The following is a 144179-nucleotide window of genomic DNA, read 5'->3' as shown; positions in this document are numbered from 1 at the left end:
GAGAAAAAGATTTGAAATTTTTTTTCAGTGTTGGAATTACTACTTTTTGTGTCAATTATGCTCATTTCAAACATTTAAAAGAAATTCTTTCTTTCCAAAAAGAAGTTGTTTTCATTGCTTTTCCTTTAAAGAGGCACATGTTGGCAAAACATAAGTCAGCTGCACTTCTAATGTTCCCTGGAGGTCAGTTTTTAAAAAATATATTAAAATTAGCAAACTTTGATTTAGGTCTCCTGTGTCTGTTCTTATTCTATCTACTCCTTAGAACATTTCCTTTTGAGTTTTCAGGTTCTTAGTCAAATTTTGATATGTGATGAACTGGTGTAGGATGAGGAATCATGATCATTGTACAGCTTGAGATTCAAAATTATGTTTTGACAATTTTGTCCAAGGAACAAAATTTGTCTGGAGATGAAGAAATAGATGATGAGGAGGAGGAAGAAGAAGAAACAGAAGAAGAAGAAGAAGTAGAAGAAATAAAAGGAAAAGAGGAAATCAAAGGAGATGAAGCAGGAGAAGAAACAGAAAAAGAAGAGGAAAAAATTGAAAACGAAAAGAATCATAAAGCACCTGAGGGAGAGACAAGTAATAGTAGTAGCCCTTTGGAAACTGGAGAGGTAAAGGCCTTTTAAGTTTCTTGTCTCTGAAAGAATTTGGTTCTATAACTAGCTTCAGTTTGATATGTGTGTAGCTATCCTGTAAATGCAAAGTTGTTTTTTGGGGTGGTTTTTGTAGAGGGAGAAACACATGTAGGTATTAATAGTTAAACATCTTTTTCTTTAAACATATTTGAAAGAGGGTTTTTCGGTTCTTTTTTTTTTTTTTTGGTCTATAGACAGAGAAGACTACTCAGAAAGAGACCATCATTCAGCAGGGTAAGAATACAATTCCTAAGAACTGGACATTCTAAAGACAGATAAAAGTTTTCTAAGCAATATTATAAAAAAACTGGACAACACAGTTCTTGTTCATAGTTGGTAAAGTAGTTCTTGAGAGGTAATGAAATTTGAGGGGCAATCCCCCATTATTAATTGTTAATGAAAGAAATAAATATTTTTCCCAGTTATGTGTTGGAGGGAAATCCATGAGAAGGACTGTATCCTACTCAGAGCAGTTCTGGTTGTGCAGTGCCAAAGTCATGGTAATTTCATTATCTCTCAGGCAACTTCTTTAGGTGCCCTGTGCCTCACTTCAATCAAGAAGCTTCTCAGAATTCTTCCCCATCTTTTTCAGCTGACATTTCCTCTTTCCATTCACAAAGAGATTATTGTAGGTGAAATGGGGTAATTGCTGAACACTGTCCAGGATGCTGAAGATGTAAGTCTAGAAGCTCCTTGCAGTTTTGATGTCAGTTTATGAGAACTGTATAGTCCTTTGGAAAAGCTGGGGAACATGAAGTTGGGTGCCCTATATGTGTAGGACTACTTTTATTTTAGAAATTTTGGAATAATATAGAATGGTTCTCTTAAAGGAAAATAACAAGTATGGTATAAAACAGACCACAGCCTTTATAATGAAGAAGCTATGCTATTTATTTTCAATATTATAATGGAAATAGTTTGTACAGAAGGGATGCTTAAATATTTTTCCATTATTCAGCGATATGGAAGTTTTGATATTAAGTTTGAAATTTATATGATTAATACAGGGAGCATAGGAAAATTTAAACACAGGAACATCAACTGAGATGGAAAGTTTTTCCTTTCCCAGAATTGTTTTTATGGAATAAAAATCATGCTGAACCGTAACTCCTGCCCTAAAAGTCAGCTTTACCAAATTACAATATACTTAAAAATAAGTGTGCAAGACATTGTCTCCTGTCAGCAAGAGGAAACTGTGAGTGTCAAGTAAAAATATTTTATATATTTTCACTGCCATAAGTGTTCTGTTCTTAAAAATTGAGTATCTGGAGAGTAATATCAGGACATTATATGGAGAGGTTAAAAAATAAAAATAATCTTTTCAGGCTGAAACGTTTTACTGAATATTCTGACTGCTTTTAAAGTTTTATTTAGTGACCTTTACTTCAAAAATAATCTGAAGAACAATTTTTTTTTCTGCTTTACTGTGATATTTTTCTGATTTGCATGAATCAGAAGGAAGTTAATATAAACGTTTATATTATTGTAGAGAAGGAAAGCATTGACAATCACACTGTGAACAATTCTTCAGAGAACACTGATGACCAAAAAAATGGAAGAATTGTGGGGAGAATAAAGGTTTGTGACCTGATGTTTCTTTCCAGCTTTGCCAGTGACCAAGAAGCCAGTGGGCAGTTACCAAAGCAAATAAATCACATGATCTGCACAGATAATTAAACTACTGAGTAACCTGTTCCTTCTGTTTAGGACTTGATTTTAGTTTTTGATAAAATAACTGAATTGTATAAATAATAGAAATTACTTAAAGCCCATTCATGGAAATGGGCTTTAAGTATGGATAAAGCCCATACTTAAAACCTCTTCATGGGTGGCATGTCCCTGAAAGAGAGATTGTTTATCACATCACGTAGTGGTGAGGTGAAAACTTAGGACTTGATTCCTATGGGATATTATCTAAAAAGATTTCCCCCCCCATTTGTCTCTGAAAGCAGAAGCTGAGATCATTGACCTTGAAGCTATTTGCAACATGCACTGATTTTGTGATCATATATAACTCTTAGATAGGTGTATGAGCATGTTGAGGAGTACCTGATAAGGAATTTCTTACAGGTTTTAGGATCCACAGGCTCCTGCAGAGGCTGCTGAGTTTCCTGTTGACCAAAGACCTTAAGCATCAGTTAATTTTGACACATGTGGTCTCACTGAGCACAGGCACTGTCATTAATGGCAGTACACACATTTATCAGGAGGCAGAGTAAGCACTTACTGCTCTGGGGCTTTATTTTTGGACCCTGCCTCAGGCTCTTATTTGAAAGAAACCCAAACAAATGCACCATTTACAGTATTTTGTACAAACTGTACAATGTGTAATTTGACAAAATGCAATCACTTTAACTGTTCTGATTCCCATGTGCTATTTTACCACATTTCAAATATTGCAATGTTCCTCATTAACATTTTTTTAGTCATTTTGTTTTGAAATAAAAAAGATTATTTTACCAAGGAAAAATCTGCCAACCTCATTTAACTTTGGTATATATGAAGAAGTTTGGGGTTTTTTTTTATCTTGAATTTCACTGCTAACTCTTTCAGTCATATCATTTACCCATTTTTTTCATTTCAGTTTTCCCTGTTTAGGCGAAAGTCACTGACAAGCCAGAAGAATGAATGTAGCAGAAAGGAAGACAGCTCTGAAAAGCCATTGCAGAGTGAAGAAAAAGAAAAGGAAGAATTATCTGGTGAAGACAGTAAGGATGAAAATCAGAATCATACACTGGAGAATTCCAGTGAAACTGTGACTAACCAGAACAGAAGGATGAAAGTTAATACATGTATATTGCTGTAACACTCTTCTAATATATGAGAATGTGACAGTCTTAAAGCACATAGAGCAATTTTTACTTGAAAACATTTCAAGTTATGACTTGAGATGTTGATGGCTGCTTTTTTTTTTTTAATTTGATTGCTGTAATTTTAAATAGGCAGATGATTTTCTTGGTATTTATTGGTAATTTTAATTGTTCAAAATGATATGCTTATCAGCACCTTGCTGGAGTTCTGTGGCCTTACCTGTTGATGTTCTAAAGCAAAATATGGGGGGTTTTAATGTGAAAAGTTGAATACAGGCATTTTATGGTTTTTTTGCTGAATAATTTTATTCTGTTTCTGTCTACAGAGTACCACTTCCAGCATGATACATTTGCAAAATTATAATATTTGATGTAAGATATTATTTGGTTTAACAAACTAGTTAAGGATATTGAAGGTACTTACTTAGAAATATCCATGTTTCCTTCTGTTTTGACGTTAAAAAAATGGCCTTTCAAGTTAACTTATAGGCCATTATGGAAGAAGTTACTTGCGTATGTGCCTAATTTCAATCATGGCAGCAGTCCCAGTGGAAACAGTGTAAGTATAGAAGAATCCTCCTGCCAAACTGGGTCAGGGAGAAAGCTTTTATTTCTGAGAGGTGCTGAAAACCTTTGCTCCTGCTGCAATTGGCATAAGCTGACGGGCCTCTCTCCTCACTGAATCAGGCCCAGTGAAAACTGGACACCCTCACTCTTGTTTCAGTTGGATTCTACTCGTGTATTCTCTGAACATCCACCTTAATAAGTCTCCAGAAAAGCTTTTCTTACAGGAAAATAATGCAACCAGAGGTACTTTGGCATCAGTATGACAAACTGGGGTAAATATTCATGTTTTTCTCAGGCAGACTGGCTTTTCTTCAGATGGACACTTAGCAGGAAGAGTCAAAAATCAGTAAAAATAAAAACTGCTTGACATCACTGTAGCATTAAGAAGCAGGAATTCTTTGTTCAGCCAAGGGGATATTTCCTCCAAAATATTGTGCAGGCTGAGTACAGAAAAAGCTCTTGTTTATATACTTTATTTTACATACATAGTCATTGGCTTTCCCAGAATAAACATACACATGATAAATAATTTCCCTGAAATCATTAATATATTTTCCTTGCCCTTTACATGCATTTTTCTGCCCTGGAGGTCTCTTTGCTGGTGGTTGATGACCTCAGAGTCACCCCTGACCACATGGGGAACTGGTAAAAGGTTGCACAGCTGGGCTGGTTGCTTTCCACTTCTTCCTTCATTTTTTCCTAGTTTCAGAGTTGCTTAAATTTTATATAATAGGTCAGAAGTGTCCAGAGTTGATTTCATCCTAAGAGCTGGTTCACCTGAATGCTTTGTCATTGTAAGTATGGCAGGTGCCATAGATTCTCTCATGGCCTCCTCTGTGCTACCATAATCATCCTACTGAAAACCTGGATGCTTGGGTCACCCTTTGCCAGAGTTGATTAGGATCCTTTTGTGTCTTTTATATTTCTTTGGGCTACTCCTGGATTCTGCAGTGAACCCTGCTTGAGGGGTTTTTCTCCTCCATTATATTTACATATTTTCTTATTTTTCTGAATGCACATGTGGTTTCTCTTCTACTTGGATACTGTTGAGAAGAGCGAAGAGGAAAAGAAGAAATAAAGTAAATGGCACCCTCATTAATTTAAATAAGCTTTAATTATTATTTTTTTAAGGGGAGATCAGTCACAGAAATTTTTACTGTAAGGACAATTTATTTTTTCAAAGGTGAACGAATTTAGTGAGAAATATTACTTTAAAATGGGAATTACCCTCAAATGTAATGCTACAGAAGTTTATGTAATGGACTGTAAACTGCTGTATGTCTGAGCAGTTTCAGGGACTGGTACATTTGTCTTGTCCATACACTTTGCTCAACAAGAAGCAGGAACATATTAACCCATTCCAATGTCTTTTTTACATGTCTTTGTTTTTAATAAAAAAGATTAAACAAATTAAACTATTTACATGCGCATATGTATTAACTTAGAGGGTTTTTTAACAAGTTCACAATATTTATGATAAAAGTGTAAAGGTTTTTATTACTGAAATGTTTTCATAAACAGGTAAGTAGCAAAAAAATCTAGAAACATTCATAATATCTCTCTGTTTTTTCCTTACTTTCCCAAGATTAAATGTATCAGCTCAAGTTGATATTTCTCATTTTTGTAGTCCTGCCATACACATGAAACTGTGCTTTAGAATTGTTGGGTTTCTAAAATTTCACCACCAAACGTATCACTAGGTGGAGTTTGTGCTCTTCAAAGGTGTAACCAGCCCCTAGAGCCAGAAATTCTCCTTCTCCTGGCCCCTGAAAGAAGTTTAAAAAACTAATTCTGTATCAAATTTTCTGTTTCCAAATTCTCAGAAAACTTTATGTTTTCTGGCATTACTTGTGGCATTAAAGTACTCTGGTACCTTGGTCTATTTATATAGTGCATTTTGAAAGTTCTAAACTGTGCATATGTAAAAATATAAAGATATAAAAAAATAAAGATAAAAAAATTAGTTAGTAAATTATTTCCAAGTATACATAGATGGAAAATGGTCAAGTTCTGATAAATAAATGTAAATCTAGATATACATGTTGGATTTAAGTTGCAGTGGTATTAGTGCACCTTGCCTACACAGCTATACATGTATGTGCACTGAGACATATATATATATATTTATAGACAAAGAGACGTATATACAGACATATGTGTGTATGTGTGTGTGCACATGGGTGACCAAACGTGTGCCTGACCTCCTGAAATTTCCATTTAATCCATATATTTACATATGCATATATTTATATATGCAATTTTACTGCTTTCCAGAACCACTGGATTCATTTATGCAGCTGCTGCTCCTATGCATGTTTGTGGTGACTGAAATTTTAAAAAGGGAGAACATACTGTTTAGACTCCATTTTATACGCCAAAAGTTAATAATCACAATCATAATTAATTTTGTGCAACTTTTTCTTTTTTCTTTCAGGTGTTACTTGTACAATATGCAAAATACATCCAGTCTTTGTCCCTAAGGAATATTTTAAGTCATGCTGTTGACATTAGGGTAGTTGACGTAAACTGAATTCATATGATGATGTTAAACCACTGTAAGTCCTGATAATCAAGAATACAGAAGCTAATCTTGCATGACTATTGAGAGACTAAGTATGGGTTCACTTAAAACATACTCATGGACTTGAACTACTTTAGCTCTTTAAAATATAAATATAAATATAAATATAAATATAAATATAAATATAAATATAAATATAAATATAAATATAAATATGCTATCTCTAAATTCCTTCACAGTGCTTTTAGGAACTATATTATTTATACTACTCACTACTAAGAGGAGTTTACAACATTTTCACACTCTGTTATATCTAAATTCCTTTAAGGATCTAAATATTGTTTTGATCAAGTGTAATGAGACCATCATCAGTGGCGAGAATTGGAGATATTAATGCTTTTGTAGTAAGTCTGCTTTGCTCAGTATCTCACAGTGATGAACTCTAAAGTTCACACCTCTTTGCCTTTCAAGACTGTTTTGGAATTACATTTTATTCATGCTATGTAATTACCACTTTATTTTTCAGGACCAGATTGTAATGACTCAGCAGAAGCCTTGCAAAATCTAAATCTGGCTAAACTGTAGTTCTTTTATATGTACACAAAGAAGTCTTTTCTTTTTGAGACCATCCTCATTTAATGTCAGAACAGTTTAGACACAGCTGTTTCCAATCACACTCATCAAAAACTGAAGAGATATTAACAGTTAGAATTTTAAGGGATGTTAACAGCTTAAAAAAAATACAGAGGTTTTGTTCTTCAGTACATCTATTAAACATGAGACCGTCTATCTGCTGATTTACCGCATACTGATGCATCAGTCAGTGTCTAACTAGGAATGCAATATTGTCTTCCCCCCAAAATTTTCTGTTTTGCTGGCTGTCTAAGACACACCACCCCTGCCAGATGAAATGGAAAAAAGGCAGCTGGTGTTCTCCAGGACTTGCTGCATGTGTACACCATGTATGTGCTTTCTGTGTGCCTGAGTCAGTCTTTCATGTTGAAATTTTCCATAGCAAGGGTTTTGGTAGTGGAGAAATTGAGGGAAAGTTACTCTCACCATCTGCTTTGTGCCATTGCTGGCAGGAAGGGCATGAGGCCACCTTTAACTGGGAAAAGCCAAGGGGATTTATTCAGATCACTGGCATAAGGAGCAGGAAAGTGCTTAGAGGTGGGACACACAGCCAGAGACTGCTGCCCTGAAGAACATTTCATTTCCCTAAAATACACTATTTTTACAGTCAGGGCAGTATCTTTTATATTTTTGACAAGGAGTGTGCCATTGACATTTAGGTGTGACCTAGGAAAGAAAGTTATTAGGATATAACTTCAGTTTATTATTTCACACAAGAAACTATGTGATCATCATCTCTGTTATTTAAGCTTCCAGAACAAGAACTTCTATTGGTGTACATCTTTCTGACATTTTTATCCAATGCTGTCCTCTCACAGGCTGGCCTCTAGTGTTTCTTTCCTGTCATTTTAGGAAAAGCAGCTTTCTACTAGCAGACATGAAGATATCACTTAAAAATGCAAAATGAGCCAGGTGTCTTTGACAGGCATGGCATGTGCAGGGGAGATACCTTTTGAAAACAGCACTGAGTGAAGTATCAATTCTGCATGGAGGGATGATCTTGGGCTAGCAGTGGTGTTCCTTGGCTAGCACTGGGGTTTCATGGGCTAGCTCAGAGGTTCCAGTCATGAGCTGACAGCAGCAGCACGGTGTGTGAGGAATTTTGTTAAATCAATCCTCAAAGAGCACTCTACATGATGCTCATCCACCTGCCTCTTTCTGCCCATGTCTTCCTCTGAATATTTTTTGCCCTTTTTTCCTCTTCATGCCTTCACCACAGCAGCACCTATGGAAGATCTGTTCTTCCTGCCTGCTATCTCCGCAGGTCAACCCCAGTCTTTGCTTCCATTTCAGCCTCCCTCTCCCAGACTCTGTCAGAGTTTCTGAAATGTCCCAACACTGGAGTGCACCCCTCAGCCCCACAGAAAGCACCCAGAATGGCCCTGAGTGGGATCCCAAAGGGACAAGTGTCCAAGCACAGCCCATGTGCAACAGGCTGACATCCAGAGGGAAAAATTTGGCCACAGGAGCTGGCAGTGACCACCAGCTGGAAGGAGGGTCTAATAACGGCAAATGTTGAGTTACAAATGAGTATTTTTAAAGTGTTGCTGCCACAAAGCTTATTATTACTTTGTCATATTATTATGACAAAGTAATAATAAACTCCAAGAATTCTAGGAATTGTGCAGAAGAAATGCATTACTATGATTATTATTTTATTTTAAGACTGTCTATTTCTGCAGATATTTACAAGAGTAATTCTTAGTATCAGAGCATTTGCATTCAGTCAGACAATTCACTGGCTAAAACTGTGTGGTTTGGATTGGGGCCCTATTTGTCATCTTATGACTAATTAGACCTTACTCTGGGATTCCAAAAGTTTATTACACACAGCTGGATTGTTTGGGTATTGTTTTTATTTCCTTATCATTCTTTTACTATCTGGAGAAAAATTATTAGATTGTTAAAACATTATTAAAATTTGATTTTAATTAATTTCACCTCTCCATCAAAAGCTGTATTTTTATTATCACTGTAACTACAGTTGTTACAGCTATTCTAGCACAGAGTAATACAATTATACTTCTGAACTATTAAAAAAAGTACAAAAGAAAAATTATGTCTTTGTATTAGCTCTTTGATATAACAATAATATTTTTTTAAGTCTCCAAGAGCACTTAACTTTGCTTAAGGCTTTATTTTTCTATCCAACCAAGACATTTTCACACATTTCAGTCCTCTAGTATTGATTGATTTCAGTCTTGAAGATTTTCTTTTACCTCTGAACAGTCAAAACCTGCATTTTCCATGAAAAGCAGTCTGGTTAATTCTTGTGTAATACCAGGAGTGCCAGGAACTCCTACAAACCACATGCTTAAATAGTTGGAATTTTTTCTATAAAAATTAAAAGCTGAACTGGGAGAAAAAAAAAATGAACTGTGCATTCAAATTCAATATATGTGACATTTGTTTAATTCATTCACAGTTCCACGTGCTTCCTCCTATTAAAAGGTCTCTTAAGAAAACTATAAAAATTAATTTGTTGTTAGGAATTCAAATTTTTTTTAAAGTTGCTTGAATTTGCCTTTCAAGGCCCAGTCTTTTAGGTGATTTCACATTGCTTTCATTCCCTCAAACACAAAGAATGAGTGTTACATTGCACAGAGAAACTCCAGAGCAGATTGCATGAATGCACACCTTGGCACTAGCATTTTTCTAAGGCTCATTTCAAACAGGCCATGAAGGATGCATTCCCACTGCTCCTTATGCTCACACCTGTGTCTAAATTTGAGCTGTAGGTTGCAGACTGTGTTAGCTCTGAAATCCCTTGCCTTTCTCAGGGCAGCTAGGACACTCCAGGAACTGGATGGCAGAGGAAAAGCAGCATCACAGGCATGCCCGCTCACAGTGCCCACTGCAACAGCCCCGTGCAGTGGGCAGGCAAGACAAAGGAAAAAAATCTGCAAACACGAGTGGTTATGTTGTGTGAGCAGATGGAATTGCACCTGCACAATGAGGAGCAACAGGAAAGCAGTCTGAGGTTCCACTGATTCCAGGGAATCAAACAGGATTCTTGCCTGTACTAACTCAGACACCACAGCATCTACTCAGGTCACCGATGGTACCTACTACTGACACCTTTGTCTCTCACACTGAGGAGACAACCCTGCAAGGAAGATTTGTCACCACAATCACATTCTGCACTGTGGCCATGCAGCTTGAAACATCTCTAAAAGGCTGCCCAGGAGAGAGGCTGTGACCTGTGGGCAGGGTGGTATTGGGACAGCTGATGGAGAAGCTGCAGCTGCATTCACCCTTCTGCTGGCAGCAGCTTCTTGTACCACGCTCTCATGGCAATACAGACCTTAACTCACAGAAATACCTAAATGAAGGCCAGTGCTTTGGAAATGGGCAGCTACAAGGACAGTACACAAAGGGAAAGCAAGAGATACCTGACCCACTAATATCTGCACCTTTATTGTTCCAGTACATTGGAATGCTCAAGTCTTACCAAAGCCTTGCAGCAAAGACAAACTACAGCAATTATCACTATCAGATTAAAGCACTCCTTTTCCTGATGTTCCTCTTTGAACAGAGTAATGTTAGTATTTTAATCTCTTCACATGCGGAAATCTAAGAATTGCTTAGTCTGTTAAACTGCAGTTGCTCTGATGAAACTGGCATTGTTTTTGTTACCATCTTTCTTTTTCATTTTTCAGCAAACAAGTTCAAAACAGATTACTGAGCCCAAGCATACTCAGACTCCACCTGTAGTGTGTGGAGCAACTTGGAGAACAGTTTGTGCTGAGGGCCCAGTGCCCACCCAACCCCACCAGGTATTTTACTCCAGAGCAGCTCTAGCCTGGCCCCAGGGATGCAGGAGGTTCACTCACTCCTGTGCACATCGAAGTCTCACACAGCAAATTAGGGGATCCAGGTGGGGAGGTATCCAGGAGCACTCCTAATCCAAAGGGGAAGTCAGATGAAAAGAAAATGCTTTGGAGAAAGCTCCCAAACACAGCACCCACACAGATTTTTATTTTAATTACCAGCAAGATTGCATTTTTCTTAGGCCACTTTGGTATAGCCAGCCTCAAAGTGTGGCAGAATTGTCACCTTCTGTTTCCAGAATAACATTTCCTCTTGAGATGATTCTCCTTCCTCTGCAATTCTGTGTAACTCATTTTTAAAGAAGTACTCCTTTCCTGACTAGATGGTATTTCCCTCTTTGTCCAGGAAACGGCACAGAATGTGGGAGGGACCCTCGGAACTCCCTGGCCTTGCTCCCCTGTACTACCCCAGCACACAAACTTTGGCTGGGGCCAGGGCTTTTCCCACACCTTCGCCAGTTTAGACTGCACATTAAATGCTCATGGTAGGAAGTACAAAAATAAAGAAACCCCAAGTGTACCTGTAGTCAAGCTGCAGGGTTGACAGATGTCAAATCTAAAGTGTTGCTCTGCCTGAAGCCTCTGCCTCTGTAGGCTTAGAGTGTCTGGGGAAATTTCTTTCATGTGAAAGGCAGGATAAAAAGCCTCCAGTCTTTGTGGTTATGGAACAACGCCTGAAAATGTAACTCTGCAACACCCTGGCAGCTCAAAAAGTTAATGAGAAATGTGATGACTCCAACCTTTCTTTTCTTACTCTCATGACTTAGGGTTTTTTTTTTTTTTTGGGGGGGGGGGGTTGTTTGTTTGTTTTTTGTTGTTGTTTTTTTAACATTTAAAGCTGGCCATCTGCAAACTGCTGAGCAACAAGAGCAGTTCATCTTGAGAAATGCAGTCTGTCTCTTTGCACTGCTGCCTGCAAAACCCCAGGCCTGCTTGGGCAGGCGGGATGGGATGGGATGGGATGGGATGGGATGGGATGGGATGGGATGGGATGGGATGGGATGGGATGGGATGGGATGGGATGGGATGGGATGGGATGGGATGGGATGGGATGGGATGGGATGGGATGGGATGGGATGGGATGGGATGGGATGGGATGGGATGGGATGGGATGGGATGGGATGGGATGGGATGGGATGGGGGCCCGCAGCATGACACTTCCCCAGAGAGGTCTTACCATGCCACAAAAGTTACTGGAGGGAGCACGAGGGGTTCATCCTCCCCATCCTGCCTTTGTTCACTGGCAGCCTCCCTGCCTTGGAGGGACTGATGGAAGGACATCGGAGACAGACACACTGTCCCGGCCAGCTCGGTGCCCTGGTTGAGCTCGGGGCTCATAGCACCGAGCAGGGACCCCACACCCGGGCTGCATCAACAGCAGCGTGGGCAGCACGTCCCTAGAGAGGATTCTGCCCCTCTGCTCTGCTGAGACCCCACCTTGAATAGTGTATCCAGTTCTGGGGACCGCAGCATAGGAAGGACGTGAACCTGTAGGAGTGAGTCCAGAGGAGGCGGTGGTGGTGGTGGAACCAGGTGATCTTTACGGTCCCTTCCAACACAAACTATTCTGATTCTATGATTCCGTGACCTCTCTCCGGGCCAGGGCACCACCGGGCGGTTCCCGGAGGCCACCTCGGAGGGCAGCGGGAGCCCCTCGGCGGGGACAACACAGGCACAGGCACACCGCAGCCCCGGCGGATCCCGAGCGCCCTTCCCGGGAGGCGAGGCGGGGCCGGGCCGCGGGAGGAGGAGACTCCGGCGGCGCCCGGGAGCCGCTCGGAGAATGTCCCCGTCCCACTCCTCCTCCTCCTGCTGCTGCTGCTCCTGCCCCTTGCCGCGCAGCCCCGGGCCGGGCAGAGCCGCCGTGTGGAGCATGGGGAGCTGGTGGCTGCGCCTGGCCGCGCTGCTGGCCCTGGGCGCCCGGGCCAGCCTGGAGTACGAGGGTGAGGAAGGGCAGGAAGGGGCGGCGGGGCCGGGGCAGAGCCGGGCCGGGGAGCGGGGCCGGGCCGGGGGCGGCGGGAGCGCCGCGGTGTCCGCGGCAGCCCGAGGGGCCGGGGGCCCGTCCTGCTCTCTCGCTCCCCGCCCGCAGCGCTTTGTGTCTCGCTCTGTGTCTGGTCCGGTCCCGGGACGACCGTCAGCGTGGATGAAACCGCATTCTGCATGTGGAGCGCCGGGTTATTACTGGAGTGGGTGCGAGTAAAGGTTCCAGCCGTGCCGGGTGTAAGCGCTGCCGGGTGCGGGTCGGCGGCAGCCCGGCGCGTTCTCACACCGGGTGTCACATCGGCACCTCCGTGCCGCCGCCTTGGCACTCGGAGAGAGGAGGTGACACCCGCTCGAGGCTGCTGAAGGAGAAAAGAGGCTGCTCTGTGTTGTCCCTAAGTGTAAAGTGTAAGTCCGATGGGCCAGCCCTGCCTTTTGGACCGTGGCACTTGGGAGCCTTTCAGCAGTTTTGGTGCCCGGGTGAGACTGTGCATGCAGCAAGGTAATCTCAGGTTTTAGTGCGAAAAATGAATGGGTGAGTCTGCCTTGTTTCTTGGGCACCTGGTAAGTAAAAATGCATGCTGATGCCATTTCACTTCTAATTATTTGTATTTCCTGTAGCAAAATTTGAAATGAGCTCAAATTTAGGTTCCATTTCCTTGCAGAAGGAAAGCGGTACTTGGGTTCTGGCTGTTGAAAAGCAGCTGTGTCTTGTCTGGTTAAACACTTCTGATTTGACAGACATTGCAAGCAAAGCCAGTGTAAACTGGCACGCTCTTGGGGTGGTTTAACAGGCGGAGTCCGTGAGAATTTGTGATCAGAACAGAGCCTTCCACCTAAGTGTATGTGCGTTCAGATTGTGGTGTGTTACTGGCTTGAACAGGAAGGGCGGCAGTGAACAGGTGAGAAAGGTGTCTCATACAATGCACTACTGCATGTTGGTGATACCCATTTTTTGTTTCCTGGGGCTGTCCCTACTTAATATATAGGTTCTGTCCATGGAGGAGGGTAAAATGGCATAATGGTGGTATTTGTGAGTTGAGGTTTAGCTTTCCTTATTTTCGTTGGCGGGTTCCAAGCGGCTTCCTTCCAAGACGAAAGATGTTGGAACACACGTTTATGCTCTTTCTTTACCAAGCACTAAGGTATTGGACACATCAGCTGCTAAATCAACAAAGACAACAGAAGTTCCTGTCCTGGCGTTTCTCTGAGGATTATTGTACTGCCAAATTCTCTTTATTTTCTTAGGAAGATGAGTGAATGCTTTAGTTTGCGGTTCATGTGAATGTTAGTCTTCAAGCAGTTTACAGAGGATGCTAATATCTTATCCTCTGTTTTCCTAAAAGGCAAAATGTAACCTCTTTAATCTTAAAAGTCTATTTTTTTGCATGTAATCTTCAAGTTGGCTGCACAAAAGCCTGCTTGTTTCGTCTTTCACTCATTTGAAAGTCCAATTTCCTCCTTACGCTTAGTGTCAAAGGCTCCAAAGAGCTTAAATCATCAGCATCTGTAATTGTAAACCCTAATACTAAGTTAATGTTTTATTTTTCTTCTGTTTGTTTTTAGTAGAGAAATGTGATATTCTTTCAGATCTTTATTCCCAGTATGAAATCTAGTGAAGCTGTTAACAGATATTTTCTCTAATTGTACTATGTTGGTATGTAACCATGCACATTAGGTACAGAATGCCATTAAGTAAACTAAAGTAGACTAAAAAAAAAATAAATTCTCTACAGCACATGTGTTTGGGGCCCTCTTGATTATATAGGCACAAGCTTGTATTCAGTAGCAGATTTTTCTTTAAACACCAGGAATAGTCTAATCAGCTCTTGAACTCATAATTTGGTAACACTGAAGTTTTTGGTGTAGGACATTTGTGCTCCACATTTCCAAAGACTATGTTTAACACCACACTAAATAGGTGTAATTTTCATGCCCTAAGAGTTCCGCCATCAATTTTTTTTTGATGGCAGGCAAGTAGAAATCAGGCCAGTATTCCACCTGTGAAAATGTAATTGAACTAATTATCTGCTTGGCATAAGAAAGAAAACTGAAAAATATCCAAATAATTAAAATTCTTAAAATACTTAAAAGCCTTTGAAGCAGCAGCTGTTTTAACTGCATTTTCAAATTTTGAAAGGATGCTGTGGTATTCTTACGTTGGTATGTTCAAAGCTGGTGAGGCACTGACTAAATCTCTCTGGTGGCACTACTCAGGGGAAAGTCTGTTTTCTCTTCAAAACAGTATAGAGATGCACTTTTTGGAAGTTAAAATAAGTGTTGAACCTTTTCCCTAAGGACTGAAGAGGGAGATGTGATCTTGGAGCTCTTCTGTGATTTTCTGTGGTGTTGGGGAGGGTACAGAAAAAAAAAATATATATGTATGTATGTATGTATGTATGTATGTATGCAGCAGTCCATATACTTTGTATATACATATGGAGATCACTTGTTCAGTATTTGGGGGATGTGAGGGTGAAATTTAGTGGCACTGTGTGATGTAAGGCTGTGGTACATGTGTCTTACACGTTTGGTAGATGGAAAGAAAAGCTTGTCTATGATAGAATGAATGGGAACTGTGCATTGGAACGGGGTATTGGTGTGAAGGGGCCATGAACCTTGAGAGAGATGTCACTAAATCCACGAAATGGATTTGTAGAGAATTCTCAAAGTCTGACAGAAGGCTTACATTGAGCCTGAGACTTACCTACTGAGACATTTGAACCAAAAACCTTTCTAAAGCACCTTCCAAACCCCAAGAACTGGAAATTCTTGGTACCTTCACCATGGATTTCTGTCTTATATTTTCAAATAACAATTCTCAAGAGAACAATCCTCTGAGGTACAATGTTACTCCCAATTAACCCTGCTTGCAGAAACTCAAGTTTCTGGTGAAATTACTCAAATAGTTGGGGTGTACTTCCGGGGATTGACCAATATCCATGACAATTACCAAAAGGATATTGGTTCATTTGTGCAAATAGGGCTTAGCAAGGCATTCCATCACGCCTCGAAAGTAGTCCATGCAGTGTTGGACAACTTACTGTACTAGCACCTAGTGCTAAAACAGTCATTCAGAAAAAACATAGAAAAAAGAGATTTAGCCACCAATATGAAGAAAATTGTAATAGTGATTTTCTGCCCTGGAAAACTGCAAAGAGAGTTTCAGCAGGTTTGTTACTACCCCAGCTTGCTTCTGCCATGGCACTGAAACAGATCAGGTTAGATGTTGGCTGACTAAACAGGCCAATGCCACATCCACAGCAATCAGTGATACGCTAGCAGATGTCAACAGTGTTAGACATGCTATCCTTCAAAATCAAACTGCAATTAATTGTTCTGGCACATGAGCATGGTTGTGAGAAATTTAAAATACTGTGTTGTATGAATTTGTCTGACCATTCAGAGTCCATCCACAAACAGCTTCAAAAACTGAGAAGATTTGGCAAATCAAATTATAGCAGACAATACATCATGGTTAGATGACTTGTTCGAAAGGTAAAGCTTTGCACCTTAACTAAAGAAGCTTTGCAAAATAAGTATATATGCATTGATTGTTATAGTGATAATATTAGTGCTAGTGCCTTGTGTACTTCATAGGGCATGGTGAACAACCAATAAAGCCATCAAAGAAGTCTTTTTCCATTTAAGAGAGAGGGGGAACTGTGGGAAATGGATTTGTAGAGGATTCTCAAAGCCTGACAGAAGGCTCACATAATATGTATCTGTATGCAAACCTTGAGATAAGAAATGCTGTGGAATAGGACGGACATTGTTGAGAGAGAAATGGAACTAGAAACAAGTTTCCAAAGGATGGCCTTTCAAATAAGACTAGATACTTTGAAGAAATAGAACTATGAAAGATGCATTGTAGAAGGACATATGAGGGGTAATTTTAGATGATTTGCTTTAAGGCATTAACAGCATTGTGTGACAAAAGCTGATAGGCCAAGAAACACTTATAATGTCTTGTAATTAGGAAGGAGTTTGGCTTCTGATTGTAATGGTGTGAACTGTAACATCTCTATTGTCTCACCCTTCACATGAGACTGAAAATGGAATAAAAGTTTTTAAAACCCCTGTCAGTTGCCCCATCTCTGGGTCAGAAAAAAGTATAATCTGACAACTAAAATCACTTGAAGACCATGTAATATTATGGAACTATTTTCAAAAGCTGTATGAGATTTAATTCAAAGAAAACAATTTATACATATGCGTCATATGCTTACAACCTATGTATATTGTGGACTAAATATGACTGGGTGGAAGTTAGGTTGTGGAAAGGGTAGTTCCTCTCAAAGCTGTGTGCTTAGATCAAGGGCTGCATCTGTGAGTGAGACTTCTGAGTGCTTCAGCCCTTCAGAGAGAGGCAGTTCTTGCCCAACAGAGTTTATACTATAAATAGACAAAGGATAGGAGGACAAAACTGAAGGAAGAAAGCATTTAAGATTGCCTAAAGTCAAATGGCAGTCTTTAAATAAACCTGGCGTCGCAATAATTTGATTCCTACTCGTAGCTCCTCTCCATCAGACCAAGCTGCAGAATGGTCAAGAAGCAATCCCCAGGGTCCTGAGCAGCTGGTCCTCTGCAGTGCCAAGGGTGGGGCCTGTTGTTCTTTTGGGAGTCCTTTTGTTGTGGTTTTCTTTTAAACACAGCTTGCTGGCTGCCTTGTCGATTCTGGGTGACAATTTGTAGGTACAGGCTCCACGTGTGGAGCTGCGGGCGCCGCTCGTGACCCATGGTGGGCACAGACCTGGGCGAGTTGTGTGCTGGCCAAATACAGCATAAAACCCAATATGGGAAGGAATACTCTAAGGAAAGGTGTCCCTGTCCACAGCAGGGGGCTTGGAACGAAATCAGCTTTAAGATCCCTTCCAATCCAAGCCATTCTGTGATTCTGTGATGTTCTGAAAGAAGCTGGTAAGTGTGTTCTAAGGCATGGCTTTATCCTCAGCTGTGCTTTGGATGGGCTGGCTCTGTCTAAACAAGCTCCAGTTATCTGGATAGTTGCGTTTGAGTAAGACCTCCAGCAGCAGAGAAGCCTAATAGAAATTACATTCTCAGGTGACCTCAGGCATAACAGATACGTCACGTTAATATCAATCAACAATGTTAACTCATCTCCTGACACTGCTTTCATATATTCCTGTGTGAAGTGGACCATTTTCATGAGCTGTAGTAATTCCCTACTGTAAACTCCTTGCGGCTTTAGAAGCATTACCAAATAAATACGTTTCTTCCTGAGTGGTCCTTAAATAATCAGGTCATTGCATCCTCTCTGCTCAGCCTGCTCACTCTTCAACAGCACCTGGGGGCTTTGGTGCAACTGAAATCTCCAGGGTGAGATCACAAAAACAGAGAGTGAAATTAAGGATCTTTCGATGAGTTGTTGAACTGTCCTTTCTCTCACAGTGAAATACACCTTCCCAGAAAGCACAGACAAACTAACTGCATTTAATGCCTTCTGTAGCTAAGTCTGGGCAAGCATTGGAGGTGCTACAGGAGGTGCCACAGAACCATCAGTGAGTTTTTTTCATGCCTGCAAGCTGCTCTACCCCTTATCTTCTTGGTCCACTGCAGCAATAAGTGCTGGCATGACAAGGGGTTGCCAAACATCTACAGTGTAAGAACCGGAGTGTTTATAAAAGCTTGCACTTGAGATAGCCATCAGTATGTGTGAGGTTCTTTCTGTGGAAAGTATGAACGTGCTTATAATTTGGTTTATCAAAAACATTGATTCTAAAAGTAATTTGGAAATGTTGATTTGTGTTTTACTTTTGTCTCCTTTTCTGACAGTTGAATTGAGTAGTTAGAAATGAACATCACTGAAATACGGTTTTATTCTCTCATTCTCGAGCTATGAACAGAATGGGTATCGATTGGTCAAACTTGTGGCTGATGAAGGTGCAGGGAGCAAGATTTGGCAAGTTCTTGTGTTGGGATTCAGTTGAATAAGCCACTGGTGTGAAAATTCACACTTCATACACATTTTACATACAGCCTTAGGGAAGCTGCTTAGACTTACTTTGCAGAGTTTGGAAATGGGCATAGGCTTAAGCCCACAGTGAGATGTTTTGATGTTTGTTGATAAACAGGAGTATCTTTGTTGGGAGAGACTGTTCCCAAGGCACGGATCCCCAGTCCAGCATTGTGATTTTTTAGAGTAGAAAGCAGTGAAGAGGCAACCAAAACCCATCCCTCCCTCCCTGCATTCCCATCACACTGCTCATTTTTTTGTCCAAAAAGCGTATCAGTAATGTAATACTTCATGAAATTCTAATATGTAGTGCATCGTAATAGAGACTCTAACTTAATAGTGTCAGTCCTTCCTGGTTCTTATGTGAAACTTCTGAAACTAAAAGTGTTTTTTACCTAACTGGGGTAACAAGTTTCATGTTCCTCTAAGTACTTGACTAATTTTTCATCTTCCGAAATGGCTGTGTTTTGGTTGTTCTGAGGTTTTTTTTCTATGAATTTGCTGTTTCAAGTTATGTGAAAAATTACAATGGGTTTGTATCACCCATTTCACAAAGCATTAACTTAATTTTTTTAACGCAGTAAATGAACATCTCAGCACACAGGACACAGCTGGCTGGCTGGCACTTCTCTGCCACTGTTTCTATCTACTGATGGTATCAGAAGGGCACTAAGTTTGTTTAAATTGAAAATTTGTCCTGCAATACCTTGAAAATGGCTCCAAATTGTGGGGTTTAAATTTTACTATTTTGATCTTTCCTGTAACTTGAAATAGCCACTTAAGATCTCTGCCTGAGTTTGAAACCACTATGACTTGTCATTTGGCACATTTTCACAGGAAGAGAGAAAGGATTTTTGTATTCCTTGGGAGATCCAAGGAAAAAATTAGGTTTCCTCAAGTTAATACATATGGCAAGCACAGCTTTGCCAATATTTTCCATTGTTTTGCCTGAACAATCTTGACGAGATTTTGTTGTGCCCGAGGAAATAAATGGTATCTTTGGCATGTACATAACACAGAAATGTGGAAGGAGTAGTTACACAGAAAGTAAAACACTGTCAAATGCAGCATCAGGATGATAAGAAATCTTTCCCCAACCCACCACAACCTCTAAATGGTGCTTCTTGGTAGCTGCAGGAATTTTTCCTGAGAGAAGTGTCTAAAATGACACTTCTTCATTTCTCTGAAGACGGAGGGAGAATGCATTTGGCATGGGAGCACATTAAGAGCCTGCTAGTAGCATGCAAAAATGAGTCTGTCCAGATACCTTGGTGCTGGACTACTGTAAAAATGAATTTTTTCTGCTGAAAGGCTTATTTGGAGAGAAAGTACTGCTCCTGAGTTTTGGCTTTTTTCCTAAACCCAAGTCACTGGACTGGCTGGCTGGCCCTTATCATCAGCCCTCTTGATTTTTTTTTTAGTGCTGTTTTTGTGCTTTCCCTCTAGCACTTGGCAGATGCCACCTAAAAACAGCTACTTTGCCTTCTTTCACCCTGTCATTCTTCTTAGCTGTATCTCTTAATTTGATTGCTGTTGGGAGCTGTGCCTTCCCTCCAGGAAAGATTAGGCAGCTATGAGCTGTTGCTGATCCTGGTGGACTCCGTATACTCCCCGTGGCTGTCCTGGGCCTCCTCCGGCCCATCCCTGCTGCCTCATTCCTGGCCCACAGGACCTTGGGCAGGATCCTTTGCCTCAGTCTCTGTTCAGGTGCTGCCGCAGCAGGGCCCAGCTCTAGACCCTGGCCAGGGCTCCCAGGCATGTCTGCAGTGTGGGGGAGATTTCCAAAATACCTTTCTGCCAAACCTGTTTTGCACTGCTGGAAACATCCTCTCTTCTCTCACCTGGGCGGCAGTTTTCAGCTCTTTGCTACTCTCCTGCTTGTGTATTTAATCTTCACACCTGGACTCCGAGGTGGGCTGCCCAGCTGTCCTGCCTTGCCCTGGGTGAGCATCCCTGGCTCCGTGGGCATGAGTTACCACGGTGGTTCCCATGGGATCACACGCCTCTGGGGACAGGGAATCAGGACACGATTCACAGAATTTTTTCTTGGATGTTCTCCTGTGCCCTCTTGTGCTATTTGATGTGAAATGAGCACAGAGGGTGGGACTCACCTTGCTGCTCTGGGTGCTGCTGTCTCTTCCAGCCTTCTGCATGTCTTCACTGCCCTCGTTTTGGATGTTGAGCGTTGGCTCAGTATTTGGGAAGAGCTGCTGTCCTCTCCTGGCAGCGTGCAGGGCAAATTACAGGCTGGGAGAGGGAAACACCTCCAGCCATGCCAGAGTGCTGAGCTTCTGCCAGCCTGTGCAGCTCAAGCTGGGGGTGGCTGGACATTTTTGGCAAAGGTTTGTGTCATTTGAGCAGACAGTTTGTATAACTTCACGCTTTTTTGCTTGCTTAATGAAAATATGTCTTCAGCCAAGGACAGATGACATCTGTGGGGTTCTGGTGGGCTGCTCTAAAAGACCAAGTTTTGCTGCCTGATGCACAGACCTGAAAGACAAAGAATGCTTCAAATTCTGCATATTTTGTAGCAGAATTTATATTTATATATTGACAGTAGCAGGTCATTATAAGCTGTATTAGAAGACCCACAACGGAAACATGCAGGATGTGAATCATAAAGATTCTTGATTACATTCATTTGTTTGAAACGGGAGAGTAAATATCTCCATATGGGGGTATACATCTTTGATTTGTATAGTCTTTGATTTGTGATGTGCAGCTGTGTCCTTCAGGGAGACACAGAAGAAACTTCTGCGGCTTTGCAGTAAGATTTATTACATTGAATTTTACGTTAGTGCTATCACTTGCGTCAGATCTTGCAGTAGATAAAAACATGCATGTGTGAGAGTACTGCACATGTGCAGATTGAATGATTTAGAAGTTTTATAAGTTAATCCTGTTTTGAAGATTCTGAAATTACTGTGCTGTTGATATGGAAGGAAACCCATTGTTTCCTGTTGTGTAGAATTTAAAATGTGTCACAACTCTGAATAGACACATTTCCTTATAATTTTAGCAGCATGATTGAAGACATCTGATTTTTTTCTTCCCTACTTCTCGCTCTCTTCTTGTTCTTGCCATTGTTATTTAGGGTACTGAATTTAGATGTGTTGCACTTACATTCTCTAAGAATAGCATTGCAGTTTGGAAGTAGTGCTGTATTGAGGCTTCTGCAGCCATGCCTTGCTGTGCTGCATGGTTTACCCGAAGCCTACACTTAACCAGTGTGGGCTGGCAACATGAGTCACTCAGCAAAGTCTGTCTCCTTTTAGGCTGTGTCATGAGTTTTAACCTGCCAGGGTCTGTGGTCCATCCTGGTGTCACTCAGAGGTCTTTTGTCAGGCTTCCTGATGCTGACTGGCCAGATGGGGGACTCCTGCCTCAGTTAAATTGTGAGCCTGTGCCTGTTAGAGTTTCCTTTGAGTTGTCAACTTCAGGGCAATGCACTCAAATATAATTACTCAATTCGAGTCTGCCTGTCTTGAGTCCATCCATTGTGGCTTTTTAGTTATACTGTGTGATTTGTTAGTAAAAGAGCCCAAAATTAACATGCCTCTGTACAGCTGTTCCTGAAGATTAAAATCATGTTGGCTTGCAGACGTTCTCTGTTCGAAACTGCCCAGGGACAGATACCAGAAACATTACACCTGGTGCTGAGTTACAGTCGTAGTGAAATGTGTAAATAAGAAAACCATCCAACAAATACTGTAAAGGTCTTTCCCATTCTTTTCTGGGAAAGGAGTGGATGTGAGTGCCTTCTGCTGAAAGCAGGTACCTTTCATATTACTGTAGTAAGAAAAAAACCATGACTCACTGAAGGTGTTTCTTGTGAAGGCATCTGACTGGTAGTTTGCTTCAGCTTTGCAGCACTGATTTCTTTTTTGTCACATTAAGGCAGCTGGTTGGCCTGTGTCTGCCTCCGCTTTGTAATATGGTTTGTCCAGAGAGCTTTAAATAAAAACATTCATTCAGCTGCAGTTATTTTCATTGCACGTGCAGTGCACCATATCAAGTAACACTGTGTGTGTGTATTTAGTTATGGAAATGCTGCAGGTGGCTTTGGAGCTGAAAAGGGGTGACCTGGACCTGGTTGTGGCTCTGGGCATTCCTGTGTGCTCTTCTGACTTGTCTTTCCATTGCTCTTCCTTACTACTTCAGTTAAAGCTTCTGAATGTGCATCCACTTTGGTGGGTGTTGGGAACCATATTTGACATTTATTATAATGAGGTAGGAAATACATGTCTGGGAGGAACAGGAGATAGCCGTAACTGGAAACTTGCCTTGACTGAGAGTTTAAGGAAATTTCCAGTCAAGTACATCAGATCCTGAGTGGTTCTTTAATAAGGGAAGGCAGCATTTGTAGGAACACCAGCAGTGCTGTTGGTGTATCACTGGTGACTCTTTGGTTCACCAGCACTCTGGAAGCTCCCAGTGTTTGACTGTCTGACAGCTTGTTATGTTTTTGGAAATTGGAACACCTGACTTGAGTTTTAGCTCTGTTTTTATGAGAAGTGTTTCTGGTTGGGGATTCTGTACCTCTCCCCAACTGCATGTCAAAGCCAAGAATATTAAACTGTACCTTTAGATGTCTCCAAGGCATTTCAGACCTCTTGGATACCAGTAACAGCATGAGACAAGCACTGCAGCCCTTTAAGTTCTTTTGCTTTATCCAAACCCATTCTCTTGCAATATTTACGCTGCCATATTGTAGGCAAATCGTTAATATGTGTCATAGTTACAAAATCACTCAGACATTTTAGCAATAATATGCATTAAAAGCCATAAATATTTTGTGTGTAATAAAAGGCAACTTTTAACTCATCAGATAATATTGATTTATAGCTCATCTCCCTATAGAAAGAGTAAATTGGTTTGCCAAAACAGATCAGTCCAAAGGAACTGAAAGTGTGTCCTCCGAGTTAGAAAATATTTCTGTACTTATAAGCCCATTACAGGGAGGATGGTATTAGGTTTATTTGCAGTGGGTGAATGTTGTCTCTAAAGCACAGTTCTGATCTCTGTTTACTCTTCTGCCATTAACAAAGCTTCTCTTACTGCACAAAGTCCACGAGAAGGCAAGACAGGGAACAGAAAAAAATCAAGCTTGTAGTATGTGACACATGAGAATAAAGTGAAGTATTAATAATGGATCTTGTGGTGTAGATGGTGCTCGAGGGTTCCAGTTCAGAGGGAGCCATGCTCTCCAAAATGTTCTTGGTCTTTCTTGCATGAAGGCACCATGGTAAGCGGAACTGACAAATGGCTACAGAAGTGCACGAAGGGAAAACAAAAGTATGACCTAATGGCTGTAAAGATGAGTAATTTAAATAAAGTTCAACTGGCAACCCCTGTGTACCAGTTCCATTCAACAAACTCCTCACCCTCCTCCCAAGCCCTTTTCAGAGCTGATGCAGCAACTCACATTTTGTATTACAAGCATTTCTTTTAAAACCATGCCATTCAATTCCTAGTCACCTCTCATTCTCAGTGTGGAAGGAGCTGTGAGGAATCCCTGCCATTGCAGTGAGGTACTTTCTGCGTGTGCTTGAGCAGGGGAGGGGAAAGCTTGGCAGGCACCAGGGTGCACAGCAGCTCACAAGTTCAGACGGGACTGCAGCTCTTTTGGGCTTTTACTTGTCAGCCACCTGCAGTGAGAGCTCTCCAGCCCTGTAAGAGGCTCCTGAAAAACCCTGACAGCTGGAGCAAGCTCACATCAGGCAGCTGGCTGATGGACTGCTCCTGCTGACAGCTCCTCCTTGCCAAGGCAGCGCGCTGTCGAGGGATGCTTGAAACAAGCCGTACTATATCTGCTTTTTCCCAGAAAATGTTTCCTGTTCTCAGAGTGAGCTGGGTTACTGTCAGGTGTGGCTGGACGTTACCCTTGGCCTGTTTTCTTGCTGGCAGATGTTGATTTTGTCTCAGGTTGCTGTTGAATCCTTACAAATGAGAGCCTGTGACTGCAGAGGAGCAGAGTGGCGAGAGACAAGTGGCTGGGGAGCTGCCATGTGTGGCTTGTCCACCCTCCGCCTTCTGCCAGGACCTCCTGCCAAACACAACATCCCGTTTTCCTCGATGTAATGAGGCCAGTACAGGTCTGTGATAATAACAGCGAGGGAGTGATGCTGGTTGTCTTTTGCACACAAGACACACCACACTGTTGAACTGACTGTACAGTGTGTTTCTAATTTTTTTTTTTTTTTGTGTTATAGTAAAATTTCCTATGAGGGGAGACTTTAAATCATGGAAAGGAATCAAGTCAGAAGCACATTTTTAGATAGGCTGCTGTGTGTATCCTTTGGTTGCTTGGTCTCTCTGCAATGGAAATCCATTTCAAATCTTCCAGCATTTTTAATGCCATGGGATCAGATTTGCAAAGGCAAGGTGAGAACATTACAACCAGGAACGTGAGCACTTGATTTTATGTTTGTGTCTGGGTGGTCCAAATCATTATGGCTTTTTGCAAGCCTCTGTAGGTTCCTTAGCTGAAGAGGCTATTTTTCTATGAAACGTCATACCTGGTCGAGATGCATAGGAAACTGTGGAACTGATATTTTTCAATTATTTAAAAAAAAAAAAAAAAAAAAAAAAGGCAGGGGGTGGGGGAGGATTTCAAATTTCTCTTATCTACACAGAAGACTTTATAGGGTTAGGTCTGTCCTGGTTCTGTGAGGGCTGGTAGTGGGACAGGGATCTGCCCCAGCAGCCCAGAGGCATGAGCAGAGCTGGGACAGGGATCAGCACTGGCTGCAGGGACAGGGGCACCCCGAGGCCAAGCCCCTGTCAGGGCTGGGGCTGTTGTGAGCGTTATGGGTAGTGATACATCTCACATGTTTGGGTAAAATTCCACATTATTTACAGTGTATTAACTCTCAGTAACAATTTAGGCAGTGGTTTCATTTTTCCATGAGAACCATTACTAGCTTTGTACATTCTCTGTGGATTATTTTTCCCCCAGTGTGTTTGACGTGCTCCCTTTTTACATCCGTATCTCTGGTCTGCATGGCAGATTTGCAGGCTGTCAGTCTGCTTTTAATGGCAAGCCCTGAAACCTCACAAGTCAGTTTCTCAGACTTTGAAGTTCTGAGGAGGAAACAGTTAGAAATACAGTGGCATCTCAATCCTGCCATTCTGAGGCAAACAACTGATTTTTGGTCTGTGTTTTTGGCTAGTGTAATGTTTTGACACTCAGAGGAAACTGGTGTAACAAGAATACCAAGTCTATACATGTTATTTAAAAATATCTGTCCTGTTACAAGTTTCTCTTGTTTTTTGGTTTGTTTTTTTTCTTCTGACAGCCTTTAGTTGTCATCTTCAGGATGTTTATAAAACTTGAATTTTTTCAATACTAAACTGATTTTGTGCAAACTACAATTCATAGAACCAACTATTAAAGGATAATATCCTAATTATATTAAGTGAACCCTGACTTTGGTAACTTGAAGCTGCCTGCCAGATTTGCTTGCTGTAGCTGGTCATTCCTGCCAGATGTTGTTCATCAGTCCCTACATATCAGCCTGTCCTTAATGAAAGGGACCCAGAGTGTGGCCATCCTTAGGTAACTGCATCAAATACAGCACAACTTCACATTTCCCTGCTGAGCCCTGCAGCACACTCTGTCCTGATGTCAGGAGCCTGGGCTGAATCTGCCACTGCAATTTTAGAGCTGAAGGAAACAGGGCGTTATCATTATCCTTCTTTCTGAGGACCATGGTGCTGGCCATACCTTTTGTAAAACCTACAAGTTGGCTGTGAACATATTCCTTTTCTTTTCAAACATTTTTTTTTACAGGTTCCATTTTAGGTGCTTCAGTCACCTCTCCTGTTTCTGGTAATGGCAGTGGATTTTCCATAGCCCTTTTCCCTCTCCTGGAAAATCAGGGTGTAATTCTGGTGACACTGTTGTACACCACAACGACACAAGACTCCGGCTTCAGAAGGCTGAAAATGGCTCCTTTATTTTTGGGATGTGTCTCTCATATACTTTTCTACACAGACCAATTTGAATGGTGAAACAAAGACAAACCTCTTCAATTACATTGGTCAGACTCGAGGGACATCAAGAAGAAGTCCCTCCTAGGAAAAGAATGTAAACAAAGTACAGTTTACAAAAACACTTCTCTTGTTTACAGAAAATTCCCTGGAAAAGGAATTTCAGAAAACCAGAACATCTCAGGTACAAACCAGGGCTACATTCTGGAAACATGGCCTCAGTGTGTTGAGCTCATTAAGTTTGTTTAAGTTTTTATGTTGCTATTGCCAGGTCTCCTTTTGCCTTAAACCAGCAATTAGGGTTCCAAAGGCAGAGGAAATTGAATATTATTTTGATTTCTTTTTATTTACTTACTTTCTAGTTTGGGGCATTTGCAGTTTCTGAGCATTTTTTTCTGCACTACCGCTAAATAATACATAAGGAATCATAGAACGTCCTGAATTGGAAAGGACCCACTAGGATGATCATCAAAGTTCAACTCCTGGCTCTGCAGAGAACAGCCCAAAGAATCACACCTAACAGCATTGTCCAATGTTTCCTGAACTCTCTCAGGGGGCTGTGACTACTGCCCTGGGGACCCTGTTCCACTGCCTCTGGGGGAAGAGCCTTTTTCTAGTATCTGACCTAAACCTGCCCTGACACAACTTCAGGCCATTCCCTCGGGTCCTGTCACTGTCACCACAGAGCAGAGATCAGTGCCTGCCCCTGCTCTTCCCCTCACAGTGAGGTCTCCCCTCAGTCTCCTCAAGGCTGAACAGACCAAGGGACCTCAGCCCCTCCTCTCACAGCTTCCCCTCCAGACCCTTCTCCCCCTTTGTAGCCTCCTTTGGAGTCTCTAATAGCTTTGTACCCTTTTTATATTGTGGTGCCCCAAACAGTGTGTATCATCAGCAAAGCTGCATCTTCTAAGCCAGTATCCTCTCAAATGACCTTGGTAACCACTCTCTCGGAAGGAAATTTGTTTACCCTCTTGATTTTGATGGAAGTGAGAACATCCTCCTGATGGGGATTTGCCACTGACATGAATGTTAATGAAAAAAGAGCAGGGGTTTGGAGGGGCTGCCTCAAATGTTCCTTTAAAATCTAATCAGCATTATTTTATGCTGGCTCTGTGAAAAGAACTTTTGACTCTGCATTAGGATATGATCAACATTGATGATTTTAAACAAAAGGAGCAAGCCACTTCTCATAAATTTATACAACTTCTGTGCTTTTGGCTATATTAAATACTGTTTGTTGTGAGGCTATTTTTAACACTATTCTTTGTAAATAAATTCCTATCTCCTGAGTCTTGACAGCAGTTGCTTATTTTTCCTCCCAATTATTGGTTTGCTATTAAATTTGAAGCTCCTTTACATCTATTTTTTTGGATTTTGAGTTCCACCTGTTTTTTTGTTGTCTTTGCTCAGTTTTTGTCCAGTTGACTGCCCTACTTCCCCCGGAGTTGTTCCTTCAGCTGTCCCTCACTGGTGTAATGCCTGCTTTTTTTCTAGCCTTGCAATGCACTAGGAAAGGATGAGTAGAAGTAGTCCTGGAGTCCTTAAAGTCCCTGTTTTCTTCAAAGAAGGGTGCTTGCTGCCAGCTTGGGGTTTATAGTATTTCCATGTTGCTTCTGACATTCTGTGACTCCACTTACTAAAGAGCAGGAGATCACTGTCAGTAACATCACATTTTTCCACTCCCCTCCTGTTTTCTAGGAACTTGTTGGAGAGTTTCCTATGGATTACAGGCAGTTCTTGATGCTAGTTTTCAAGTGTTGGGTGTAGTGTCTGACACTTGAAGCTGAGATTTTTTTCATAGGGAGCCTTTCTTTTAGTCTGCTCATAAAATCTGAAAAACCTTTTTAAAATGGCAGAGCTTCAGAAATAACGTGTCTCAAGGATAAAAACCCCAGTGTATCTGGTACTGTAGTATTAAAAGTTAGAAACTGAGATGTGCCAATTTCCAGTGTCAGCATTAAAAAGAAAAAAAAAAATTCTTCCATCTGCCACTAATTCAGAATAGATCAGGATTAGTTTTCAGTCTCCTCCTTTGGAAAGTTATCCAAAGTCCACTGGAACTTGTCATTAGAGAGACTTTCAGCTTAAATGGTCTTTACTTAATTAAACAGTTACTAGTAGTTCTACCACTTTCCAGTCCCTTATTTGCCTTCTATAGGTGACTTCCTGTTTTTCCAGGTTTTCAATGTGCTCCTAAAATGTAGGCCTATGTTAAAGACTCTAAATATCCTAATATAAGGGGGAAAAAAACCCAAACCCATATTGAAGTATGTTCACAGGAATTATTTCTCTTTTTTCCACTCAAAGTCACTCCCTTCTTCCCAGAAGTGAGAGTCCCTTAATCCTGACCACGATGATGATGTGTGTGATGTGGAATAACAACAGAGACACTGCTCCGGGCTCTGACCCCTCATGGCCACTGCAGAAAACAGCCTTTGCAGACCCTCTTGTAGTTTGTCAGACACAGAGTGCCAATTCTTCTGTATAAAACATTTTTCTATATCCATGGACAGCCCCATAGCTGCTGTACCTATTGAAGGCTTAGCCAGAGTTTAGGCATAACAGGAAAGCACAGACACGTCTGTGTTCAGGATGACAAATATATTTTGCAGTATGAAGCTAAATAGCTGTGTTTTGTGTAGATGTAATGCAGCACTTACCTTCCTTAAACCTATTGATTAAAGGATGTACATTTTGTTCAGCTGAATTGATTTGGATTTTAGGGTTCATGACACTTTTCATCCTTTCTCTGGTAACAGCTTGTGACAGTTTCTGATCATAAAGAGAAATGCTGCCACTAATTTTTTTAGCATTATTTATTGAGGAGTGCCTTAAGCAAAAATCAAACTTTTAATTCCTCACAGCCTGAACAAAGGAAACATTTTTCTCCAGTCTCCTCCCTGTTAGTCTCCTGCTGGCATCACTAGGTGCCTTTCCAAATGATCAGTGACTTATTTTCTTTGCCTGTCTTTTCAAGTTTTTATTTTGTTTTGATGTATTTCACTTTATTGAAAGATCCTTACTCAGGTGTAGCCCTTTAAAAGGCAGGAAAGAGGCTTTTGGATCTTCTCTTGGCAGCTTAAAAAAAATCATGGAAGCTAACCTCTTCCTTTTCTCCTGCTCCTCATTATTTAAAATTTTGGGCAATGAGCCAAAACAAACAAAAACCAACTCACTGGTCAGGCTGAAAATCAGTATCACTTGAGGGCACTATTCATGTGTGCAATGTTCAGATTTTTCCCTTTGAGTCAAGCTCCCAGCTTGAGCCCATCTTCTTCAAGAATCTTTGTGGCACCTTGTGGCTCATACTGCTCAGCAACCAAGGGAATATGGCTAATGTGGGAAACATGGGTCAACAAAGGAGATGACTGATCATTTTCGTGAAGTTGTACCAATTTTAACTTCCTTTATTGACCTTTTGAGTTTATTTCCCCCCCCTACTGTAACCAACACTTTATTTCAATAGCATAAGCTTTTCATTCATATATTTCACCTTTTTTTTTGTTCTACATTTACTTTTATTTTCTGTTGAAAACCCAATATGTAGATGTATACGTATTTCATAACTTGAAATTAAATTAAATCCTCACTTTCTATTGAATCACCCAAAATGTCACATCACAAGAGCAATTCAGGGCGAACCGGAATTTCCAGAATTAGGATTCTGGAATTTTCTTTGGAATTTCCCAAATTGGTATTCTGGAAATGCCTCGTTTGTTTTCATTTAATATAAGGGCACCATTTTCATGAAGAATTTTCTTTTTTTTTTTTTACAGCTTCAAGTTAATAATATTTAAAAAAAAAGTTCAACCATTTAAGTGTGTAAACTGCAAGCAGCATTTGAACATACTGCTCATTCCAACACTAAACACATTATTACAGTGAAGGCAAATTCATTTGCAATGGAGCAAGGTATCCAGGAGCAGCCTGGGACTGTACTAAAGTTCCTGGATCATACGGATGTGTTGGCAAAGGGGTTTGTAGCTTCTTGTTCTGTCTGCCAGCTTTCCCTTGACTGCAGCTGTGTTACAGGACTTCTGCCTGCATTGAGTCAGAGCCACTTGAGCCACTTCCACTTCTTATTGCTAGTCTGGAGTGGGAAAAATAAACCAAAATCAGTGGTAGAAAGTGTTTTTCTTTGGTTTTGCTGTATCTAAGTGTATCTATGTGTGTCCATAAAAGGAAGCAGAGTTCAGTTGTATTTACAGAGCTTTTCTGGACTAGCGCTAACTTCTGTATCCATGCAGTTTCCATCCCACCACTGGTTTTTCTGAGAGTAAACTGCATGGGCATGGCTACCTGCTTCTGGATATGGGACTTCATTGAAGTGAAGGAAACTCCTTGAGCCAGGAGCCATGCTTTTTTTGTTGCAGTATTTGCCAATACATGAAACAAGTTTTATTTTGTTAGCTGTCTTCTATGCAAAGCAATAGCTCTCTCAACATGTAATTTATCTGTTTGGAAACGCCTCCATGCCTTGGTGTCAGCTGCAGTGTTTCTTCATAGTCACATTGGGTCACAGATGGCAAGGGAGGAGGAAAGAGATCATCTTTTGGCAAAAGAACCCATGCCTGCATTTTCCTAATCTGATTCATGATTTCGGTGTAATTGGGTGGTTTTACTTCACAAAGCATAAGATACTGCTGGCATGCAAACTTCAGACATCTCTGACCTCTTTTGAGCTTGATAATTCTGAAGTTTTCTGTTCTGCATTTCAGTTGTGCTTTGATTGTGACTTTGAAAGAGCTGTTCTTTGATGGGATCTTGTATGAGGCATCTCTCTTGAAGCAAGTTAGAGCCTGTGTGCTAAAACACGGTGTTTGCATCTTAATCAATACTGGGACACAGTGAATTAATCTGTATACAGCCCTGAGGGGATCTTCTTGGTGTGGGATTACTTTCTGTGCCTGAAAGACTGTACACCTGCAAGGAATAGAAGCACAACAGTTGACTGGAGCTTGTGGCTGTGCATGGAAACTCAAATCTGTGCTATACGCCTGTGTATTTCCACATATATGAGCAGGGAAATGCCTAAACATCTCTGGAAGTTAATAATTTGGGCTAATAAACTGTATATAGAGTTATTAATTTGGTTGGCATTCAGGAACATGCCATGATTTTCTTGATATCATCTGCTTCTCAGTCGAGCACAACTATTGCTGAATACAAAATGGTTGTGTTTCAATGCTTTAAGGTCCACTCCAACCCAAACGATTCTATGATTGTAGCATTTCTACAACAAAACAAAACATATATATAAATATATATATACACATATATATATATATATATATATATAAAGCTTCATAGACCAGATGAAACAAAACACCTAACTCTGCAGGCAGTTTTTAAACAAATACTGAGATCCCACCAAAGCAAATGGTTTTTAAACATGAACTTTGCAGACCTCTGGGGTGTAATGTTCAGCCAGTAAAGAATGAGATGAAAAACCCAGCTTTCCATTTTTAGTACCACCATAAAATGAGTGCAAGTATTTTTACGCACAAAATGTGAACATTGTGACCATTTTGTGCCTTTTTTGCCCCATCATGTGCTTCTTCCAGACTTCTGAGGTCTCAGAGTGACCTTAGCCCTGCCATACTCCAAGAAGCTCTTCAGTTTGCTGCAGTAGAGCTAAGTTTTAAATTCACATATTTGATGTGGGACATATTTGATATGCCTTCAGGTACTGCGGAATGTAAAACTCTGAGTCAAAACATTGGAGGAACTAAATCCAGATGTTGCAGACTTAGTGGTGGAAACTGGTCAGTCTCTTCCTACACATGCTCAAACTGACGAACTTTTTGAAAATAGGAGGAATTCCCAAGCACTTTTTCTCTGATTTGAAGGATAGGTTAAATGTGAAAGGAGCTTTCTCTTTTCTCCCAATATCAAGAGTAGACAGTGCCTGCAGACTACAGACGATACCACTTAAGTTCATTTAATTCATTTTGTTTCTGTGTGGTCAAGACACAGTGTCATTATAGTTTTGAGGTGGCTTTTGGTTTTGTTTTTCATTTTGCTCTCTTCTTTTTTGGTATTCTGTGAAATCTGCCATGCAGCTGAAATTGGCTATTATTGCCATATTTTTAGGGTTTTTTGCCGTTCTCCATTTCCCATCAGCATTAAAAATGTTGGAAATGTGGTGACCTTTGCACTATAGGCTAGAGGCAGAGTGGCTGGAAAGGTGCCTGGAGGAAAAGGAGCTGGAGGTGCTGGTCAGCAGTGGCTGAACATGAGCCAGGTGTGCCCAGGGGGCCAGGAAAGCTGATGGCACCTGGCCTGTGACTGCAGTAGTGTGACAGCAGGACCAGGGCAGGGATTGTCCCCCCGTGCTCGGCACTGGTGAGGCCACACCTCAGATCCTGTGTGCAGTTCTGGGCCCCTCAAATTGAGGGGCTGGAGCATTTCCAGAGAAGGGAACAGAGCTGGCCAGGGTCTGGAGCACAAGTCCTGTGAGGAGAGGCTGAGGGAGCTGGGTTAGCCTGGAATGAGCTCAATGGGCACCTTACTGCTCTTCCACAACTCCCTGAAAGGAGGGCTTAGCCAAATGAGGGTTGGTCTCTTCCACCAGGCAACGAGCCATAGGATGAGAGGACGTTGGCTTAAGCTGCACCAGGGCAGGGACATTAGGAAGAAATTTATTTTCACAGAAAGGGTGATCACAGATTGGATTGGGCAGTCCAGGGAGGTAGGGGAGTCACTCTCCCTGGAGGTATTTAAGGAAAAGACTGGACGTGGCACTCAGTGCCATGTTGTAGTTGACATGGCGGCCATAGGTTAGACTCGATGATCTCAGATGTCTTCTCCAACCCAGTTGATTCTGTGGTGTCTGGGAAGACATCTGGACAGACACGCTCTCCCGGGCCCTGGTGCTCTGGCTGAGGCAGGGCCGGCGCAGCAGGTCGGCGCTCCCGGACCAGGCGGGGACCCCGCACATCTCTCCGGGCCAGGGCACCACCGGGCGGTTCCCGGAGGCCACCTCGGAGGGCAGCGGGAGCCCCTCGGCGGGGACAACACAGGCACAGGCGACACCGCAGCCCCGGCGGATCCCGAGCGCCCTTCCCGGGAGGCGAGGCGGGGCCGGGCCGCGGGAGGAGGAGACTCCGGCGGCGCCCGGGAGCCGCTCGGAGAATGTCCCCGTCCCACTCCTCCTCCTCCTGCTGCTGCTGCTGCTCCTGCCCCTTGCCGCGCAGCCCCGGGCCGGGCAGAGCCGCCGTGTGGAGCATGGGGAGCTGCTGGCTGCGCCTGGCCGCGCTGCTGGCCCTGGGCGCCCGGGCCAGCCTGGAGTACGAGGGTGAGGAAGGGCAGGAAGGGGCGGCGGGGCCGGGGCAGAGCCGGGCCGGGGAGCGGGGCCGGGCCGGGGCCGCTGCGCTGAATTTTAGCATTGAAACGACAGCACCGAGCTCTGCTTTCCCCGCGACTCGTGTTCACCGCCGTGTTCCCTGCCAGAACTTTGCCGTGGCATTAAGGCCATGCTTTCTCGGAATCTCCCTTCAAGGTTCTCATCAGGAATATTAGAAGCCAAATTATCCATTAGTTTAGCAGCATAAAAAGTTCATTAAGGTCGACAAAGTGATGAGTTGTTAGCCCTGTTTCCTGACACGCTTTCTTCAAGTGCTCTTTGGGGTAAGGTCAGTTTACAGAAGCTGAGGATCTGGGCTTATACCCCCAAAAGTGACTGTTATAAAATGAATTTCCAAAATGTTGTTTTTAAATTCTCCACTAAACCATGTCCTTAAGTGCCACAAGTGCCATATTGGTATCTTCTAGATACCTGCAGGGATACTGACTCAACTGGGCAGCCTGTTCCAATGCTTTTGACCCTTTCAGTGAAGAATTTTTTTCCTAATAGCTGTTTTTAACTTCCCCTGGCCCAGCCTGAGGCTGTTTCCTCTTTCTCATCCTGTTGGTTATTACCTGGGGGAAGGAGACACACCCCACCTGGCTACTCTCCTTTTCAGGGAGTTAGAGAGTGATGAGCCTCCTTTTCCCCAGCCTTTACAACTCTAGCTCCCTCAGCAATTCCTTAGCGGACTTGTGTTCCAGAACTCATCCTGTTTCAGGGCAGTAAACTGAAAAGTGTCAGGTTGGTTTAATGTACTCTACTGTTGTTGTCTATAGCTTACCTTAAATTAAACTCAAAGAGCTAAATCTTATGTCAGCCCTGGGAAAGCAAGTGTGCATAGCTCTTCTGCCTCTTATGTGTCGTATTTCTTCTCTTTCTCTGTTACAAAGGATTTATAGCACAATAACATGTGAAGTGCTGTTCATGTGTGTGCAGTGGCTGGCTTGGCACTGTGTACTTGTGCCCTGATCTTGCCATCAGACCTGTACAAGTGAACCTTTGCAATGGGGACAGAATTCAATTTTGTGAATGAAGAAATCTTTTTTTTTTTTTTTTCCTGACATAAACAGAATTGTGTAAATCCATAGATTAGTCTTAAAATGAAAGTGTTATTTCATGCGTTTTGCTTGACATCTGCCAGAACAAAATCCACATCTGTTTTTGACAGGAACCTGCTCTACCCTGAACTGGGATAATTTTAGCACTTCCAACACAGAACAATGCTTTGTCCTTACATGGCTTGGTTGTCAGTTTTTGAATGAATGTGAAGCAGAAGCACTTTGATTTGTGGCTGAGAAAATAGAGGTGAAATGGTAACACCTCTCCCATGGCTCCACAAGCCAAGCCTGCTATGGTTATTAAGAAAACACTGATTGTTAGGAAAGAGACCTGGCTGGCTTCTCATTTTGAGGTGAAAAATGAGCTGGAAATAGGAGATGTTGTGCTCCATCAAGAGAGCCTTGTTTTGGGCAAGAGTAGGGAAAAACTCCTTGTTTTTCCTAGAAAACTTTCAAAGGCACTTAATTGTTTCTTGTCTAAGGAAAGGCAAATGCATAAGAGCTCATGTAATTCTAAGATTTACCAATTTTAAATGCTAAAGTCACTCACTGCACACTAAAATTTGGACAATTATTAATGATAACACTGAGGTAACAGTTTTATAACCCTGAAAGTGAGTAATCAGCTAAGAGTATTCCAATTTCTGGCAGAAAAATTGATGCTTAGATAGGTATTCATTTACATATCAAGGTCTTCCTGAAGCCCTCAGGGATCACAGCTTACTTTTTTTGCTATGCAGTCAGATTTCAAGTGCAGAAAAGTTTGGTTTTGTGTTCAAAAGTCTCTCAGATGTCAGTGTTTAGGTATCAAGATGGAACCTCAAGAATAAATACAAAAAATCCAGAGAAATTATTCTGAGTAATTAAAAGACTTCATTATATATAAATCCCTCTATTTCAGAGGACAAGTTGTTTGGAAATTTACTTCTTCAGGTCCCAGCTCAAACTGGTAGAGAGATTCCCAGTGATCCAGTGCTGGGGAAGATGCTCCCATGGAGCAGCTGCAGATACATGTTCTGGGTTTTCTTGAGTCTGGTAGAGTAGGAAATCAAGTTTCACCATTTCTGGGCAGATAATTTGGGGGTTTTGTTAGTAAGAAATGGAGTCTGTTGACAGAAATCAAACTCTTGGGTTTGATTTCTGCCGAGTGGTTGTATGCTTTGCACGTGGAGTCAGCAGCTTGTTGAGGTGCCTGAATTCAATAATGTTGAGGTGGCTATATTAAATAATTTTGTGTAACTTTAAGCAGCAGTTTGTACAGACCATAGTTTCAGACATCCACAAATGGCGATGAAATAACTCCAAATGCTGTAACTTGAGATGCCATGTGAGGAGCTCCTGTGGCCCCTGAGTATCTGCCTATTGCATGCATGGTTTTTAAAAGGATATTTCAAAGGGGGAATTTGTATGACCCCTTCTTTGTAGAAAAGATTTATCTAGAATTTAGACTAGACTTCATACTCTGAAGTTGCTAATTTTAGATGTGTTGTTCAGGGAATTTTGAAGGCTTTCTTGCCAATTGCTTTGTTTTATTGATGGATTATTTGAGTAGTCAGTGCTCCAGCTGGTTTCTGGTTTTTAGAAAGCAGCTTCTACCTTTAAGTTTTCAGCCATTGCACAGGGTTTTAAAAGTATGGAGCTTTGTAGTCTCTTTATTTGAACAACGCCAGAAGAATGCTTGAAACCAAACCGTGTTTTTGATTTGAGTGTAACATGTGTTTGCAGGTCATGTACCTCAATGTCTTGTTCTTGGTGTGAGGATCTGACAGGTCATAAAGGATGGTTGTATTTAAATTATTTACATTTTACTTTCGCTGTTTGGCCTGATGGCTGTTAACAGCCATTGACATTATGGAACCACTTTATAGTGAAACCTCTGCTGAGGCCCTTCACCTGTACCTGCTCTGCTCTCTCTGCTCAGTAGATCACCTACATGGTAACAGATGAGCTGTGACTTGGCATATGCCACTTAACATTGCACAACATTGCTCCAGGAACACCGAGAGAAATTTACTATTTCACTTGAAATTTACTATTTCACTTGATTATCAAATCTATTTCCCCCTTCCAAATTCACTATAAAGTGGGTCTGCTATGACTCTGAGCTTCAGAGAAGCCCATGCTGATGACATTGCATAGATTATTGCATCCTAATCTTGCATGTCTTTTCTCAGAGCTTTCTTTTATATTTAATTTATGTTTCCTTTCTTGCTGCAGTTTTTTTTTTCTCTTATTTTGTATTGTAGGATCGGGATACTCACCCATTGAAGATGATGAGGATGTTTATGCACGCAGTAGATACAAAGGTGAATGCTTTGCTTATGTGCTAAAGAGGATCAACTGCTTGCTGACAGAAAGCTTCATTCTTTTTCCTTTCATGGATTATACAGTCTTGGTGATCCAGCTCCATGTTTTTTCTCATGGATATTTAGATCAAGATTTAATTTCTGCTGTTTTTAATGATGGAAATTAGGCCAAATATTGATCACAGCTCTTTCATGCACCTGAGTAAGTAACTTTTACATTGCCTTTGCTCCTGGGAGATCAGGTTGTTGAATTATGAAAATCAGGAAGAGCTTCTCTTTCATATCCATACATGCTAAGAAAAACCATCAATGATAAGCTGATTCAAATCTTGAGCTTGCTGATGGTAATGTATAGAAATACATGCAAGAGAACTTGATTTTCATTATTTTTTTTCTTTCCATAAAATCGCTTGCATTTCAGGTTAACCTGCTACCTGAAACGCCAAGTGAAGTGTATTTAAGAAATGCATGTGTGCATTCCAAAACCAAATCATGTAGCTGGATGAGTGATCAGACAGGCATGTTTATGAAGCAAATTCAAGTTTTCTTACCTATTCTGAAAGACTTTGCTGTTCAACAAGAGTGGGAAGTTTTTTGCCACAACCAATAAATCTTCCATTTGCTGTGTGCATTTTCTAAAAAGTCTGCTTTTGTCTTAATAACACTCTCCTCTGCCAAAGTCCCTCAGAAGCCTAGACGTTAAAGAAACATAGCATTTCATTTGTCACTTAAATGCTGTTTCTTTTGAGAAAATTAATCTATGGACATGCTATTGTTATCATCACTTTGATTACTTGAAAATACTGATCATTGGTGTCTTGTTGTACATTATTGATTCTCTGCAAAGAATCAGTGGGCCATATGAGAGGTAAGTCATAAAATAATTCAGACATTTATGAACAGCCAAGGGGAAAGACAGCTTTTATGGCTATGTTGCCGTTTTCATAAATGTCTCATCTTCCTCCCAGTAAAACACTCAAATATAAAATTTGGTTTCAAATATGTGCACAAATAATTCTCTAAAGCTTTATTTAGGTTAAGTCATTTTTCTTTGCCTTTTAACACGTGATCCTCTGCAGACACATACAAAAAGAACTCAGAGATCATGAAGATAAATCAATGCCAATTCATGCCAGGGCAGTTAAGTAGTTAAAATGTGGATTCTGTGTAAATTCCATTTGTATGGTGATCCAAAATGGATTATACTCATGTCAGCCAAAATGTCACCAGGGTAAGTGAAACATAATGGCTCGTTCACACAAATATTAAAAACTGCCCCAAGTTTGGAAGCACTTCTGCCAAATGTGGAGGAACAGACAATGTGAATGTAAGAGTACAAATCATTGGAACGGAAAAGGCTGATTCTTCATTAGCATACTTCTTTATGTTGGTTTTTGGGGGAAGGGGATGGAGAAAGACAAAAGATGGAAAAGTGGGCTGTGTAGCAATCTTCAGAGCTTTTCCTCAAATGTGCAGTCCAGCATTTTGGGTGTGGCCCATTTCTTAGCAAATAAAACTTACCAATAACAGGAACTGAATGGATTTTAATAATTGATGTTCACATATGTAAGCAGCATTGTTTTCTTCTTTCTACACATGTGCAAGTGAGCACACAGATTCATCCTCTTTGACATCTGCAAACAAAACGTTGCAGTTTACTGGGAGGGGTGAAAATCGGCCTCCTACCAAACCCTTTTGTCTTCATCTGGATGTTTTCCCACTTGCTCAGCTTTCCAGAGAAACATGGCCAAGATTTTCTGTGCCTACAGCGTTTATAAGGAGTTTCTCCCTTCCTCCCTGGTGAACCATCAGCTCTGTTGGCTGGTGTAGCAGCAAGCAGCAGTGCAGCTGGTCACTTTGCCTGCTGTTTGTGAAGGAAGAGCTCAGCTGAGGTTGGTGTTTAAACAGGACCAAGGGGCTGGGGGAGATGATGCTCCAGGAAGTCCTTTCCTTCCTGCCACTTGGCATCTCTGATCATATTTCATGAGGAAAGGTTTCCTGAATGCAGCAGTTCCTGTGTTCCTCACAGCTCCAGTGCCACTGCTCTGGTGATCCGCATTCCTGATGTTTTCTCAGAGACTGGAATGATCAAGCAGTATCCATTAAACACAACATTGGGGCTTCAGCCATTTCTGCTTGCTGCCTGTTTTCCAGTGGCTTCAAACACAGAGTTGAGTCTCTGAAATGTTTTATTACTAAGTGAAAATTCAGGCTATTGTATTGCTCAGGGATTTTTTTAGGGGTTTTTTTTCTGTTGAGGTGCAAACTTTCTATTATACAAAAAGCCAGTACATAGGTCCTAGTACATAAAAACTCAAATTTCAGTTGGGTGAACAGAGCCTGGTATAGATGGTGAAGTTCCATAAAAGGTGTCTGGGAAACCTCTAGCTTTTACAGTCCCCAAAGCCTTCAGGAACATGGCTGGTCTTGCCTTGAGGCAGGGAACAGCTTGTGTAACCCCTTGGGGCTTCACACAAACCTAATATTCCACAAGTGCTCTGTGTAGCTGCTTAGCCTTTGAAAACCAGTATGTGCCTTCACTTAAAAATAAACAAACTTTGATCTTAAACTTTGTTGTATTTTTTGATGTGCTTTTCAAGTTAGTTGGGTTTTTTCCAGCAGTATCTGGAAATTGGTCTAACCCCCAATATTTGTAAAACGGCTTGTAAACCCTGCCTCACCCACTTTCTTCTAATCACAATCAGTTCTAGAGGAAGCATTATAATGTTTTAAATCAAACAGATGTTCTTCCTAAGCTCTTCAAGTTATCTGAATACGAAAGCATGTTTTTGTTTTTCTTTCTGGCAGAATCATTTGGTCCAGTGTAAGATGCATTTTACCCTGTTTAGGAGCTTGCTTTGTTTCTCTCTCTGAACCACTGTAGCTGCAACGACACTACAGGAAAGGCTTTTACTTTTTCAGTATTGTGTTTGTGCATTAAACTGCATTTTTTAGCTGTTAGCTACCCCTTTTTTTTAATATGTAAATATATGGGTAGCTGTTAAGTGATTTTGTAAAACCACAAAAATTTGCAGGAAAAACTGAGGCAGTATGCAATACCTCAAACAGCTTCTTTGCCCTCTTTATTTTATTTTTATTAGCCCCTTGATCGTGTTGCAAAGCATATTTGTATTAACACCCTTTACAAAGGAAGCCAGTGATGTGCATTGGGAGTTTATACATGTGGAAAACCCAAGCCATAAATGTCTTGAACTGATTTGCTGAAGGGTTACATAACTGGCTGGGATGAAAGCTCAGCCCGAATGAGTTTTCATCTACCCAGTCCTGCCCTTGCAGACAGTGTTGTCTTAGTTTTTCTACAGAATGGCTTAAACCTGAAGTTACTGCGGGCTACTTCTTAGTTAAGGACCAGCTTGGGTGTGTAAATAAATTGAAGTTTAAGGTCTCAGGGCATGGGAAGAACAAGTGGGACAGAAAAGCCGGATAGTTTGGGCATGAGACCACTGAAGTGGCGATTATGGGAAAGCTCAGGAGTAGGAGGATTTCTGCAGGAGGTGAACAAGACAGAGACTGTGAATCCAAGATGTGTGACTTCCCCCAGAGAGTGGTTGGAGGTGGTGGCTGAGACTGCACCAGCAGCCCTGGGGTAGCAGTTAAGGAGGCAGAGCTGGGTGTTGGCATCACTCACTTTTTCAGCAGTTGACTTCTGTTCCCATTAGCTCACACTCCTCTTCTGTTGTCTCAGTCTTAATTTGGTGCACAAGAAGCATGAAAAGTGGGAGCCACTGTGATACAGCCCCTCAACAAAATGGCCCAAGTCAGTGGCTGTGGGGATTTTTTAAATGTGTTTTGGGAGCTGTGGGATAGAGATTAGGGTGAGGGACAGAAAATAGTTCTAAAAAAGAATCCTACCCCCAAACCAAAACCCACTGTCCACCAAAACAATTTGCATAATTGTAAGGTAAGTAGCAGAGGTTGTATTTGACATTCAGAAAAAAGGCTTATAGGTGGGGAGAAACAGAGCTGGGATGATTGTGTGGCTGAGCCAGAGCTGAACTGTACTCTGCCCTTAACCTGAGGGGTGCTGTTAGGCTGGCCTGCTTGTGTCCTGTGCCTCAGTTACTGTGTATTTGGTGACACTGGGAATAATTTCACCTACACATGTTTGTAAAAGGTTTTTACTTGTATTGGTGAAAGACAAAAAGAAGCATATCACAATGCAACTGCTTCAGAAATGGACTACTCTAGAGGAAATGCACCCTTGGTCTAGGCAAAAGATTGGTAATTAATAATTGGTGATTAATCTCAGATTTTAGTCTGCAGATGCTATTTGTGTTTACATAGGACCAGCACTGCAAAATACATATGTAAAGCTAGTTTCCAGTGGGAAAGTATAAATATGTCCTAGAGACATAGCACACTGAATATAAATATCCCATGTATGAGAGATGCTGTATTGATTATTGTTTATGTGTAGAGCTGATCCAACTAGTGTAGGAAAATGTATTTAATAACTATGGAAATTGAGCTAGAAGTGAACATCTGCCAAGTATGATGTAGAAATTTTTTAATATTGTTTGTGACTTCGTAAGTGTGAAGGCTAAAACTCGTGTTTTATTTGATTAGGGGGTGTTTTTTTCTATCTTATTGCAAAATTCAAATGTTTTTTCATGCCCCTCTCTCATGTCACACATTGTCACACAGGATTTCAGAATTTGTCATCTTTCCCTTTTTGCTTTGCAATCCCTCCCTTCCTCCCGCTCTCCTCTCCCAAAATGTGCTTTTCAAATCTTGGATGTGAGAAAGGGGCAGGCTTAGTCACCGCTTGTGTAGGAAACTTCTACTGAGGAGCTGCCCATTTTCTTGGTGCACCCTGTTGTTAAAGCTAAACAAAAAATGTGAAACTTTAGCTAGCAAGGGAAGTCTCTACTTGGTACTGTTCTCAGCAGCACCACAATGTGGTGGTAAATCCTCACAAGGTGGGGGTACCCATATCCTGAATATTTTCCAGCGTAGTCCTGGCCAGTTAATAAAGGCTCAGTTTGGGCAGGTTCAACGTGACATATTGGCGAAATGATTTATGAAAGTGGTATCTTCTAACTGTGGGAGAGCCTGAGCCATCCCTGAGTTTTGCAAGGCACAGATTATTATGGAAGCAGAACTTATTTTTTGTTAGTGAGCACTAAGCCAAATGTGGAAAGCTGACAACTGCAGGTAGACCAAGATGTTCCTAATGCAAACTTCTCTTATCAAAGAGCAGTTAGATGTGTCTGCTTAAAAACAAGAGGGAGAAATGGCCCAGTTGTCATCAAACTGCCCACATGGTGGCAGACTTAATCCATGGACAAAAAGCATAGTAAAACCCCACCTGCCCTCCCAACCCCTCCAGTATAATGCCTACAATCTTTAAGGTTTGTCATAAAAAAAAGAGCTTCCAGTCTTTAAAGGGCTGACCTCCTCGTGTAAATGCACCTCTGCAGTGTTCTCCACTTTAAAGATTGGTGGCTTTTTAAAATAAGAGGGTTTTTTCCTTTTCTTCTCTCTGACCTTGGTTATGCAAAGTGATTTTATATTTGTGTCTGAATGTTTACATTTTTCTAATTGCTTTGTGTGGGGTTTTTTCCCTTCTCTGTGCCAGAAACACCGTGGTGCTCCCCCATTAAAGTGAAACATGGTTATGCAAACTGCAGGACACCTCAAGGGGAATATTACAAGAATGTGTTGGGCACCAGATGTGATATTCGTTGTCAAAAAGGCTACGAACTGCATGGCCCTCACCAACTAATTTGTCAGTCAAGCAAACGCTGGTCTGGGAAGGTGCTGTGCAAACGTAAGTGGTTGCAAAATCTCTGTGTGTGTGACTTGTGCTCCAGGTTCAGACAATAGACTCTTATTTGCCATTGAAACTGATTTTTGGATTTTTTTATTATTATTATTTAAAGGTTGTCAGTATGCTTGGATATGTAGATCAGTTTGTTGTTGAAGATCTCGCAGGGGTACATGATGTGATAAGCATCTCAGTGGTACAAACACTCATGACAGATAGCAAATATTTTATCATTGTGAGATTTTGATTTGTGGGAATAGTTTTAGGACAGAGCCATAAAGCTGTTTTAAAATATTGCCCATCTTATACTTTCTAAGTTGACACAATATGTATCAGGTGTCTAAATGGGCCCTTACAGTAAACCATTTTCTGAGAAGAGAGGAATAGGTACTTGTCATCCCTTTTCTCATATAAATATTGTATCAGGCCACTAATGCTTATGTAGAGTTAAATTTGAAATGCAGCTAATGAGAACAGTGTAGAAAAACCTCACCTGGAAGAAGACTTTCTCCCACTTGTTGTTTACCAGCTGTGTCTTTATTTCTGTGTAACACCCCACATGTGCATTACTGTTAAGGGGGAGGGTAGCAGGTTTCCAGGAGTCTTTGTTTCCTTTTCCAGAAAAGCGTTGCCCCACCCTGTCCATGCCGACCAACGGGGGCTTCAAGTGTTTGGATGGTGCCTACTTTGGCTCGAGGTGTGAGTACTACTGCTCCCCGGGGTACCAGCTCAAGGGGGACCGCATCGTCACCTGCATGGACAGCAAGGTCTGGAGCGGCCGGCCAGCGGCCTGTGTTGGTGAGTGGGTGTTAGATCTGCATCCTGAGGCACCTGCCAGTGCCCAACTCCTGCACACATCAATCCCAAAAGGCCTGTTTTTATCCAGTTCATGGGGAGAAAAAACAACTGTCCCTCTTAAAAGAGCAGAGAACAGTTTTCTAAGGGTGCAAGGTTCTGTCACTCAGTGCTTTCAGTCCAAAGCGAGTATCCAAGCATTACCACTTTAATAGAGATGAGTCTGGTGTAAATGGCCAGCCCTTTGCAAGGCTTGTAATAGCCTTTGGTGATTCCTGAGTGACTCCCTGGTAGCCTGTGATGACTGTGCTGCTCTTCCAGCATGTTCTCTGTGCTGGAGTCCGTCACGCTCTCTTCTGCCTAATGGTCAAAAACAGGTTTGAAAGTAAACCTATTGTCTGAACTGTTTTTCTTCCTTGGGATCATGGTCTTCAAATATATCCAGAGAATGCAAATGGATTGTAGTTACCAGCATGGTTGCAGTGAGCTAATTTAAATTTCAGCCTAGTTCACTCTAGTTGTGCCAGCAATTTTCATTACATAGTCAGTGGTCTCCTGGGAACCTCAGCTGGAAGAGTATTTTTATGTACATAAATCAGAAGAGAGATAAACAAATATTGAGATTTAACTTTCCTGACTACTAATGAAATTTCAGCACATAGTGAAGTCTCAGCCTGCTGCCCCTGTTTCTGGGAAGCCTCTGATAAAAGCTTCAGCAGCCACCCCCAAAGGAAAGTATTCTGAAATGGCTACCAGTAATTTAAAGCATGTGGGTGGTAGAGTGTTTGTGCTTTGTGTTTTGTGTGTATAATAACTTGGTTTTCCTCAGAATGCCTGTGGCTCAGTCTAGGTTGGCAAATGGCTTTGGAGCCTCTCCACTGTGGCCTGATGTTCATAAAATGTTTTCCAGGTTTCCTGTTACTTGGTGTTGTACAAATGTAGAAATGAGATGCTAAGGTCTAGACTGTTTGTGGTGTCTCTTTGTTTTTATATGCAAATACAAGCATTGTCCTTCTCAATGGTGTGGACAGAGGAAGAAAAACAAACCTTTTAAGTTTGGAAATGATAAAATGTAATCCTCTGTATTTCCTGGCACTTTCAGAAGCTCATCTGTTTGCAGAGATGGTGTGCTTATTACAAAGGATGATGTCTTGCAGTGTAAAGTAAGCGAGTACCTTAAGCAGCAAAGAAAAGAGGCTAAGGTAGCACTAACACTTCTTTGTTGTTCCAAAAATGCAGAGTAGTTGTTGCATGGGGTTTCAAGTCCCAGTTGTTGCCTAGGATTACAAGTCCCAAGTAACCCAGTAAAAGTAATACTAAGATTTAAGTTATGGTAATACCACATAGTTTGGAGAAGGTCCCTTCAAATTTTGTGTGCACACAGTTCCTGTATGCAAATAGTGAGATCTGCTGTTAGCAGCCTGTTTAATAAGGTTGTATTTTGGCTTCTTAACAGGCGAGATAGAGATTTTTTTGTGACCAGACATCACTGTGGCCAGACATGATTCTGACAGTACAATGACATTTGCAATTGGACACTTGTTCCTTAGTGTAATTCAGGAGTTACAGAGCTGCAGCCTACACAGTGGCCAGGAGAGGAGTGGCTGAACAGCTCACTTTCACCTGAGAAGTGAAATTGAGGGGACTAATGAAATATAAAGGCAAAAGGGCTGCTTAGTTTCTTAACTTTGATATACAAACAGTTGCACAGTAGGGATGCTACTTGTGATCAGAGGCTTGGGCTGGTAAACTTCATGTCATGGAAGTGTCCTGGGGATTCCACAGCTTTTGGGATTGAGTATGGCTAAAATTACTTCAGACCCAAACTTAAAGTGCACTTGAAAGCAAGGGGTTTCCTCTACTCTTTTATACTGCAGTTGCACTGTATAGAATTTTTGCACTAAATTGTGTGGGTTTCACAGTGCAGCAGTGAAGATCCATGTAGGAAAGGCATAAGGCCTTTCAGTAGTCAAACATACATTCATTAAAAGGGTGGGGGGGAGGGGGAAGGATATATTTTTTTTTTTAGATATGGTCTAGCAGTGGCTTACAGGGTCCTTAGGGTTAGTGAGTATTCTGTCCTAACAAAGCAGACTGTCTCGTGTCCCCGCCCTGTAAGAGGAAGGATATCCCTCATGTTGCTGAAATAATTTTGATTAAAAGCAAAATCAATGTATAGCTGGTTTTGGTTATCAGCGAAAAATGCCAATTCTCACTTGAATAATATTTCCATTATATCTTTAATGCACTGTAACATGTATTGAAATAGATACTTTCCTCTAGAAGATTGAAAACTATCACTGTCTTTTCTTCTGGAAAGCTTGCCTTTTCCTGCTGACTGTGTAACAGAGGTTGTGATAAATGGCTGTCACCAAGCTAAGTCATCCTTTTGTCACATCCTGAGGCTGTATTGCTAGGATACTTGTCCTAGTAGTGCTGGCTACTGATGTAAGACATTATTATAAGAGTTACTAGGAAAAAAATCAAATTCAGCATTGATTCTCCACAAAATTGTAATTGTGCCAGTCTTCTGTTGTTTCTCATTTTGCCATTACTGCAGGAAAAATAGCCAGGATGTTATTCTATAGTTAGAGAGTAACATGCAAAGTTACTATGCAGGAACTGATTGATGTTCAGTGTGCTTTAAAAATGCTCTTAATCACATTAACTACTGCACAGATGGAGAAAGAATGCAGATAAACAGAATGTCCATGTTCCCTGGGTGTGATCTTGGACATCCCTCCTTGGAATTCAAAGCCATCATATGTCAACATTACTTTTTAACTGAACTATGTACAGAAATTTACAGTAACTACTTTTAGTTGGGTTTTTTGCATTGCAAAGGGGGTCTGGTCATTGTCAGCTCTTCTTACAAAAAGGTGTGTCTTATTTTGGAGAGACAGGTGTCTGCCAGGGAAAGCTGGAGCTTCCCTTGGAATGGAGAATGTAAACCCCCTCTCTCCAAATTACTATAATTTTGAAATTAAGGGGCTTTCAGGCAAAGATACGGGAATAGAAATAACAGTTCTTTACTAGATACTAAAAATAAAAATTAAAACACTGGCATAGTCAAAGTACAACCGGACAGTCTGTTGGTCAGAGTGATGGTAGCCAGTTAAATCGTCCTGGAGCGACAGATGTGATTCTGTTGGAGCAGAGATGATCTTGTAGAAGGGGGTAGTCTTCCTCTGAAGGTCCAGTGGTGATGAGATGGGTCCAGTCTTCCTCTGGGAATCCAGTGGAAACAGGCTCTCCTGGTGTTTTGAATCTCAGGTTTTATCCAGGTAGGAATACTTGGCTCCTCCTGCTGGGTGGAGCATCTCACAATGGGATGATGTAATTTTATGCAGTGAGCCTCGATGGCCCATTAACAGCAGATATCCCCTTGGAGGGAGGACGGGTGGTGGAAGAGATAAAGGACACTGCCCCACCTGCTTTTAGCAGCTGGGCCATTAACAGAAGGCACCCACCCCCTCCCCCCCAAAGTTATGAGGAGTGGGTTATAGAAGAGATAAGGAAAATAGCTCCCCAACCCGTTTCAACACATGGTAATAGAATACACACTTTTGGTTACATCTTGCATTGCAACCCAAGACAAGGTGAGAAGTAGAGGCTCCAGGCTCCATGTGCCTTGGCTGGGATGAATCCAGAGCTGAGGAGGCCAGCTGGAGGTGGTCCTGGGTTACCCTGACAGCAGGGAAGGAGCCGTGAGGAAAATGCACAGCTCTAGCAGATGCTCCAGTGCCCTTTTCTGTGACTTTGATTTCAACAGATACTGAACCTCCAAGGATCCAGTGCCCAAGTGTGAAGGAGAAAACTGCAGAGCCCAACAAGTTGACAGCCAGAGTGTTCTGGGACACACCAGAGGGACGGGACACTGCTGATGGCATTCTGACAGAGTAGGTGAAAATCTCTGCATGTTTGCATTGTCTCCTTCTTACTCTTCTGTTAGCAATTCAGCTGGCCAGGTACCCTTTTCCCTTCATTTCATCAAAGATTCTTTTTTATAACTGTCACATATCACTGCTCTGTGAAGAATCACATATTTAACTGGAAAAACTGGCAATTTAGAGGTGAGTTGTTCAGGAACTGGTTATTGTGAGCTGGTGGAATAAACAATAGCAGCATTTTGACTGCAGCTGTAAAGTTTAGCAGAGCTTCTTTGTGGGTCTCATAATTAACAAATTTTCTTCCACTAAGTTACCTTTTGTACATAACAATGAAAACAGAGTAGTGCGTTGGAGGTAACAGAAGAAGTAAGTTTGACTGTCTTAAAAAAACCAAGGTGTGTCACAAAATAATATCCACAGTCATCTTTAGGTTTCTTCCTAAGGTAGTCCTGGATATTTATGTCTCAGGATTCTGTAGTTACCTTTAAAGTAACGTTTCTTGTTTGTAACCTTGGTGGGTTTAAACATTAGCTTTAGACTTTACACTTCAAAATTTGTCAGTTTCTGTGGTTTCACAGTCCCATTTTCCAGAAGAGCAGGCAGTACTTCTGGTGGTAATATTCTCTCGGATTTTCCCATTTTTATCATGTAGGATGTAGGTCAATCTATCTGGATTATTGTAATGGTGGGAGCATGGAAAATCTGTTTCTTTTAGTAAGCAAGTCACATCATTACATTAGTGGACTTGTTAAGCTTAAAAGCTTCAAGTTTTTAAGCTTGAAGATGCTTACAGTTTCATGTGAATACAGAAAAAACTAATGAAAGACAATGATATTGCCCTCTGTAATTAAATAATTTCATAAAGAAGAATTCATTACATAATTAAAAACTTAATTGCCATTAAGGTCAGATATAACAATTTGGTGACAATTAACAACATCAAAAACTACACCTAGTAAAGTAAAAACTTGGAAAATGTCGGGATAAAGAAACTCCTAAGTCTTTTTGACAAAGGAACGTCTGATAGGGAAAAAAATGGGGAATGGTCCATGTAGACTTTGTCATATGAGTAACTGTTATCTGCTCAAAAGAGCCAAGCTCTTGTTTCAGTGGAAGCTTTTCCATACATCAAATCTCTATTTTTATAAAACATTGCTAAACTGTGCTGTTTTATAGAGTATGCAGTGTTTTTTCTTAAATGCATAACCCTTCAGTTTCAGGAGTACAAAACCTTTTCCATTACATGGAAACCTCTGTGGTTGCATGCTCTCTGCTTCAATACTGAGATTATGTTTTACATATCTGAATTCTCCCACCTCGTTTGCGGGACAGGGGCAAATTCCAGGTGAAAATGCTGTGGATCACCACACCCTTCTGCTGTAACACTGAATCTCACTTTCTGTTCCATTTCTGTACATACTGTACATATTAACAGTCACAAATGACAATCATAGGAGCAGTTCAGAGCAGCCAGATGGGAATACATCCCCACTGTAAGAGGCTGGAAGTTTTCTTTTTTAATGTTGACTTCTGTAAGGAGAAGGAAGCTTGAGTTCCTCTGGGGATGATGGGCTTGACTCCACTATGAATTGTTTTATAGGAAGGGAGCAGACCCTGCCCACTCTGACCCCCTTGTCTCAGGGTGGGCTGTAGGAAGAAAATTTAAATCCTCTGGTTGCTGCTGCCCAGCTTCTTCCTTTGCTTACTCTCAAATCTTCTGTCCTGCAGGCAGCCAGACAATCCTGGCATGCCACAAACATCCCTCTTCAGGCTTTTACAGCATTGTGAGTAAATAAATACTGGTGAATTTATGAATGTCTGTCCTGGTTTATCTCTTGGTTTAGTGTTATTTTGAAAGGCCTGCCACCTGGGTCACATTTTCCAGAAGGCGACCACAAAATCCAATATACTGTGTACGACAGAGCTGAAAACAAAGGCACTTGCAAATTTCTTGTTAAAGTCAGAGGTAAGGATGATGTTTTACTCTGTAAACACAGACACTGATTTGCACCTGTCTTAGTAAGCAATTTGAAAATGTCCTCATTTCTGTATTTATCTGCATATGTCTGTGTATATAAACTCCTGTGATGATGCTAAAAGGGAGAACAGTCTTGCTGAAGACCCTGGGGGCCAGGTCTGCAGCATTCCTGCACATCCAGGAAGAGCTGCTTTGATCAGCCCTGCCTCCAGCTCCACACCCCTTCCCTTGTGCCAGCTTCTCCGCGATTTGTAGCCTGTGAGCTGCTGAAACGAGGAGGTGATGGGTTTTTTTTCAACTGAGGCTCACATCTCTCAAGCAGGGCTGCCCTTTCACAGGTCCAGATGTTAACCTCTGGAGCTGAATATACAGAGGTGACCTATAGTTTTCAGCTTCAGCCCTTCGTGCTCCATGACCTTTTGTTGCATGCACACACCTACACATCTGTTTCATTTTACGTAAGAGTGAGGGGTGGGGGAGTTCAGGTTGGTTGTTTGGAGTTTTAAAGTGCATGACTAATAATACAGAAAACAAACAGAACAGTGTCTTTGATGCTGCTTTTCCACTGACCTGTGCTACCTTAGTAACAAATGGTGATTCATGCTGGGGCTTTCATTTTGGTTTGTTGTGTTTTTTTTTTTTTCTTTTGCTCAAAGTCAGGCGCTGTGTGAAGTTAAATGCCCCAGATAATGGCTACATCAAGTGTTCAGGTGATGGAAATAACTATGGTGCTACCTGTGAGTTCTCCTGCATTGGTGGCTATGAGCTGCAAGGAAGCCCAGCTCGAGTGTGCCAGTACAATTTGGGGTGGTCAGGAGTGGAGCCAACCTGTGCACGTAAGTGAGTATTTCACCACTCTACCAGGAGGAATCCAGCACAATGGTTCTTAGGGCAGTGAGAATTTGGGAAGGGGATGTGTGCTGGAATACAGCTGCAGTGTCCCAGAGGTAGGAAACTTGCCATCTTTTCTCCCCTGCCAGTTTACACGTACAGCTGAAGCCTTTGCCACGTTTGACTGCTGTTTTCCAGAGTTTTAGCTCAAAGCTTTCTACAAAATGTCACTTTCTGAAGTCATTCTATTGTGCAAGCTACAACAGCCTACAGTAAAACTGTTGGCTTCAATGAAGCCGGCATTTCACCCATGTCTTCTTTATTATTGATTTTTGTTCTTGTGTTTCTGCTGTCTGACTCTGCCTCTAGAAATAGATCTGTTTTCAGTATGCTCCATTACTTTTGTTTTATTTTATTCCAGCCATGAATATTAATGTGAATGTGAGGACTGCAGCTGCACTTCTTGATCAATTTTATGAGAAGCGGAGACTGCTGATTATTTCAACTCCTACTGCAGCTAACTTTTTCTACAGGATGCAGCTGGGGATGCTGCAGGTAAAACACATTAAAGGGGGATGTGCAACTATTTTTTTTTCTCTAAAGAAGGACTCCAGAGGGCAAGCCCCACTTTTATATAAGTCTACAAACTTCAGCTGTTACATTGTAGCCACTGGAAGATCTGGCTCAAGCAGGTTCCAGATTAATCCTTTTCACAGGGGTTTGAGTTGAAATATCCTCCCAGTCTCTAACTCAGCTCCATTCTGGATTGTGCTGCCTCTGACCAGTCGCTGAGTCCCAGGCAGTTCTGGCCCTTCCATCCTCCCCAGATTAATTTAAGTTGTGCTCAATAATAATTCCCTAAATTCCTCAGCTGCTAAAGAAGTTTAAAAAAAAGCCCAAACTCAACCTTCCAGCTCTTAAGCAGCTCATGCAGACCAGGCTTACAGAATTTGCAACTGCAATGCAAGGAAGTGTGAATAGCTTCAGAAATAAAAAGTGCACCAGCCACCAAAGCACCAGAGGCACAGCACAGAAATCATCCAGAGTGCTGAAGGTAACACCTGCGGTGTTTTGTTCCAAAAAACCCTATAAACACCTGGTAATCGTCCTTCTTATATGTTGTAAGTGTGATGCCCTTGTTGGCTTTTTACTAGGCTTAGGGGTAGATCTCCAAACTGTATCTGTGTCCTTAGGGGAAAGGAACCAGTCCTATATTCTTTCACAGCAACAAGTGCTTCTGTCTTGTTTTTTCTTCTCACAAGTTGTAGCAAAATGCAGTATAAATGATTGAGATATGAATGTGATGAGGTTTTTAACTGCTGGCTTAAATTACATTGGTATTTAAGAAAAAAAACCAAAGCAGCTCCTTTTCCCTATTAGGTCAGCTTGGCTAGAAAATTCGACATATTGATAAAACTGAATTTAATGGCTATAGTACATTTTCCACTTCTTGACAGTGGGCAAATGAGTTGGAATGGAAGAAAACTTTCTGCAGTCATGTTCTGTTTCACATAATTTGCTTTGATTGCCAAATTAGATTATTGGTACAATGCTTAAGATTCTGGCATCTTTTCATATAACTACAGAGGCAAGTTGATATTCTCCTAGGTGTGTGTTGGTTTTCGTAAGAGTATCTGAGAATCTGTTACTTAACCTCCCCTGGGGTCACAAAGCTCCAGGTCTTTGCTGTGAGAATTTGAGTGTTTGCAAAACATGCTCTCAAATCAGTTTAAAACGTTTAACTAATTTAAGCAGGAGGGACTCTGTGAACAGTTGCTTCACACTCAAAACATCCCCTTGTTCTCTCAGGGATAACCAATATCCCTCTTTCTCCTCCTAACCCTTGCAGCCGGCACAGTGTGGGTTAGACCTGCGACACGTCACTGTGGTGGAGTTGGTTGGTGTCTTCCCAGCACAGATAGGAAGAATAGGAGTGAAGCTGCTGCCCCCATCACTTGCCCTGCAGCTCAGGTAAAGGAAGCTCTTACTGCTGTTATGTTTGCACCTTATCCTACAAGATGCATTGCTTTGGATCCCTGCATCTTATTCTCCAATTACATGTATGCTACTCTAATATACACAGCAAGACGTGGAAAGTAGATATTGGTGAGCACACTTTAGGATTTATTTGCTCTCTGTGTATTAGCTACAATTAACACATTTATTTAATTACATGACTGTGTTCATAGACATATAAGTCTGTATTTTTGGGTGCTGCCGCTGAAAACACTTCAGGGTCTGTCTGTATTTGTATTGGAGTTGCTCCTTTGCAAGGACAGCCCCAAATGGCAGAGACAGCCCATCCTCTGCACCAGGGCTGCTGCTGGTGGTTGTGGCCAGGCCTAAAGGGGAGGCAGTGAAAGGGGAAACTCTTTGAAGTCCCACATGTAGGAATGAGATGAGCTGTATTTCAAAGAGGAAATTATCTCAGCCTCCCCAGCCTGACTGCAGCATCAGCAGTTTTACTGAGGTGCCTCAACTGTTTTGACTTGGGTTTAGACTGGCAGAAGATTGGTTTTCACTTCAAAGGGAGACTTCAAGTGCCAGCATTTCCTAGGGACTGGAAGAGGAAAAAAAAAAGCCAAAAGTGATGGCCTCATTGACAGGAAAAGAAAGAGTTGTTTAGAAAAAAGTCAAGGAGCATTTTAGGCTACATAATCTATGAGATGCCTGAGGAGAGGGAGTAAGTTTTAATTGGAGACAATGAAAAATTGCTGACACAGCAGAGAGAGGGGTTTTTTAAATTATTTTAAAAAAATCTGTTCCCAATAAAAAAAAAGGAGAGCACAAAAACACTCTTTTTTTTAAAAAAGATACTTTTACTAAAGTTGAAATGGTTTTCTTGCGGCTCTGTAGAAAATAATAAGGTCTCTTAACACCTCATTCCCTCATCCCCTGCAACTTTTAATGAAGCTACATTTCAGAAATTGGTATAGTATGACCTGCCCTGCACTCAGTGAAAGTTAGTTTTCCATTGATTTTTTTCTTTGTTGTTGCTTAGTGTGTGAATTGTAGCTTCTACTTCTGCAAGATGCTCAAATCAATATGAAATGCACTCTTAAGAATAAAGGTGTTGTCCAGAATTGACATTTCAGTAAGCTAATGAGCGCAGGTACCCCAGTTAAAACTTTGGTAAGCACAGAAGTTTAGCATTTAGATTTTTTAGGAGCATTTTTTCCTAGGTGATATATGGCATAAAATGAGTGTAGTTTTCTATCACCATTGCTTAGCTTTAATCTTTATTTTAGTTTGAATTTAATGGCCAAGCTCCCTGATTGCAATAAGACTATGCCTTGAGCACTCAGACTTGTTAGGAGGCTGAGGAAGGCCAGTTTTGGTGCTTCACACTTTTCCAGAATCCCCCCAGAATCTTCTTCATGGCAGCTTTCTCTCATTCTCTCATGGCTGCCTGAATTTATTTACCCCGCACTAATAATGTTGTCTGACTGAGTATCTAGGGACCTTCTGGTACATTACTCCTTCAGGCAAAAGATTAATGGAGCACCACAGATAAACTTCTGTTACTTATGTAGCTTTTGCTACTTGAGGAGCTTAAATGACCACTTCCACCACTTTGGAAGAAGGACTCCTCCATGATTAGCTGTGGCTTTTGTTCCTCTAAAATTAGAGTCACAGGTGATTGTTATTATTAGGTAACAGTGAAAGCAGACTCCACTAATTTTGTCCTGCTTTTTCTTACTGTGATTTTTATACCAAGGAAAAGCCAGGAAATGGAAGCCAAGAAAGGGAATAGTCTTACTTGTAACTCAAGCTTCATCCTAAGGATTTTCTTTAGGCAATGTGTCCATACTGCCTTTTCTGTCTAACCTTGTTTCACTCTTGGGACAGCAGTGGGTACTGGCAGAGAACAGAGCTGGCTGCAGTCACCTTGACACTGCCCCAGTGAAGGGGCAGAGCCTGCAGCACATGCAGCTCCTGCTCTTCATCTGGCTCCTTGTTTATGCTGAAACGAGATGGACTCTGTGCAGCCCCAGTGACCATCCCCACCATCCTCTGCTCAGACCCAAGAGGCTGGTGCTGCCCTTTAACAAAACCAGTTCCTTACTTTGCAGGCTTCTGCTGAGGATCCCCCACTACAATTTCAACATCGTGGTGATGGACAAGCACGGCATGGACAAGGAGCGCTACCCTTTCCCAGCAACACCAGCTGAGCTCTTTGCCCTCATTGACAAATTCCCCTTGAGAAAAGATGAGATGAAACTGCAAGCAGAAATTGGTCAGTCATGTCCCTAATACAGCATTTCAGGGCCTGAAGTTGTTGGTGAATTTTTTTTTTAATCCACATAATTCTCCCCTTGGTGCTACACAAATCATGGCTTTTGAAATCACTGGTGTGATTTTTTTGTGTGTATTGGTGAATCTATCCAGCCATGTAGCTGCTGTGCATAGAAGGGTTCACAATCCTCTTTTGTACTTTCAGTCATCTTTAGATCATAGAATGGCCTGGGTTGGAAGTGCCTTTAAAAGTCACTGAGTTCCAGCCCTGCTGCTGTGGGCAGGAAATCTTGCACTAGATCAGGTTGCTCATAGCCCCGTCCAGCCTGGCCTTGAGGACTGCCAGGGATGGGACATCCGCAGCTTCTCTGGGCAGCCTGTGCCAGGGCCTCACCACCTGCACAGTGAAGAATTGTTCCCAAGTATCTAATCTGAACCTGTTCTGAACCCAGCCATTCCCCCTGGGACTGTCTGTCACTCCAGACTCTCGTAAAAAATCTCTCTCAATCTTTCCTGTAGGCTCTGTTCAGGGACTGGAAGGCCACAATTAGGTCACCCCTAAGCCTTTTCTTTTCCAGGCTGAACAATCCCCATCCTCTCAGCCTTTCCTCACAGGAGAGGTACTCTGTCCCTCTTATCCCCTCGTTGGCCTTCTCTGGACTTGCTCTGACAGGTTGATGTCCCTCCTCCTGCTGGGGACCCCACAGCTGGATGAATGTGGATGTAGGATTTACTACCGAATGGAATTTCTTGTACAGAGAGTGAAGAACTAAGGCACATTTCTGGGAGTTTATTTTGGATTTTTCATTCAGTGTAAAATTGGGGTTTCTTTCTTACTGTTTATAATTCTGTTTATTAATAAAATATTGTTTTGCAAACAGATAGTTGTCTAAAATTCCTCTTGGCGGGTTAAAGGTGGTCAACTGATAAAAAAGTTGGTTCAAAATATCTTTCTGCAAACCATTATAAAAGACATTAGCCTCACATTGAAAGTGTACAAGGAACCCACTGGCACCTTTTAGTTCCACTAAGAAAGTGTCAATCACAGACAAAAAGCATAAGCCAAAGGCAACACGAGCATCGATTTTCAGCAGCAGCAAGGAGAAAATGGGTGATGGCAGGAGCATGGAAGTCATTGCCACAGGGAATATGATGAAGGAGCAGTGGTCATTGTGGAGGATGGGCAGTAATTACTGAGGCCCATGTACTGCAATTCTTAATAGGAACATATGCTCTTACCTGCTACACTACTGCTTCGAGCTTTTAATGCCCAACACTTTGGGAGTAGCAGACTTTTTTTCCCCTCTTTTCAACTTGGAGACAGACCAGGCTGTTGATTTCATGGCAGGGAAATATTACTCCAGGGAAACATCATCAAGGATTTGTCACTTCCAGAGCTGTGAAAATACTTGTTTGCAAGTCATTACTTTGAAATTAACAAAAAAAGTTCCCCGTTTTATAAAAAAATATCAGGAGGCAATCAAAACAGGAAAAAAAAATTCATTTGTTTTGTTACAGCCCACAGTCCTGACAATCTACTGCAAAGAATACACATCACACACGAAGAATACAAGTATCAGAGGAATGAAAACTGAGTTACAGTTTGGATGCGTGTACACAGGGTATGATGCATAATTTGACTGTCTGAACTAGCACTCCAGCAGCTGTGCTGTTCATTCTTGCCCCTCAAGAGCAGAGTCTATTTTCAGCCAAATGCTTACTTGACTTTGACCATAAGGTACAGTTTTAAATTTTTCAGTGGTGTCAGCAGAAGAACAGTTTTACCAGCATCTTTAAAGCAATCCTTACCAGAATTTGGTCTCTCACATCCTCTGAAATAATAAAAGAAATAGGAAAGAAAACTCTTTTAAAAAGATTGGTCCTCCAAAGTGAATTAATGAGGAAGTGGATGTGAAGTGAGGTAAGTCAGGCTTGACACCAGCTAGCAAAAGCTAATTTGTGGGCTGGAGCATGACAGCAGCAAGGAGGAGCTCTGTGGGGATATGCCATGTCTTCTGAGCAGGATGATCTGCTTACCAGGGTTAGGAGAGTATTGCTGAATACCCAAGAGCAGCTGTAAAAGCATGGCTTGGCTCTGCAGTGCTTGTACCAAAGGCCGAGAGGATCAGGATACACCCTGAACTCTGCAGGTGGTGGTGCCAGGTTTGCCAGGATGAGCAACTGAGGGGCAGGGAAGCCCTGGGCTTTCCAAGTGTTGCTGTTAGGAGTAAGGGGCAAGGGCAGGATTGGTGACAAAAATCACAGGAATACCTTTTCCCCTCCAGACCTGACCAAACAAACAATAAAGTAAATGCTGCACCCACTGTAAAGGAGCAAGGAGGGTAAGAGCCTGTGGGGTGGTGGACACAGCTGTACCCCAAGCTGCCTTTCCTCTGCTGCTTAACTGCAGTCAGGGGTTAAGGAAATCAGGGCTGGACACCCCGAGGAAATGGACCTGTGGAAGGAGACCAGAGAAGAGCCACTGAGGTGTTCCAAGGGCTGGAGCACCTTTCCTAGGGAGACAGGCTGAGAGCACTGGGGCTGTTCAGCCTGGGGAAGAGAAGGCTCCAGGGAGACCTTAGAGCAGCCTAAAGGGGCTACAAGAGCTGGAGAGGGATTTTCAGGAGGGCATGCAGTGATAGAAAAGGCCTTAAGCTGGAGGAGGACAGGTTTAAGTTAGATGTTCGAAAGAAATTCTGAGGGTGATGAGGGCCAGGAATCTGGAGGTTTTCAGGGCCAGGTTGGATGGGGCTCTCTGGAGCATGGCTAGTGGAAGATTCCCTGCCCACAGCAGGGAGATTGGAACAAAATGATCTCTTAAAGGATCTCTTAAAGTTTATTCCAACCCAGACATTCTGTGACTCTGCATGTGGGGCAGAGGCAGCCCAAAGGCACATCCATACACAGACTACTGTGGCCCCAGTTCTCTGGCTCAGGTTCTTCAGCATGCACATGCTTAGAGCATGAATCACAGGTGGACAAGTTTAGGGGCTTTTCCCCCCTCACTTTTCTCACTGAAAAAGGAGAGCAACTGATTTCCAGTGATTTAAAAATCTACTACAAAAATAAAAATCTCAGATGGGTCTGATTTTTCCTCTGTATTGCTGCAATTCCAATCTGCTGCTGCTCCATTTTGATTTAGGTACAGAGTCAGTGCATCCAGTCATCTTTCATGACTGGATGAACAGGAGCAGGGCTTTACAATTGCTGCAATCAGGGAAGTGATTGCAATCACTAGGCTGTTACAGGAAATTGAATTAAGTGGAGGAGAGTGCATGAGTGATTGGATTACTAGTTATATTATGCACAGAACATCTGTTAAAATCCTGTGATTAAGAAAAGCTGTTCTTGATTAGTAATATAAGGTTTCTGGCATTTTCTGTTGTGCATTTTTGTGGGGAACAGGGAAGAATACCCTGTGCCATCTCTGTTTTGAAGTGAAATCAGCCTGCATGTATGGTATGCAGGGATTTGGTAGAATGGCCTGTTGGGAGTGTTTGAACAAGGGATTTAGTATTTCTGGCTTTAACCCAGCACTTATATATGCAAATATATTCCAGTAACTCATCCTGTACACTTCTGGTCCCAGAAAAATAATGCATAAACAAGGTTCAGTATCTACACCAGTGCACTTTTTTTAAATTAAAGGTTTCACAGAAAATTCTCCTCCCTCTAAGTTACACTGGCTGGAGTCTTTCATACTACCAACACAGCTCTTCTTGCTGTAGCCCTAATCCTAGTGCTGTCAAAATTCTAATCTGACTGAAAATACAAATACTAGACCTGCCATAAGTCTTATCCTTTTCATCCCACCTCCAGGCTGTTCATTGCAGGAGATTCACAGTGTGAGGATACAGTCATGGGCTGGAGGTTCTTACATCAGCCTGGAGGTTCTGAGTATGAACCAGAAGACTTCAGTTGTTTCAGATGAGAAAAGAATTACTGTTCCTGACATGCAGCGTCTTTAACAAACAAAACTACTGAGATAAATTGTGGGAGGCAGCAGTTTCTCAGCAAAAAGCAACTTTGTAAACAGCCTGATTTTCCCCAGATTCTACCCAATAATCCACCTAATTAGATGAGAACAATCCCTGCTGTCACACACCTCTACAGCTGCAGAAGAGAGACAAAAATTGAAGTTGCACAACCCTATTCTTGAAGTTCAAAGCCCTCTGGGACAGCTAGTGTTGTGTTTTAATGAAAACAGCAATGATCCTTTACAGCCCTGCACTAAACGACCACAACATGGGACTTCATTACAGCTCAGTACTTACATAAGAGCATGAGTCAGACTGCATCGCATAATTAATGAAAATGCAGAGGCTAAAGAGTAACCTGGAGTATATTTAAATACTCTTATGATCACAACCCACTTTTTAAATGGAGGTGAGGGAATCATAGAGCTCAGGCTGTGCAATCTCAGTGCTTGATTGCTTCCAGGCACTCACCACAGTCTGTGTTCCTGCTGTACATCCACAGGAAGCAAAAAGGGAGCGAGTGCTTCACACTGTCAGGAGCTGGCACGGCTCCTCTTGGCCATGTACCTGCTGCCCATTTCTCTCTTCCCATTTGTGGCTGGAGGATGTTTTTATGGCAGCTTGGTGAAGGGAAGAGTGGGAAACCACCTGTAGATGCTGGAAGGCAGCAGCAAGGCTGCCTGGGCTAGAGGAGCCAGTGAGGACATGGGCAGCTGAGGAGAGCACATGCATTTTTTTTCTGGCCTCTTTTAAGCAGTGACCCAGCTGCTGCATGCTCTGTGAAACAGAGGGAACAAATGGGAATACCAGTGTCCGTGCAGAATGTGCTAGTCCATATCTAGTTACCAACATGTCTCCCACTGCCACCCACACAGCCAGAAAGTAACCAAAATCTGAATTTCAATAATTAGGATGGCCCGTACTTCAAATTCACAAGGAGAATTTGTCATCTTATCACCTCAGAGAGAAGGGGAGGAGGAACTACCAGTTCAGTTGTACAGGAGTGACAGAGGTGTCTTCCAGACCCTCAAGCGAGTCCTTGAGTACAGTCCTGAGCAAAGGTACAGAGAGCAGAGAAATGGCAGGAGGGCTCTTCCTCTGCCTGCAGCTGCCTTCCAGTTTTTGAGTGTCTGACCTGCCCAAAAAGGCCAGAACCAGCACAGGGACGAGCTAGACAACAGTGGTGTGGGTGTGAGGGCAAAAGACCCTGTGCCCAAACCTCACCAAGAGACCACTGAGCTCTCCCCTTAGCCTGGGTACAGGACCTGAGCCAGGCTTTCAGACTGCTCCAAAGTAAGCAGAGGCAGCACAAGCCCAGAGCCCGGGGCAGAGTTTGCCTCCTTTCTCACTGGGAAGGCGTGGCACAACACAAAATCCCAGGGAACAGGAGGACCACAGCAAGAGTTAAGAGAGCCCTCAGCTCTGAGCTAAGCTGAAGTGGACATGACTCTGCTGAAAGTGTAAATTGGGGGGTTGAATGCTTGTTGATTTTTCTTATTTAAAAAAACAGAAATCAGGACCAGAAATTACAGAAAAGATGCATTTTGAACATACCTGGATTTTCAGGTGGGCAAGACCTTGAGCTAGGGAAGAGGCAGGAGATTCAGAGATGCAGGGGAGGACCTGGTGAGCAGGCAGGGTGAATATACATGTAAAATAATTTTATAGCAAGGAGGGAGAGAGTGCTTTACTTCCCTTTTCCTTAGAATTGCATATTTGAAAGAAATCAGATTTAATGCTTATGAAATCAAAAATAGCTTAATTTCTAAACTTTAAGTGCTTTTAAGACAAAAAAGGAGAGACAGAGACACCATCAAGGGAGTCCCACCTTCGAAGACATGCCAGGCCCGTTGCATTGGTCATCACATATAAGTGATGTCTTTACCTCAGTGAGATAATATGGGATATTCCTGGGAGACATAGTTTCCTGGAATTAATTTTAGAAGAGACAAAGACACAGCAACATTTCAGTATTTTAATTTAAAAGACATAACATAAATCTTGACAACAGCTGCAGATGTCTTACCAGCCATCTTTGTCCACAAAATGATGTACAATGCACAGTACAAAAATGTTCTCAGCAGAAAACATTGCTTTGTCTCAATTTGGGCAGAACTTAACATACTGCAATGCCATTTACTGCTACTACTGTTCATGTCCACCAGAATAATTAAACAAATTGCTAGCAACAGATTTTAAGCAGAACAAAGGCAGCACGAGGGATATGTGACATTCTCTAATTGCTGCAACAAATGACTGTGCTTGGCCTTAGGCAAACCTCAACAATTAGAATTATTCTCAAAAATATACAGAGAGCTGTCAGGAGCAGTACCACACAGCCATGTAAATGTTATTGCCACAAAGTAGAATTGTTGAAATAAATAATCTAAATAGAAGGTCAAGATGCAGCGAGAGTGAGTTTCAAAAGCAACCTAAAAAGTCACCTAAAAAGCAAAATGAGATTCAGTTTCCAGTGTCAATATACACAGTATAATTAACACTGTATTATTATCACTTATTAAACAGCATCTGCAAACATGAAATCATCAGGGAAGAATTCATGGGCACAGTGGTAAGGTTCTGTTAGCATGCTTGTCAGCATCTCCTGCTAAGCTGTGCTAAAGGGCATCACTGCAAATAAAAGTCTGCATCCTGGAGTCTGGAATTCACCATCATTTCACCAGGATTCTCAAAGGTTAACATTTCTGGGGGTAAAAAAAAAAACAACACCAAAATTAATTAGTTTTTAAAAAAAGTTTATAAAATGCATGGGTCAGATCTCAGAAGATACTTGTCATGGTGGCAAAGTGCTGAAAATCAATACTGTATGTTAGCAGAGGAAAATTTCAGTCTTAACCTCCTATAGATGAAAGTAAGTGGGGCTCTCCCATCACTTCTGGATGCTGTCTCCTCCCAGATCCTGCGGATCATTGTCCAGGGAGAACCTTCTGGTCGGGTCTGCTGAACAGAAGGGAGGGGTGAAGGGAAGAGAGAGCCTTGCAAAGATTCAGGTGCAACTCTTTATTACCTTGTGTGAGCCCACAAACCAGTCAGCTCTGGTAACAGGACTCTGTTCTCTTCTCCAAAGGTGTAAGAGACCCAAGCAGCTTTTCTCTTCATTGATGCTACAGAGCAAATTGCAAACTTTACATGTCTGAAGCTGGGAATGTGCAGAGCCATTAAGAAGTCAAAATTATGCCAGACTAAAAAAGAAGTCATTATGCCAGACTGAAATGCAACCCTGCTGTTACTTCTCCTTATCAATTAGGACCAGTGGATGCTGAAAGACTGCTCTGCTGTTACAGTTGAGTTGATATTTTGCAGAATACAACTTAGAATAATTGCATTTAGCAAGGCTTAATAAGTCAGGAAAAGAAAAATCAAAAATAAATATATAAGAATGGTTTATTCATGCTGCCTCAGCATAATCTGCATTGGAAGAGGCACAGAAGAAGAAGCTTTCAGTCTAATGTACCATGATCAAAACATGCTCGCCATCCTAATGTTTTCTGTCTCAAACCATCACAGCTGGAAAAGGACGAAAATGTGGCATCTGAAAGGCATTCAAGAAGGACGGTGGCACTTGGATTAGCAGAGGAAATTGGCAACAGCAGCCCTCAGTCTTTGCAGCTATCCTCTCATCTCACTCAAGTGTAACATGGTGGAGGTAGAGGAGATAAGAAGGACATTTCAAACTTATTTTGTCCTGGTTTTGGTATCTCAACATGCAAGAAGGTTTAGAAGCCTTAAGCCCTCATAACAGCTGATAGAAAAAAAACCACCAAAGAGCGGGGCTGGGTACCAAAATCTGTTGGCAGGGCTTGGAAAGCCCATGGCATCAGCTCTTTTTGATAGTTACTGGTGCTGTCTATAGATGTGTTTACTGGCCCAACTTGACCTTTTACAGCAAAAGTTGCACTTTTATTCTTCTTTAATGGGTCAAACTCTGAAAATTTAATCCCTAACCTTGCTGGAAAAAAGATGTGGTAAATTGTGTTTTGTACCACACTTTCTACACCCACCATAGAGCAGATTTCATCTCCACTGATGCAGCTTCAGTTGTTCAGGTCTGTTTAGAAAAAGACTTCAGAAACATCAGCTTGCTGTATCTGTTTACTTAGGACAGGAGTTTATGAATCAGTGTTAAAATTGTGGCTATTTCCTCCTAAAAATTAGCTTTGAATAAACCATTCATGCACCTTTAATACCATAAACACAGATAGAAAAGGAAGGCTTTGGTCTAATTCCTGGCTTTCTGACTTTTTTTGTTCAGCCTGGTAACACGCAGCCCATGATGACTCACAATTATGGGCAATTAATTCAAATATCCGGGAAACAAGAAATCACATCTGCAGTTAATCATCTTGTGCCTTTTCCAAACCATAAACCATCTTTACAGAAGGAGAGAACAAAGAGATGAGACATAATTAAATGTGACATTTTTCCATAAATCAGATGATACAATTGAGCTGATAAAATCAGAGACCAGCAGAACTTTTCCAAATTGCTCCAATGTTTATCTGATGCTCATCATCTCTCCCAGGCTCTGGTGAGAGTGACACCTTTTTTATTGACACCATGCTGCAGTACTGTCCCTGCTAACCCAGGAGGTCATTTCCCTGTTCTACCCCAAACCCCAGCAATGGCAAACACCACCACCTTGGCCAAAATTCCATCCCAGGTGAAACCTTTCCTTCCAGGGGCTGAACTGAAGCCTGCTCATAGCCCAGCCTGCAATTGCAGGTGTGGGCTCAGAGTGACATTTTGGCCCTTTGGAAGGAAAAGGCAGAGCTTAGAGCCCATGTATGTGCTGGGTTACACTTCCCAGATGAGACCATTCATCACAAACTCTGTTTTAGGACCAAAATGGGCGGAAGTTGAAGCCATAAAAGACAATTTTTTTTTTTTTTTTTTTTGTTTCATAGCAAGATATGGTTTAGCTAAAACTGTTCATGCTTAGGAGGTTAGGAAGTACTATTCAAAAATTAGGCAAATTCTTGGGTCCCATGCAAAAGTAAATTCAATTTAAAATAATTTTAAGGTTTTTTCAGTTTGGCAAATGAAATAATGCCCATTCCAAGGTCCAACTTGACGGAGTTTTTTTGTTATTATTTTTGCCGTTTTCACCATCAAAATTAATCAAACCAAACCATTCAACAGACTAATGTTCCTCTACAACTTGAGCTGGAATTTTACCTCAAAGAACCATTTTCTTTAGATTCAACAAGTTTATCTGTCTGAAACAACTTCTAGCAAAAGAAAACAAGTTTGTGCCTACATGTCAATATAATATTATTATTCTCAAAATAAATTCAGGTTTGTAGTACAACCAACCAAGGCTATTCAAAACAATTCTGTTAAAGAGAGAGGTAGTTCAGGTGTCAAAAGCTAGGTTTGGTTTCACTTCAGAAGATATTGATTAAAAAATAATCTAATACTTGAAGACAGACTCTTGTGATAAGAACAAGGTCATAAAATGTCATGTGCTTGATATTTGTGCTCCAATTTATCAGCTCACAGCATCTGCGGCATAGAATTGTAGAATGACAGAATCATTTAGGTTGGAAAAATTAAAAGTCAGCTAAAACCAAACTAGACTTTCCTCTGCCCAATTTGAGCTGAACTTCAGAAGAAAATGGAGAAAAGATAAGGAAGAAAAATAAAGTCAGTTTTCTCGAGTAATCACTGGTTCCCAATCTGAGATTCTGTAGGAGAATTTTCATTTTCAAAGATGACTCAGTAATTTCTGAAAATGGTGAGTCTCCAACTGGGCAAGCAGTACCTCCAGTGACTTTTAAAAGTCATATGAGAATTTTGAAATAACTTATGTATAATGAAGCAAATAATTTTATTAAAACCACTGTTTTCAGCACAAAAAAATAGTTTTTAAAATCCAATATTATGATTTTAGAAGACTGGCTGAAAACTTCCCTGCAGTTTCCAGCCACTCCAACAAAAAAACAGCATAAAGTATCTTAAAAAGAAAAGAAAATTACATTTTAAGGTTTTGAATTCAGCTCTAAATACATGTACTTAATTGTACACTAGGACAACTACAGATGTCAAAATCTCCAGCTGTAGTTGCTTAGCTATCTGTTCATATTCTGTTGTTCAATCTCAATTTCCTGCAATAAACTTTGGGGGAGAAATAAAAACGTAGGAATAGCTATAGATTACTTTACTAGTGCAAATAGAAAGCTGTGCTCTGATTGTGGAAAATTCAGAAGGACTGCTGTTCACTCAGTTTCCTGATCTTCCTTTGTCTTATACCTTGAGGAATCACAAAATTACTGTTGAACAATTGTCACACAGTTAATAAGATTAATGATTGTATTGGCCAAGACCCACTCATCACTAAATCTGCTGGAGGATGTTCAGGAGAAACAATGTCCTACATGGATTATAAATAAGGTGCACGGGCCTGAACGAGACCCCAGCCCATTCAGAGAAGATTTTACAGTTATGCAAATCATTTTGGCATGTGCTTTAATCCCATTCTGTTCTATACAATCTGTTGAAACAAGTTTTAGCTAACTCCATCCAAACCTGGCATGTGTCTCATCTCAGCAACACATCAGATGGGGACTGGCATGTGGACATATTCCCTCTGCTCAATGACATCAGGAGGTCTTGGCTAGAGCTGTCAACTGAATGAAAAACACAGGAGCATCATGTAGTTCTGGAAAAGTGTTTGAGGATTTGTTATGATTTATTTTCATGAGAGGCTGTTTTGATTATGTTGAACCAAGTCTGCCTTTTATATATGTGGATTAAAACACCCAGAGTATGCCAGGACACCAGCACTGCCCACCAGCTCACTGCTGCCTGTTTCTAGGGTGCAACACACTGCATTGGCCCTGCCCAGATGGGTTTTGGTCCCAAGCCTGTTGTGCTGCACCACTGCACAGCCCAACAAGCTAACACAATAAAGAAACACTGTTTGTTGTCCTTCACGACATTATGGCTTCTTAATTTACAAACACCAAAACACAGACTCACTCTGAATCTGCTTGTACCGTGCCACTGCTGCCTGCTGGGCCATCTCTGAGCCAGGAGGAGATTCATAAACCTGTGTTACTCACTAAATGACCAGCAAGAGAATTTGCTCACTCTGAGCAGCCCTCAGGCAAAATGTTCATCAGCTGCACACCAGCCACCAGAAGGGACAGGGAAAGCCAGTCTGGTCTCTGCGCAAGGTCCAGTTCTCACTGGCTTCAGGAGCAATAATTCACACAAGAAGCCTGGGTAAAGAACATGTGCATGAAAGTGCAGAATGCATTAAAATCTCACTCAGAGCCTTAATATCCAAGGCAAAGGGTACAACCCTTCTCAAGTTCAAATGGGCAGAGTGACAAGAGCCTGGACACCACTGAAGCCAGGAGTACCTGTGGCACCCCCCAGTAGTTAAAGTCTTTCAGAGTCTGCGTTTTCCCATGCTGGATCTCAGCATTAACACCCCTTCCACTGCAGCTCCTGGACTGTCAATCATCTTCTGCCAGAGGAGCTGCTCTTCCCCTTGAGAGTCCATCCAGTCAACCTCCTTGCCATTGCTTACACCTGGCAATTGCAAAAACATGAGGGAATTTGCCATTTTAGGAAGCAGCTGGATTACATCATTGCTCGTTTACTACAACAGTGCACAAGACAAATGACAAGCACTTTACACTTCCACTTGTACAGGGAGTTGTACTGAGAACAGGCAGCTCCTGGAGAGCCCCAGTTTGTCATTGACCTCCTTCAGGAACACAGGCAGAGGCTCATAAACCTCCCCGCACTGCACCACAAACAACTTTTGCCCAACACAGGAGGAATGGATTCACACCTATTCCAGCTCACACCATCATCAGCAGAAAGGCTGCTGCTGGGCAGGAGTAGTTCGCTTCTCACTGGGATGCTAAGGAATGCTTCCCAGGGTATTCACAGTTCTTTTAGACTGTGCAGAAATACGAATGGGCACATAATTCTTGTGTCTCATTCAGTGGAGGAAAGAACTAAATCATCTACAGCTTATCTCCATGTTGCCTTTTCTCCATTTTCAAGTTCCACAATTTCCTGTATATTTTCAAAACACTCAGTAACATTTCTGTCATTCATACACATGAATCACGTCGGGTAAGGAAAGAGGAGAGCAGAATAAGAAAAGCAACATGAGTCAGATAGGACCTTACCATTTCCAGTGCTCAAACGGACACCTCCCAAAAAAATATTACTGGAAAGAGATTCCTTGTCCCACACAGTGAGTTCCAGGCAGACATTCTGTATGTCCCTTGAATTCAAGCCACTGAAGGCAAAGGTGTGATTCCACTGGGGGTTCACACTCTTTTTTACTATGGGAGTTTTGTGTTTTGTAGCTTTGCTGTCATCTGGGAGCAGGTATCTGGGAGATAAAGAAAAGGAAAGTGAATATGGAGATGGATTTTCACATAGTATTCACAATATAGAGCAATCATGTAGAGGCTCAAATAAGATCAGGCCTCCATCTCCCCACTATTATTAAGCATCTACGTCAAGTTCTTATTTTACATTTGTGCTCCATTTGTTCTCATACCTACAGTGTCAGTTACCACAAACAGAAATTGAATTAGGTCTTCTTGCCCCAAGTCTCGACCACAAACATTTTGTTTCAGTGAGGCTAAATATAGACAGAGTCATAAAAACATTGGCTAGAAGGGACCTCTCTGGAGTCATCTTGTCCAGTTCCCTCTCAAAGCACGAGATTGTCCAGAAAGAAATGAAAATTACTTTTTCTATTTGAAATGTATGTGCTGAGTGATAGTTTTAAGCACAGCAGAAGATCAAGATAAATTCCAAGCTCCACCAGGGAATTAAAGACAGGATGTTTCCTGTGGACTCCAACAACACTCAACCCATTATTATGAATTGGAACATATCTAGAAATCAGCAAGCCTGAAAACTAGCATTCAGAGCAAAAACTGGCAAAGGAAAATGCTTTAAGATATCTATTACTTCCTAAATGTAACATTTATAATGCATAACCTACATTTATGAGAAATCCATTATAATGAGAGCTGCAGGGTTATGTTCATTTTTTTCAAACACAAGCATTCTGTGTAGTTTGGATTTTGAGTGTCCAACACAAAATGCTGCATATCTAAAAAACCACACATATATTGTCATACTATGTAAATTTTTTGTGTACCCACATGCTTATAGGCACGTGACACAAATCTTAAATTAGATCCGGTGCAGTCATTAAAAAAAGGAGAGGAAAAAAACCCCACAAACCCTTTCACAAAAGTATCAGATGTGCCTCCTGATTTCACTGCAGTTAAATTCTTTGCTTCTTTGATGAGGACTTCTAATATGCCTCCAGATGGCAGATGAGAGTCTCCTTTTTTTCCTTTTTTAAATCCTCTCTTTCCTAAGCATAGAACAAAGTTGCAAAATTACAATCAGAAATTATATATACACTGTAAGACTGATTTGGAAATGTAAATTGTCTTGGCTAGATTTTCAAAAGTAGTTTATTGCAATGGGATTAAAGCATTCCTTATTAAGGCAGGGGCAGAAAATCACTCCATATTTGATGAAGAACTTGATCATGGAATAACTGGCTAGTCCTTGCAGGGCACAACAACATGCTCTATCTGAAGTCCTGTACCAGTATAAGTATTTGAGGATTGCTCTGCTGAACACAAAAAATTGCATGCCCAGTAAATCCTGCCCTCTTTTCTGAATCCACTTCCAGTGCTGATGTTGAGGCAGCTCTGGACCACAATGGAAGCTATAAAACCTCTGTCCCAAAGCCAAAAGTCCAGAAATGAGCCAGCTGTAAGCTGTGTGTGGGGATGCACTGCTCCTCAGAGACCACGGCAGAGGGCACGGGGCTCCCAGACAGCAGCACAAGGACACGAGCACTTGCAGCTGCTGCAGGTTCTAAGAAACTCTTATCAGCAGAGGTTGTACACTCTGATTCAAGCTGAAAACATCAGGGAAAGAAAATCAGGAGTGATGCTAAAATGTACTATCACAGTTGGCACTGTGATTCCGGGTCCAGTCTAGCTGGGGGAACATGGCGAAATTAGAGGGGCAGGAATGATGGAGTGCCCGAAAAATAAACTTTAATGGTGGTAAAATAACAGAGACTGCATGGTCTGAGGGGCAGCATCCAAAGACCCAGGGACGGGGCTAACTTAACAATATACAAGGTTATCTGGGGGCAAGGGTCCAATCCCGAACGTGGGACTGGGACATGACTTTCTTTATATGTCAAAGGTCCCGAACCAGAACCAGAGACGTGACCTATTTTGCAATGATGCCATTAGCATCCTAATCTCCATAACCCACCTCCCATGGTCTCAGGTTTATGGTTTCTGCATAAGCTACATGGGCTAAGGTATTATCCATCTCAACTAGCTCGGTTCCTCCCAGTGTACTAATTTTAAAAAATGCAGACTGTATCTGGACTGAACTAATAATAATGAGCTTTTAAGAGAGCAAACCTTGAGTAAACCTTATAACTAGTAGAGGAAATATCACCTGTCATAAAAAAAGAAGAAAGGAAAAGAAAGAAATCTAATCTATCAAATGCTAACAAGCAATACTGTCACCAAGACAGTGATACACCTGCATCTGGTATATCCATGTGCACTCAGGTGCAACCCAGTGATTGCTCTCACTTCAAAGGATTGCTGCTCCTCATGCTAATACAATGCAAAGGGATAGTAACTCTTCTCCCTTGTTCATTGCTGATGAAAATAATGGCTCACCCTAAAGAACTCAAATAAGATTTTACAGGACTAAATTGCAGCAGTAATACAGTAAGACTGAGCAGAGGAAAAGCAGTGTGACAAAAGGGTGAAAATGAGGAGGAAGATTAAGGTGAGTTAAGCATGAAGAACTAAGTGAAGTCTATTACTTGATCAGTTAAACATTGTATATAACTAGCTGAAATAAGAACTCTCAGACTACAAGGCAGACAATTTTTCCCTGTGGCTGCCCTGGATCGTGTTACCTAATGTCTGGATTTTTTTTTAAATTAAGTCAAAGCCATGCATCAACCATTGACTGCAACTCCTCTTCCTTTCTCACTCCTTAAGTTCAGTGTAAGAGAAAAGGATGAAGCAAAAGAAACATCCCCATGGTTCAGAATTTCAACAAATAACTATTGAAGCCAGGTTGGATAAGGCCTTGAACAACCTGGTGTAGGGGAAGGTGTCCCTTGGGACTAGATGGTCTTTCAGGTCCATTCCAATCCCTTAATATTCTCTGATTCTATGAATGAGCATATTAAAGTATGATTTCAATCTTCACCAGTACCCTTACTTCACCCTGAGTTAGGATTTTTTAATACATCATCATCACATGATTTTTAAAATCATCATTATTAATGTTTGTTTTACCTTGAAACTGCCCCAGAGGAAGCATTAGGTTTCTGTCTGGGGGAATATAACGTAAAACCACAGTCAGTTCTCCTTTGTATTGAAGTCCAAAATCTGTCACAACCTCCATCTGAAGAGTAAACAGACAAACCAAACCAGAAATTCAGCCAAAGTTAATCATTTGCCTTCTTCTTTTGATTTTAATTCTGTAGAAATATATCAATGCATCCCTATAGTATTTTAAACGCTTCTTAAACATATCAAGTTGTACCAGCTCACTTTCAGATAATTAGACATTCCAAATTGGAGGCAATCACATTTTAGAAAACTTTCTGAGCTAGGGAATGCAAGCTCTCAGGAAAATAAACCCTTGTGGCATTAGACACTGTTCAGTGAACACAAAGAGGAGAGACTTATCTAGCATAAGTGAAAAAAACCAACAGCAAAAAGCCCCTCACACTTATCTCTGAGTATATAGACTGTAACTGATTGAAGATGAAAGTCAACCCTTATTTCTACCAGTCAGGATTTAAAATGTAATTAGCTTCATGTATTTTAAAGAAGTCACTCCTGAGTCACCATTTGAATAGATGTGTATGGAACAAAGGTGAGGGAGAGCAGACTGCAGCTTTGAAACAGAAAAACTTCTTAAAAACTGTTATTCCCAGTGTCCTTTTCCTTTTCTACACAGCTACTATTTCTGCATTTCTACGTCTTTTTTATAAATGTGTATATCTTACCCAGAATAAAGCAATTGATGCTCTGCAGTCCATCCTTGTCAAAATAATACTAGGCCTTCATTGACAGGATACTGAACTTCCATTCACATTTTAAGAAGTTGGAAACTACATTTTAAAAACACTGGATGCAACAGAGGGAGATCTAACTTCGCTGGTGGAGTAGGGACTACTCAAATGCTCTCAGCAACCTGGTCCAGTGAGAACTGCCCCTGCCCATGGCAGGGGATTGGAATGGGATGATTTTTAAGGCCCTTTCAAACCCAAACAATTCTGTGATTCTGTGATGTGATTTCTGTACATGCTGCAGTGCTCAGGTTTGGGTACAAATGAACAAATCTTGATTTCTTTAGAGGGACAAAGGACATGGGTGAAGGGAGAGGATCCTCCAGCACTGCTGGTGGCACCACAGAAGCCTTTAAAGAGCTGTTTATAGAGGAAGGCCTGACCTGTGAATGTATTTCTCTGACATGCATTCAGCTTGTTTCCTGACACCCCACAAAGGTCAAAATTCTATTACCAAGAGAAAACAAACTAAAAAAACCCCCACCAGGAATTCATAACATGTATTCCGAGTCAGCTTTGCCATCACCTCACGGACTCCAGGCTGAGGCACTGACCATATTCACTGGGGTTAAGTCTGCACCCAAGGATGGGACAGAGAACAAAGCAATTTTAGTCATAGCAGCAGGGCCCTTTTGTGACTTTGAAGCATTTTTAGAGCAACACAGACTCTGCTGCACTGGCAGAGAAACAGCCCTGTCTTAACACCAGTGTCCAATGCCAGCTGCTGCAACAAAGCACTAAAGAAAACCTGAAGTGAACAGCTGTGGAATAATTTGCACATCTTCATTTTGCCAGCCACTTATGGCTTAAACTAAGTTTTGCTTACTTATGGCCTAAACTAAGCAAGTTTAGGATCAAGTTTCCCCTAAAGGCATCAAAGGTTATTTTTTATTTCGTTCTACTAGTGGACAAGCAGTGGTGTAAGTCCTAATGACAGAAAAAAATTGTCACCCTGTCCCCCAAGCCCACATATAACGTGACTCTATACTCTGTCTCCTCTTTGGCCACAGAACTGTTTTCTCTACTCTTTTTGACTTAACCACACGCCTCTGGAAAACAGATCTCTCAATGCTCATAGAAGAAACACGTCTTCAAGTCTCCAACCTTTCCACTAAAGCAGCTAAATGATTCATGATGAAACAAACAAAGCAGTGTAATAAATCCCAGAAAATGTTTGATTGCCATTCCTTCATTCCTGTCTCTATCAGGCAGTCCATACAGGAGAACAGTGTGTATTTTGCATGGATATTAACCTGTCCCTCATTTTTGTTAAATCAAAAATCAATAATTGATTTTTTTTTTAAAATATCATCCTTGCTTGTCAAGAACTTTAGCAGTATTTTAAGTTTAGAAACATTATTGGTAACAACTTAGGATGCAGGCAAGACCAATTCTGTGTTTGCTTTCTTTGACAGTAAAAGAAGTAAATTAAAAATTATTTTAATGGGTTTGGAAATAATCAGATACCACCTTCCAGCTGCAGTGGCCGAAATGCTTAGTGTCTCATTATTATTTTCCTGAGCAGAAGAACTTCATTACTTTTTTGGTTATTTTCCCATTAGGATTAAAAGAAATTACCTAGCAATTAATTACAGAGCAAACAGATCCATCTCCCACCTGATAGAAAGGCAAAAATTAAACACCCTCTCCTGAAACTCAAAAGACAATATGATTTCCTTAAATGTAATTAACATAGAAAAACCAAATCATCTAGTCAATCGTGACAGTATTAGCTGCACACCCTACATATTTTTTTCAATTAGAAAAATACACTTTCTTAAATGTCAGTCCAAGCCTATGGAATTCCTGGGGATCATGGCTGCTGCAGGAGCAAGCAAGGCAGAAGCCTTTAACCCTCTGGTTTACAACAGCTCTTTGCATCTCTTCCAAAAATAAACACCTTTGCCAAAGCAGGGGAGCCCTGGGAACAGAAGTCACCCTACCCTTCACTAAGCACATGCTCTGTTTCACAAACCAGTTAATTTGCCGGCTGAGAAGCCTTATCTTGTGCCTTTCTAGTTAAGGTGAATGGGAGATTAAGAAGTCGTTTTGTCACATCTGAAAAGTGTAAAGCACTTTGAACTGAAAAAAAAAATTAAGCTTGTTTCTTTAAAAACCTCTTAAGGGTTTGGTAGGGGGAATGGTAGGAAAGTTCTTTGTTTTATGTCCTATTTTTAAAAATTAATGTATTTACTAGGTCATTTTTTATTGGAGTTTATTACAGGATGAACTTATGGTTTATTTAAAAGCTTTTTTTTGGTATTGTTTTTAAGTAGCCAATCATATATTTTCATGAAGACTTTAAAACCAGTAAGCTTTTACTGAATTAAGAACAAGTAATTTTTTTTATTATTATTCTCATATTGGACATTTATAAAGTCCTGCTTTATAAACAAGTTCCAAAGGAAAAAAGTAACTAACTCTTGCTAAATTTATTTCACAGCACTTTCACCAGTCCTGGAAACCCTTACCTTAGGCTGGAGCACAAACCACTCATCACCCTGATTTTCAAAGTTCCAGGAATCAAATGGAATTTCCACTTCCCCAAGGAAGCTGTTGCGTCCAAATCTGTCATAGTGCCAGACAGAAAGCTGTAGGGTCCTGGTTTCCAGCTGTGAGTGACTGATGACATACTACCAACAGAAAAAGAGAAAAAGAAACTCTCAGAATAAGCAGAAATAATATTTTCCACTGAGCCTTTTATGGCTCTAGCTTAGTTTCACCAAGCCCACAGCAGTTAACAAATGGAGCATGAAAGAGAGATTTGTTTTCCTTGCAAACAAGATTGATTGAGCCAGAACGCTCATAATGTTAATGTGAAATCTTTCTTTGCTGTATGCATCCAGTGATAATTTATGTTACTATCATTATAGTGGCTTTTTTTTATTATTTACTGGGTATTTATGACTATAAAGTAAATTATGATGCTTAAAAATATGATCCTGTTAATTCCCAAAAAATTTATGTAAAAGAAGATCAACATCTAGGTTGATAAAAAAGAGGAAACCCCTCTGGTTCTTTCATCCCTAGAGAGACTCTGCTGAACACTGTTTTCCAGAAATCATCCCCTCATTTCTAATTTTTCCTTTGTAGCTTACAAAAATTGTTCTGAAAACATGTACAGCAGCATCTGCAAGGCATGCATGGAGTCTACCAGAAACCATTGTTGGGTTTGAGAGCTAAAAAAACTCATCTGTAGCTAAAAATATACCAAAACTATTTAAAAACTTATCTCATAGTCTAGCAAATACACAGAAAATTATAAACATCTGGAATTCTGGCTCTTCACACTCTACTTTTAGCAAAAAGACCATTATTTCCCTTTCCATTCACCTGTCTAGTGTTAGCTGAAGACATCCAGATGTCTTATTTTTGCATCAGGAACAGTATCTGGATGTGGACAAATGCTCTCCAAAAGCTGACAGAGTCAAGTCAGTTGGCTAATTATGTACAGATACATCTACAACGCCTAACCCTAGATGCCAACTGTTCCACTGTGAGAAACCTCATATTCTGCAACAATGGAGTAAAAATCAAAGAGGGAAGATACAAGACAGATTTAATTCTCTTTCTTTTCTTTTTATTTTAACAGGACTTTCAGTTGGGATGAACAGCTCTTCCTTATCCATGCACATTTCAAGCAACTCTCTTTTGTTACAATCCGTATTTTTGAGAAACTTCTATGTCCTATCTTCACCCAGCAATTATATTTAGTGCTGTATTACTTCATAAATAAAGTCTAATTCTATAATTTTTTCCCAGTTCAGGCAAGCCTTAATTTTTACCCTGTACTGTTTAAAAATGAGGCTATAAAAAGGCTCTCCCTTGGCAAACAGCATGGCCAGACCAAGTGTGTGCACCTTCAAAATGGTTTTGTAGCCAGGCTAAAGCCAAGTTAAACTGGCCAGGGAACATCTATTTGCCTCTGTTATAGGAAACTTAATTAAAATATAACTGGAATTAAAAAAAAAAATCAGGAGAAACTAAAAAGAGTTTCTAGTTTCATGGTAGCCTGCTGGATAACTCGTTTCAGTTGGTAGGAATGGGAATCATCAGGAGCCTTGGGGTCAAGATGCCAGAGAGGCAGTGAAGGGGCAGCAACCCCACCACTCCCACCTGCACCACAGAGCCAGGGAGGTGAATGAGCAGCTTGTGAGGAGCTCAGAATGGTTCAGCCTCACCGGTGGGGATGGGTAAAGGGCAGGGAAGGAGAGACCTGTGCACTCTGTATCCTCAAGCGCATCAAGTCTGTTGCAACACAAAATGAACTTCACCACAGGTTTTCAAGAAGACAAATAGTAAAGCAGTTCCTGACATTTTATTATCCAAGTTAGTTCTGCTTTAGAAATAAGTTAAATCTTCCAGAAGAATTCAGGTCTTACTGCAAAATGTAATTTTCTCTTCTAAATCAGTTAGACGAGAAGTTCTAATCTAGCTTTGTTTCAGCATCAGGCATATACAATCTTTAAGGTGCTTTTAATGGCTCTAAGCTCAGGCTAGATGGGAACATCAACAGTTTTGAAACAGATCTATGGAAACTAATAGAATTTTTAACTGTAGCAGGGAGAACCAAACAAAACCACTTCCTTAATGCGGAAAGCCAGAAATTGAAACTCATATGTTTACAAGATGCTTTTTCTTAAACACCTTCCCTTTTGAGGCATTTCTTCCAAGTTCTAATCCCTGTACTGAAACACACATAGAAAATACCTGTGAGCACAAGTGAAACATTCATCAGAGAGAGATTGTTCTCACCTTCAGCGTCTCATTAAATTCCGGGTTGGTGCTGTTACTTTTAATTTTGGTCTTGCGCTTACTTTGGCGGGACTTGTCGGGCAGAAGGTAGGCTTTGACATACCTGCAGAGCAAGGAGCAAAGGGTTGGCAAGAGGTAGAAAACCACCAGTTTGAGCAAAGACCTGACATTGCTGCATCAGCAGCACATATGAGGAAGTGAATTTTTGCAGAATAAAGAGTGTAAACATATAACAGAGAATAGGCAAAACATGCGGAGGTATGGCCCTTACTTACAAACGTAGTGGCGTAAATCAGATAAGATCAGAATAACAAAAGGCAGAGCAAAATTAATTTACCTATCTTCAGAAATGCAGCAAGTTTCCTAACAATTTCCCTTTCGACACATATATGATTACCAACAGGTCACATGTGATAAAATATACACTAAAAATACAAGAGAATAAAACACTTAATAATTTATATACCATAGATTAATCATGATTAGAGACACTAATTGTTAATTTCTAATGAGAGAGTTTACATATTATACCGAAAATTACGATGAGAAACTCAGAAAACATGGCACTTGCAAAGTGAGTATGTGGGCCCACGAAAACAAAGTATTTCCATTAATCCTTGCTTCCAGGACATTTCTCCTTTGATATACTTCAGTTTTGATTATAGAAGTAAAAGAAACTCGATGCTGCCTGTTCCATCTTTTTTTTTTTTTCCTCTTTTAGTATCAAACAGGTTGGTAATTTAAATAAACTTATTGTTTCCCCAGAACAGACAGATGTTGCCCTAAGAAGCACACAGAAAATGCCCTTTCCACAGGGAGCCCAAACCAAACCATCACCAAAAAATGCTGCTTGTACCAACCGGATCCTGTGAATTCCCAGGCTCAAATCCCAACCCCTGGTTACAGTCAAGGTGGGATGGGGTGGGGGACACCCTTAGCAGAGCTCAAGGGAATTCTCTGTGCTTACGGATCTGTCCTTTGCTTCCTCTCATCTGCAATGGCCAGGTTCCTGCAGCTCTTCACCAGGATGTTGAGGGCTCCTGTTTTGTAGATGTAGCTGATGCTGAGGAGGATTTCGCCGCTGACCTTCACATTGCCATAGTCACCAGTTTCACTGTATACACTGGTCATGCTGTTAATGCTTGTCTGCAGGGCAACAGAAAAAGGGCTCAGAGGCTGAAACACATAACTCTTTTCCAAAATCTTCTTTGGTGGTTTTTTGTTGTTGTTTTGTTGTTGTTGTTGTTGTTGTTGTTGTTTATTTTTCATAAAGCTACAGCCTTGCAATACTGTCACACTTTTGAGGACTTGCTATGGAAACCGATATATCACAGAATAGAATTGCCATGATTTGATGGCAATCAGGGATTAAGAACTGTAGTTAATAGTAGTTTAAATGTCTAGACAGATGCTTTTCATGCAAGACTCAAACCTATTTATAAACGTGACTAAATCTAAATTAGCACCTTTAAATTAATGTATGAACTGAAAAGCAGAAAGGCTACATAAATTGTAAACTCATGTAAATTCCAAGCAGGGAAAAAAAAAATAATCACTTCTCCAGCTCAGCTTGTCACCTCATTTTTACTAGTTTCATAAGACAACTGCTGACAGAGCCCTTAGGAAAACTTACAAAGATGCTTCCCATAATGGAGATAGTATAAAACCATATTTATTTAAAATGGTACCTGTCTCTCATTAACAATTCTAAAAGAAGGAGCAAAACTGTACCCCCACCCCATTGCTGCTAATTTTATAAAGTAAAAAAATTTTATCAATAATATCATCAATACAACAATTTTTTCCATTACAGCATAATGTGTCATCCCTCAATCCCTCTTCATTCACACTCACAAAATGGAGAGTATTGTTATGAGGATTCCCTCTTCCATAAGTTTACAATTAGGAAAAAACTGAATATTTTTTAAAGAAAACTGGAGAAATATGCACACTGCCAGAACCAAAAGCATTTGAGAAATCTGGCAAGCATTCCCTTTTGTGTCATTGAACAAGATTGTTCCAAAACAACCTAAACAACCTAAACAAAACAACCTAAATTCTGACACATAGAGCCTTGCAAGACACACAGGTACAGTCTTCAACAAAAAGGGAGAAAGGACAGAGAAACATTAAAAGTAAGCTAGAGCAGAGGATTCAGGAGAACTCACAGTATCACCATCTGCTTCGGGAACATTTAAATATGTCCATTTTCTGTCAGAGCCTTCTGGGGAGTTCTTTAAAGAAGGCAGTGCAAAAGATCAAGAGAAAAGAGCATTAGACTGCTGCAACAAGAAAGAATAAGTTCAGTGGGATATCCTTATCTTTATAGAAAGATAAAGGAAGTTTGTATTGCAAAGCCATAGTGAGAAAGAGAAGAAAAGAGAAGAAAGAGAAGAAAGAAAGAGAGAGAGAGAAAGAAAAAGAGAGAGGGAGAATAAGAGACAGAGAAAAAGAGAAGAGAGAGAGAGAGAGAGAGAAGGAAAGAAGGATGGAAAGAAAGAGGAAGGAAGGAAGGAAGGAAGGAAGGAAGGAAGGAAGGAAGGAAGGAAGGAAGGAAGGAAGGAAGGAAGGAAGGAAGGAAGGAAGGAAGGAAGGAAGGAAGGAAGGAAGGAAGGAAGGAAGGAAGGAAGGAAGGAAGGAAGGAAGGAAGGAAGGAAGGAAGGAAGGAAGGAAGGAAGGAAGGAAGGAAGGAAGGAAGGAAGGAAGGAAGGAAGGAAGGAAGGAAGGAAGGAAGGAAGGAAGGAAGGAAGGAAGGAAGGAAGGAAGGAAGGAAGGAAGGAAGGAAGGAAGGAAGGAAGGAAGGAAGAAAGAAAGAAAGAAAGAAAGAAAGAAAGAAAGAAAGAAAGAAAGAAAGAAAGAAAGAAAGAATCACCAAATCAGAGAAATGCTGTTTTCCATACACTTAAAGTATTGAAGGATGTATGGTTCAGAGTCAATAAATAGAAATGAGGTAACCTCTGTATCAAAATAAACAAGTTGTATTTTAGAACAGTAGCTTAGCACGTTTGGATTCATATTGGATTACATTTGGATTTGTTCTCATTTACATGTCCACGTGCATGTCAACCCTCCCTGAAGCCAGTCAAAAGCTAAGCATTCCTCTATTCGCAGCATCAGTGCCTTTGCAAGAAAGGGCAGTTTCTCTGTGGAGCTCATAAGAATAGATGACTATTGCAGAAAAATGTTGAAACATGTCACTCTCTGGGAAAAAAAATACAATAATTCATTATTGGGGGACACATTTTCCCTCCTCTGCTTGCTAGAGCAGGATCCCACCAAGTGTGTCTTGCTCCATCTCCTTTTTTGCCAGCTGCAGGGAAGAGCACAGACCAGGGAAAGGGAAAGAAGGAATTGGTTTGAGACAAAACCCATCTTTCCAAGCACCTTGCCCAAGGGCCCTGCAGCACAGAAGGCTCAAGGGATAAACAGTTCTGTGTCAATGCGATAAACAACAGCAGACAGGAAAAAGTGTTCTTTATATAAACAATTATTACCCATAAATTTAATTTTATACCCTGTGTAGGAAAAATAAACAGCTAAAAAAGGTGGTTTTGATGTATTTCTGCTGGTTGGATTTATCCTTAATTAAGAAAAGAAAAAAAAATGCTTGTCCTTTAAATCCTTTTTATAATTGTCTGAAATTCCATTAACTGGACTGGTTAAAATTACTGGAGAATTATCAACACATACCAACCAATGTGACGTATTTTGTCCAATTTCTAACATGCCTTGAGCTAAATTCCAGCCTTTACCATTTATACATTTCCAGCTCTAACATACATGAAAATACCCTTTCACACTGTTAGGGAACTTAATCAGTCCAGTATGTGCTAAAAAATGCTTAAATTATCCCTGCAATGATTTGTATCCCCACTTCAGGAGAAAACCCCAAGGTTATAGCAATACAAGAAGGTGAATGAGATGTTTTCTACTCCAAACACTTCTCTCTCTAATCTAAATACTTATTTTCCTCAATCTTTATGTAAGCAGGCAGCAAGGTATAAATGGCTGGGTGAAAAAAAAAAAAACATGACAAAATCTCCGAAAAAAAGAGATGGCCTCTGACCTTTGAATTTATGCAAACACAATTTCTGAATTGCTAGCAAACCACAAAGGAAATTGCACAAATTTAGTAGAATTTGATATACTTCACTTTTTGCCACCCTTTTTACCCCCAGACTCTGTTCTGTCGCATTTACACTGGACATTTCATACACTAAATGTAAAATCCCAAAGAAAAATACACATATTTCTGTTTAGGGGGTAACAAAAAACATATGAAGGATGCAGAGCCTCATTTTGATACCTCAAAGAATTATATTTGGTTTTGCATCATATCTTTTCACTGCAGTAAAGCACTGGAACATTTTAGTCTCACTGATGTGGTGGGTCTTGACAACACCACATAAAAATGTGGAGGATGAAGGATGAAGGGAAAACTAAACTCACAGTTCATGCAACAGCATTGGGATATCACAAAATAAGAGACTGAGATACAATTTTTCTTCAATGTCACTTTCCACTTCTGCTCATTTATGTTGCAGGTAGATTTCAAGTATCTTTTATCCTTTGTGATATTTCTTTCTTATCCTCAAATATGCATTGTAAGACTAGCCATACTTATTTTAAATTCAAGAGGGAAGGGAAGGGAAGGGAAGGGAAGGGAAGGGAAGGGAAGGGAAGGGAAGGGAAGGGAAGGGAAGGGAAGGGAAGGGAAGGGAAGGGAAGGGAAGGGAAGGGAAGGGAAGGGAAGGGAAGGGAAGGGAAGGGAAGGGAAGGGAAGGGAAGGGAAGGGAAGGGAAGGGAAGGGAAGGGAAGGGAAGGGAAGGGAAGGGAAGGGAAGGGAAGGGAAGGGAAGGGAAGGGAAGGGAAGGGAAGGGAAGGGAAGGGAAGGGAAGGGAAGGGAAGGGAAGGGAAGGGAAGGGAAGGGAAGGGAAGGGAAGGGAAGGGAAGGGAAGGGAAGGGAAGGGAAGGGAAGGGAAGGGAAGGGAAGGGAAGGGAAGGGAAGGGAAGGGAAGGGAAGGGAAGGGAAGGGAAGGGAAGGGAAGGGAAGGGATCATACAGTTATGAGTCTACTGTTCATTAATAACATCATTTCAATATGACTTAATAATTAACTGTCATTTGACAGATAGCACAGGATAAAAACAAGGTACTGTGCAAGAAGGCTCGAAGGCTTAAAACAATCACAGTGAAGGTAAAAATATGATGGGGAAATGTTAGCAACACACTTAAGGGGAATAAAGAAATGAACCTGTAAAGCTGCCCTGCTCTTGAAGGAAGAGGCAGCTGGCCATCCACAACTTTGCCATTAATATTGCATGCAGTGACATTAAAAATCATGTCATGGTGAATAAGGAGAAATGGGAGCATTGAGATGTCAAATCTACAGCACTGGAAAAGTTGCACTTTGTTTAAGAGAAAGGTCAGAGGGAAATCTACACCAAAGGTCAAAACCCAACACATGGACAGAACACTGCCTGAAGCACAGAGGGAAGGATCTCTAAATGCAATTCCTCAATTTGTGGCCCAACAGAGGAAGCACTTGGGGCCCTGCAACCCTCCTATCAATATTCAGAAAAAATGAAAATGATTCTGTCTATAAAATCCTGGGAGCAGCAAGCGTTGGAGGCTGTGAGTCATTGCCAGGCAAAGTGGGTGTAATCAGCCCAGTGCCCACAGGCTACAGGTGCTCAACTCTGAGGTGGTGTGAAGAGCAGCACTCACTGCTGTGTCTGTCTCTGTGAACTACAAAAATCAGAGGGAAAAAGGGTCTGACACGGCCAGATCTAAGACATGCAGATGCTCTGTGATGTTAATACTTTCAACCCTTCTCCCTGTGTAAGCCTAGGTTAAGTTCAGCCAGCATCATTTCTTTGGGATCAAGAGCTTCACTGGGGATTCCCTTGGCCTTGGTTGCACAGACTAATGGGGGTGCAATCTAGAATGGACAGTTCTTTGGTTATTGTTGTAGACCTAATTTTCCCCTCCCTTTTAGTATTCACACTCATCTTTCTTCATCCCCTTCAGCACTCACACACTCTACATAGAATTTGTTGCAGCTTTGTGCAGTCCAGAGCTATTCTTAGACACAAGCCATGAAGAAGTGTGGCCAGAGAGGACTCTGAAGATATTCTCAGTTGCCCACAGATCCCAAAAATGAGGTGCACAGCAGATAGTAATAAACTGCACCCGCTAAAGGTGACTTTTATTATCTATTTTCTTTCCCAGTGAATAACAGACTGCAGAATGAACAGCAGAAGGCTTCTTATACCCATTTTGTTGCTACCATCAGGTGCAGCTGTCCCTTTATTGTCACCAACCTAATCCCCAAGCACCTCTCTCCTGCAGTAAAGGGAAATACTTTCCAGATGTGGGTGGCACAACAATGATGCCATGAAGAATGAGAGAAGCTGAGTTGGGGGGTGGAAAATTACTCCATGGAAGTGGGATGTATGCAAACACACAAATGTTTGTGTCCCAAGAACCTAAAAAATCAGGAAGCAGTTTGAGAAGAAAAATCCCCCTCCCACAGCCTTGTTCTCTTCGTTTGTCTCAGTTTAATTAAGATCAAGTGCTCCTCTGCAAAGCTGAGCAGTCACACACTGCAAACACCTCTGGTTTGCCTTCTCCACATGTAAGCTTGATAATAACCCGACTATATGAGGAAGTCTGCTAATGAGTATGCAAAATAGTTTTCTCTTTCCATGCCCTGCAGAGAACAGCATTTTGGCTTTGAACAGCATTAATAATATAATAGAAAGTCTATCTGAATGTTAAAAGATGCTTTACAAGTGTAGAATGAAAGATGAATGTGATAAGTGATATGAAATAAATTCATTTCTGGAGGAAATATGGTCTTTTGTGGAAGGACAATGCAGGTTTTCTACTCAAGATCTTACTGTTGATAATCCACTTGTCATATGTTCATGCTTTCTTGGATAACAAGAGGCCACTATGTCATCAATATCTTCTTCTGTTTCATCCAGATAGCCCTAAATGACAAACAGGCATTTTAGTTGTCATGTTCTGCATTGTATTTGGTCAGCTTCTGTCACTTAGTTTTGTTTTTCAAGTTTTTCACTTTAGGAAGATAGTGCTGGATGCATTCAAATTCTCTTCTGTAGAGGAATTTTGATTCACCTTTTCCACATCTTTGCACAGACACAGAGCATAAGGGGAAGAGACAAATCTGGTTTCAGGATTCAGTTGTTTAAGAACTGAAAATCTTCACATATACACTACATGTCTTATTATATCAAGCCAGTTGATAAGCATTTTGAGAAATAATTAAATTTCTGTATTGTATTAATAAAAAAAGGTGGAGAATCAGTAATTGCACAGCTCCATATAGGTGCTTGAATTTTAATAAGCAAGACTGAAGTTCAGCAACTTTACCTATATACAGAAAAAAAATTAATTTTCATTGTTTAAACACAGGAATAAAGTAAAATCTAAACCAAATCTTTAGATGTGATTGATGGTCCTAAAGGAACTCTTAACTTCTAAGAGTTTTTTATTCTTAAAATAATACAAAAAAAAAAATGCCAGCAGACAATTATAATCCTATTAGGCATTGCTTGGAAATCTCAGTGTTTCCATAAGCCTTAGATCAGGTATATTTTGAAAGACTTTGCTTTTAATTTTAATGGAAGTCCAGTTTTCAACTTCCTTATATCTGCTTTGCAGCTATAAAAACCTCACCTTTTGACCTTCCTCATTCTCTATTACTTAGTTGCTCTTACTCTTTGAAACTAAACAGAAACACTGTATTAAATTCAGGAGTCTCAAAGATTTCTGTTCTAATCAGCAAAAACAGAACAGACAGAAGTGCTGCTGGAGTTGAATTCACAGTTTGCATAAAAAAAATTGCAGCACATTTGCCATACTTTACATAAAACTGCCTGTTACATCTCTTCTCCTTTGCTCCAATGACTGAACTGATATGAAACCATCTAAAAGTGATTTTCTATTACTACTTTCTGTTTGTTACTGCATTTGTAATATTGAGCAGAGGGAAATCAGAACAAGCTATCACCAAAATTTACATACTGAAGAAAACACCTTATTTCATGTTTTTACCATGAGCTTGCTCTGTTGGTCTCTTATCTTTCTAATCTGTTGAAGGCGCTGTTACCATCCCACATTAAAAAAAAGGAAGTAACAGATACCTTATACTAAATGAAAGGAAAAATCCTTGGAGACGTAGGCACAACAGAGCAAACTATTTCATGGAGACAACTGAATCATTCAAAAGTAAAATCTCAGAAAAACCTGAAATAAGACAAAAAAAACCCCAAAAAACCCCAAACAAACCCAAAACTACTCCACCTGTAATTTCTACTCCCCTCATTGAGATCAGATGACAGGTGATGGAGTCTAGTTTTAAATTTGGAGCAAGAATACAGGTTTCTTACTTGCCCATAGAACAGGAAGAAACAATTCTATACGTGAAAAACTCTTTCCTTTACACTGTTGTATGCATACCAGTGAACTTGAAAATAAACAATGCTACATTTTTACTGCAAAATAATTAAACAGGGGGAAAAAAAGTAAGGCAACACCTTCAGATTGGGTGTTTCAGACACTCAAATGCTAACATTGCTTCACGGAGTCCTAACAGCTGCTGAATACCCATTTTTGTCTGCAAGCAGAAATCCAAAACTTAAAAAAAAAGTTAATATTTAACTTATGCTCTTAATTTATTTTGCACCACAACGATAATATTTCTCAGGAGGTGCTACAGAATTGCAACTATGTAATTGGTTGGTGTTATTAGCTTATTAAAGTTAGAGCTAGTAGGATAATAATCTCATGGTCTCCAGTGGGGGCTATAAAATGCACATCATCCAATTACTCCTGAAAAAGCAGCTGAGCATGTAATGAACATTACTTGGTCAGGAATTCAACACACACCTCTCTAGAAAAGGTGCTGACACTTGAACACAACATTGGATTTGGCTGGTTCCCCATGCACCCTGATAAATCTGTACCATACCATGTGGATTCTGGGGCTTGTCCCTTTTCACTATCAAAAAGGGATAATTTTTGATAATCTTGATAAATTTTTATCAAAATTTTAATATATTTTTAATTATTTTGCAATTATCCATTCCATTTTCCAGCTGATTTCTCTGTATGGGTAATGGGTTTCCCTGATAAAGGTGGGAGAAAAGTAGCTAAAAGCTTTTTCCCATCCTTTCAGCTGATAAATTCCTGCAATCTGCATATCCTATTGATGTGTGGCATCTCCCATACCACCTCCCATCACTCAGGAATAAGAGACTGAAGGACCTCAGCTAGAAGAAAAGAAGATGAAACTACAGCTTTCCTCAGGCTGCAGGAGCTGTTGTTATCATCATCAATACCTTTCTTTTTGTCTCTTACGTACAAGCAACAAATAAACTAAATTCCAGCAGGAATACAGCTTTAATCTCAAGCCACTGCATCCATAATGAATAGGGGACAAGACTCTGAAGGACTCCTGTGAGACAAACTACTCTGAATGAATACAGTAACACAAAAGCTGATGAATGCAATCAGTTCATTTCATAAGGCAGAGAAAGCGAGGATATGAGTTAAATCAGAGATCTGTGACTCCTGTTATGAATGAATTTTGAAGGAGAATTTGCACCAGACCCCAGAGCAGCCACAAATCAAGATTATGACACATGAGAGATCTGCTGTGCTAGCAAAGAAGCTACAGAATTGCAGAGACACAATCTGAAATTTCATTTGGAATCAGCAAGAAAGAAATACAAAACAAAATCTCTGATTAAGAAGACAAAAATCAAAGGACAGAAAATCTCTCTGGGTTTTTCATGTCTGGTAGCTGCCTCAGAGAAATATCTAAGTTGTAACTGTCAGTTAGAGCAGAAAACAGATATAAAGAAATATAGAGTCTGCATTTTTTATTTTGTGCTTTTCTTCAGCATTATTTTCCAGCTTCTTAATAAAGACTGTATCCTTTTCCTTTATTGCAATTTAAAAAATGAGCCACTTATTTTTGAAGTTTTTCTTCAACCATCACCTGACACATGGGAAGGTCTTTTGCTAATTCCGCAAAGATAAGCCCAAAGCAATGCTGCAGACACATTCTCTGACTGCAACTAATCCAAGAAAAGATGGAAATCCCAGCACATGGTTTTCCACCAAGACTCAAATTTCAACACCACAGGAAGGGGAGACATCTGCCATGGCCAATGCTCTTCTGGAAAGAGCAATGGAAGGGCAGGACTATGATGATAGGCAGAATGCATAAGCTACAAGAACATTTTTGGAAACTTTAGAATACATTGTGATTAGATAAAGAATTATTTAAATAAATTTTCCCCCCCCCATGCATATTTAATAAGCCTGGATGTTCTTTTACAGCATTGATGCACATCTGCAAATTGCCTATCTTGGATACGTGCATAAGAGGAGATGGAAGTTGTGAATCACTTCAGGAAAAGCAATCCATAGAATACAGAAAAAAAGGCACAGAGACATATAGAAGAGTCAACAGGAAAATGAGGTAAGTAACATTGCCATAACAGAAAGTTGGGTCTTCCTGCTAAAAGTACAGATAAGTGGAAAACCAAACCAGACAAAGATTAAAGCCTTTAAACTGTGAACTTTGTCAGCATCAAAATTAAAACTTATGAAAATATGAATTAACAGAATTTTGGAGCATGTGCAATTTAGTGCCAGAAATTTATTTTCAGGCTAGGTTTCGTTCATCTGTGAACTCAAACACCCAGCAAATTAAAAACAAACGGAACCATGACTGTTTATTGAAATCACTCTATAGCAAACATACTCAGAAGATGACACTATTAAAAAACTCATTAAATATCCCTGAAAGACTGTTCTCCCTTACCCATATTTTATAAAGATACACATAAAGTCCTGCTTTCACTGGTCCTAACAAACAGAATTTCCACCAGATGAACATTTGCATATTATAACTCACCAATTCTTGATCCAAGGCACTGGGTACAGATTTGCTTCTTGTGCTAAGGGTATCCTCATTTCCTTCAGAGAAAGATTCACTCAAATCTATCTCAGATCGGCTACGGTCTGGGGAACAAAAACAATTTAAATGTTTGCTGTAGTCTGTACAGAAATATTCCATTTCATCTTCCATATAAGTATTGCCCCAACCTCAATGGTTTTTAACCAAAAAAAATAAAAAAAAAAAAATAAAAAAAAATAAAAAAAAATAAAAAAAAAAAATTTAAAACAGTATTTTGTGGGCCTGAATTTCTGGGTCTGAGAGATTTCAGCTTGCTAGGAGCTGCTAACTTTTTCCCAAGGAAAAATTCCTCAAGAAAACTTCTCAAAATAATCTTGGCAAACACAAACAACTCTCCTTTCTCAAAACAATCTTTCTCCAGGTGGTGTTTTGCTATTTCTCTGGTTTAACCACTAGGATTAGAGAGGTGTCATTCCTATTCAGCAATCATGTTAAGTCTGTATTGGAACACCTTATAAAAGGTAGTAAGAATTAGACAATAAAGCCTTTTTTCTATGCCCTTTGCCTTCTGAAATATTTGGAGTCTCTTATCTTTCTTTCGTGTCCTATAATGACAGTGTTTTAGTTATCTGTCAAAAACTATGGCAGCTGAACACCACTATGATGAATGGAGAAATGTGCTTCCTGATGCTGCTCAGCCTTCTGGAGAATAATTTCACCCCTGTACTATTTATTTATCTACTGGGATTGTCTTCTATGGATGATACCATAGACCATCAAGGTTTTGACTTTCTCTGGTAGACCTGTCAGCCTGGAAAGTGGCAAAACTCACTGTCCAAGTGTTCACAGTGATTGCCACATCTACCACCACCACCAAAATCTCAGCGTCTGCATCAAAATCAAGCTACTGGGGATACAGATGGATATAGAAAGTACTCCTCTCATTAACAGTGTTCCTGGTGCAGAAATCAGGAGGAAACAAATAGTCTCAAGAGCTCCAGCAGTTTCTCTCAGTCCTGCAGGTCTGTCACCTGCTCTATAGCATAAGACATAGAAAATCTTTCCCTAAGGCCTCTTAGTCCTCCCCATATAAGTCTTTTGTGTGACTGTTTCAATATATTTAGAAAGAAAAGAGGGGGAAGAGAGTATTTTTAGATCCTGCATGTAGGAATTGAAAGGTCTTTTACTATCCATGTTCTACGTGGTCTACAGCTGATGTGGCAGGGAAGGTCACTCTTCTGAGTTTAATGTCCTTTGAGATCTGCCAAGGAGACGATGCAGAGCCTGAGGCCTGTTCCCAAGTTGCCTACAGTTTTGTTCAGCATCCATCTGCTTTGGTAACACGAGGTCAGTTCTTAGCCACCATGAAAGCTTTTATTTTGTAAGGTAGCAGGAACAGGAGAATTTTTACTTCCTAAGTAGCCATCTGTAACACCTCTGCTTGGAGTTGCACTGAACAATATTCTCAAAGAAACTCTGATGCTTTCAAGCTGAAATCTCTGAGGTAAGGAACATTCTCTCCTTGGATTAGCCCTGTGGAACTACTAGGCTAAATCCAGTTACTATAAAGGGAGTCCTGCTGTGATTCAGAGAGAAGCCTGTAAACCCAAACCCACTCCATCAGCCCTGTAGGAAGCCAACTGAGTGCCTGGGGGAGGCAGAAGAGTGCAGGATGCTCCTGCCTCCCATTTCAGAGAGGAAAAAGAGGATCTCCATCCACTACTGCAAAGTGGCTGTGATAGCACCTTCCCGTGTAAGGTCCCCCTACCTGCCAGCCTTGAGAGTAATGAGGTAAATTACAGATGGATTGACTGGTTCACATGTTAAAATGAACAGACAAGAAGTCTATGAGGGGCTTGTTCTCTGACCACTCATTGTTTCCCAAATTTGCTTCTGAGCAAAGTGGGTGTGAAACGCAATGACAGCAGCAGAGTGATATACATAGTTATACATATACAGGTAGTATTTCATACAGGGGGGGCGCACAGAGAATGGTTGAACAACCTGCAGTTGTGAATGAAATCTTGTAACAACTCTAAGAGCATGTGATTTACCTAACAATAGCACTGTACCAATGTTTCTGAGGTAAGGATTACCATTCTTTAATATAAAACTTGTGAAGGGATATGATCTTGATTAGTAAAAGGGAAGTGTTTTCAGAATGAACAGATTTATGAAACTTACATTTGGTCTTTCAACATGTTTTAAGAACAAAAGGAGCAGAGTCACAAGAATGGGCACAATCCTCTGATAATAAAGGCTGTCAGAAAGAAGAAAAAGACTTAATACTTGCCTGATGACAAAGATACCCTAGAAACAGCAATGGAAGGTGTTCCAGATGGTTTCCTGCAGTGCTTCTTTACTAAATCCTCAGGTACACTTTCACTTGTTGGAATAATCATGCTGTTTTCCAAGTCAGTGTCCTGCCCAAGAGGAAAAATGCACATGCCATAAATACAAAACCCAGGTTTATTCACTATTAGTTTATAAAAGCTTAATTTCTATTAGATTCCAGAATTCCAAAGCTTCTTTAACATTACTGAATATATTTAGATTCCAGTCTAATCTGCTTTGCTTAGCACTGATGATGCATAAAATTTGCACAAAGATGCAATTCTTGCTTACACTCTGAGTTTGTAGCTGAAGAACCAGAGTAAAGTATCAGGGAAAAGGAACACTTAAATCTATTAGAAGCTCACTTAGCTCAGAAGAAAAAAAAAAAAAAAAAAAAAAAAAAGAAAAGAAAGAAAAAAAAGAAAAAAAAAAAAAGAAAAAAAAAAGACAAAACCTATGCTTTTTGTACTAGCATAGGGATTTCAGCCAGGGCAAAATCAAACGCACCCGACTTATTAAATTATGCCAGTATACCCCCTTAAATAAAGCAAATTGCCTTGAAATCATTATGACCTGTTGCCTGTAACAGAAAAGCTAATAACATAACTCCACCTAAATTAAATGGATTTTTCAAACAAATCTAATGCACTTGAAAACAAGACTATGTGAAGACAAGAATAAAAATAAAACAACCTTTATTTACAGCTCCCGAAACCGCTCTTCATATACACTAACTTATTTTTTTAATTGGAAAGACAACATGTTAGACCAAGTATCTGGAAGTTAGAAAGAAAATCACTGCCTTACAATAGGGCTCTTATCTAAACACTCATCTTTTAACCAAATACTAATGGTAAATACCTCCCAAGAGGCCTAACAGCACATGAGAGGAACTGTTCTGATAACGTGTTTGTCACACATTTTGTGTTATGGAATAATTTATGCAGAGCCCAGTGTCCAAATCCAGAAAAAACTAAAATCAGTTTGGCCTGATTTTCTGCAAGTGCTGGACTTGCAAAATTTCCCTTCAGAGTCAGTGGGAGAACCCTAGATCATGCATGCTTGAAAGTTATTTCACAGCATTTACTCAAGGCTCCAAAGTGCCAAGAAATGCTTCTTCCCATCCTTTGCGCATCCCAGTTCAGAACCTGTGACTCCTTACCTAATGCTGGACACCCACAGCAATTTTTAGACCAAAGAGAAACGTCTGCCAACCCCAAACCCGCATCACTGATAAGACCACGACAAGATGTGCTCCAGCAGAGATCTCCACAGGCCCCAGCTGAACGGAGGGAGAAATCAGATTTTCTCTGTCAGGCTGGTCCTGACAGTGCTCCAAACAGATCCAAGGGGGCAGATCCCAGCCCAGCCCTGGATCCGCCCCGGGAGCCGGCCCTGCCCTGCCCTTACCCCGCTGCAGTCCGCGGTCATGCTGCGGGCGCCGAGCGCCGGCGAGCGCGGCAGGGGAGCCTTGGGAGCGCCGCCTCTGCCCCTCGCATGTCCTGCGGCAGCTCCTGCACCGCTGCTGCCCAGGGAAAGCGTGCTCCCTCTGCGGTGGAGACAGGAGGAGGGGAAGGGTTAAGAATGATCTGAGCAAAGCAAGGCGGCTCCTCCAGCCAAACCGCTGCAAAAAAAGTGCTGTGGTAACTTAAGGAGAGTAACAGAGCCTCCCCCCCTGTTGGGCTGGGGGGGATCACCTGGAAAGAAAAAACACAGGCAAAGATGAATCACAATGGCTTTACACATACTAGTCACACAGGTATTGTCAGCGCTTTTAGCAGAACTGCAGACGGCCCGAGCGGACAGCTCTTGTCCCGGCTGTGTTTGTCCCCGTTCAATCCACACTGCATTCCCATCCAGCAGGAAGGAGCAGGGACAACTCATGCAGCCATTCCTGCCAGGCTGTTCCATTGCTGTAAAGGGAAACTACAGCAACATGACACTTCTGGACACTTCTACAGCCAATTTAATGCCAGCACTATCTCCAGAAACTCTAAAATCCTTGTGTATCTGTCTCTGTCTATCCATCCATCTCCAGAAAAACACCGACTTGTTCACTGTCATGTTTATGTTGCAGTTATGACTCTACATCCAAACCGGCTGATTCTTTCAACCAATGTAGAAATTTAGGAAGGTTGGGCAGGTCTTCTTGGAGGCTTCACTTTGGTAAAAGTGACAAAAAATCATCTGTGACCAGCACGCTAGACTCCAGTTGCTGTTTAACATCACAAGAGGTGAAAATTTTTCCATGGAACATTTTCTCTTAGAAAATACTGGTAAACCCGTTGAGGGTTAGAAAGGGTAATCTGTTGCACTTTCTCAACCTTTTTAGAAAACGAAAATTATTTGAAAATGTGTCCTTAGTTCTTATTTCAGTCTACTATTAGAGAGAGATTTGGCACATTTTATACATGTCAAGTAGACAACAGAAAAATGGTGTTGCAACTTTGCCAGGCTTCTCCTGGTGGTAGGCAAGACCTGAGTGCAGTGGGGTGGAGTGCCTGTGTAAACGGGCCTGAAATTCCCACACTACTTCTCCTAAAAGTATCCTGACCTGATGCAGCCTCCCAGTTCATTCAGCAGCAAAAACATTTACAGCATTCAGCAGTAAACATTTTTGCTGGAGTAGAAATAAACCAGTAGAAGAGGTGAATTCACGGCCTGGGTTTTGCTGTTCCCAGCTCAATATATCTTCTCTTAAACAGAAATGTTTAAAAAGAATAAGAATTCTCTCTTGGTTTCCCTGCTGGTAGGTGAAATAATACTGATTTTGACAATGTTACTCTGGACTTTGGCACCAATTTCACAAGGTGAGAATGAGATCACAAGTAGAGAAGAATTTGTCAGAATCACTCAATACCCCTAATTTAACAAGTTTTGCACTCTGGCTCTGGGAAACAGCTAGAAAACGATGATTTATGTGAAAGTGAAGCAAGGCAATCAAACATAAAAGCTGTCTTTATAGACTACTTCACTCCTCAACCTGTACAGAGAGTTTATCAGGTGCTGAATTCCACCACCCAAACAAAATTATTTTGCTTCATTCATGGTTACCTGGATGATAACTTTCTTGTAGTTTGGCACACAAGAAGAGCTGCACAGACTTCTCACAAGCATCCCTTTGTCCTTACCCTGGTAAACTCTCAGAGAAAGCTACTGATATTGCCTAACCTCAGTATTAAGCAGCAGGGACACCAGATTTGTGGTTTTTAGATCCTTTACTCATCTCTATTCAATGAAAATGCAGAAAACCAGTAAAAATTCTACTTCTGGTCTCTTAGAAGTCAGGTATGATTCTGCTGAGATATAGAAGGCCTAATAAGCTTAGTGGGAAAAAAAGTCAACTGGATGGATTAAAGAAAACAACCAACTTGAAAGCTGGATTGGCTGGTAGGTTCTGCAGCACCCAGTGGAAAAAAAAATAAATCAAATTATCAACTGTCAAGAGGATTGCCATCATCAGACTTAGGCATACTGCAGAACATCTAGAAACTGGGATTTGAATTGTAGGTAACAAAGAGAAGCAAGTTCTTGCTTGAACAAAAGGCTTTATCTATGTGCATACTAAACTCCATGAGGTTCCTTTTACATGTTATCCTTTATTCCTGCATATCTCTTTGGGGTTTCCCAGAAACACTGGATAAGAGACAGGAAATCGCTATTAGAACTTACATCAAATTGTTATTATTTTTTCAATCCAAATTGTAAAATTTCTAGGTGTGTGCACCTGAGCAAAGAATGTGGTTCTATATCCAGCGTAGAGTATCCAGCTGAACAAGGGAAAAGGGAACTGCTTTTTGGCTTCATTTTGAAGGTAGGACATGACAGGAATATTGCTCTTGGAATTGGTAATGCCATCAGAGGCACTAGCAGGGACCTCCTAAGCCCAGAAGAATGATAAAATAACTGGGACAATAATCGTGGAAAGAGAAGGGCAAACAGCCTTTGAGGAAGAAAACGTAAATTGTAATCAATTAACATTTCATTAGTAAAAAAACCAAAGAGCCTCAGTTCTGTAAGATTAACACAACTCATCAATGAAAAGCCAGAAAACAAAAACGATGCACTGACATCGGGCACCAGCTGAACACCAGGAGAGTAAAATAAGACTAGTGGAGACAATTTTTTTGGTTTGTTGGGTGTTTTTTGATGTTTTTTTTTTTTTGTTTGTTTGAACATAAGCTCTGTTTCTCAGACAGCATTTGTGCTGAGCATCCAGAGTCAAAGCAGCCCAGGGCACTAGCACATGGCCCCAGGTCGGTCCCAGACTCCTGCTCACCTCTCGGAGCACGGAGCTGATTTCCCACCACGCAGACTTGGGCTTTCAGCCTCTGAGCCTCTGTTCCTTTCACCTTCATCTTTTCCAAATGTAATTTCTCCTTTGGTAACTGCCCTGATAACCCTCCTGTTGAGAACAGGGAATAAAAGATTTTCAAAGTTGTGATGTGCACAGTCCATTAATTTCATCTAACCTATGGACAAGTCTGGATATAAAAGTCATCAGAGCATCAAATCTGGTTATGAAACTGGTTCCTGGGGGGAAGAGCATCGTATTTACTACAAACTGCATTTTAAGACACCAAAACACTAAAACATACCTTCTATTTGAGCTTAGAACCAGAACTGCCTTTTCTGGAAATTCATCTCTTTTTTGTGGAGGAGTTTATAGTTAGAAATGTATTTTTTACTAAGGATGTGTATTTTCCTCTAGAAAATTATGCTGTATGTATTTTCTCTTTGGATATTTTTAGAATTATGTGCATCAAATGCCCCAAACATGCCATTTCTAAAAAACATAGCATCAACCCCTTACCCTGCGAAACATGGCCTAATGGGACAGAAATAAATGAAATTTCACAAAGTAATAATATTCCTCATGGCCTTACAAACCACAATAGACTGATAATTTATCCCATTACACTGTCAGTAGTAGCTGGCCCCAAAAGAGCCTTGCTAAAACAAATTCCCTCATGAGATTCACAAATGTGAAACATGGGGGAGGAAGAAGCAAGCAAGAAAGAGGAACAAAATGAAATATTTCTAAAAGAGGCCACCAAATACACTAGGAAAAGCAAAACAAATTCTTGTAAGATTAAATTTCTCCTATGGGGAATGTCAGCACCAAAAACATTTCTGTCCACAAACAGGGAAAGCACCACTAAAATAAATAACAATTATAAAAACAATTGTTTCTTGTAAGGGAATATGACGTATTGCTTTGCTTAAATGGTTAAAATGGAAGAAGGATTAGAAAAGTAAATTCTAATACCCTTTTGCTATAGTTACCACTTAGCATGACTCAGAGCAAAATCTATGTCTATTATAGAGGATTCCCTAGGCTGGTTCTTTCTTCACCATAATTTGAGAAGCCAGAGGTGGTCTGATGCTCTTCCCCCCTATATTAAAGAGAGATAAATCACTTCTGTTAATTTCTGGAGTCACTGGAGCAGGTAATTCCATTCTCACCTCTCCTCAGAAGTCAAAAAGCCCTGGAAAGCATCCACCTGCCCTATCTTGCAGATCCCTTATAAAAATGTGTTCCTCCTTTCAACAGAAATAAAGTTTTCCAACTACCATGGAGGCTCCAGCCATAGTATGAACTTCCATCCAGGTTTTTTTCCCGTTCACTCAATAGCCTCAAACTAGGTCCAGACACCATCTGTGCAGCCACAGAGTCAATGCATCTGCCTGTGACCCTGAGAGTGAGTGGCCCTCAAAGGGCACAGCCAAACTGGGGCTAAACGCTGCAAGATGAGCAGTAGCAGCTCTGTTTATTCACTGTCACACACACACACACTCTTGGGCTGTACTTGCCCAGCTGGAAGCACAAAGAAAAACTTATCTTGTGAGCCAAACTGGGTGTACATAAGAACCAGGTTCTACAAATACTGTTCTTTGCATTTGCTTCCCTGGCAAGCCTGCCTTTATGACACTCTGTTACTTCTGAGTAGGAACAAGAAAAATTCAAAAGTAAAATTGACTTTTCTTCTGCTACCTTTATAGCTGAAGGACAATTACTGCTGCATTTCCTAGGAAACAGAAATCTAATTATAGTAAGCATGCCTTTAAATGAAGGCTGTTTCTAATCCCAGGAAGTTTGAGGCTGATGTGGAAGACTGGAAAACTTCAAAAGAAAATCTATTCAACCGTATGCAGCTGTTTTTAGATTAATCAGTTAAAAAAAACCAAACAAAACAAACAAAAAACCCCACCAAAACAAAAACCAACAACAACATAAACAAATGATTTACCCAATCTTTCTAGGTCTGCTAAAGACAGATTTGTGCCCATTTGTGGAGCAGACTGGTACACCTGGCTTTCTTTCTTCATTTTCTTGGGGTTGGTCTTTGAATGCTCTTTCATCATCTGTATTGGAAACTGTGTCTGCAGTGGAGGGAGAAAGAAAATAGAAAGTGAACTTCTGCACAAAAAATAGCACAGGTCAAACAACCTACACAAACAGATAATGAAAAAACCTTGGGGGGATCTGAATGGAATGAAATTAAATAAATGAAATAAAACTTTAGCTTGAGATGTTTCTCCTTATCAGCTCGTCTTGAGCCAGGCTTCCAAATTTATCAGTGACTATATTTAATAACCAAAGGACCTGAAATTTAATTTTGAAATGTGTTGAATGAAAGAATGTTTTTATAGTTGAAGTCTTTGTTCAATTAGGAGCAAGGTATTGGGAAAATGGCTTAAATATATTTTTCAATATATCTATCAAGTAGCAAATAATGAAATGCCCAATCTGACCACTGACATAATATTGAGAATTTACACACTTGCCAGTTTTACAGCTTCTGAAGAACAGTGATACTGGCAAGGTCCGTATTTTCCAGGGAGCAGGTTTGCACCATGTATTTTTTTCCAGTGGCAGTAAACCAGTCCCTCTCCTTACAAGCTAGGGGATAAAACTGGGCATCAATTCTACATCTGAAACAGCTTCTGTTTTCAGAGAGAAGAGGTTAAGTGAGTACAAACCATCAGCACTCAGGGAAAACTCCTATTTCTTACACCAGAGGTTCTGTGGTACCCTGCAAGGTCCCAGAGCAGCTCACAAACACTGGGCTGGGCTTGGCCAAGACAGACAGACGATTTACTGTACCTAAAAGTGCAGGTGCAGCTTGTTTGAGATACCTTGGCAAAAGGAAAGTCTGAATACCAGGTAGCCTGGATATAGCCCATGCTCCAGCAGACAGCAAGGGAGATCACATTTACCTTTCTTCTTCAGAGCTGAAAATTTGAGTGATTTTTACAGACCACTATCACAAACAAGAGAGCCAAAGGCAAAAAAATGACTGGGCTGAGATCTCTCCATACAGCCAAACTTCCTGGCAGGAACTGAGAACAAATTTCAGAGTCTCTGCTGCTGGGCTTTGCAGCTGAATAACGCTGTCCACCTGTTTGGACAGTGAGTTTTCAGCAGCTCCCTATCTCCACAGAGATATAGGCCTTACCTTTCCTGAATATTAATCACTCATAAATCACTGTATAGGCACAAATAAAAAGTTAAGATTAAAATACTGATTATATTTCAGTCAGGAATAAAATACAAGTCAAACACTCAAGAAACAAGGTTTTGAACATATGAAGCACAAGCAAATTTCCCTCTTGAGATCCCTACCTGGGAATTTGTGAAGGATTGACTGTCTGACAACATCAGTTCCAAGATTTGATTGTTTGAAGCGCTTTGCTCTCTCTTCAAAAAACCATTCCCCTGTCACTATCCGGAGCTCTCTGAATGAGGAAAATGAAAAAAGCCAGAGACACATACACGTTAACAAACTTGTCCAGCCAAAGCTAATGCAGTTCATCAATCAACTGCCACACTCACAAATTCTGGACAACATTTGCACAGTTCAAAATAAAGTGTAAAGAGATTGATTGTAGAGCTTGGAATAATAGGACACTTAGCAGAAAAATATCACCTTACTTTGTGAATGGAAAGAGATTTTTAGTAGATGGAAATTTACTTGGCAAAGAAGTGTTTCAACCACATTTACAAGATTTCCGTAAAAAACACAGAACATTCTGTCATCCTAGTCTTTTGTGAACAACTCAGTGTTACAGTTTTCAATATCTTCAAAATGACAAGAGACATAGACACAGCAACAGTGGATTCAGGGAGAAAATCCTCCATCAGAGCTCCTGCCAGATGAGTCAGCAGTTCATGGATCCTATGTGGTTATGGACAGGTTGCTGCAAGTCCATATATATGTTTCATTTCTAGTTTTATATGCTGACACTTATTTGCAGTTTCTTCACATGGCAGTGCTGCTATGAATTAGCTGTGTGTCAGCAGTTCAGAGCAATGAAAATTTGTCTTTGCTGCTGTTCTGGATAATGCTGCTTTTTCTGCCTTCAAATTCTTTCACCTGTACTAGCAATTAAGAACACCTGTACTGGCATTGCTGGGTTTTTTGCCGGGTATATTTTAATGCTGGTTTTTAGCCTTTTCCTGAATTAGTTTCTTTATGGCACAGCATCACCATTACTACTCCCTCACTACACACAGCTGATGGCAAAAAGCTACTAGTCATGAACACTCTAATATAAAGCAAATAAACTAATAACCCCTAAACATTAAAAACTGATTTAACTCCAGATGTATTCCTGCTTACTGTTCAATAAGAAATCTTACTTTCAAACCTCTACCAGAAAAGAAATCATCCAGTCTCTTGGGCATGAAAATTACCACAGATGGATTTAGACCACTTATCAATATCTTCACTATTAAGTTATTTCTGAGTCATGCCCGAATGGAGTCTTACTTGAGAAAACACTAAAAATTACGGAATAGCATCCTGACACTGGTGAAATGACCTGATATTATCAGTTTGTCCTAACCTACTGATGAATCATGCATCTTTCATGACTCACTAAAAAAAAAAAAATGAATTAGAAAAATCAAAATGCCAAATACATGTCCACAAGCATAGGAATACATTATTGCCTTATCTTGTTGTTGCAGACTCCTAGTGAAAAAGCCCTCCATAATTCATCATCACGATCATTCAGTCATTATGAAAGGTATTAAATAAAATCTTTATGCTTCAACCAGGAATTTTGAAATTACTTCTGTTGGTTCCAAACGCTGAAAAGGATTCACTTCATGAAAACCTATACCTGGCCTGGCTGATGTGTAAAATGTGTTTTTCTCTGAACACATATTTTCACAATTCCTTTACAGCACACATTTCTCTGTGCAGTTATTTTATCCCAGGACTTATGGCATGTTTAATGTTTTATATCAAACCATAAACCTTCCAGAACTTTCTCTATGCCATCAAATTCCATTGCAATGTGAATGACATATCACATTGCGGTATGATCTATAGAGTTCATTTATTTTTTTTTTCCTCAGTTACCACCAAGTTGGACCATAAAACTCCACAAGTGCTGCTCTGCCCTCAGATGGAGATTTCATCCAACCCTGACATCTTACCAGGAATACTTAACTTGATCAAGGTCAGACAGAACACTGCCCACATCCTTATCCAGAGAAGCATCTTCACCCTTCTCCAAGCTCTGACAACCTGAAGGAGCTGTGACCTTCACCCAGGGTTTCAGCAGAGCTCCAGGCTTTTACAACCAAACCTTGCAATTGTTTTCACACACAGCCCTGACAGTGACACCCACCTGGGTTGCTGTGGTTCATGGAGGGGCAGCTCTTTGTACAGAGTCCCTGGAGAGCCATCCCCTACATTTTTTGGCCAGTTGTGAACAGTGATGAGGAGGAGAAAACCTCTCTGGTGCCTCCTGCATCACAGGCACTCAGGGCCTTCCAGCCTGGGTGGAAGGGTGGCTGAAACCAGAGGGTCTGCTTGTTTTACTGTCCAGTAGTTTTGTGATGTGATTTGACCCTGCAATAGCAGGACCAAGAGCTCAGGGAGAGTCATGGAGGCTGGAGAGACCCAAACAGCTGCAGCCAAGGAAAGGATGGTTGGGGCAGCTGTGGAAGGAGGCTGGGAAAGAAGGGGATGGAGGATTTCTGGGCTGTGCAAGGAAGGATCAGCAGCAGTGTTGCTGGTGGAGGCAGGTCCTCCCTCAGCATCCATCCCTGGGAGAGGGCCCTCCTCTCCTCCGTTCCACTGTGGTATGGGACCTTAAAGCTCACCATCAGTCCCCCTCTGTCCCTACTCCATCCCACTCCATCTGAACAACCTCTGCTGCTCTTCTCTCTGGCAGTAAAGCAGCCCAGAAGATGGGAGAGGTTGGCACCAGGCTGGGAGCGAGGAAGAACTGTGCAGAAGGACTTTCCCTTCCTCTGCCATCTCTGTGCAACTACTGACCCAGTACTCATCTTCCTCAAAACATAAGCTTTGCAGGGAAGGGATAGATCAGTTTATTTCTAGTGCACTAGTATTGGATGTATTTTCCATGTGTGCTGAACAATTCACACTAAGATGAGTGTTCAGGTTATCTTAATCACTCATACACGTCAGGAGTACCTATTAAAAGAATTTTTATTCTTCACATAAATAGAAATTACTTCAGATCAAGTGATTGCTTAAGTTTCTGACTTGAAGTTTGAATTTAATAATTGCATTTGACATTCTGAATTTAAAAAATTGAAGAGCAAGACCTAAACAAGCTTATAATAATAATGTTATTTTCATGCAGTTATGACAAAGGGAGTCTCTCTCCTATTGAGATAGAAGAAAGATGCACTATTTCTGATACAGGATTTAAATGAACCCTTTCTGTCTAAAGAACTGCTTCAGGTGGAAAGAAACAAGGGCTTTACTCAACAGTAGATTGAATCAGTGCTTGCAGGTTTGGCTTTGTTTGCAAAATGGGCCCAAGGTCCACACTGACTGCAGATTATGGGATGTGCATGGATTTTCTTTACTTTCCCAGTTAGATCTAGCTCATGATGTAAAGAACATGTATCATTTCTCCCAAAACAGGATTTAGACAGGCCTTCCAAGGTGTTCAACAGATGCTGACGTCAGTAGCTTTAGAAAAACGGGAAGCAGTGTTATAAATTGTAATAACAGGAATTTTTGCACGATTGCTCTTTCCCATGCTCAGAACAGCTAGGAAAATTAGCATTTAGGCATTTATGTTGAGTACCAAGTACTTTAGGTATCTGCTAAAGTCCTTCTATGTTAATTACTGATCCACCTACTCACATCATTATGTGAGAGGGAGCAGGTTATGGTTCTGTGCTTCTTCCCCCTCTGTGATCTCCTACTAAACAAATTAATGACACACTGCTCAGTTTAAAAACAGAACACAACCTATGGCCTCCCCCTGTCGAAAACTCAGATTTTCCACTCTCATTTCTACGAGGCAGTTCATGAATAAATGTCCCAGTTAATAATAAAAAAATCCATTTCAGATGGAAAGTCCCAGTTGTTACTTTCAAATATTTCTTTTGACCAAAGCCCCACATTGATAAAACAGCTTCATCTCCATTTGATCATCCTGTCTAGTTCACATCCACAGCAGAAGCAAGAGATTCAGCCTGCCTTCCTTTCCATCCCTGTTCCTCAAGTTATTTTTAGCTCCTCCTCAGGAAGAAAATGTGGGAAAAAAGGCAAAACCAAAGGCTGGATAAAATGCAGCCTGTGTTTGAACATACCAAAGCCCTTATCATATAGCCTCACACACCCTCATATTTGTATGTACTCTATTCCACAGAGTATTTTCTACAACATAAATTAACTCCATTCTAAGCTTTATTATACTGTGAGGCTATTAAACAGAATTTTTTGACCCTGTGATAAGGAGGAAAACTTGCCTAGAAGTTACTAAAATAAAATTATAAGAAATTTAAAAAGCATTTGCATAGTAAAACACTGGAAATGGCTCTATTTTTAGGCTCCTAATGGGAATAAATGTTACTAAGAGATACCAATGAATTTTCATGACATGTTAAGACAGCATAATTATTTCAGAGATTAAGATAAATTTTCCATTATTGCTTTGTTCAGCTGTAATAATGTGGGCTACCTAGGCGTTTGATATATAAAGGCAGTGCTCTCACATACCTAGATATACTCGCAATAAGAAATACAGACAGCACCAAGGTGTGAAATCTACCTTTCAGAAGACAGCTGGAAGAACTTTATTACCCTCAATCTATTGATCATTTTGTCTGCCAAATTTAAAACAAAAACTGATCATAATTTAAGAAGATGCAGGGGGAAAGAAAGAGATTTTAATGAAAAGTTTCTCTTTTAACACCACGTTTGAAAGCTCCTGTTGACCTCAGTTCCCTGTATGCAGGGAATGGAGCAGAAAGATTCCTCTTTCAAGTGCATCACTACACACAGGCTCGATTTGCCTCATTAAATAGTGCAACAGCACAACTATTGAACGCAATCACATGGATAAGGGCTGTCTTGTTCTCTGACCTCAGCTGGAGAATTAAGAGTTTGGCTGAAGAGTTAGCTCTAATCCTTCTTGACCTGTAAAGGCTTTGTCTTGAGACTTTATATTTTACCTGGTAATAGCACCCATGAGGGGCAAAATCCAACTGAGTAATTTTCTCTTTATGGGATTCAAGGGTGATATCCTTCAACAGTAACTGTAAACTGTAAGACACCTTACACATAAATCTATTTGTTATACTTAAAAATACCGATGAACTTCTCTCACTATTCACATTTAAATGCCTTTCCTCAAATTCACTGAATCTCTTTTTTTGAAGGCTTTTCAGAATGTAATTAATGTATTGTAATGAGCTTTTCCTTCAGCATAAGCTGTTTTTTAGGCAAGTCTGTCTCTGGAGAAACGGCAGATGAAATGCTCTAAATATTATTTTATAGAAGTCAGAATCTATTGTTGCCAGATGATGTTCTGATTGAGAGTTGAACAAAGAGACTGTATTATTAAATGAACGGGTGTCTCACCCCTACAGCCACCATCATGTTACTATGCTGTGCTTCGGGTTTTTTAATTTGTACAAATAATATTATGCTGTACCACATACTTATAAAATTAGCATCTTGAAATTACTGTTCTTCGGATCAAAGTGAGCATGCTTGCGGTTTGCCACCTTTTTGGTTTTTTTTTTTTTTTTTTGGTAGCTGATCATAAATCCACCATAACTCTTAAAGCAATAACACCTTTTGATCCCAGGCCATGTGACAAAATGCCCTTTCACTGTACTGAAAGTATCTCAAACTCCAGTGTTAGGACCAGACAGGCTGGACTCAAAAAGCTCATAAGGAAAGAAATGTTAAAATGTATTAAATGAAGCAACAGGCAGATATTGGCTGATATGACCTACATCCCTTTTATTGACACAAGTTGTTTCTGCAACCACTTTGGATTACCTGTAATTCAAGGTATTTCTGCAGAAATCAGTGCAGTTGTCTCTTTGAATGAACACGCTCCCCATTAAGTACCAGATCTTCTTCTCTGACATCAAATGTACTAATTAGGGTTTTCCAACAGTTCTGAAAACTTCTGGACTTATTCCTGCAGCTGTAATTCATGACAAGGAAGAGGGCTTGTACAAGCTACTGCTATAACCATCACCTTAAATAGCAGTCAAAAGATACTCTTGAGCATAACTCATCTTACCAAAGGTCCTATTAACTTAATCAGCTCCTCCATCAACTGTAATATAAAAAGCATAAAAATCCTGATTTCCCCTGCGTTTCTGACTTGGTAGGAAAGCAGAACTGAAATAATTTAAGCAAGAACTATGCACAATGATGTAACTGAAATAGCTTTCCCAAACTTCCATCTCCTCACTGCCCACACAGAAGATAATCTCTCTGTGTACTCCCAGCAACGTAAAAGACATTTTACACATCATTAACTGTCATGAAGTCTTGCAGAAACACTGCATATGAACAAAAAGAAAGTAGGGAGAGAGAGCTTTCAATTCAATAAAGATACTCAACATGGACAAAACTTCAGCACTTGCAAAGTTTACTACTTTACAAGTAAATTACACTATGTAATTTGTAACAGCCAAAAGGCAGACTTCAACCAGAATTAATTGTCAAGGTGATTGCTAAGAGCACTGCTTGGCACACCGAATTGCAGCACAACCAGGAGAGGCAGAGGTCGCATGTGTTTTGAGAAGTCGCCTCACCCATCTTTCAGCCCCAAAACAGAACCACCTTTATTGATGTCATAATCCTGAAAGAGGTTTATCCAGCCTGTTTTAAAGCAACATTCTGCAACCCTTCCAACTTATGTCAATATTCATATCATCTAAATTACATACTTTCACTGCAATTTAAGTATCACATTACTTTTCTTACCCAAAGAGGGGTCATAGAATAGCCTGTAAACTGATTTCTCTTGATTTAAAACTCAGGTATTTTCAGTCTTCTCTCCCCTAGGCTGAACACTTGTGACTCCTTCCATTGCTCTGGACATCCTGTGTGTTAAGTTTCATTATTTTCTGCTGAACTTACCCCAGGTGGCCGATACGAATTCTGATACACAGAAATGGGCAGGTAGTCTACATAAAATAGGATTTTATCATGCATTTTACAGGCCATTTTTTGGCTTGTACATCATTGTGTGATGCTCAATTTTTCTGCAGTGGAAAATTCTGTTGATTCATGTTCAGCTTTTATCCAGTGCAATACTCAGATCCTTTCCCAAGGAACAGCTGCAGAAGCTGTTTTTCATCCTCATTTTGTTTCTGCAGCTGCCTTTTTTCCCTAATGTAGTACTTCCACGTGCCCATAGGGAGCCATCACTTGCCATACCTTCAAACCACTTCTCTAAATTCTAAGCATCACTTTGAAACCCAGTCCTGTCCTTCAGCATGCCTGGAGCACCTCTCACTTTTATGTCTCCTGCAGGTGTAACTGTCAAATTCATCTGCTGCATCAGGGTCCTTAACTAAAATACTTCACAGTAATAAGCCAGGAAATATTCTGCTCTATATCACTGGAGTTTTTAAAAAGTTTTTTTGGTTTATACATGTGACGTTTTTTGGGAGTTTTTGTTTGTTTGTTTGTTTGGGGTTTTTTTGGGCTTTGTTTTCTTTAGGTTTTTTGAAATGTCCATAACCACGCTGAGAACAGAGCTTTACAGTTTTCCAGGCAGGTCTGCAATCACATTGGCAGAATTTATTCCAGGGCACAGCTACCCTAATTTGTCAGCCTATTAGTAAGGAACAAGAGAGAGAATCAAAAGGTTAACTTCAGCCAAGTTATAAGACAGCAACAGATCCTCCTCTGTCAACTATCAAAGGTGGAAATGAAATTGGTTTTGACATTATTTGTCCTTGAGCCAGCTTTTCCTCATCATCCTGTCACCTTGTCTGGGCTTTCAAACAACACAGCTACCATTTGTTTTGCTGTTTTTAGAGAAATTAGAGGTAGTGTGGCACGGTCAACAAATCCCTTGTTCTTTTCTTCATTTTTAAAGAGTAGCATTGTGTTTGCTCTTCTCTATGCCGTCACCTCACCTGCACCCCATCACTTCTGAAAGGCACAGCACTGACATTATCTCAGGAACTGCCTGAGGCAAAATACAAGGAGCTCAGCCAGGCCCCTGCCAATTTAAAATCATTTCACAAATCAAACACTTAAACATTGTTCGTTTTAAGAGGTGAGGCACTGTCCTTTGGATGTGCCCCACTGGATGCAGAGGAGGTTAAGGCATCTACTTGAAAATGGATGCAACCTTCTAAAGCTAAACTCCATGCCCTGCTGTGTTAATTTTTCACTGCCTAAGTAGCCAAAGTCTTGACAGAACTAGCGATTTGTGTTCACTTCCTGAAACATTTTACAGAAAACCTTCCCTTTCTGATCTTGTTAGTTTGAAGATCTGTTAAAAAAAAAAATCCCTCCAATTCTTTTTTTTATTGGGTCTTTTTTACATCATCCAGTCCTTACATCAGAGTACATAGCTCAGCTTTGTTGCCCAACACATTTCTCCTTTCTTTCATGGTTATCTTACGAAGTCAGGCTAAAAAATCACATATTACCAAACTAATTAGGCAAATTATTCTTCCAAGTCTTTGGAAAACAAGCTAGTAGACTGGCTTGGAATTGGGAAAAGAGACTGTGCAGCAAATAAAACCCCCAATAAGCCTCTCCCCTTGTATATTCTCTGTGCAGGTTTTTTTGTGCTGTTTGGTTGGGATAACATCCAGTGAACATGTAAAGAAGACCCTGCTGTTGATATACCAACTATCAGCATCTACCATCTGAAGAAAGTATGGACCAAGGCCCAAGCTGGAGGTGATAATGAGGACACAGCTAAGAAACATGGATGCTCTAAAAAAGCGGACCCAAGGAGAGACCATGCAAAACAGTTCCTGAAATATGGAAACTAGTTTATGAAAAAATATGAATATTCCACACACTGATGCAATAGAAAGGATATTTAAAGAAGGCCTCTGAAATAACAGGTTGTGGACTTGGCTAAATGCCAAGTCACCTGGCCGGCCGTACTTTGTTTTTTTGTTTCCTAATTACCTTATTTTTTTACTATTAAACCTATTTCTTAAAATTTACCAGGAAAGTGGTAATTACCATTTTTCACAGTAGCACCCCTACAAAACCACGGGCAGGGCTGTACCCTCCAAAGGTGGGTATAAAAACTGCCCAACTTACGCGATCTTGGCACACACGGAGCACTTCCACTGCCCGTCAGCTCCCAGCACACGGCACGAGCTGCAGACCCGGAGCCGGCAGCCCTGGCACAGCTCTCCCCTGTCAAAGATGAAGCCCAGGCTTTTCTGGCAGCGAACACACACCCTGCTGTTGTCCTGTTCAGAGTGGTGGCTTCCGCCTTTCCTCCTCACTTCCAGAAGCTCGTTCTTCAATTTCCTAAAAGTTAAATATATTTATATATATATAAAATCTTTTAATTTGGAAGTTCAACTCAGTGATCTGTAAGAACTTACTAACAGTTTAAGATTTTGTGCTAAAACCACGAGACATGAGTAAGTGCAATTTTTTGGGTTGTATTTGCTGCATTTCTTGACACTCACAGGATGCAGAATAAATCTATCCTCCAGCTGTCAGACATGCAGTCAAGGGGAAAATCTGGTAGATCACTATAAGTAACTGCAGATAGCTGAGCAGTTCTGGATAACTGATAAACCATCTTTGCTTGTCCCTCATCAATAATTCAAGTCATGCTGAGCCCAGGCTGACAGCAACTCAAAAGTGAGAAAAAAGTAAGAAAACATTTTCTGCAATTAATGTGCATTTAATAATATTCCAATGCAGAGTTATTTAGGAGTACATATGCAATTCTTCACCAGTTATTCAAAACCTTAAGATAGCCCAAACAAAAAGATTTAAACGGGTAGTGGTGTTATGCTGTGATGCCACAATCAAAGTTAAAAAGGAGAATGCAAGTTTAAATAGTGTGACTTGCAGATCTTACCAGTTCTATCACTGACTCTACAGAATAAAAATATTCATGTTTAAGATTTATTTTTGAAGTCAGCAGTTTCAATGGCCAATGAGATGGGTCCTTAACAAGAAAACAACTGTGAGATGTAATTAAGCTCAGTGGCTGCTAAATTCTTTCAGTTTTACATGCCTGGGTGTTGCTGTGTCCCCACTGCCCCACCTTTTCCTATACTTCTTTCATCATCAGCCAGGAGCCCCCAAAGTCCCTCAGTCATGAAGCACTCCAGCTCACTGAAATCACTATCTCTGTACACACACAGATGTTTAAGGGGGGGGATTTAAAAACTTCCTGCCACCATCACCTAAAGATCAGTAAAAATGTGTCAGAAGAAAACCACATGGAAGATAAAACCAATAAAAGGTTGCGGGTTGCAGCCCTGTAAAGGAAGCCAGGAACATTGCTTGGGCCACCAGGGAGTCAGCTCTGACAGAATGAGGTTATTTGTAGATACACTGCCTTGCTAAAAGGCTGGCCAGCATTTTGCTTCCCACTGGGATCCCATGAACAACAGCTGCTCTGCAGCCACCTGACCTGTGGATGCTCAGCCTCTGACAGCTTTACAAAAAGGGTATGCCCAAACCCTCCAGGCAGCAACTGCAAATCCCAGTCAAGGGTTTTCCTCTGCTGGCCTCTATCCAAAAGCCTTAGACCCTTCTCCCACATCCAGTCCAAACAGCCTTTCTCTCATGCCCGAGCCTTCAAAAGTCTGTCCAGGCTTCATGTGCTTTCTTGGTACTTTGCTAAGTGTTCTTGCACTGTATTGATTTCATCTTACATCTCCCTGCCTCCTGCAGAGACGCTTTTGGTTCCAAGCATGTGTCCATTTCCCTCTGTGAGTCAAAGCTCCAAATGCAGACAGGTGACTTGTGCTGTGAAACCTGCCAGTGGTGCTGGGTGTTGCCACTTGCACAGAGAAGGGAGATGATCTTTGTTTTTGCCAGCCCCATCCTTGGATCTGCTTTCCAAGCAAGTCTGGCTTGAAACATCCAAAGAGAACTCATCTGCTTCTTCTGGACTGAGAAATAAAGGCAACCCACAACACCCACCACCAGAATGCTCTTGACAACACCATTTTCAAAAGAGATGCCACATCTGTCCACTGGAATAACAAATATACCTTTAGGAGCTTGTAAAGACATCTACTTACCTCTGAGTTTATGGTCACTCACATCTCACTAAACATCAAACAACATTTACAAATGCTTAATGATTTACTGTCACCCCTCCAGTGAAGTGAGGTTGTCAGAGATAAAGTGCTGTACTACAAGGCCACTTCAAGTACCAGCTGACCTTAGGGAAATTTGTTAAGATTGATTGTGCTTTCACACACTGAGAGGTACTGTAGCACTTTCCAGGTTCAAATTCACCTTGCCCTGGGCTTTTGCAATGACTTCAGAAGCTGGAATTCCCAAAGACCTGTCAGACCTGTAAGGACTGAGGCCAAGATGTTGAGCACGTTGGCCTTTTCCACATGCTTTGTCACTATGTCCTTTATTCCACCCAGCAGCAGGCCCACACCCTTCCTCGCCTTCCTTTAGCCTCCATTTTCTCAATTGCAATGTTCTCCTGTTAATCTCACCCCATTTAATTGCCAAACTGGACCACCATTTCTTTACTTGATCACTGGTCATTCTCTCTCTAGCTCATCTTTTTTGTGGTCTCCTGTCAAAACTCTGACTTCTTATGAAGTAGAACTGCCAATGAATGTCCAACAGAGAGTCTTTGAGAGACAACTGTATTTTTACTTTTTATTCAGGTTTGCAAAGATTTGGTCAATCACATACCAAAGAACTAAAGAGGCACAAATAACTCAGTTCCAGTTTCTTTTGGCACTTGAGTATCTGTATGCAAACCAAGCACCTGAACCTTACCCAAGTGTCAGAGTAACTCAGGAGATGCATATTGTTAATCCTCAAATCTCACAAGGGTTAGAACACTGTGCACTAGCAAAGGCTTATTTTTTAATAACAGGTTTATTTCCAGTGGCTTATTTTTACTGAAAAAACTTAAATTGATTAGGACCCATTGCATTTCATAAAGTTAACATGCAGTTATTGGCTGTTGCCATCTTTTTGGCAATAATCACTGCATCCTGTGCCCTGTACCCAGGTGTCTAATGGTGAAACAGATCCTCCACTGAACTCCTTCCACTCCAGCCTTCTCCCTCCCCACTGCAACTTTCAGGCCCTTTTCTGCTTAGTTAGAAGTATTATTGGGCACAAAATTTGTTTTAGTTTCACTTTGAAATTACTAAATGTCTAGAGGTCCAAAACAATAAACAGCAATTTCTTTTAAAGTTTGCTCAGAGATCAACATGATGAAAAACTTGTCAATGTTCTTGTGACATTAAAAAGACATTATTCCTGCTATTCAGTAGTGGTGATTGCAACAGTATTTCTCACTGCTTATGTGAAACACAATCTAAAATTCTTATCAGGTGATAGCTGATTTGCTAACAGCATAAATTCTGAGACGTGTTTGTTTTCTTATTTTTGAATATAAATTGCCTTTGATCGCTTCCAGGGAACTGAGAGAAGATAAATCAACCCACAGTTTCTCCACCCAATTAAACAAATAAGAAAGAAAAATTCAAAAGCAAGCAAAGAGTGCATGGACAGATACACAGGATATGAACTTTCATTTCAGATTCCCTCTATTATTTGTTGAGCTGAATTCCTGATTGACTGCAACAAATATATTCGTGTCTCAAGAAAGTAAAAAATGAACTGTCTCAAGGGCCAGGAAGAGCAGGAGGAGGTGGGTGAGTCATCTGAAAAAATCCATCATCATAACAGTCCCTAAACAAGCACAGCTGAGCTGCGCTGCTTACACGGTACTGAAAAGGGGTAACAAGTGCAGCCTGTAGCTGCACTGACTTACCACTACATTTATTTCTCAGGGCAGGAACCAGCTCGACTATCAACACCCAATTTCCTTGTGCCAGCCTAACATTTGCACTCTCCATAATTTTAAAGGGATACATTTACAGGCGGAGTTAGATATTCTTAATTGCAAATATTAAACAAGAATTAATCTTTATCAATCTTCTCCTAGTAATATGAAAGGGATAATAAAACTCAGCAGGAGCCTATTTAATAGGCTTCTGGAGAAAAAGAATCCTATCATTCATTGGAGTTTCTAAACCTTCTATTACAGTGAGTGTTTGATGAAAGATAGATATTAAAAATAAATTTGATTCTGCCAAGAATAACAGAATATGTAGTCATTTTTCTAAACTATGAATTTATATTAAGATCTCTCTACTGTCTGAGAAAATATGTTAAGCACGTCGGAGAAGAGTTCTGTTGTAACCAGTATTCCAGGTAACACTGAATGCCTTGACCTGAGCCTGTCCAAAGGTGGCCTAAAAGGCCCATATAAAATACAGCAGGAAACACATCAAAACACAAAAAAAAAGACCAACCAAATAAACCAACTCCAGAATTCATAGCTCTTGGCACAATTGCCCACCAGCTACCAGAGACACAGGAATCCCCAAAGAACTCAGGTCCTTCCCTATGGATGCTGAAAGCAACGAGGCAAAGGTCCTTGTTCCTTCACAAACACAGCCTCAAGAGATTAAATATTCTCAAACCCCTATAACACCGCATAGAGGAAGCACTGAGAAGCCTTAAAAGATTCATTTTTTTATTTAAAGTAAGCTTTGTCCTAGAGAATATTTATCCCTCAAAAAGTAAAATAGCTATACTGCTGCAAGAGGCAAGACATTCTTTGCCCAAGCCATTCACTTAAATGAACACCATACTTTCCTTTAACCCTGTAAGCACTATCCACTTGCTTTAAGCTAGGTAACTTTTTCTTTTACCAAACCAACTGGTTTGGATGGTTTTTTCTCCCTTTCAGTAGGATTTTAGAAAACTTTTTATTTTGATTTTTTTTTTCTACCTCATCTCCTCTCCATTAAAAAAAGAAACCAAACAATCAAATGTAATCACATACATAATCCCTGTGTTTGGTTTTCAAATTTCTCCTGGATCTTCTTTCTCCCCCTTTCAAAACCCTTTTTCCTCTGAAGATGTAGAGCAGCATAATCCAAGTATACCTAATTTTATTTTGCCATTCTAAATTTCCAAAGAGTCATAAAAAATTGAATTAAAAATAAAGAAGGGCAGCCCTCTCCCTCCCTCAGTCAATTGTAATTAAAGAGTTTGTCAGGGGAAAAAATGAATTGCTTTTGCACAGATGAGTAGAAACATCCTTGTTCTGAATCTGTGAAGCTGCTAACTTAGACACTAGAGAATTTTTCTGTGCAGGAGCTGGCATCAACATTCTTGAGTATAAGCAAAAAAGGCAATTTTCTTTCCAGACTGATTCTGAATACCTTCTCCAAATTCAGCCAGATTCCCTTCACTGTCTGACACAGTAAGCAGAAAATAATAAAAAATATTAGTGAGAGTTCACAGGAAGAACTGGGCTATTACCAACTTCCCTTGAGATCTCCTTGGATTGTAAAAGGAGAGTAAAATATGATTGTAAGATTGTAAAATATGAGTACCTGAAGTACTTTTTATACTTATTTAATAAGCACAGGTTTTCACATTTTGTTTATGTAGAGATCAACATGATAAAAACTCTGTTAAGAACACCCGAGTATGGAGGCACATTAATGACAACACAAGGAAACAGGCAAAGAATGAATCTGCAAAGAAAAAGGCATCTGGCTGAAGGAATGGCTGAACAGAGCCCAGTGGAAAGAAGGATAGGAGGCATGGGAACTGAAATTATACTGGATATCACAATGATGAAAAACTTCCATAGATGGAACTTTTTTCTGGGTAACTCACTCTTCCTCTCAAATAAAAATGGTTACTAAGGGGGGGGGGAGAACAAAACAAACAAACAAACAAACAAAGACAAAACAGATCACCTGTTGGTTTCTTGCTAGCCCTCAATAAAACAGGTTGCACTCAGCCTATGAAAATTAGTTACCATGAGAAATTCTTTCACCACTGCAGGATCATGGTTCTCAAAGAACACAGGACAGCAAAACAGCCATCTCTACCTTCAGAGTGACGACAATAGTAATTCCCCTTGATGGAAAAGCCTCTGATTCAAAAAATAACAATGTGGTGAACAGTGTTAAATACACCTCACAAATGACTGAGCTGCCAGACAGGAGCTTTGCAGCTTCCAGGCACAGATGGCCAACGCGCTTTAACACAAGGGCTCTCTCCTTCCAATATTTATAAGGACTTTTACAGAAACACAGACCATGCACCATAATACATGTGTTATCCTGCAACCATTTTGTGCTTGTAAACAAGTCCAAATGTATACTCAGCTGATTAGCCACTTCCCATTCCCAGTCCTCAGACTTCTGCATTTCTAAAGTACTTGCCCGTAGCTACCACATGGTGGTATCCATGCTAACAATTTCTCCTATATTTTAATGAAGTTAATACCCTAAAATGTTTCCAAGGATCTCTTTGGACTGATAAGAAGATGCCATTTAAGTCAGATGAAGACAGGAATGCTAACTTTCTTTGTCCATACAGATCTGGGGCTGGTGTAATTATTACACAACTTCTGGCAACATAAATGCTGATGGAGAAGTTTAAGCAACAATCCATTAAAGCCTTTTTCTTGAACAAAACTGCAAAGTTCCTGCTTTGCTTTCCCAGCACAGCAATTATTACTCTGTTCCCTCTAAAAAAATGTCATTTGTAGCTGTGCTTCATAAATAATGGAAAGGAACTTTGCATTTGAAACCCTAAAAAAATAGCTAATGTAAGAATTAATGATTTTGCTCAAATAATCTTAGCAATTGGAAAAAAAAAAAGGTAATTCAACTTACATCAAAAGCATCATAAAGAAATGTTTGGAACATGGTAGGTTATTTGTACAAGTAATCTATTAACAGCTTCAAATTAATATCCAAACAAAACTTCCAGTCATGCAAGATGCACACCCAGAGTTAAGAATATAAATCATAATCTTTATTAAGGGGGTTGATTATTTGTATCATCAAAACTAGATCTCAGAAAAAGAACTTGTCTTCTGTGTTTCTCTCTCATGTGGGTGAAATAATTGTGCATCAAAGAAAAAATTCAAGAAGAGCCACCTGCACTCCAGAACACGAGTATGAGCACCAATAGTAAAAACAACCCATAACAATTTCATTATTAGAACATTCTCCTGCATTTACCATGGCTTTAATAATGAATAGAAAGGTCTTTTTGAGTTACAAGGGCTTTTGAAAACTAATAGGATGAGAAAAAAACAATTATCATTTTCTGATGGATTAAGAAAAAATGGAACAGGATAATAAGAATTCTTCAGTACAATATACAAGTAAACATCTTCCCAGACTGGAAAATGCCTTGAAAATAAATTTAAAAGGGAGTTGCTCTTTTGCAAAATACTTCAATAAAGTATATAACAGATTGTATCAAATGGAATTTTAAAGACAACAAATGTTCCTCTGAAGTATGCTTTTAAGCCATGATTATAGATCCCTGCCAAGTTGTACTGAGAGAAAGCAAAATTAAAAAGTCTCCTAGGAAGCAGTTAGCCATCAAATTCTTTATAGTTTTTATATTCTGGAAATATTTTATAGACAGTATTCCACTGTTATCAGGCAAAGCATGGTCTAGTGACAACAAATACAAAGCCAATTGGTTCATACACAGCATAAGCACCACGCTGCATCATTTGCTATCCTAATTAGCATTATATTTCAGATTAACTTGATTTTGAGTATTTTCTTAGGGTGCTTCTTCCATTTTTACCAAAATACTGATAATAAGCCAACGCCACCTGTGACTTCACTGAACTGTGCTGTACTCTCCAAGGTTGCTGCAAGTTCCCAGACTCAGCAGATCTGGCAGAGTGAATTCCAGCAATGCCATAAAAAGCAGAAAATTTAGGAGGTTAAGATATCACAGTAAACAAAAAGAAAACAGCAACAAAAGAAACCCCAACTAACTAAACGAAAAAAAAAAACAAAGAACCCCACAAAAACTCAGGAGTTTCAAATTTCCATTTGAGACTGGGAAATGACAATAGTAGAAAAAAGTTTCAGAGGCTGATACATTCCATTCTGATGCCAGTGACAGATGATTATTGGTACATCACACATTTCCAAGGCCACCACCTCAGGAAACTAAAATACTTTATTTGCAATTTTTATTTCATTACTAAACAGAGCAGAATGCCTGGAACAAGCAGTGCTCCATCTGTTTTCTCCTTCATCTCACAAACCATTAAGGAGACAAAATGATTAATTTGCCCACACCACCTTAAAGAAACACCTTTCCTTCCAGTCTGGCAGCAGCAGAAGCAGCCAGTTTTCACCTCCTTTTAGATGAGCCACTGTGCTCCCCCAGGTAAATGGGCTGCACACCAACAGGGGCATTGCACTTAGACTGGGTTCAGTTGAAGGAGAAAAGCTTTCAAAACCTGTGGCTAACTCTGCATAGATTTCCAAACAATGGTTTTTCACAGTAGAAGCTTCAGCAGGTGCTGAGCATACACCTTTGCAATGTCTAAAATGTCTTTGCACAATGTCTAAAAGGTTTTTTTAGAAAATCAAAGGGAAGGACAGTGCAGCCTGGCCTTGGGATTCATGGACAGAAACCAGCAAAGGCTGGAAATTTTCCCTCTGTCATTCATTATGTTCAGCAGCCTTGTCAACACCAAGTTCTGCATCCATCCACACTAAACCTCTTTCTAAGAACCGGCACTGTATGAAACTTCAAAAGGGCAGAGAGGGGAAGTGAAATGAAGCAGCAAAACCATCCTTGAAAAGCTTAGGGACCTTTCCAGAGCTGGTATTTATCTGAGCTAACTCAATCTGAGCCTTCTAAAACTGCTGACTCAGCCTGCCTCCTCACATTGTTCTCTGAACTTTGGTTTTTACTTTTCTGAGTAGAAAAAGAACACATGAACTCTATTAATATCCTGAGACTCTACTCCTCCCAACTGTAACTTTTGAGATAAATACTTGAGATTTTAAATTTTGTTTATTAATAAATCTAAGTCACTTGGAAAATGAAGTGTCCCTCCTCCCTGGTCTGTAAGCACAAGATAAAGAAGAAGGGCGCCACCATGAATTTGTCCCATGATGTAGCAAGTCCTGAACAGAGGCAGATGCCAACTTTCTGTCCCTTTGACACCTTCCAAACTTCTCTCCCTCAGTCAGCTCTGAAGGCAGGCTCTGTGTGCAGCTCCTCTCAGAGGAAGAGAGTACAAGTGCCTTATTAAAACTTTCCATTTACAGAGGGAAATTCAGCCAAACTGAACTAAATCTACCGAATCTGAAATTTAAAAAATGCTGCTGCGTATTTTTCCACTTGTTATTTTTCTTATACTTTTGTCTTGAGGTGATGGGTGTGATTTTTTGTTTACTGAGAACCATACTAGCAAGCAATTTTCTTTTTAACACACTTGAACTTACAATTAACTGTGCCATCTCGCAGCACTCATCCTTGTGTGAGGCATATAGAAAACCTTCACAGGGTACCACAAAATATATCTACCAACCACATATTTAAAAGCAATAATAAAAAGCATTACCTTATTCTTTTATCTTCAACTTTTTTCAAGTACTCATCTCTCTTCAGTACTCCCAATATTGTTTCCCTTTCGTGTTCCAACAAAAATGACAAATTGATGATCTCCAAGTGCTTCGTCATGATCCTTCAAGAGCCACTCTATCAATGACCAATTTGCCCAATCAATGCTTCCAATGATTTATTTGCACAAGTCCAAAGGCACGTTTGTGTCAGAGATATGAGATCCACACAGTCCAGAGGTATTTTGAAAAATGCTCCTTTAAATTAACTGAGTGGCAAGATTGTATTGCTTTTCCTTCCAGCTACATGAGAAATAAAGGTTTCTCCTTTGTTTCTTTCTTGGGAATGGCAGTCATTTTCCTGGTTATTGAATGCCTTTGGATCCTGGCCACTGCTCACTGCAAACCTTCAGATTGCATCAACTGCAGCTGCAGAATAAGCTTCCTGATAATTGTCGTTTGGAGCCAGAAAATCACTGGGTATATTTATATCCAACTACCTGAAAATCAAAACAAACATGTGTGAGTGATTTTGAAATTACCATCAGTCTGATTTGACAGAAGCTAAATCTAGTAATGGTTTGGAGCCGCTGAAGAACGGCCTGTAGACTGACCAGGTTATCTCAGGGGCTACTTATACACATCTGGCATAGAAGTTTGGTGTTTTTTCCCAAGAGTAAAAAAATCATTGTTTCTGCAATACAGATCTAACTCTTAGTGTGACTTTTATCAGGTAAGAAAAGGACAGGAAGGTGATGCACAAACTGAAGCACATAACAAGTCAATGCAAGGCAGAAATACAAGTCAGGAGTTATGAGCTTCTTATCACTGAAAACTGGGAAACAAGCAAACCATAGGCAACTACTTTTGGTTAGATTGCTGCCTTAGACATACAACAGTTAAGTAATAAAAACACACATGGAAAAAAAGTATACTTTTATTCTCTTTATTTGTTTTAATAGGAAAAAACACCCCCCATCCCACCAAAAAATGCTGGACCATTAAGTTTGTTCTTCAGTTCTTGAAAAGGTTGTTTCTATTCATACCATAAGACCAAGTTACTTGAAAGCAAAAGGATGAATTCCAACATGTGAACTGTTCTTTGTTATTATCAAGAAGATCAGGCTCTTCCTTGAACTGCCTAGAAAAATGCCTGGTGAAAGCAGTACTTTTAACCCAACCAGATCCTAACATCAGCAGGCTCAGGAGCATGGAGCATCAGCACAAACCTCACAGAGTCATTGCTTGTTTGGCCAAGATGTTCTGAAATTCTGTTTGCTGATTTTCCTTGTAGGGGTGACATGAATCATTCTTCTCATGGGCATTTATTATTTTTAACTGGGGAAAAAAGCACCAGGTTTTATTGGAAATGAAAAGCCAAGAGGTAAATGGGAAAGATTGAGCGAAACAATTAGAAATTCAGGACAAAAGTGTTTTGGACAAAAGTGTTTTTAACCAAAGTGTTAAAAATTATCTCTGACAGCACCATTTTGGGTTGATGATGTGCTACAGGTAACCAGGGATTCTTGCAGAACCACAGCACTGTGGAATGGCAAGCAGGCTGCCAAGAACACTCTACCTTGTGAGATATTCTGGCACTGGGAGTTCAGGGAGGATAAAAACTGCTTGATAGGGTTACCTTGACACCTGGTAATTTCTTCTCAGCTTTTCTTTTAACTCTAAAGAGATTAGTAATCCTACCAGACCCTACCAAGCCTCAAATATTCCCTTTGACTAAGCACGTTGCTGATCCTGGAATGTCCTGGGAGAATTTTCTCTCAATGCAAGGAGGCACTAAATTTCTAAAGCCATAATTGGGAATCCAGTTATTTAATTTGCCACCTGGAGGGTCAAATACACAGAGCCCAGAGCAGAACTATGCACTGCTAAGAGTGATGAAACCACAAACTGTCAGATAAATCAGACAAAATTTCACAGAGTGCTACACACTCCTGCGCCAGATGCAAATCAGCTGAAAGATCATTCCATTTAGTTTATTACAGGAAAGAAATCCTAAAACACAGTGTCTATTCAAGAAAATTCTGGTATCTCATGCTGACAGCTGAATTATGGTGAAATCTGCAAATCTTGACTAGAAATCATTACAATCTTGTTTGTAAAGACAACAGTAACTGTGTCAGAGTTTGCAACGTAGAGAATAATGCAGAGCATTATGAACTTTACCAGATGGACAGAGGGACATAAATTACATATGTTACCCACATTAACAGAAATATGTTTGTAGTAGATTCTATTCCCATAGAATGACTATAATCAACTGAAGTTGAATTCTATTCACAATGGTTTGTGTGGCTTTCCTTCTATTTTTTACTGAATATTCCTCGGAATTTATCCTTCAGCCACATCTATGACAAAAAAGATTTTAACTGTTCATATCACCTAACAGAGGCCTTTGGCAACTGTCAAGAAATACAATTTTACCTGTTTACGTACTCAACCAGCTCTATGTAGATTAAATACATTGCAAATTAGCAACAGTATTCTCTTAAAGAACCAAGTTTGCAGCATGTTTAATGATCTTCTACTCAGTATTGGCAAGATGTAAACCCCACCAATGAGATTCTTAAAAGCAGCATCCTCCAATTATCTTATTGCTTTGGTGAGGGGACAGCTCCAGCACCCTGAGCACATCAGCAGGGCAGGTTTTGGGCTCAGGCTGCAGTACCAGACCTCATGCTGACACAGCCCAGTTTTCCTCTCTGCCACCTGTCCAACATATGTGCACCCACCAGATCATTGACAGGAAGATTCAGACTTACCTCACCTTCCAGATTTTCTTCTCCATCACGAAATTGCCACTCAAAAATATGATTTCCTAACCAGATACTCCCTCCCTAATGAAGCTTCAGCAAACACCTCAAGAGAAACTCCTCTTTGCTCAGAAAGGCTTCCTTCAGAACATGTTACACTCATGATTTCTGCCTTGGTGACATTCTGTACCCCAGGCTAGCTGAAGTAGTGGCAGCAGTTAACTTTTCATAAAACAGGTTTTCCTGATTTTTCTATAATTCTTAGACAATGTTACCCTTGCCAGGCTAACTTTTAGGACTGGAGATATCTTTGCCCCTCAGGAAGCAGATCTAGTAAAGAATCCTTGGTCCTGCATCCTACATCACCCCTGCCTAGCTAGACAGATTCTGTGTTGAAACTCTAAAGGCTGCTGCTTGTTCTGCCTTGTGCTGGTACGAGATGTGCCAAAACATCCCCCACCTGACAGAAGGAGACCACCTGCGTTGGCCCCCTGCCCTTTGTGGTAAGTGCTGGGCACTTCTGTGGCACATGTGGTTGTTAAACAGGAGAACAATGACATCACAACCTGAAGGAACACTTGCTGTATAGGAAAGGAGACTAATGAGTAAGGATACTGATTTTAATAATCTACCACTTAAGGCTTCCCTGCTTTTGACAGCACATTATTAGAGACAAGGCCTCTATTTTAAATTAAGATTTAATAGGAAAATTTGCTCTTCTCCTTGCCTGTGCTACTTTTGCTCTCTCTCTAAATGGTCCAGAATAAATTAGCCGACAAGAGCTGAATCATGAATCAACCTAGGGTTTAAAAACAAAACCAGCCAGCCAGCCTTTAAAAGGTGACAATGCTCCTTTTAACAGACTTGTGATGTTTTATTAAGTAGCCCTGGGGCTGATTAGGAAATGTAGTTGTTTTCATCCTAAAGTGAGTGAAGATTTCAAACAACAGAGAATTTGAGGAGCACTAAAATGTGAATTAGGACACTGGGAAAATTACAAACCTCTCCTGAAAGGATGGACTTTGTTCTAATCTATATTCAGTATGAAGACAGAAATTATTTTCTTAAGTCGAAGTAAAACAATGATCTGATGCCAGACTTGCAGAAGAAGGAGACACTTCATTCATTCCTGCTCCACTGTGACATAATCCCAAGGCTGTATGTAAGTGAGCTGCTCAAGTAGGGGGTTGTTTTCCCTTGCCTCATGGGAAGGTAGAAAAAGTGCTCAGTGAGACTATCCCCCATGCTTTTGCCACTTTTTTTACTCTATGAAGCTGTTGCTGTGGGAAGACACATCAGAAAAAATATCCACTTATTAGCATAAGACAGTAAAATTAGGCAGAAATTAATAAAAAGCTAGTTTATCCTGCATGTCACTGCTTTCACTGCACACAGGTATCTGTCTATCCAGGCAGCATTTGTTTACCGTCCCAAGAAAAAAAGAAATAAGGATTGTCTAAAAAGTAAACAACAAAACAAAAAAGCAGCCCCCCCCCCCCAAAAAAAAAAAAAAAAAGCATTACAGTGTGGAAGAATACACCATTTATTTTTTCTAGCTCTAGCCACACAGCTGGTTGTGACAACTACAGCACTCACGAAACTGAACCTCCCTGAGGGACATCAGTTCAGAGCCACAGGAATTATGGTGAATCCAGTGCAATCAGTGACGTTTGCAGCCACCACAGGCACAGTCACCATGAATGTTCCTGCCAGGGGCATCCTCCTGAGCCCAGCAAGAAAACAGTCATCTGCACTCCAAAACACTTTTGTTTCATCTGTCCCCCATCTTCCTGGGAAAGGAGGAGAAGTATCCTGCTCTTTAGAGACAAAGCTAAATGGAAGAAAGATAAAGGGAGAGGTATTATTCTCTTTTCTTCAATGGCTCTGTCATCAAATTGCTTGAAGCAAGAAATTGCTCCTACAGCTGAACCATTATGTTTACTTAGCTCGAAGCCAGGACATGGAACAATTTAGTGACTCAGCAGCAGAGGCAACATCTTCCACGTGCACTGACTGCAGTGGTACAGGAACCACAGCATTGCCTCACATTGCTGGAGTGATAGAGCCTCCACCTACTGCTGGCAGGAAATTCTTTGCCAGCAGAGAAATGTTGTTTGCACTACATATATTTACTTGCATGGGTGTATTTAGGATAGGCATAAACTGTATTTTCATACTGGTAAGGAAATTCCTAGCAAGAGTAGCCAAATGCTGCTGGTGTGGTGGCAGTAATTGACTTTTGCCACTTAAGAAGCTGAGATAAATCATCTTCTGAAAAGGTACCAATCACTGCTTGAACCAAAACTGCATGAGGGATGACAGCCTAGCTGGAAACTCCATAGGAGCAGGATCAATGGCATTACTGATTCTTCCCTGTGCTTCAGAAAGCCACAGGTTCCACCTGTTCCACTGTAGATCACAGCATGGTGAATCTAAATCCAGCGCACACAACTTCAACACTCAGATGAAAAGAGCCACATATCATACATGTGCTGCCTAAAACACACAGATCCTCTGTACACTGGGGTCATTCACATGGAGGTCTGAAGTAAAACTTAAAATTAAGATGGCATCAGCAGGTAGCCACCAAAGCATAGTCCATAGATATTTTTCTCTTTTCTGAGGCCCACAGTGACGTGTAAGCCAATGACAGAGGAAGGAGGGGAAGGGCTGCCCACATTAATTCTAATAAAATGGCAGAAAGACATTTAAAAATGCCCAAATATAAAGCTTACCATGCTGAAACTGTAGGAGCAAGCTCGGTTTCTCCTCCTGCTCTCACTTCAGCATGATGCTTGCAGAATGCCATGAACGGGAGCAGGAAAAACCAGCTTCACTTCCCAGCAATGTGTTTGCAGAGGGCACACGCCCAGGTGAGCAAACCAGATGGCAGCAGGTACTGAAGGACCAGGAAATGCTTGTTGCACAAAATCAACAAATTTGTAAGGTGAGAAAGAGCCAGTCAAGACACCAAAGTCAAGTGGGAAGGAAGGAAAACCAAACCACACTTGTTGAATGTGATCTTGGTTAATTGCCCATGGATTAGATCAAGTGAGAGCTCTGGTCAGTATTACAGTGTAAATAGTAAGCAGATTCTTTGGTTAAGAACAATTTTCAAAGACCTTCAGAAGTAAGAGCTGGAAGACTTCTGAACTGGGAAGTCATGTATTGCATTCAAGACAGGATCATGTCCAAGTGACAGCAACAGTGTTTGAAGAGTCATTCAAAGCCCAAATTGGTATCAATTACAGTGAATACAGGCTGAGAGAGAAGCTGGGAATATGATTCCTTATGTCTACTTCTTCCTAACTAGTGTAGTATCAGTGTGTTTGACTTCAGAGTAATTAGAAAAACTCAGATTTGTTAATCAAACAAACCAAATGGATTCAGAAGCAGTTAATTTTTTAGGTCAGGCACAATTCCAGCTGTCTGGAAATGTCTTAGTGGAGCTGTCATGTACCTTCCTCCAGGACTGCAGATGTCTCCAACCACAGTCAATGCCTGCAAGCTATAGCTAATCTCTAGAATTACTGTAATAATATTTCAAAACCAAAATCATGAGTGTTTAAAGACTAGAGCAATAATGTTAAAGCTCATTAAGTCTACGGAGCAGACCTTGCTGTGTAAGAAAGCAGTAAATTAACTTGCCTGACTGTACCAAAAAAGAGAGCTAGGACTAAGCTCAGCGCTGACAGCCTGAGCATTCATTAAACATTGGTCCTTCTACTGGTCTCCCTCTGCTTGTTTTACAGGTCTGATAAAAAGCACTAACTGACACACAAAAAAAAAAAAAAAAATTTACATTTTCTGTTTCCTTGTTGTAGAAATTCAGGCTCACGCATCTGTGCAGTCAGGTTACAACCCTCAGGAACAGGAGACAGCACTGCCCAGAGAAAGCTCACTACAGAAGACACTGCTGGCTGCCACCCCAACAAGCTTGGTTTATTTTTCAAACTGGGAAAAACACAGCAGCCATTCAGGCAGGGGATCAAGTGCAGAATAGACCAGAGGATAAGAGAACTCCAGGCAGTTCTTTTGTGAACATAAGCCCATGTTCCCTAGAGATCCTACAAAACAGTGAAAGAATTTAACTCCTTCAGAGATGCTTTGGAATGGGCAAATATCTAAGAATCTTTTCTGCATTAAAAGAAGGTTCAGGGCAATCTGTCATATTTAAGATAATTTATTTACAAACAGGAGATAAGAAGTGGGAAGAATGACAGGATAGGGTGGCAACCTTTTTTCTTTTGTTTTGCTCATCGTTGGGTAAATATGGTTTACCTTCCTGGCTGAGTATTTAGCCAGAAAAGAAGACACTTCCCAGGACAAGAATGGAAAGAAAATTCAATGCATCAGTTTGCCTAATCAACGAAACCAAACAGATCTGAATCAAAAAATGAATGAAGGAAAAATATTTCTGCTGTTATTAAGCAAATAGCATCTGTGCAATGTTAAATCAGCCATGAAAATATGAGTTAGGGCTTGAGTCATCTCAGTCTTATTGCTTAGTCACAGTGTGTGTGAAGGCAGCAATTCACCCAGCACTGAACTTTACCTAAAATATATTTAAGTTAATCCCTGTGTCTTTATACTTTCTGTGATGAAATGGAAAGAGAAGCAGTAAATTGAAGTCTAGAATAGAGTGGATTTATACGCAGTTGTGGAACAAGTTCTAATATTGACCTTACACGTTTTACTTAATGCATAAATTATAATTTAACCAAGACTCACCATTATGAAATTTAACAAAGACAAGTTGAAGAAAATTTATCAATTCTTTACTTCTAAAAATCTGTAGCACCTTTTCCCCACATTAAAATAGACATGGCATTTTGGGACCAGATAAAAACTTTTTGGCATTGAATTCTTGTAGAAATTGAAAGCAAGTACAATGCCAGCAAAATTCCTGATTCTTCTTTCTAACCACTAGCACTTCTTTATAATATCAACACAGTTTAGGAGAAGTTAAATTGATACATATTGTGTTATGACATGATTGCAATTGACACCAGTATACACAGGAATGAAGCAGCTTGCACAGGACATCCAAAAGCCCCTCTCATGTCCATCACTGGTCAGATCTGGTCACAACCTTTATTCATCCTCCTCAAGTTCCCTGTCTCCTCTTCACTGGGATTTGAAGCTGCATCCACCCTCACGTGTTATGAGATCCCTGGGGCAGTGATCTGTACTACAGCACTGTCACAGGAAGCTTCATCTGACATGAAGTAGAAAATGCATGGTAGAACAAGTGGACTATTTTCAGTACGTAACAAGACTCCCTCATAAAAAGGGAGGGAAGTCCCTGGTTTTTTTAACTAAGTGATTGATTGAAATATGAACAGATTTATTTGGTTTTTTTTTTCCCCAGCAGAATTTTCCTCACCGAAAAACCAGTAGCAGATATGTTGCACAGAAATGGGTGAGGGTTCTTCAAACACACAACAGAAATCTATTTGTATGTTCAAATTCAAATGTTTTCACTAATTTGCTGAACTAAGAGTACTCCAAAGGAAGTGTCTTCACCTCATCAAACATTTCATTTTGCAGAAAAACTCATGACTCATCTGAGGTTTAGTCCACTTGAAAAAAAAATCTGTCCTTGATTTTGCTTTCTTCATGAACAAACCAAAATGAAATTCTCTCTGAGCTCTGCAAGAAGGCTGCAGAAAGACTGCTGAGGAACTGCTGCAGGGTCACAGAAGAGGGAAGGAGAATCTACAAGAGGAGCTGTTTGGGAAGGCACCCACCAAGCCAGTGAAACCCACTCTGGGCTTGGGGAGAAGGTAAAACAGACCTGGTGTGAGTGCTTTGAATGAGGACAGGCGCAACATGGTGTGTCTGCAGGAGATGAGAACCCCCGCCCTCCACTATTTCAGCCTGTTTGATGCCAAGTGCTTGTTTGCCTTTCTGCCACAACATTGTGGTGTAGCAACACCCATTTTCCACTATTTTTGATGACTTTCTCTTTGATTTAATAAAACAACAGGATTTGCATTTTAATGAGAAGAACTAAGTCTGGTCTCCACACATACCAAAGGTACCTCATCATACATCATATGACTTCTCCCTGTAGAGGTATGAAAAGTCTTTAGGAGATTCACCTGTACAAGGTAGGGGTTTTGTGGATTTTGGGCTAGGTAATCTTTAAAAGTCCCTTCTAATTTAAACCATGACTCTATTCTATGATTTCTCTTATTTCTTCTGACCTAATCATTCCAGTCCCTCTCTGTAAGCAACAGAGAAAAATAGGCATTTCCAGGGCATGACTCACCTCATCTTCACAGGAACATTTTAAAAAGGTCAGAGGAGCCCTTGTCTGGCAGCATCCATTTCTCTCCACTGACTGTGAAGGGGATGAAGCATTTGACTACCTCAAATGCAGGCTTCCAAAACATGTGAGCAAATGTGTCCTACTTCTCATTTCCAGCATAAAATTGGCTGTTCACAAGGACACTTGTCCAGAAACCTACCAGAGGATATAAACAGCTTAATCAGAGAGTGGGATGAGTTTGGAGTGTTGCCTTGTTTTGTTTTCCATTAAATACAATGCTACAATGTTTTTCCCTACAAACAGCAAATAAATCTAACAGGTCTGTTAAATCTTCCGTGAAATACATCAGTGTGTTCCTCCAGAGTATCTGCCTCAAAATGAACATGGTTTGAAAGTCTGCATGTAGAAGAATATAATTTTCCAAAATTCTTGTGGCAGGGAGGAAAAAAAGCCACAAAAAACTAGTCGGAAAATGTATTTACAGGTTACACTGATGTCTGTCTGAAGTCTGGGTTGTGGATCAACCATCAGAACCCTGAGGATTCCTCTCAGTGGGAAGAGGAGGTAGTGGACTATGTGGAGTCTTCCTTCTGCTTCCCAAGGTGAGATTTGTAACAAAGTCTGTCCAGAACAGCTCAAAGTAACAGGAGATGGTCTGTGAGAAGCAGCCGTTCGTCCTTTATGGCTGAGGAGCAGTTAGATCAGTGAGAAAAGAGTTGGGCTCTGCTGTTGGATCTTCTCAGGGCACCAGTGAGCCAAGAAGCCCTTTCAGCCTGTTTGGACTGTCTGCCAGCAGCAGGCACAGGGCCAGCATCCTTTTTCACAGACTGCATGACAAAGAGAATTGGCAGATTCCTCTGAAAATATTGTTATTCAAACCAGAGGAGCACCTGGGATGGCTTTCACTGGCATTTTAAAACTCTGCCCTTGCAGTGCAGCCCATCCAGTGCATCAGGATGGATGTCTCCTGGGGCAAGGGCATGCAGCTGAGGCTGACAGTGCTGAACAGGCTGGCTTCTGTCTACTTTGCACAAAAAGCAACCACAACTCCTTGGCAGCACAATCTCCAGCAGTGGCCACTGAGCAGCAGCCAGGGACATGGCCAGAGGAGTGAATCAAAGCTGCACAAGGGATCACTGTGTGGGAAGTGCTCCCAACGAGAAGGAACTGGGTGCAACTGCTAAAGATCACTTTTTATAGAACATGACAGAAGATGTCAGATGTCCATTGCAAAAATACACTACAAAACCTGAGGCCTTGACCAGTCTTTGTCAGGATCTGAATTTTTCAAACAAAAAACATCTAATATACACGATACTAGGATAGTTTTTGATAACTCTGAGAAAAGGATCACGAGCTTTCTCAACCACCCTTCGGCCTGTGATCTGCCAAGGCAATTCTATCAGAGTAGTGGGTGCTGTACTAACAGCAGGAAGATACAGAAGCTTTCAAGAAGCAGCTCCTACTCCAGCACAGACACACCTTTAATCATGTCTCTTCACTACAGCTTCCGTTTTTTTACCATATACATATCCCTCTCTCCAGCTAGATGTGTAATTCCAGTGGCACCAAAAGCAAAAGAGTTCAAGAACCTGGAAATGAACTTCCAGACTGTCTGCCCATCCTAGGGCTACTTGTCCAGATTTCCAGAAGAACAGGTGCTGGGCACAGGCAACATACTAGTAGGACATCAGCTTTTAGATGAAATGGGAAAAGTTATTCAGGAGGAAGACTGCACAGAGTTGCATTCACAGGATATTAATCACAATTTGACCTTTCTGCAGCATCTTTCTGCCTCCTTTTGCCCAATATTTACTGCAGCTATCTGCATAATAAGTGTTTCAGCCTTTTAATTGCATTTGCAATACAGACAGCTAATGCCACTTGAAATTATACCAAAATTTGTCATTATGTGAGGGTCAAATTACTAAGTGGTCAGTGTTTGCACACTTGAAAGCACAGTGGATGCACACTTGCAGTAGAAAATTATATGAAAAATCTTGCAGAAGAGAACAAGTTCTCTGAGATGGTCAGTGTGCACAGAGAAGGCAATCAAAGACTGCCAGCCCAGAAGGAATGGTGGCCCCACGTCCTCACCTGGAAAGAATCCCTCCAGGATGGCCTGGACATAGACAGGAGCTGCTAATAGTGGTGTCTCTGGACACCAGTGCTGCCTTTTGCTGCCCCACAGCAGTTATGCCATCACAACTTGACTGTAAAGCCAACTTCCTCATTTACCAGTACAGGTTTTAAGTGCTAAAGATACATTTATGGAAGCCTGGTTAATGATTTTCAGTGTGAATAGAACTACATTTTTTCCAGTGATCCAATGCTAGATACCCATTTTCCACAGCTGAGCATTTCTCCTTACAGATCATGTGCAGCAGCTGTAGTTTATTAGATGCCTTCAGGGAGTACATAGGAGTGATAAGGACACAAGTTTCAGTTTAAGACTATGGAAAAGTTAATAAGATTTATCTATTCAATCACTGACTCACTCAGAGCAGAGGTTTGGGGTAGGTTTTGTTATTTTCCCCACACCAGTGAGAGCATCAGCTTGCTGTTGCACACAGTTCTCAGCCTAGCAGGGATTCCTCTCAAAAGGATTCCTAAATGCACCTTGTCAGGGGCAGATTACCTTTTATTCCAACTTACTCTGGAAAAAAATGCCTTCTTACATGATAAATTGAGATGGCTAAGGACGAGACAAAGACTGATTTTTTTTTTTTTTCCGGTGATTCATTCCATAATAGATCAAATGATCTTTCCAGTCTGTTGGTTTTGGAACACCACTCCCCAGTGGATACTGTCAGAGACTGAAGGTGAAGAACCTGCCAGGACTAGAAATGTGTTATTTTATGACTGGAGAGTAAGCCTCCCCAGATTTAAAAATGCCCATGTTTTTGACTATATCTACATCTTTAGTCTTTCCTCTGTTATTACTGCAAACCAGCAAGCTCAAACACACTTTTCCTGTTTAATTTAAAGTTCCTAAAGGAATGTTTCCAGAAATCAGAGTAAATAAACACAAATAAGATAGGCATCTTAACAAAAACAGTTTCTGATCATCCTAAGTGAATAGTCCGTAGTAACTCCTAACTTTACCACTTGTGAATATCAGTAACATCCCAACCCTCAGCAATTAATCTTGTGAGTGTGCACAATCCCCCATTGCAATTGTTGCTCTGTAGTGAATGATATCCCTGGAACTCTTCAGGAAACAAAACAAAACCCCTAAGTCACGAGGTCTTAGGTACAGCTTTTGGTACTACACCAGGTTTTCAACTGTACAACACCTTAAAAATGTGTCAATTTTTATTCAGCTCACTTGGCAATATGAAAATATTTTAAAAATACACAACCAAAAATCTTGTTTTACACAGGATTTCTGTTCCATTCAATAATCAGGAAAGAAAATGGCAAGGCAGCTGCCCAAAATTTCTTCCAAGTTCCACCATTCAGCCTGTAGGCCATGTCTCATTAGTGGCACATTTTCTCACTCTTGAATACAGAATTAATAGAAGACTTGACCTCTTTTATCATACTTGTACACATGTATCCAAGTATCCTACAAACCCTGATCTTTATGTAACAATTTTGATATGCTAATTTTTATTTAGAAAGCCAAAATCCTAGAAGTTAACTGCAGGACAGGAAGGGAAACAATTTGGTAATCAAAACACCTTAATGTCTAGACACTCCAGTTACAGACAGCCTGATTTTTCCAATATATAGCAGAAAATCCCACATTATTTTCAAGAAACTCATGGACACACAGCAGTTTAAGCGTCATGCCCTGCAGTACAAAATTCTTCACCTCGTTATAGGGAGCAGAAATCCTTCATTCATCCTCTTCCTCCCTTTCAGATACTTCTCCATTCAAAAAGCCATAAAACCTATATTTTTAAGGGGGAACCCTTCCATATTTATCTATCACATACTTTTTTATTTATGCACACCAGTGCAGAACTGTAGAACAATGACTGTGTTTAATAAAATTGTGAACAGGAAAACTGATAGGCTGGATAACCAGTTACAAGTAACAATACTATATTTCCATATTCCTATTCAGCAGAGCATCTAAAATCAACAGGAAATCTGAAACTCTTCTCTGGAACATTCATTTAAAAACATCAACACTATTCTAAACGTAGTAATTCCCTCGCAGAAGGATAGCAAGAGACACTGAGAAAGTGTCACAGAAGCCAAATGTCCTTTCCAGCTGTGAGACTGCATCTTCTTAGAAGACAGCTATAAGCTTTTTCTCATGTAAGCTTTTAAAAAGAAGCAAAATGAAACAAAAAAAGTTGAAGTTAGAATGTTATTAGGGCTGTATAAAGCACAAGAAGAAGCAGTAAAATCCAGGAAAAGCCTACATTACAAACTGCTGTTCAAATGCTTCAAATATAACAAGCTAACATAGCTTTGTCTTTGCCACACGTGATTTACTGAATGAGAAGCACAGCTTTGTAAATAACACACCTCAGGCTATTAAAAGCACATTGAAAGAATAAAATATGCTCCTCCAGTGTGAGAAAACAGATCATTGAAGCATCTCAACTGCTTCAAATTTACCCCAAAACATACAGACCAACACCAAGAAAAGAAAGGATAACCTGATCCCTTCATCAACCTGCAATCTCACTGAAGGGGTAATTCAGTGTTAAACACTTGTTGAAAATAGTTTCTGAAGGCAAAATTGTCTTCAGTATTTTAATCTATTCCTGAGAAAACTGAAAGACATTTCTGAAATAACAGATCACCCTTAGAAAGGGCAGTTACTTCTCTTAAATAACGAATCCTAGAAACTCCAAGCCACATTTTAGCAAGTGTATTCAGATTCTCAGTCTCTCCCTCCACTCCTTCATCTCTTATATTTATAAATAAACTACCTGTAGCATTGCTGCATAGCCTCTTAAAAAGAAAAGCACAGTACACTATGAAACAATTCAGGATGGCAGATGGAAGAATTTCTGGTTGAACTCAGCCTTGTTTAGCAGCCTGTTTGATGGCACAACTCTGCAGTGCAGCTGTGCTAGCCCATAGGTCAAGCACAGTATGAACTCCAGCACTCACAGAGACACCACAGGATGCTGAGCTGTCTGCACACAACATCCTCAGCAAGGTCTCCTGCCACAAGGAAACATGTGGTGCTCAAGCAGGGAACACCACTCCATTAACAACAACAACAACAATCTAAGCTTTCCTTGAATCAAATTAGAGCTTGAGCATTTTATTTTGGTGCATAGCGAGGGAAAAGGGTTGCAGGTTGAATTGTGCTTTTCTATGGAAAGGATCAAGCTTTAGATCATTGGGTTTTCCAACCAAGATATGATCAACTTTGATATGTTTTGCTAATGTTACTCAATAGATTTCACGAACTAATAAATAGACACACTATAGAAATGACTTCATTTCTGAACATTTTCCTTTCTCAAGAAGAACTTTACCATAAGAGATGCAGATCTGTCAAATCTCATCTATATGATTCACTCAGCTCCCACCTTAAGCTCCTTTATTGTTCAGTCTCCCTCACAGTAACCCAAGAGCCTTTCCCCAGTTGTGAACAAACACATCTGGTCAGATCACCACACATCTGTCAGATGAGATAAGGGGAGGATAAAATCTGATTTGTAGCACCATACCTTAACATCTCTCCTGGTTGTAGCCCACCACGGAACCCAATTCCCAGGTGCAGTTTTCCCTGTTCAGATCCAACCCTTTAGAATAAACTGAAGTGTATGGGAAGCAACCATCCCACAGCTCAGGGCAGAGGTGTTCCCATGACACATCAAGGGATACAAACCTGTACATCAGAGGAGGAGAAACAAGAGGTTTGGAGAGGGTGTGGGCCAAGGATACCTTGCCCACATGTGAAAAAAATCTGATTTACCAGAGTAGAATCTCCCTGGGATTCTTGGCAGATAAAGGAGAGACTGTCCCTGTCTAATCCCTAAGGAGCTGTATGAGAGATGATCTCACATGTGGGATGTTCTCCTCAATTGTTTGTGAAGTGAGTAAGACAAGATACTCAAAAATATTCTGTTTAATTTTTTTTTTTTTAAATAAAAAGGTTAATTACTTATGCACAGTCCAAATGTTTGGGAACAGGGATGTCCTACCCATGAAGGGACAAGGAGAGACACAATTAGATTTCCAGGTCTCTAGGTGTGGACTAAAATTGGTTTAATAAATTAATTCATTGCTCCTAGACGTACTAAGTGCAGGCCTTATTGCTGTTACAAACCAGCTCACAAGAAGATTACTCATGACCTGCTGTGGAGACAAAGGGAAGATATGATTGAATATGAAGTGTATGAATGCTTTTAGATACTGGAACATTCCCTCCAGCTTGCAGAAGGAAGATTAGCTGGCCACTTTAACACCGATTACTCAGACTTCTCATTTTCCTGCTGCCACGGAACTGGGTAAGAAGGATTAGGCTGTCAGATTCAGCAGAATTTTGGGGAATACACATACATTCATTTTGTATGTGCTTATATATATAATATCCCATGAAACTATTCTCAAAATCCATGCACCAATTTACCTGCTCTGACAACTTTCTTGTATTGAACTCTGAAATTTTCATCAGCTTTTCATGTATTCACTTTGGCTGTAGTAGCAGGCAAAGCTCACTACAAATCATTTAAAGGCAGATGTAGTATTGCTTGGCTCTCTCCAACTCTTCAATTGGATTGTGTCTCCTCAATAATTTATTACAGAGATTTCTAAAATAAAAGTTCTATCTGTACAAGTAATTTTCATGTACGTAGTTATAAAGCCCCCAAATTCTTGGGAAGTTTCTTGAATGCTTCTGTTCTGTGATGTTTTGTCATGCAAATTTTCAGTTCACTGCTCACAAGAACTCCTAAACCAGTGCAAAAATATGGAAAGGGATAATCCTCCAAGAGGAGCACCAGTCTGGTACAAAGAAGAAGCCATTGCCACCCAACACACGTAAACCACAGCAAATCTCTCAAGTTCTCTCTGCTTCTGCTTGCAGCCAGCACAGGGAGAACCCCAACTCCTGGTCCAAGAGGTTGTGCCAAGGAAAAACACATCAAGGGCCACGAGGCTCACTGATATTACGGGTATATCAGACATTGCACTGAAATGCACACACTTTACCAAATTGCTAAAATTCCCCTTTTATTTTCTGAGGCAAATAGAATCCCTTCTTTCCTGCTTGGTATGTAACAACAGGTGGGCCAGGAAGCCTCTCCAGTAAAAACTAACAGGGTTTTTTTTCCATTATAAAAGGTCAATTTCCTAATAACTTTGCCATGTTACCCATCAAAAATAAGGTTTTTTGCAATACTCACACTGATGCTTAGGGACATATTCTAGATGAATGTTCTGAAAAGGGCATGGAAGTAAACCCATCACATTGCTTTACTTTGTCATAGGTGTACCGTTTCCATTTTCACAAATTCATACACAAATTTTAGGACAGGGACTTCAGACTTAAAAGTACAGGAAACATTTTCTGTCAGGGAACGTTCTTTTGCAGATGCTGTTAAAATTTGTCTGGTTAAAACCATATTTTAAGCTTGTGGAGGAAAGCATAGATCATTCAAGTTCAATAAGTCTTGCAAAAGCTACCAAGTACATGAAGACAAACTTCCCAATGGTCAAATCTGGGAAATTTTGGAAGAATGTGAAAGAAAAGAAAACAAAACCAAAAAACCAAAACCAACCCCATGCACAAAATAAAATAAATACCACATGAAAAATACAGTATGTGCAAGAGGTATTGGGCAACCTAAGCCAATAAGAATTGCTGGTTATGCCACTTACAGTGCATCCAAAACAGTTAATTCCATCTGTTCTCCTGTTGTCACTCTTAACAGAAGAGAGGTTCTTTAAAGATCCCTACGACCATCTTTGGCATCCCTTAAAAGAAGTTCAAACTTCTGGAACAGCTGAGACTATTTGCTTGGTTAGAAGAAGGAACACTACGCACCGAAACAAAGAATTCCTTTGCTGCCTTTTTCATCTAAACCAATATTATAAATGGTGCAAAAGTGAATTAAACTGTAGATTGAGAGAACAAGGCACTGAAAGCTAAGACTAATACCCGGGGGCATCAGTATAGAAACAACTCACTTTGGGAGGTTTCATAGAATTTAGAAAGCTGGTTTTGATTTTTAGACTATCCAGTCTATTAATAGACAGACCACACACAAATTTAACTAAGGGAGTATGGGGACACCAGTTTCCTTTAAGTTTGGATTTATGAAAATTATGGGAAGGAAAACGAAATTATTCCTTGGTATTTGCTCCATTCCATTTGTACTTTCTGGCATAATGTAAATCCTCTCATGTTTTGGTCTGAGAGAGCAAGAAAAACTGCACTAGCACAGGTCATGAAACATCATCGTAATGTATCCCAGTTAATGGTTGTGAGCCTTAAATACTGTTTTGCTGTTTTCCACTTGGCTAGCTGCTCTTCCTTTTTTTGTTTTTTTCCACTTTGTCACAGCTTCTCTCACCCCCACCCTACTTGAGGTCTCTAGACACACAAATAATTAAAGTCATTTAATGTGGGGAAGGTGTAACAGCATTTTGGCAAAGTAGTCACTCTGTCTTTAGTGCTCCACAGGAATAAAAGATTGAAGAGCAGTCGTACGAGGGGTTGGAAAAGGGACTCAGAGGGTAAAATAATTAGACCTGTGGAAAACTATCTGGTTTTGCTGGAGTTCAAAGCTATTGTTTCCTTCATGTTTCAGTCATCTGCAACAATCACTCTGTTCACACTCACTCGGGATTAAACCCTACTCAAGCCAATCCAGTTTAGATGTATTTCCAATGCAGAACTGCCACGAACCTTGGAAAGCCTCATTTGATTGTCAAGACTGACACTAAAATCTGTCCCCATGAAAATGCACATCTCAGTTTTGGATTTTCGTTAAAGATTGAGAACTACCAGCCTCCTATTCTGCTTCCAGCCTCCAGCAGATTTCCAGGTGTGCAGGGGTTCCCACAGATAACTGAGTGTCCAAGTCTGAGGGAATGAACATTGAAATTTGTGTCTGGAAGGACACTAAAAGGACACTCCCAATCCATTTTGCCAGACAGAATAGTCCACAAAAACAAAGAGCCCAGTTTGAACTGCTTGAATTACAGAGATCCAGCTTCTCTGGTGATGTAAACTCATACAGCTCTGCTGAAGAAATTGAATTGTCATTATATTGTTCAGTTGGCTTCAGCTCCATTTTTTGTTTCTCCCAAACCCAATACTTTTAGTACAATGTTGTTTTACAGCTGTTGGAGAAAAACCAAAAGGTCTCAGGTAGCCAAGGAACTGCAGTAAACCAGCACAGCCCCTGAGCACAATAAATCATTCTCTTCCTCTGGTAGAGCCACTGGACACATTTTCATCCAAAAAGCACAATTTGTAGAATTTCTATTTATTTCTAAAGAATCCAAAAATCTTAAGTACCTCACAGCATTTAATTATGACACCATCATGATCATGCTGACCTGCTATTTATGTTTCACTTTATGCCAGGGCTTCAAGACACAATGGGAGAAGTCAACCTCTACTCGTGAGGATTATATACTGCAGTGCACAAAACCCACTGACAGAAAGCCAAAATTATGCTGTACCACACTGTGTATTTATCAAATCAACATCCTCAGATTCCATAGATATTAACTGGAGGTGCAGAAGTAATAAGCTGGGTGGACCAATGCCATGGCAGCCCTTAAATAAGAACAGAAAAGTGGTAATGTATTAATAGTCAAAGAATATGGTCACAGTCTCTTAATTTAAGGATGTATACATTTTATATTACAAAATGAAATTACATTTGGCTAATTCAAAAGCATTTGCTTGACTAGTGACTGACCAATTGAAAGATTGCTGTGTTTAGATCTCTGTGCAGTTGGCCTATTTTCTTTTGGCATTATCCATAGTCACTGGTAAACAAAATGTATCAAATCACAGGGAATACATTTCAATATTAGAGGTATTTTCCACTGCTATTTTTAGGTACTCTTTCAAAAGAGCAAGTTTCAGTCTATGCTTTTAAAATGAACCACAAACTGATCAGGTATACAAGGTCCTTCAAAACTCAACAAAAACCCACTGGGAGCAAAGAAACTCTTCCATAACCACAAACACAGGTTGCTAATTGTCACTGGCCTCCTGCTTATTTCCTGTCTTGTTATTTTGTTATTAGAATTACTGATTAAACAACAACAAAAACAACCCCAAAACAAAAATCTCACATTCCTGGCTGTGTGAGGCTGCCACATGATGATCCATTATTCTGTCCCTCTTGCCATTCCTCTGTTCCTTGAATGTCACAGTGAAAACCTTCAACCTGGTCTCATCCCCTCTCCATAAATAAAAGCCAGAATTTCAAAAAGGGTTTTTTTTAGAATGCCGAAACTAAACCAAGTTTGAAAAAAGTGCAAGTTTCTATATGAGGTGTGGTCTACTGCCAATGAGGATCAGTAGAATCATATCAAATCAGAAGGCAAGAGTATCAAAAAAGGCTTGGAATACTATTAGCTTTTTTGTGCCTTGGGCAATCAAAAAACTATGTGCTACACACAGCATGTACAATAAACTATTCCACCATAACCCACTTGTGCAATTAAAGTGCCCTCGCTTTTCATGAACTCATGGGGTTTTCATAGTTGAATCATAGCTGAATCAGCTGTTCATGTGCTAGTGATGCACACTGGCACACCCAAAACATATTTGCAACCATCCATGACATTGTCTGATGGCTGGCTTTGGTATCAAATCAAATATGATATTGCACAGATTTGAAGTTCAGAAACAGTTATTGCTGTTTAAACATTACTTTTTCAATTAAATGCAGAAAGGTCAGAAGAAAAGAAACATTATTTGTGATGTTGCTATGCATTTTAAGGTGGCCCACTACAGACATAGTGAGCCTCTGAATCAATCTACAGTATGTTTAAAATTAATTTAATGAAATTATTCTGTCTTTAGTAACAGAACTGGCTCAGATCAATCCCATCAGAAACCAAGATGTGAATGAGTGCAGAGGTTCAGTGACTGAAATCTGGAACCTTCACGACCTCAGTGGGCACAGGAATGGGACAGAAGACAGACTGCATTGCTCAGGGAGAGGACTTTTACAGATACCAATGATCCAAGTCTTCACCGAGCCCAACACTGAATTCTTAACTGCTTTTACTCCCAAACACAGTCATTTCATACTTGGAAACATAGTGGGGCAAACTAATATTAAAATGTTTTCACAAAATTAATCAGAAGTGAGCTCATAATTTCAGTTGAAATATAAGGACTATGACATTAATTATTTAGACACTTAATTGAGAATGTGCACTTTCAAAACTAGCACACCACAAATCATTTTGACATGTTTCTGCTCTCTTCCACAATAAAAGTGAAATGTCACTGGCAAGGTCATGGTTTAAAGTGATTTCATGGCAAACAGAAAATTCCTGCAAAGTGAGAGGTTGTCTCAAAAAAAGTTTGTAAGAAAAAACCTGATGAAGAGGGACTTCTATTTTATCATGGATGATACCATTTAAATAATTCCATTAAGGATTCTCACAATCATTACCTAAACAAACCACTGCCAAAATACATTCAGAAAAAACAGGAAATGCAAAGGAATATTATTTCTAGCGCCCAAGGCTGACAGCCCAGATACTGGGAGAATGCATGGTTAAATTTGCATAAATAAATTCCGTTTGTGTTCTGCATCTGCATCTGGGAAGGCCAAAGCCAAACAAACACTCTCTGAGGGCAGCACAGGGTTTACAAACACACAATTCCATGGCACACAGAATTCCCACCCCTCTTCCAGGGCACTCCTCACTTACTCCTCACCAGCCAGGTGACACTGGTGTTTGCACTGGTTCCTCAAACTTCTCCACCTTCTTTGCAGCCATAATTCCCCAGCAGAGACAAAATACCAAGGGGGTACTACCCTCTCCCTTGTAATAATTTTCAGTCTTACCTAATACATCGTTATTCTTCAGTGCATTAATCTCTGTTCTCCTCCTAACTGCTTCCTACTCATCCATATTGTTCTGTCAGTGAGGGTTTCAAATCTAGACAGAGTTAAGAACTACATTCCCATTAAAAGCTCATTATTTTTTCCCCTCTAAAACTTCACATAGGTGGCAACAATAAGGAGAGCTCTAATCTGGATAAGGATGCCAAGAGTTAATAGACATTTTCACTACTGTAGCATCTGAATTTTAAAATATTTAAAAGGCATAAAATGCATCTGTAGAGGAAAGGAATAGAAATGCTCCTTGAGAGACAAATATTATTGCACTTCTACTCCAGAGCATGACTGGAGTCAAGGAAGTTGTTTTATAGCTGGCAACTGTGAAAAATGTTACAGAAACAGCAGTGAGTTTAGAAAACTCTGCTAGGAAAAGTGGCCTCTGCAATGCAACATTTGCATGCAGGCAGCTGTGTCGCCTTTTTTTTTTTTTTTCTATTAATCTTCTGTGCAAAACTCAAATATGTTCCAAACCTACAGGCTTCAAAAATACTCTTTTTCCTCATATTTCAGTCTTCTGGATTACTTTAGACAGAATCCATTGTGCCATTCCCCACACAAATCTCATGGCTTTGGCTGTTGATGCTAACATCCTCCACAATGCACTTGGTGCCATTGCTGCACAAATGCCTACAGTGAACGGATGCTAATTCCTAGATCATATCTTTATTTAATTGAATATGTATTTAACTGAAGCCTTCCAAATTTGCATGTGTGTATGAGCACCTGTTAATCGTGGCAATATTAGCCTATTTATTTTTTAATAGTGTGAGAATTTGGATCCTTATTTCCTCCACTTTTCTCTTCTCTGACTCACCAGGCACCAGGGATTTTGTGCAAATATTCAGGACAATGAATGAGGTTTTAGAACCAATAATAAGTATAACTCTTCCCAAGACTGACCTTCTCTCAAGCTCTGCAATGGCTGCAGAAGTAAGGAGGTGAGCTCAGATTCAAAGCATATAAAACTGCTCAAAAAGCTGTCGGCTGTGTCATGCAGTAACTGCAAATGAAAAATATAATCTCCAGGTGACAAATGGCTTGCTTTCAAGCACCACTTTTCCCCAGATATTCAATAACAGAATCCTTGGAAACAACGTTCCCGTGGTCATGAACATTTTCCACATTATTTAGGTAACACCTGCAACTTTTTTATCATAAACATAAAAAAACCCCAAACCCAAACATCTCCTCCAAGCTCCACTCCTTTTCAAGCCCTGGAAACACACTGGTGCTGTACACAATTCCTGCATTTTCTCCATCTCTGTATATATTTTCTAAATTATTTTAAAACTTGGAGACCCTCATGCTGTGAACGTCTTTTCCTCCCACCTGTGGATGCACTGCCAGGCACAGTCTGTACAGGTGAAAGTTGGCAGAGTGATCCAAAAGTCACTGGAGCCCCAGGTCAGAGACACAATTACATCCAGCTGCATACAGATCACAAGTCATCCCCACACAAAATGTAACCACTCCTAAAAAGCAGGAGTGGTCAAAGATAATCCCTCACGCACAAAAAAAAGAAGTTACATATCCACAATGAGGGATGCCTCAGGTAATTTAAGTATTCCAGATGTGCATTTAAGTGAAGATGCAGAGCAACTCTCTTCAAAATAAATAAAATGTTCATTTAAGGAGCTTCCTGTTAATACTCATTTGTGGAACGTAGTTCAAACCACAATGGAATTTTGCTTCATTTCTGATTCCACTTCTATTTCGAAGCAATAGAAAAAACATACCCAGGGAAAAGTTATGAAGAAAATAAAAAGGTCCTGATTAGAGTAATTGAATATAGACATTTCAGTGCAGGCATAGAAAGATTAAAAAAAAAAAAAAACCAACAAAAAACACCCAGATAAATCTAGTTCTCAAGCAATTGATTCTGTCCTGAACCTGTGCCCCAGCATATGGAAAGCCCCTCAAAATGGGGTCACTCAGTCCCACCTAGGACAGACTAGAGAGAAGCTTAAAACAGACTTTTTTTTTTTTTTTTTAACAGCAGACTCAGGATGTTTGGAACAGAAAGTATGCAGACAGCTTCATTGCTCTATATTGTACACTTATGTTTATGCATTCCCTTAATATAAAGAGTTGAGAAAAGTTCCTGTGAAATTCAAAGAAATACACACGTAAGAGCTTCCTGTGCCTACCACAAATTACCCCTTACATACCACCCTTAGAACCAAACCCGTGCTGGTCTTCAAGGTCTGTTCCTCCCACTCTGCTTTCCTGTTTCCAGCCTCTGGGATGACAAACACACGAGTGTGCTCATCCCTGGTATGAACGAAGTTTGATTAGAAGGCAGAGTAAATGTAGGCAAGGTGAACAGCAATAAAACTCTGGGAGACAGTGCTCAGTCACAACACAGTCCTGCACTGCAGATGTCTTCAGCCATCACTCTAGATTCCCTTCCTCCCTCCACCCCACAAGACTAAATGTCTTACTAGGAGGTGGTAGTTAAACATCAGATATGAACTTAACTCTCTTGATAAGGAGACTTAGAACAAGTCCAACAAGGATCCATACTACATTATGTAATACAAACATGTTGTGCAGACAGGCAAACAACTGGGTGATTACACCATCGCAATGAAAATTGTTTAATAAGATCCTTCATACCTACTGCCTTTCCACTGCGAAAAATACAGCTCCAACCCCAAATTCACATAGAATTTTGGTTAAATGAGCATTTCTTCATCCCTAAAGAACTTAAGATTTCAACTACCATAAAATCTAAAAAAGCCAAAGCAGCAAGTAAGTATTTCTTCAGGGTAAACATAGTGCTGAAGGCTGCTTAGAAATGTTAACATTTTAAATAACTTCAAATGTTTAAACACTTTGATAGTGTCTGGGAATTGTGCCCACACCTGATCCTTACAAACCATATTCCTCAAACCTTACTCAGATCTACGAATAGCAACTCTCATTGCAACTCTCATCTTCCATAATCGCATAGATGGAAAACAGAAACATGAAGACCCCAAGATCTAATTGCACTTCAGGAATAATTTATATTAAAGATACACAGGAAAACATACAGTGAAAGTCTAACCATTGACGTCACAGAAACAACAGAAAGCTTGGGTTGAAAGGGACCTAAAAGTTCATCCAGTTCCATCCCCCCAGCCATGGGCAGAGATAGTTTCCACTAGATCAGGTCATTCAAAGCCCCACCCAACATGCCCTTCCACACTTCCAGGAATGAGTCACTCACTCAGGCAATCTGCTCCAGGACCTCACCAGCCTTATGGTGAAGAATTTCTTCCTAATATTCAACCTAAATCAACGCTCTGTCAACTTAAAGGCATTACCCCTTGTCCTATCACTGTATGTCCCTGTCAGAAGTGCCCCTCCAGCTTCTTTGTAGCCCCCTTTGGGTCCTGAAAGATGCTATAAGGTGCCCCCAGAGCCTTCTCCAGGCTGAACAACCCCAGACCTCTCAGCCTGTCTTCATAGCAGAGGTGATCCACCCCCCTGATTATCTTTGTGGTCTCCTCTGGACTCACCCCAGCAGGACCACATCCTTCCCATGTCAGGGGCCCCAGAGCTGGATGCAGCACTGCAGGTGGGGTCACACCAGAGCAGACAAGAGGGGCAGAACCCCCTTCCTGCACCTGCTGCCCATGCTGCTGTTCATGGAGCCCAGGACATGTTTGGCTTTGTGGGATGCAAAGGCACATGGCCAGGTCATGCTGATCTTCTCATCAACCAATACCCTCAAGTTCTTCTTCTCAGGGCTGCTCTGAGTATTATTGAGCCCTTTTACATCAAGGAAGTTGGGAAGCAAAGGAAAGAGAATGCATGGGGAGTGTGCTCTCAGAGATGATGGAGTTTTCCTGATCATGCTCCTAATCGAGGTGATAAGGGTTCATTATAATCACTAGTTCTGGCCTCCTTGACATATAGTCCATAAAATTTCCCCATTTACAAATAAATAAATAACGCAGGCATAAATAAACCTGCCTTTAGAAAAAAAAATCCCTGAATTAGTTTTTTAGTGATGAAAACTTCCAAGAACTTATTAGTCTAATGAGTGCTTTTATTTTAAAAAAACTGCCCTCTCTGTCTAGCCTCAGGAGGTCCAGTTTCAAATTTCCAGCACTGGCTGTTCTTAAACCATTTTCCTCTTGGGTAAAGAGGCCATTTCTCACCTCAACCTTTTTAGGCAAGGATCCAATCACTTCTTCCTTTTGGATCCACCAAAAACAACATATGCTCTCAGCGTCTCTAAGACAAGGGTCTTTAAAATGCTTAATGGGCTGCACCTTGAACAAATCTCTCAGCTGAAGGGCACACAGCAAAACAGTAACACTTGTGCGCCTCAGGACTAATTGTCCCACCTGCTCCTCTATCCTCTCAAATTCCCTGGCAGTCACATTAAATGTTTCCTGCCAAGGCTTTCCAAGAATCTCTAACTCTGGGGTGCAGAATCCCTAACTGTTCCCATGCCATGACTCCACCCTTGGAATACTGAAATGAGTGGTGGTTAGCTGCATTCAGTAGCTATCGAGTATCCAAAACTACGGTGTAATTGGTTCTCAGCCTACATCATTTATTCTTTTCTTTGTATAGCCATAAAATAAAATTGAAGTTATATATTATCGTATTTAGGAATAAGTAACTATACTTTTTAAAGGAAGAACAATTTAGGCAGCACACGGCAAGAGCCCATCTTCACCTGGGCGCCACGGGAGCCGCTCACCTGCTCAGTGGAGAAGAAAACAACTGCGCTCCCGATCTTTATCATCCCTCCCACGGCACAACAACCTCAGACGGCATCCCTGACGGGGAAGATCCGCCACCTCGGATTTTCACAGGAGCACACTGTAGAAAGCATTGTGCAGAAATAAAACCCCAACCAAACATGCAGGCACCCCCTCCCAGGTTATTAACCCCAGAGCACCCGGTCTCCGCGGGGGGAGCCGGGCCAGCGCAACCCCCCGTTCCGGCTGGAGGGTCTCCACCGGCACCGTGCCGCAGGCTCCCTCCCCGGGTTCTGCCCTCGGGGTAAAGAAAAGGGTAAAAAAGAGAACAAATCCGAAACATCCCCCCAAACCAGTTGCTGTTAAGAATGATGGACTCACCAAGAAGCTCAGCAGGAGAGGAAAAATCGCGTACAAGCAGCACCATCGCCGGCGCCGCCGAGGGCTGCTGCTGCCAACTCCGCAGCCCGGTGGGGCTGGCAGGTGAAGTCGCCGTCCCGCGGGCTCGGCTCCCGGCTCCGGCACGGAGCGCACAGCCCGCACCGAGCCCCGACAGCCCCGAGCCCAGACGGGGCACGGGCGGCTCGCAGCGACCCTGCGACAGCCAGGCTGTCACCCCTCCCGCAGCCCGGGGCTCCCGGAGGTGGCTCCAGCCGGGAGCGGAGCCGCCTCCACCGCGTCCCCCCGCACCTCTCCCGCTGCCGAGCCGGCCCGCGGCCGCGCTCCCGCAGCGCCTCTCGCCGGCCGGGAGCCGGACCGGGATGGGAGGCGGGAGCCGGACCGGGATGCAGGGAGAGAGCCGGACCGGGATGGGGGAGGGAACCGGGACCGCCGTCCCGACCTGTCGGGAGCGGGGCGGAGCAGCCGGCGGAGCGCGGCCGAGCGGGAGCGCCTCCGCAGCGGCACCTGTCCTCCCTTCTCCCCTCTCCTCCTCCTCCTCCTTTTCCTCTCCCTTCCCGCTCCCCCTTCCCTGCCCGCCCCGGGGTGCCACCGCCGGCCCGTGCAGGGGGGACAGTGGGGACCCAGGTCAGGTAGCCCCGTCTTTCCGGCGGGGTGGGGAAGGGTGCGGATCCCGTTACTGTCATCTCCTCGTTTTCAGCGGGGGTTTAGTAGTGCGGAACTGGCAGCCCAGAGGACGATTCTGTGATTTCTCAGGAAGGGTTTAGAAAGGGGGAAAAAATGGTATATACTTTATAGTTTTACGGTTTTTCAACCTTTATTAAATGACAGGTGCATCTGCACCAGGTGAGGGAAGCATCCAAAAGGTGAAACTGTATTTAAGAGTTAAATAAAAGGCATTTTTCATAGCTGTCCTCCTTACACCTATAGGCAATGCTTATTAAGCTTTATGACTATCACTTCCAACGGTTCAAGTGAGCTGGGTTTATCAAACAGCTACAAATACTACAAAATATTCCAGAATTCAAAAGTAACACGGCCAAAGCCACATCTTGATTAATCCAGATGAATTGAATTATTCATTCTCTCTCAGGTACCTGAAGAGCTCACATAGCAGGCACCTAAGAAAGATAAGAAAACTAATTTAGCACTTACATGCACTTCCTTACATGATAAAACACTATTCTGAAATTGGTGGAATAAACAGAGATAGGCCACATGGAAATCGTTGAGCCTTTCTTTTTCACAGCTGTGAAATTTTATCCCTTTCAAAAAATTCTGATGCATACAACCAGAATCTCTGGCTCAGGTTTCACATAAAAAATTTTTTGCATGAAATTTGCAGTTTAGGTATAATAGCAACGTAATGCTCATTACCCTCAAACTATTTCTTAAAAATTGCTGGCTTTGTGTTATTCCAAATAATGCACGTGTAGGAAAAATTTTATTATTAGGAGGTACAATATTTACTTGGCTAGTGTATAAATACATCACCTTTGGAGCATAATTTGAGTTTGCTACATGTTATACTCACAACACTGTTTGTTGAGTTGTTCAGGCAAAGCCATAGAAGGGACCTGCTCTAAATTAAATGCTCAAGTACATCCTCTGCCTGCAATTACTAGAATAACACATTTCTTTCTATAACAGTGTGAATCATTATCAAAAAAGCTACCCAACTGAATATATTCTGTAATGTATTCTTTAATTTAAAGTATTAAATCAGCTGCTCCAGATTTACTTGGGTTTTTTTACAGTTTCACCTCATAAATGTTGTTTGGGGGGTGGTGAAAGGAAAGGCTGACAGCTATTTGCACATCAAGAGCTCAGATACAGCATTACCAACCAGATATCCAAGTACAAGGGGAATTTCTGAGAAACATCACAGAGCTTTTGTGTTTCTCTTGGGACAGAGAGCAGCCACTCATAGAAACTGGAGGCCCCATATAATTTAGGCAGCACTGCCCATATCAGCCCATATTTATTTATCACCCTCTGTGATCCATAACAGACCACATGAACCAAGGAATTTGTTAACCAGGATTACAGAAATCTGTGGCCTATTTTGAACAAAGGTAAAGTGTTCTCGTTGCTATTTCTTTGGTGACTCCAATCTCCATCAATAACACTTGCATTGCTGTAAAGAATTAGCCAAGTGTGGTCCCAGGTTGCAGCTTTATTAAGGATAAACTGCAGTGCTCATGGCCCTTTTCCACAGTACTGTGACAACTCTCTTGTCCTCCGGGACAGTCAGTTTTCTTCTCCAGATACAGAGCTGCTAATTCCATGCACCAGAAATCAAGGAACTTCACACTTATTGATATCCTGGTTCACAGAGCCACAAATCATTCCAAATAGGAAGAACTTCTGCAAATTACACAAAGGTTAGTTCAATAATATTAATGAACAAAACCTAATTTGCTTCCATTTCAGGTAGCACTGAATGCTTCTATTTCTCTTCACCTTCAACTAATCTACCAGTAAATATCAGAAAAACAAGCTATCAGTGCAATTTTCTGAACTTAAAGGTTTTGAGTAAGAGATCATGTGCCATGAAATGGAAAAGAGATTTTTTTAAACACCCATAGCTGTTAGCAGTGAGAGCTACTCTGGAATATTTACATTTTTCTGCTGGATAACACATGTGCTAGGAGCAGAATTTGAAAACAAACTAAAAAAAAAAAAAAAGAAAAAAAAAAGAAAAAAAAAAGCCTTTGTGGAGGAAGCTGAGATATGCAAGTTCTCATCGTCCAGTTGAACACTCCC

General features: G+C 40.7%; 2 protein-coding genes across 4 annotated transcripts; one reads left to right on the top strand and one right to left on the bottom strand.

Annotated features, from left to right (window-relative positions):
- The first annotated feature begins 34076 nt into the window (after positions 1-34076).
- SRPX (sushi repeat containing protein X-linked) lies at positions 34077-56047 on the top strand. The gene is made up of 10 exons (XM_066177015.1): positions 34077-34248; positions 37604-37663; positions 43263-43454; positions 44073-44249; positions 48019-48145; positions 49981-50102; positions 50771-50950; positions 51367-51500; positions 52795-52916; positions 55019-56047. Exons 1-10 carry the CDS (start codon positions 34086-34088, stop codon positions 55197-55199), a joined length of 1458 nt encoding a protein of 485 aa, XP_066033112.1. The 5' UTR covers positions 34077-34085; the 3' UTR covers positions 55200-56047.
- A 5072-nt stretch (positions 56048-61119) lies between these two features.
- Positions 61120-141111, bottom strand: SYTL5 (synaptotagmin like 5). 3 transcript variants are annotated; one of them, XM_066177011.1, is made up of 18 exons: positions 141014-141111; positions 115243-115740; positions 105897-106112; positions 96977-97089; positions 95601-95733; positions 93629-93754; positions 90760-90898; positions 89309-89438; positions 87013-87119; positions 82961-83053; positions 78227-78292; positions 77026-77204; positions 76059-76161; positions 73775-73936; positions 70522-70630; positions 68405-68540; positions 67327-67535; positions 61120-66715 (listed from the first exon to the last, which is right to left on the bottom strand). In XM_066177011.1, exons 2-18 carry the CDS (start codon positions 115359-115361, stop codon positions 66573-66575), a joined length of 2283 nt encoding a protein of 760 aa, XP_066033108.1. In that variant the 5' UTR covers positions 115362-115740; positions 141014-141111; the 3' UTR covers positions 61120-66572. The 3 variants fall into 3 exon arrangements, with proteins under 3 accessions (XP_066033108.1, XP_066033109.1, XP_066033111.1); XM_066177012.1 differs by lacking the exon at positions 78227-78292; XM_066177014.1 differs by lacking the exons at positions 78227-78292; positions 82961-83053 and having other exon boundaries at positions 141014-141110.
- Between the last annotated feature and the right edge of the window lie 3068 nt (positions 141112-144179).

This window comes from Chamaea fasciata, unplaced genomic scaffold (assembly GCF_029207755.1).
Source record: "Chamaea fasciata isolate MVZ Bird 193981 ecotype frontalis unplaced genomic scaffold, bChaFas1.0.hap1 SCAF_2, whole genome shotgun sequence".
Lineage (NCBI taxonomy): Eukaryota > Metazoa > Chordata > Aves > Passeriformes > Sylviidae > Chamaea > Chamaea fasciata.
The sequence above is the reverse complement of the archived record's forward strand: the minus strand, read 5'-3'. Positions and strand labels throughout refer to the sequence as shown.

Bases quoted from the DNA above. Each gene is read 5' to 3' on its own strand.
- SRPX (XM_066177015.1), top strand. From the start codon at position 34,086: ATGTCCCCGTCCCACTCCTCCTCCTCCTGCTGCTGCTGCTGCTCCTGC. The intron at 48,146-49,980 runs GTAGGTGAAAAT...CTCTTGGTTTAG, and splicing joins GCTGATGGCATTCTGACAGA to TGTTATTTTGAAAGGCCTGC. The intron at 50,103-50,770 runs GTAAGGATGATG...TTTTGCTCAAAG, and splicing joins ATTTCTTGTTAAAGTCAGAG to TCAGGCGCTGTGTGAAGTTA.
- SYTL5 (XM_066177011.1), bottom strand. From the start codon at position 115,361: ATGACGAAGCACTTGGAGATCATCAATTTGTCATTTTTGTTGGAACAC. The intron at 93,755-95,600 runs GTAAATCATTTG...TGTTCTCAACAG, and splicing joins AGCAGACCTAGAAAGATTGG to GAGGGTTATCAGGGCAGTTA. The intron at 76,162-77,025 runs GTAAGCACAGAG...CTTGCTCTGCAG, and splicing joins AGGAAGCAAAGGACAGATCC to GTATGTCAAAGCCTACCTTC.